Source organism: Gouania willdenowi, chromosome 14 (assembly GCF_900634775.1).
Source record: "Gouania willdenowi chromosome 14, fGouWil2.1, whole genome shotgun sequence".
In the NCBI taxonomy this organism is placed as follows: Eukaryota; Metazoa; Chordata; class Actinopteri; order Blenniiformes; family Gobiesocidae; genus Gouania; species Gouania willdenowi.
In genome coordinates, this window is record NC_041057.1 from 21,852,195 (window position 1) to 21,996,373 (window position 144,179).

Genomic DNA, 144,179 nt, shown 5'->3' on the forward strand with positions numbered 1-144,179 from the left:
ACAACATTTCCTTTCAATGTGTTACCTTGACCTTAGCTCAAGGTCATATTTAAGGTCAAGGTCAATTTTCTGTTTTTCTTGCAATATATAACTTGTCAGCGAATCCAGATACCGATTGTCATTTTTGCCAATTTTCATTTGCCAAATACGTATTCGCCTTGCGAATACAAGTCTTGCCTAGTTACCATTACTATGGTTGGGCATCGTTTGAATTTGAACAATTCAGTTTCCGATTCAGATTCCTAAGGATTCCTGATTGTACTATATATATATATCTATATATACAGTTTGTATATACTGCAGTATGTATATAAACGTGTATACATGTATATTGATCAAGTTTGTTGTGCTCCCTCCTGTGCATGATATAATCTTTTTACAAATTGCACTGAGCCGATTTGTTATTTTTACTAAAGTGAAGCCACAGTTTAGACTGCCGCTGCACACTATTTATGATTGCGCTGTAACACAAACATTTCCGGTGGATTCTTCTTCGTTGGTGTGAGGCGGCTTCTTCTTCTGGTTGGCGGACTGGGTAGTGAAAGTAGGAATCAAAATTTGAAAATGTGAACGATTCTGGGAGATTGAGAAAGTTAGTCCTGGGACCAATCGATACTTGATGCCAAACCCTAATCATCATCATCTAGGAAGTAATATTTTCACCATTGTTTATTTGTTTGTTTCCCTGAAAGATCAAAAAGTACATAACAGATTTTGACAAAACTGAATGCCATTTAACGGAAGCAAAGATTCTATTATATTTTGAAGGAGATCCAGATGAATATATTGATTCTGGATCAGTTTAAAAAATCTATCTCATAATTGTCGAAATTTCAAAAGTTCTTATATCTGTTCTTAAATGACCAATCTTTATGAATTTTGACTCAGTTATGTGTGATTGGTTACTCAATTACCCAACCAAATTTCACCTGGACTAGATTTGGATTGCGCATTTTATTAATGTTAATGTAAGTAATGTTTTTTCTTTTTTTTTTTTTTTTTAATAGAAATGTCCATACATTGTTACTTACTGTATCTTTATTAATTGGGATATACATTTCTTCCAAGTCTTTAAAGTACATGCACACTTCTGTCAAAATGTAGATTTGGCATTGTTATATTATAATTTAAAAAAAAAAAACTTAATTACATAATCCTTGTGAAGGGTTGATTAGTTTTAGAAATACTTCACCCTTTATTTCAAGTTTACAAATTGCAGACTTTAAAGTGATTTAAACAATCAGACAACACCATTTTTTATTGATATATATATATATAGCAATAAAAAATGGTGTTGTCTGATTGTTTTATTATTATGGTATTGAAACATCTTCTCTATTACCTGAAGTGTTTATGTAAGTTTGCTCCCTGGTGTTGCATTTTGGAATTTCATACAGATATATATGCATTATTCATAACAATATTGTGATGACATTTGTTTGTCAAAGGTGTTTATGACATCGTGAGGTGCTTGTATTGGTGTGTTCATGATGAAACGCAGGGCAAAAGACAAGAGGCATCACATTTCAGCAACATTTATTTCCACTTTTTACACACCAAACGTGCATACCAAGAAAAGTAAAATTGATCATATAAATACTTTTAATGTTAATACCAGTACAACAAATATGGCTCTACTGATTCTAGGTTTGTTTAGAAAATGTCATCCACTGTTGTGCAACTCCCAAAGAGTTCTGTGCATGACTTTTTGGAACATTTCAGATGTTGACGTGTCGCCCTGCGTTCTGCAATGTTTGTGCTGAAGGTTAGAGTCACTGAGAAGAAAGAAGAAAGTTGTTGTTTCTCTTCAGACTGCGTCTTATTTTACATATGAACAACCTTGATTCTCCTGCAGAAACAGTGCCATGCATTTTACTAAATGATTTGTGCTGGGGAGCAAAGGAGCACCCCCCCCTCACACACACACACACACACACACACACACACACCCACACCCACGTGCACGCACACACACATCACACATTTTCATCATGTGCACTCCAATCTAAATGTGTTTTCTCTGTTCCAGCTTGACCTTGTTAAAGAAAACATGTGAACAAAGTATGATACAGCTGTTTCCTTTGTACAAGAACACATCAATACACAACAGTCATGGCAAAATATTACATACGCCACCGTAAAGAAAAAAAAGCTACCAAGAAACTATTAGTCTGATAACGTGCAAAGGTAAACATACCAAGACTTCCACAATATTCTCACCAACAATGTTCATCTTTAGCTGAATAGAATAATAAATGTATAGACGGAGTGTTAAATATCTCACAATATGTTTCCTATCTTTCATTTAATGACAAATACTGCACAATATCCTCACATGCACAGTCATTAATGTTGTATTAGCAATTTTTTTGAAAAAAAAACAAAAAAAAACAAATCAAACACAAGAAGAAGACATGGGTGGCATGGGCCCCTTGTGTCAAGAAAGAACAGCTGCAGTGATCTAAGCTGAAAACAATCCAAGCAATAAATGTCAAAATTTACATGAAAAAGTGGGGGAAAAAAAGCTGAGTGAGCATTCCTTCACAGCATCGTGGTTGGTAGAAAAGTTACATCACATCATGAGCAGTATCAATAATAAATAATGGTACAAATACTTTGAAATCTTTGTGAAAGTAGACAAAACAGTGAGGAAACACTTCCAGTCAACTATAAAAACCAGAAAAGGTATCATGTCTGTGCTTTGTTCTTTAGAAGCCAGGTACGTGGCAGTACGCCTCCAACGAGGCCAGCAGGATGTAGAGAAACCAGACGGACAGGAAGAGGAAGAATGTGAGGAGCTTGGCAGTCCGAGGGCCTCCCAGCTCTCCTCCTGACACACTGGGGCGTCGGCGGTAGAGCAGCACCATCACACACACCACCGCCATGATGGTGAAGAGTGTGACGGAGAAGGCCAGGGACCCTGGGTTGACCTTGAACGGCTTGTTCAAGGTGCGCCAGTAAACCGCAGCGATGGTCCACGCCACGCCGATGCCCAGGAACACATTCACAGCGTTGCTGCCCGTCACGTTTCCAATTGAGGCGTCGGCGTATTGATCCTGGATGGCAGCCACTTTACTTGCAAATGTGTCTGTAAGTCAGAGAGGAGCCGGTAAATTTGTATGAAGGACATTTTAATGAAGGTCTGGAGCTTCGGGGCATAAATCTATTGATGCAACCATCAGATAGGAAAAGAAAAACTATTACTGGTATTTCAGCAACACGAAGTGTCCATTACATCATCAATACATCTTAAAATGGGTGCTGAGAAAACTAGAAACACTAAATCTGTGAGCACACAAATATATCACAATCTTCTTCCAGTACATCTCTGCTCCACACTGTTCAAACCTCTCAAATGTAAATCTGAAATTCTGAAGCATTGTTTGAGATTTAGAATTCTTAATGTATTGGAGATAACCTCAGTTAACTCTAAGGTATATAAATGTTACCCCTGAATGTACAAAAACTTTTAGAAGTATAATAAGTTCAACATATTAGATTAATTTATGCAACAGTTAGTTCGGACCATGTAATATGATTGGACAACAGACATTCCAAGAATAACAACAGCACCGGGACTTCTTACGAATCATATCACTCCGCTGTACAGCTGATCTAAATAAACACTGTTACATCTTGGGCAAACTACACCGCAGCAAACTGTGCTCTCCAGTTGTGGAACTATTTTTGTTGGCAGAGCCAAATGATTAAATAAGCAAACAAATCATAATCTCTTGTCACTTTTTACTGTTAACTAATAAAATGTGCTTGTAGAACTGTTGTATAAAAGCAATATTACACTCAAGGTCACGCTGAAGTGGTGAAATATCAGCACTGGTGTGATTATGACTGAATCACACCAGTGCTAATATTTCAGCACAGCATCCCTCTCGTGTGATATTGCTTAAGTAAAATATGTCCTGTATCAATTTAACCAAGTTAATATTGTAAGATCCTAAAAGATGAAGATTATTCCACTTGGTATATAGAACATCCAACTTTGAAAAATGAAGGATTTACAGCTGAGAGGTGAAGCATTGCTTGGACACCTGGACATTAAACCAGACCCTGTTACCAGCCCTCTGTCTGGCAAAAACGCAGATATCTAAAGACCTGTTTAAAAAAATTAAAAAAATAAAAAATAAAAAAATAAATAAAGACCTGATTCTGCCAGTGAACAATTCTTGCATAGAGCTAAAGTCCTTTTTCTAATCTCCTGTCGTAGTGCAGTGCTTCCCAAACTGAGGGGCGCGTGAGCATTAACAAAAGAAAAAAAAAAAGTTATTTTTTTCTCTTTGCACCTAAAAAACTTTATTACTGCTCTAAAATATGTGATTGTACATTTTATGTTATTCTAATATAGTTTTGAAGAATAGTTACAGTTTTGATCTTTTTACATAAAATAAATCAGGTGCTGTGCTTTAGGTCATAGAAATAGGGGCCTATGTTTAAAAAAGAATTCTGCAATATTGTGTGTGCATGTGTGCGTGGTGCGTGTGTGTGTGTGTGTTTGTCCTTTGCATTGCAAGATAAAGAATTGGATGAGATTCCGTACCTCATGAGCCTAATCTGTATAAAAAAGCAATAGAAAATTGATGTGTTGAGCTTTTTGGTAAAATAAAACAATTTTTGTACATATTTGGCTGTGATTTCTTTTACTAAAACAGGTTCAATTCCAAACTTTTTCCCAACCTGTTTGCGTAATAACACATCCTTTGCCTGATGAATTAATAGGTTTTTCATCAAAAGCAAATGGAAACAATAATTTCAGATCACATTGTAAGCAAAGATTTTTCATAGTTCAGTTGATTTTTATTTTAAAAGCCAAAATAAAAGCTTCCTGAAACAATAACAAATACCACTGCAAGAATATCAGGTGACACTATCATTACCACTCACTCCTTCCCTCTGCCCACAGCCACCGCCATTATAGTTAAGGCTCACGCCAACAACTTCACATCTCACTTTACAGTAATCAACTCTTCCCCACCCTTCCATTTCTCTTCCTTGAATCGCTCCTCCCTGCTCTCTTCCCCCTCCACCTCCCCCCCACCCCTCACCTCGGTGCAACACTGCCCTCTCTTTTTATATTCTCCCTTTAATAAAATGTTTCTTACCCTTCCTTAGGGAGGGCTGGTGATGGTCACAATTATGCAATAAAATAATGCAATTTATTTAATTGCAATAACAAAAAAAATAAAAAATAAAATGCATCGCTGTCTAAAAAAAGATTGCACTTCTTGTAGTGTTGACCTTTGACAGCATGTGCAGACAAGTAAAAAGAAAAAAAAAAAAAGGTGACACTATCATCTCCCTATCTGTCATTTTGTTGAAGTCTGCTGTGAACACAGTCTTCTGACCAGCATTAATTGATGAGGTTGACGTTGAACCTCACTGACACCCACCTGGAACTGAAGTGCCGAGGGCCACAAACACTACAGCCGTGACCGAGTCTTTCAGACCGATGGTGCAGCCGAAATGTGAGGCCAAGTCTCCGGTCACAGCTGTCAGAACGCCGATGAGGGAAATGGAGACAAAGAAGCAGGCCCAGCCATTCCAGTACTCAGTGGGAGGGACAAACGCAAAGAGGACTTTCCAGAACACTGTCAGGAAGTGCATGATGTAATCAAAGCAGGAGGGCAAGCGCTCCTCTCCGCTATCTTCCTCATCATCATCACCTGGAAGAGACAGGGGATGAGGTGAAGCATTAAGGCCTGGAAAAATACACTTTAATAGTTGCTTCTGTTTTTTTTGTTTTTTTTTTAAATGTTGCTGCAAATGTCTTCATTCTGTGAATATCTACGATGCACTAACTTTAGTCATCTCGGATAAAAAGGCAGTGAACTCCTGAGGGTGACAGCCTGAGAGCATTAAGAGAAGATTAAAGGCGTACATTAGTGTTCACTATATTCTCAGCGCTGTTTAAGAGATGATTACTTCATGGTGTTCAGAACCAGGTGATATGGTCCCATTGAGGTGTTGTGTGAATGCTTAGAAAAGGTAAACAGCTGGATGAGTGAAAACTTCCTTCAACTAAATCATGACAAGGTGGAGGTAATTGTCATTGGTAACAAGGACAAGAGGACTGTGGTCAGCAAGTATCTTGAGTCTGGATGTCAAAAGCTAAAGAACAAGTCTGAAACCTTAGTGTTCTGATGGTCCCAGATCTGACATTCAGCAATCAAATGAAATCAATTACCAAAACAGCCTTCTACCATCTAGAGAACATCTCCATAGTCAAAGGTTTAATGACTCAGAAAGATCAGGAGAACCTGTTCCATGCTTTTATCTCCAACAGACTGGACCTCAAACAGCTACAGCTGGTTCATAACAGCGCAGTTTGGGTCTTAACCAGATCAAAGAGGTCAGAACACATTACTGACTTCCAGTCAGTCTCAGAATAGATTTTAAAGTTATGCTGCTGCTGGTGTATAAATGGGTTAGGTCCAGATTAGAATACATCAATTACATGTTAGTCAGGTATGAACCCAGCAGGTCTCTCAGATCTATTGACACAGGTCAGATAGTGGAGCCCAGAGTTCACAGCAAACATGGTTTTTAGTTGTTATGCTGCAAAACAGTGGAACAAACTGTTAGCAGAGCTGCAGTCACTCTTTTTCTCTACTGCGCATGACTGAGATTTTCAATCATTTTATGTTGATTTAATGTTTATACTGCTAATTTTTATGTTGTTATTGATTTTTTTTTTTAAGTGTTGGATGATTTCTATTTCACTTTTTAATCATTTAAAAAGCGCGTTGAATTGCCCTGTGTATGAAATGTGCCCTACAAATAAATTAGCCTTGCCTTGCCTTTAGGAATCATACTTTAATTGTCATTTTTGTTCATTTTGAAGAGGATTATTATAGTTATGATGAAAAGAAGATTCAAACGAACACTGAAATCATAATGCAAGGAACCCTTATTTATTAGGAAAAATGTTTAATTATAATGAAATTCGTATGTACACAACAAAAAAAAAATATTACTTCAATAATATACATTTTATCTATACACTAAATAAAGTCTATATTGGCACTAAACTGCCAATAAAGGCTTCATTGTTGCTAAATCTTACAACATTTGATCTATCAGGTTATCTTGTTCTTATAGGGCACTTCACTGGTAACACACAGACAGTCTAAAACATCTGTATGTGTAAGATCTAAATTATGTGGCTGACATACACTGAACAAAAATATAAACCCAACATACACAAAAGACCTATTTCTCTCAATTATTATTCACAAATGTGTCTAAATCTGCGTTAGTGATCACTTCTCCTTTGCAGAGATAATCCATCCCACCTCACAGGTGTGGCATATCAAGATGCTGATTAGACAGGTGTGCCTCAGGGTGCAGGCCACAATAAAAGGCCACCCTGAAATGTGCAGTTTTGCTTTATTGGGGGGTCAGAGAACCAGTCAGTGTCTGGTGTGACCACCATTTGCCTCAGGCAGTGCAACACATGTCCTTGGCATAGAGTTGATCAGGTTGTTGATCGTGGCCTGTGGAATGTTGGTCCACTCGTCTTCAATGGCTGTGCAAAGTTGCTGGATATTGGCAGGAACTGGAAGATGCTGTCATATACGCCGATCCAGAGCATCCCAAACATGTTCAATGGGTGACATATACGGTGAGTGGCCATACAAGAACTGGGATGTTTTCAGCTTCCAGGAATTGTGTACAGATCCTTGCAACCTGGGGCCGTGCATTACCATGCTGCAACATGAGGTGATGGTCGTGGATGAATGGCACAACAGGCCTCAGGCATAGGCGGAGTTTGAGATTCTTGCCGGGGGGGCAGCAAAAAAACAAAACAAAAATATATATATACTGTATGTATATATATTTAAAAGAGAGAGAACATCTCGAGTTTCGCTTCACAAATAAGGAATGAAGGCAAATATACCAATCTAACTGTTTTCATTATTATCATTTCTGTAACATAAGTTTTGAAAGCTGTATTATGGACCTGCCAAAAATCAATCCAAAATGCAGCTTGAAATGTTCAGCCCCCACTGTAACTTAAAGAAGGAGATTTGCTCAAGATAAGCAGTGTTATTATTTATTATGTTCTACTACATGATATATCATACAACACTCGATACATGTGCTTTAATATGTGAGCTATACTTTAACATGGAGGGATAGACTTGCTGTCAGTTGTAAATCACTAAGTTCAACAACAGGTAGGATAGAATAAAAGGATCCATATGGATTAAAATCATTTAAAAGTCCAACAACATAATTATGGCATTAAACGTATCTAACAACTTAACTCCGCAGTCAGCATTTGATTGTCTATGTGCTTCTGTGGTCGGTGGATGCGCGGTAGATTATCACAACATCGCTCAATCCCCCGCTTTATGTCTAGACCCTGAGGGCAGGGTTTGCTCATTGTTTTCTCAGTGCATTACTACAAACAACAGACTAGTGAGTCTATGGAGCACCCACGGTGTCCTCCATGGTGTAAACAAAGCACTCAGCTGCTACGGGAAGCAGGATGGTCAGATGTCATTGGCTGCTGGTCCTTTAAAACTTTTTTACTTGATTTTTATTTTGTGAACTTTTGAATTTTATATCGCCATTTTTATTATTTCGGAGTCTGTGTTTTTAGGCAATTAAAACATTTGTATATTGTGTAAGTTATACAAAAATTCTGAAAACTGTAATAAAAACTTTTTACCACTGGGGGGGCAATACCCCCCCTGCCCCTGCAAACTCCACGTATTGCTTCAGTATCTCGTTACGATATCTCTGTGCATTCAATATGGCATCAATAAAATGGACCTGTGTTCGTTGTCCATAACATACGCCTACCCATACCATAACCCCACTCAATCATAATGTTGACACCCACACAACACCATACACACTGCCCTGAACAGTGTAAACTGGGATTCAGCCATAAAGAGAACACCTCTCCAACATGCCAGATGCCACTGAATGTGAGCATTTGCCCACTCAAGTCGGTTACGACGACAAACTGCAGTCAGGTCAAAACCCCAAATAATACGACGAGCATGCAGATGAGCTTCCCTGAGACAATTTCTGACAGTTTTCTCAGAAATTCTTTGGTTATGCAAACCGTTTGTTGCAGCAGCTGTCCGAGTGGCTGGTCTCTGACGATCATGGAGGTGAACATGCTGAATGTGGAGGTCCTGGACTGGTGTGGTTACAAGTGGTCTGCTGTTGTGAGGCCGGTTGGATGTACTGCCAAATTCTCTGAAATGCCTGAAATACCATTCAATTCATGGGCAACGGCTCTGGTGGTGGACATTCCTGCAGTCAGCATGCCAATTGCACACTCCCTCAGAACTTGCGACATCTGTGACATTGTGCTGTGTGATTAAACCAAACATTTTTACTGTACCTAGCCTGAGGCACACCTGTGCAATAATCATGCTGTCTCATCAGCATCTTGATATGCTACACCTGTGAGGAGGAATTGGATTATCTCTGCAAAGGAGAAGTGCTCACTAACACAGATTTAGACACATTTGTGAATATATAAAATGTTTAAGATCTTTGAGTTCAGCTCATAAAAAATGGGAGCAAAAACAAAAGTGTGGCGTTTAATTTTTTGTTCAGTGTCGTTAAAAGGGGATGATGGTTATTTCTGTACATCAGCCTGTTTTATGTGCCCTAAACTCACAGGCTGTAGCACATTAGTGTGGGAATAGGATTGTCCCTCTGATCCAAAAACATTTTCTTATTGATCTATTTCTTATTTACTGAACTCTTATGTTATGTACAGACAGTAAAGAGGGGAAGGAGTGATAATGGTTATTTCCGACACTTGACTGCTCTCCGTCTCCGTGCTGAGACGCAACTTCTCTACCTCGCTCTGCTGGATAAAGCCTTTAATATGTTTGCTGTGACTGCTTTGTAAAGCACCTGTGAACTTGTAAATAGCTAAGGAAGAATTGTTTGCTCGTGTGGGAATTGTGCTGGTGGTGCTAATAGGTTTGACAGATCTGCTGCCACTGTCCGCAGTGCAGACAGGTCAGGGAATATAGATAATGTTGTACCCACTGTAAACCTCGACAAATATTTCAAAGCACAGGCCAAACTGCAGCATAAAAGAGATGTACGGAATATTGCAAGCCATTGCAACTTGAAACTCGTGTTTTCATGTTTTATTATGAATGTCACATTCTTTGCAGTCCACCTGTCATGGTCTGTTATGTTGAGTTTGTTTTCAGCCCTGTGTGGGTCATGTTTTGGTTCATTTTTTGTTTATTTTCCATTTGTGTGGCATTTAGGATTTTGATGATGTTGTGAAATTGTTAAGCTGACATATTTTATTTAGCAACATCTATTCTGAATAGTCAACTAGTGTTTTGTAATCCAAAAGTGGTAAACTAAACTGCTTTTATTTTGAAGGTTTTCTGGTGGAATCCAATCCTATCGCGCTTATAACTCTAAATGACTGTAATTAGCTATTTTTCCAAGTGTTTTAGAATCTACTAATGAGGTAATTATGTATTTTTTTTTTTTTTTAGTTTTGCATTAGAAATGAGTGTAAAAAGAACATTTCCCTCATAGCATCACAGCCGACATTTCGATTTCTCAATAATCTTAATTATACATCTTTCAATAGTTTGATATTTACTTATATATCTGGTTCAAAAACTTAAATTAATAAATGAGATTGTATTTGAGAAACTGAATATGTTTTTCACATTGAATCATGGTCCGTTGACAGAGACTAATTGTGGGTCCTAAAGCAAAAACAGTTGCAAATCACTGTTCTATATGAAAGTGTGTGATATTAATTGATTAATTTAGTGAGGTTCAGAACGACTTAATCCTGCTTGAGTTACCGGGTTACGGCCTCACACGACTCCCAGTGTGCTGTGTGGTTAAATCAGCTAATTAAACCTGTCCATACAGCTTTTAATCAGGGCTCGAAATGTTCATTTAAGCCGTAAATACTCATGCAGTAGCATCGACGGCCACACAAAGAGCAGTCTGCTTGACCCAAACAGAAGACAGGAAAGGAGGAAGTATCGTATAAAAGCATATTAACACTGTATCACATTGACTGTGATAAAACCCTCCTCAATCTTAACCTTTTTTGATGGAAGGTTTTTCTTCAGTCCCCACTAGTAAGAAGGGTTTTTGAAATACTTTAATGACTTCATGAAGATTCAATTTGTTTTCTGATAACATAATTGCACAGTGTAAAAAAATAAAAGTGCAATAAAAAATATGTAAATGCAACCCACCTTTTTAAAGGTGGGTTGCAAAATGAGGCATAATCTTGCCTCATTCGAGAAAAAGTTTCACTTTACCAAACTTAATTTGTCCATTTGTTCTAACCTAAAACAAACCTCTGGAATGCTGAAATGTATTCCAACAGCTTTAGTGTGTGCAGGCTCATGCATTAATTTATTATTTCTGAAAGTACTCAATTGGACGACAGCAGTGGTTTCCAACCAAGTTTGCCTACCTCTGGCGGTACTTGTGCACATTGTAGAGGGTACTTAGAAACATTTATCAATTCATATCCAAGATACTGTGTAATTGCATGAGCCTTTCTGATTCTAGGTCCAACACTTTACATGTCCATCGGCTACAATGGCTAAAACGTCAAAAACCATGAATAAATGGGTTAAAGCCCTCATTAATGTTGCTCAACTTGCCGAAAAAAGTTCAGAGTTGTTTGCTGGAGCACAAAAACAGCATGTAACAAATACAAGTGGTGCTAATGGAAGGATCACTCTTCATTTAACAAAAACAGTCAGGGCTGAGACACATAATGTTGGAGCTACTGCACTAGAGCATTTCGTATTTCAAGTAACAACAAGTCGTTCCAGACAATTGCACAGCAAGATGTCGATAGGTTGGATCCAGCCTTGACTGGTCCCATGGGGATGGCGGATGTGACTCACCTGCGCTGACGGTGACAGCGCTGACAAACTGCTCCCTCCAGCTGCTGCTTCCCACCACCAGGGCCAGGTTCGTCTTCTTGATGAGCTTGTCCACAGTGCTCTTTAAAAGTAAGCAGTCAGAGCGGAGGAATGTGCATTTACACGTATAAAGTATCAGGATCATCTTCACATTATAGGACACTGGGGAGGCTGATGTGGTGAATTAGGGTACAATTAGCAACATCTCTCCTCCATCTGTACTGCAGTGAGTCACCAAAACAGATGCGGGCGAGCTGAAAACTCCACTATCCCACAGGAAAGATGCTCTTTGCCAGCATAAAACAGTTTTACACCACTGCAGAAAATAGATCCGGCATATGAAACTGGAGCATGGTACAGCTTAAGTGGTCATAAATTGTCTCCAAAGGGCACACATTCATTTCATGGTTTAAAATCAGTTTGTGGCCATAGGAGATAAAAAATACAAACCAAATGAAAGGGTTTAAAAATATATTAGCAAATATAAAACTAACAGAGAAGGTGTCATAGTGAAGGAAGGGCTAAATTAACCAAAGTGCATGCCGAAACCAGTGCAGCTCTGCTAGAAAGGCTGCATATCACTAAATGATTTCCTCTGAATTTGACTATTCACGCAGAATAAAATGAAGATGGAGTGTTTCTACATGCAGAGTCTATTGTTACACAACCGTAAGTCATAATTTATCACATATCCCTTGTTAAATTAACTATTAATACCTCACAGGCAAAGCCCAAATAATATGACGGAGCTGGAATATGAGTGAAAGTCAAAAACATCAGCATCTTGAGCTGCTTTTGTTGTGTTTATTATTCCATCAGCTACTTTCTACAGGCACTGACATCTATTTGAATATTTATTGTACAGATTTAGAGTTCCTAAAAGAGAGAAGAAGCTGCATATATACAGTATTGTACCTTGAATTCATAGGATTCCTCTATGACCACCTCTAGCTTGGTGTGCTCTCCCAGAACAGGGCATCCCATCTTTGACACGTCTTCTGCTCCCGCTGCTGTCTTATTATCATTGGTGTCTCCTGCAGTGGAGGAACAGAGCTGTCACTGCAGAGCCGCAGGGAAGAATTGGAATAAACCAAAAGTTCAGCCAGCAGAAAAGGAAGTTGGCATTTATTTCTTTTTTAATATAAAAATCTGTTTCATTCATGCATCCCCGATTTTCTAGGGTGCACCATAAACAGGCTTCAAATGTAACACAAAAAGACATAGAAATGCAGATAGCACAAAAGCTCAGTCCAATGCTAAATAGTTACATCTGTTTAAAATGTGGGTCACATTTGTTAATTTTAGTGATTTCTTGTATCTAAAATGGGTCTCACTTCTCTAGAGCAGCCAAGATGAACATAAATGTCGTGAAGTCAGCAGTTTGTACCTGCATCTCAATAGTTGAACTAATTTAGCAACCCATAGCAAAAAAAGTGAAACCCCTTCATTAAATCAGTTTCAGTTTTTGTAGTCTGGTAGGTTCTTGTCATTTTAGAAGAGAAATTGTGAGTTCAGGTCCACTGTCAACTCAACTTTTCTGTCTTTAATAGTCTAGTGATGGACTGCTGTCATATCCAGGATGGTTTGCACCGCTTTATGTTCAAGGTCAGCAACTCATACAGAACAAGAGCATTCAGAAAGCGCAAACCTCCACCAAATATCCTCTTTTTCCAGAAATTGACAGTTATCTGGATTGAAGATTTTGATCATGGTACCAGGATCATTCCCACTTTAAAAAGCTTGTAATAAATGTCTATCTTCATTAATATCTATTCTATTCTATCCCCATTTATTTGAAAAATCCTGATACAATGCTCAATCTGGATCTGATCCAGAAGAAACTCTGTGGGGTAATTAACAAACTAACTTGACATAACTGAATCAAATTTCATAAAGATCGTTTAGGTAAGACCTAAAATAAAGGGTGGGAAACCAGTTGCTTCTCTAAATCTTTTAGTGACGTAGTTTCATCACCTGCTGCGCGTAATTCACTAAGATTGCAGCAATGATTAGTGCACGTGCAGAACTGGTGCAGACCGCCTGTCATTGGAGAAGTTTTTGAAATTTCTCCAATGATGAGCGAGGGATTTTTTTAAACTGATCCAGAATCATTACACTGATTCAGATCCCCTTGATGTATTCCTGCTAAAAGATAAACCAATGAATTAACGGCGGTGAAAATATTAGCTCCTTGGTGGAGGTAATAAGCAGGTAGAGATGATGTCTTGCAATACATTTCCCAAAGTTCAGGTTTTATTTTTAAACAGAACAGCAGCATATGCAAACCTGAAAATAGCAGGGAACTCATAAATATGCAAATTTCTTGTAGCTCATAGATACGCAAATAGCTTATTTGATATTGGAAGTGTAACACTGACCAATGCAATTAGGCTTAGAGCAATCTAAGTCATGCCCAGCCCCTAAGCATGTTATTGAAATAATAAATCTGACACTTTTCAACTTCAGAGTGAAGATCTTGTGTCAGCTAACGTGATTTGTGGTCAACCGAGAATTTTGATGAGCTTTGCTTAAAGCAGGGGAATAATGAGTAGCATTTTTCTGCAGCCGTGTCCTTAACTCACCATGTCTGTGTCCCACCTCCAGCAGGATGGGCTCCTCCAACACAATCGTGAAAGTCTTGTTTTTCTCGTACTCTTCGTCATCAATGATCTTCACATTCAGCAGCTTCCTAAAAGAGCCGAAGATAAAAAGCGAGGATGAGGATACATTGATTATGTGGACAAACTGACTATGTAAGGACATCAGTGATGAGCCGACCCACACTGAACTCAAATCTCTTCAAAATAGAACAACCAGTGTGAGTTGTTTCCATGCGTTCGTCGAGCTTTCAATAAAACGTATTCCATCCTGCCTACACAATGAATCATGACACAGACCTGTTATTTAACACGTTGGAGGATTTGCACAAATTAACACAATCTTGCTGTGCAAAACGTCACATAAGGATGAAGATAAGGGTATATGGATCATTTACATTTCTATTAATGGGACAGAATATTTCAAGAACACTGAGGAACGTTGAAAACACTTGGCCTTTGAACGTGAGCTACTTAATGATGTTTAAAAATCTATTTAAAAATATAGCATGTCCTCTTAAATGGATTAATGCGTGCACAGCACAGAGTGCCAGGCCGTTATGTTAAATGGTGAACGATGCATCTTCTGCAGTCTGTCTGATTCTCCTTCCACTGTCACAGGCCTCTCTCGCTCGCTCGCTTTCCATCTCCTTAATGATATGTGGGTGGCTGTCTATTTCTGTCTATAAATGCAGTCTAGATTTGACAACACACAGGAAGAGCATGTGCTCACAAAAGACTGATCGTACGTCAGTGGCTGTCCAATGTCATGGAAAGTCAAGCCAGTGGGTGAAAAATCCTCATAATGGCAGCAACAGTGTATGCTGGGTTTACTTTGAAGCATCGTTGCTCAGCCTTAAAATAAAGTGTGAATGTTCAGTTGCTATGGACTGGTGGGATTTTTTTCTTTTTTTATTACATCATATTTCCTGCAGATACGTTTTAATGCTGCAGAGCATCAAGAAAACAAAACAAAATCAAACACTGAATACTAATAAACATCAACACCTCTGACTTCAGTCTTAGAAATAAATGTTAAAAATGAAAGATGCTGAATCAAGGTATAGAACACGTTAGCTGTCTCTTAAGACTCCATAACTTAACATTTATTGATAATTTTCACTTCATCCGAACTTACATGGAGCCCAAATGCTAAAATCAAATGTACAGGTTGTGATCAACAGCTCTACAGTGAGAAACATAAGTGTTTGAACACCCTGCAATTTTGCAAGTTCTCCCACTTAGAAATTATGGAGGGGTCTGAAATTTATATTGTAGGTGCATTTCCACTGCGAGAGTCAGAATTAAAAAAAAAAAAAAAAATGTGTTCAAGTGTTCAGATACTTATGTTCCTCACTGTACATGAGCACCTACAGCACTTACTGTACACCCTATAGACACTGTGTTGGTCAGTAGAAAGCAGCACTTTGTGCAAAAGAAAGCCCACAGGAGAGGAGTTATACCATAAACATTTAATCAAAATTATAAACAGGACTGGACTGGGACCAAAAAATGGCCCTGGCATTTTTGGCCATAGTGGCCCACCACCATACAATATGCAAAAGCACACAACATACAACAAAATATATCTGCACATTGTATTGTTTCAAAAATTAAAACAAAGTGTAGCTGCCTATATGGAAGAGAGTGACCAATTCAAAGTTTCATATGCTGTTTTAATACTTTAAAGATGCTTATCTTGGGAAAGCTGACCACAGTGTTACAATTCCCATGTTGATTGGAAAGTGGATGTCAAAGGAACACTGCTAGAGATGTCTTTTTAGTGTTTAATGAAAGATACTATTTATTCAAATACACAATTGTAGCCACGGTAAGACCATTTATCCATGTAAAATGATAATAATGTAATATATACCGGAATATATATTTAATTCTATCTCTGTCTCACACACACCATGGTGACCACCTCCAAACCAGCAAAGGTTGTAAACAAAACTCTATAGACTCATCATTATGCATGTATTGAGTTTAACTGAATACAATGAAAATATATCAATATTTGCGATAAACCCTTCAGTGCTTTACAGTCATCACTAATTACTTCACTGATTCTTCTGTAGAATACCGAAGCTCGATGATGGTGAGATGGTAGGGTCAAATAGTCCAGAATGTGGTTCACTCCTGCATGCTGGGGCAATGACTCCTTATCTGAAGATATTTCCAAAAATGTCCATTCTCACACAGGTTATATCTGTTCATTATATCATTATATGACATAAATATACCGTCCTTATAAAGATCATCTAATGAACATATTTTATGATCATACCAACTTTTCCAGTAGACCGGTGCTTTTCCAACACAAATAGCAGGGTTGTGCCACAAGGAGGAGTAAGATTTAAGATCTTCTTAGTTGTTTCCAGGTTTGGCACTAAATCGCGAGTACTGCCACCTGAAGTGGCCTGGATGGCAGTGACAGCATTCAGTTTTGAGAGGTAGAGGAATGTTTTTTTTTTTTTAATCTTATCTTTTAATTATTACTACATTAAAATGTGGGACATTTGGCAATGGCAAGAAAGAGTGATGAAATATGTGAGATTCCCGGCCAAAACGGGATACTTGATAGGTATGGTCTGATGGGTCATGTCAAAATATATATAAATAAAAAAATCGGAGCTCACCGGGCCGGCCCACTTCGGGTCGACGGCCCACCGGGCATTGTGCGGTATGCCAGATGGCTAATCCATGCATGGCTACAAACATAACACAGCTCTTAATGAAGCCAGCCCTCCCAGTTATAGTACTGTAACCATCATGTCCCCTGTGGGACTGGTCGGGGAAAGGGTGGCAGCAGTTTCTCACCTATGAGTCATTCCTAAAACCAAACTTAGCCATAATTCATTTGAAAGCCTCACTCTTGGAATGTGTAATGAAGAATAAAACACAAAAATCCATCTTACTGGTTATAATTTACCTTCATATTCAGTTTCTCTCTGAATTCTTTGACTTTCTCACTAATCTGCTGCTGAGTACAGAAAAAAATATGGGCTGTTGTTAAAAAAAGGTCTTGGAAAAGCCAGAACTTCTTATTACCTAACTTTAATTGAGGAAAACAATATTCCTTCAGTACAGTAGCCAGGCTCACCAAAAGTCACAGCTCTGTTGAGCCTTCTGTTCCTGGTAACCTGAGCAGCGATGACTTCATGAACTTCTTTACTGATAATTTAATTGATAACAATTAGAGAAAAAGGTAATGTCTGCCCGGCAGCAGTGGTCAATTATTTCTTAAACAAAGCAGTTCTTAAAATAAGACAGCTGTAATTAAACCTCTCCTTAAAAAGTCAACCCATGATTCAAGCGATTTAACCTATTACCAATATTCAACCTTCCTTTTGTTTCCAAAATCCCTGAAAGAAATCATTGCAGTTCAACTATGTGATCATCTACATAGGAACAATTTATATGACAGCTTTAAGTCTGCCTTTAGAGACCATCACAGCACAGAAACTGCTTTTGTAAAAGTAACCAATGATGTACTTTTAGCCTCAGACTGTCTTTTCTTGGTTCTGGTCCTCTTAGATCTCAGTGCACCGTGCATAGAGTTGATCATATTTTATTGCTGCTGAGACTAGAAACTGTTTTTGGGGTTAAAGAAACAGCACGAGGTTGTTTATCAGACAGAACCCACTTTGTTCATGTCAATAACCTTTCCTCAATGCACGCCAGAGTTACACAAGGTTCAGTTTTAGGACCAATACTCTTTACATTATATATGCTTCCACTAGGTAACTTTATCAGGAACTAAATTATAAATGTCCTTTGCTATGTGGATGATACACAGCTCTAGGTGTCAATGAAATCAGATGAAACTCATCAGTTATTAAAACTCCAGGTTTGTCTTAAAAACATCACATCCTGGATGAGCTGTAACTTTTTTCTTCTTAACCAGGACAAAACCGACGTGATTTTATTTGGTCCAAAGTTCCTTGGAGACAACTATCAGAGCAAATAATATCTCTCTGGATGATTACTCTGCTCTGTTAGCCAGGTACCACAGTAAAAACTTGTGTTATCTTTGAACAAACTGCCAGCAGAGCTGAAGTCAGCATCTAATGTGAACATTTTTAAATCAAAGTTAAAGGCACTTTTTTTTCTCTACTGCATATGATTGAGAGAAAGATTTTTGGCCATGTTGTTGATGTAATGTGTTTGTTGATGATTTGAATTGATTATACTGATGATTTTAATTATTTAATTATCTTATTGATTTTAAACCATTGAATGTTTTTTCATGTAAAGCACATTGAATTGCCTTGTGTATGAAATGCGCTATACAAATAACATTGCCTTGCCTTGCCTTGATACTGACTTATCCTTTAACTCTCATATTAGGCAAATCACAAGGACAGTCTTCTTCCACATTCGTAATATCTTTACAAGCAGGAATATCTTGGCCCAGAGTAATGCTGAAAAACAAATCCATGCATTTGTTACATCTAGACCGGATCTGTAACTCTTCACCTACAGGATGTCCCAGTAACTCATTAAAAAGTACCCAGTTAATTCAGAATGCTGCAGCCAGAATACTAACAGGTACGAACAGGAGAGAGCATGTTACTCCAGTATTGGCTTCCCTTCATTGGCTTCCTATAAAATCTAGAGTGTAATTTACAATCCTCCTGTTAGCCTACAAAGCTCTACATGATCAAGCTCCTGTATATCTTAAAGACCTGTTAGCAGTGACGTGCCGTGAGCACTAGGGTTGGGTAGGCAGGGCGTTCAAAATCGAGACCACCAATGTCAACACCAATGACAATTTCATATGTTTCTCCTGGCAAGTGTTAATTCAATTCAATTGAACTTTATTTGTATAGCGCAATTTACAACAAAGTGCGCTTATCAAAATTATAAAATTCATAATAAGAAAGAAAAAACTCAACAATATCCACACGAACAAGCATTTAGCCATCTAACAAAATCAACGTTGTAAAACACCATTAAAGAAACATAAACAATTATTTAATATAGCCTCCATACTCTCCCAACAAGATATTTCTCATGACACGGCAGCACATCTGTTGTTTGCGTTGGAAACACAGAAACATGGAGAAAATGACAACAACTCAGAACAGCCTCAGTGAGGCTCATCCACAAAGTCAATCCTTCCTTTTGTACCATTCACTGTGAAAAATACGAACAATGTTCTGACTTTACCTTTGCTGAAGGTCTGGTAGCTCAGGTGTTGGTCTCTCATCTTTTAAAAGCTGTCATTTTTTCTTTATCATCTCTAGCGCTGTCATCCTGACTGTAGTGTTATCCTGTCCACTAGCTAGAGAACGTAGCAGCAGCGGTCACGTGACATCAATTCACTAATGCACTGTGAACTTACGTATAGCATTTAGCATAGTGCGGTTACGTCCAAAGGCAGCGTAGAGAGCTGCCTTTTACGTAAATGGTTGTCATCTTGGGGACCTGACTGACAATGTGCTTTTGGGAGACGGTGTGGCCTCCTCCTGCCTTACAGCGGTTAGGAAATAGAGATGTTTAGCGATTTGGGCTATGAAAAGCACAAAATGCTGACACTTTTAAACTTATAGGTACTGTAGGCTATTGGAAATTGAAAAATAAATAATTTATAATTATATTATAATTAAAACAAATAATCAAAATATCAATTCACCCGTGGCTACCCCGACTGCACGTCACTGCCTGTTAGTGTCCTATTGTTCAGGCAGAACATTCAACTCCAAGTTTACTGGTCTTCTGGAGGTTCCAAGCGTGTCTTGGAGTAGAACAGGAGGCAGAGGGTTCAGCTACCAGGCTCCTCTCCTCGCCTTTCGAACCAGCTCCCAGTCTCAGTACGGGAGGCTGCTACTCTCTTCATATTTAAGGCTACACTTAAAACCTGCTTATTGAAAAAAGCGAATATCGAATACTGTAAAAGCGTTAATCTAACCTCTAGAGACAAAGCCCTAAACCTAAAAATAGGAACCACAAACTTAAATTGTATAGTAGAACACCAAACAATACATTCAAACACAATCCAACCCCACCCCCTCCTTTTACACAGTTGTGGTTAAAGCTGATATCCGGAGTTTCTGAGAAATCTATGTTCATGTATGATTCTTTTGAAATCCAATATACAAATTGCAAATCGTGCCGCGATCGCCCAGGCAATAGGCTTCGACTTTCTGTAGTGAAGAATGTCAATCAAAGTGAATGCGTGTGCGTAAACTGTGTACGGAAACAAGGCATAGCAAACAGGTATCAGTCTGAGCAGCATAGCATCATGGAGGAGCGCTTGGCTCTTACATCAGAAATGTCCATCGCCAAAAGAATAACGATGACCCAATAGACTTACTGTATATCAATGCGACCCGATGCGACCTTGTTATGTTCCGCTATGTGCCTGCACAAAAGTAGAGGCATGGTTTCATCCTCCGGATAATCGCTTTACGGTGCATTATGTTTTTATGCAGTCTGTGCTTTCTCCTCGCCCTTCTCTCTCTTTTCTTAGCAATTTTTGTAACAAGTGGTATGCAATGATTTATTGTTTTATTCGGCACAATATAAATATAGTTTGAATTTAATTGAAAAGCTAACTTGAAGCTAGCTAGCATTGGTAGAAGTTGGATGTACCCATACATGAACACCCCACATACTGTGTGAGATAGATTTTTATTAGATTTAATTAATACCAAGTATGATGGGACATTGATTAAACACAAATGTCGGTAGGTGACACCCAAAAAAGATTAGCAAAATCTTGCATAGAATGGTTTTAATAGGCTTGTTCTTGTCTGAAATAATGAAGGAAAAAACGTTTCTAATTTTTCCACAAAAAGTAACATGTAACACGTCATTTCATTCAAGTAAACAGGTCCATGTAAAGCTAACAATTTAGGGATTTAAGCTTGTTTATTCATAGGTTTTCCAGTGTAAGTCGGAAATGTCACACAAAAATCTAAACTTAATACCACCAGCAAATCTAGATTCAACTCACTGACTGTATCAGCCATCTCTGCCTGTTGGTTCATTTCTTGTAATAGTATCACACACACACACACACACACACAAACACACACACACACACACACACACATACACACACACTTATGATGGCTTGATCCATCTGGAACTGCTATAATCTCTCCTGAAATAGAGATACAATCTGGTTGATTTTTTAGGAGCTCATAAAACTGAGGAAAGTGCCGCATTTCTTTGACTGCTTTGAGTCTAACAGGTTTCTGAGTTGCTAGAGAAAATAGAACAACCTGAGACAATGTCTGACCAACTATAATCACTGCTACATCATCAAAGAGGGACCAAATAGCTTTTAAAACCGATTTGTTTACCACGTGTTAGGGCATGTAGCCTACACCTTCTAATAGCTACAAAAGGTACAACCATTAAAGTCACTGGATATCTGGTTGGAGTCTTGGTTGAAAAATACAGTTAAATAACGCTGCTGTTGAGCTAACAATCCTCTCGCTGCCTTAGTGCTATCGATTAAATGAGGTTGTTTCAGAAGGAGGCCATGGGGAACGTGCAGAGACAAACTCAGCTGTAAGTTATTTTTCTCATAAATAACTTATTCCGCAGCTTGTTTCAAATACACAAGCTTTAAGCAGTGTAATAAATACTCTATGTGTTACAAAGGACAGTAACTGAGTCATGTATAAATCTAATATACTAAACTGTATACATAGACACTTTGTTGTATTGTTTTGTTTTTTGTTTTTTTAACATACAATACAATATGTGCCTCTCAAGCAGTCTAGTCTGATTAACTTATTAAGCATTTTAATTTTCTGTAATTTGTTTTTAAAAATATATTTAAAACTTTAATTACCACAATATGTGGTTTGAATGTTGTTTTTTGTCTACTTAAGTTTTGTGTAATTACTTTTGATTAAATAAAGAAGGTGTTTAACAGAGAATACGCTTCCATGTGTATTTCTATGACAGTGAAGGACTTTTTGCCACCTCTACCCTGCTTCCCTCTTTATTAAATTACTCTTTCATCCTCAATCTGCTCATTTTCAGCAGGATATTTTGTTTATTTTACCTGCTTCAAATATTATTACTTTATTATTAATACAGCTCAATGTAGTGTACTAAAAATATGTTTTCCTATGATTCTGTGTTTATCTTGGTGGAGTATCACGTGTTAATTTGAAAAAAATAAAGAAGCATTATCCAACATCGATCTTTTGTGGTTATCAGACATTTTGACACTAATGCTGATGAACAACACATTGCAAAAAGGCGCCCTGGTTTCTTCATGAAATCTATATTAACAAGCAAAGGAGAAGATAATAGTTGATATAAACAGCTTCATAAATAGCTTGTCACTGAGGGGAAATGTTGGAAATAAACCAAAAGGCCCGTATGATTCAAGAGATGACAATTAGTTGATAATGCTCACATGTACAATCTAAAAAGCATTGTTTTTAATGTACTTCCAAGTGTTTTATCTCTTGTGCTTGTATTTACACGCAATCACAAAACTCAAATTGGATGACAGGTGTTTATCCTCAGCTATGTAAGTCATTAGATGTGCAGATTTATGTCAGGAGAAAACAATCAGACCCCATGTCCAACCTGCTACAAAGAAAACATGTTGATGTATTTTTAATAAGTACAGTAGTTGCACATTTGGGTGTTTTAAAGGTTGGTTCTGTTGTGAGTGTGGATGTTACTTTGAAATACAACCTTAATAATGTTAATATCAGCTCAGAAACATGGAGAACATTCACTCTAGCTGTGACTAGAGTAGAACAAAGGTCTGTCGCACAAACGTCTATACATTCACCCCTGTGTTGTCCTGCTGCGTGATTGAAGTGACCTTTCAGTGCTATGAGGAAACAAGCACTTGTCTCTAAAACATCAGAAAACACTCCAATAGCACAAGATAAAGTCCCTACATTTGTTACTAGTTTCTACGGAGAAAACAGTCACAAAGAGTCTTACAGTGTGCATGTGCACAAGTAGACTGGTGAGGTTCGTTCAGGAGGGGAGGGGGGAGCGTGGAGCGCCTCACGATTCTACATACCACAGCTTTAACTTAATACATAATTGATGACCCCACCAACCTTCCGCCATCAGTCCACACAATTTTAGCTATTCTCTAATAACCTAAACATTACAAATCAAAATTTACAAATCACCAATAGCTAACCTGCTCCGGAGTAGGTTATGTTCTGGCAAAGAGACCAGTGAGTAAAAAATCACTGCCTCCTGACCAGTCAGTCCTCTTGGAGAATGAACTACTAATTCTTAGAAGATCCTGGTTGTTGCACATATCTGACAGCTGTAGGGAGAAAGAATATTTAAGGATAGATGCAGTTCTTTTGATTTAAGTGGTGACATTAACATCCCATATGAAAGCTATAGATTTTTGGTATATTTTTTGTATGGACTGCGCGCCATTTGTCAACTGATGAAGCCACCATGCTGTGGATGCTCTCCGTACAGCAGACCTTTGAATTCATTCATTCACTCACTCATAGATACTGCACTCTGTTGGCAATGCTGAGAACCTTAGCAGGAACACATGCTGGGCTGCTTTACACAAAGTGGCAAGGGTAAGGTAATATTGGCTGTATAAAATACAAACAATGATGTATGCTTACTGAGTTGCATGTCCCTTTCATTGGCTTTCCTTGAGTCATCGGAGCCATAGATTGAACCCACATCTCTATCTATGGAAGTCTGGGGGAAATTGAGGCAGACGACGTGAATAAAGAAACGTCTGTCCCATGAAATTGACTGATCACAGCACTGTCTGTTTATTGTCCAATTGATTAATCGTATAATCTCATGAATTTACTCATAAATGGAGTTCCCAATTGTCTACCAGAATTCCTTCCTCCCGGGCTTTTGCTGCTGCAACAGTGTTGGTTTTGGCCTGTTTTATGGATTTTTAATACTTTGTAGTTAAATAAAATTGTCTTTTCCTGCTCTGCCTGGTTTCTCCATGTTTGTGATTGGTCAGATGCTGCAAACTCCCCCCCTTTCTTGTTTAGTCTACACTGAAACACCTGTTGATAACCAGCTTACAGCTGCTCTGTGATTGCGTTTATTGGGTTTGAACAAGCCTGCTAATGGAGAGATATTCCGGAAATGTTTATCCAGCTTCGTAGTACAGGATCCAGGTATCCCTCTGAGATCCTGGACCAGCATCTGTGAAATGCAACCAAAACACAAATCTAAAAGGCTGCACCTTGAAAGAATGTAAAGCAGTGCCTGACTACATTTCTTAAAAACCCCTATCTAACATCTTTTAGATGAGACTGAGGGGCGGATTCACAAGACCTCAAATAAAGGGTGGTAATCCAGTTGCTTCCCTAAATCCTTTAGTGACGCAGTTTCTTCACCTGCTGCGTGGAATTCACTAAGATTGCAGCAATGATTAGGGCACGTGCAGAACTGGTGCAGACCACCCTTATTTAAATGAGCGTTTTGTACGTGCTGTGTTGAACATGGAGGGTGAACATGAGTGCGCGGACGCGAAAATAAAAATGTGAAGCAGCAGAATTGGAGGAAACGAATAGTAGAGGAAACAAATACAAAATGAATGAATTACAGCAGATAGATAGATAGATAGATAGATAGATAGATAGGTAGATAGATATTCTTTATTCATCCCCCAGTGGAGAAATGTGTGTGGAAGTGACTGTGAGTGACGGATGGGTTCATGCGCGTGACTGATCGAGTGCGTGTATCAGACAATTATGTTTTTATGCAGTCTGTGCTTTCTCCTCGCCCTTCTCTCTCTTTTCTTAGCAATTTTTGTAACAAGTGGTATGCAATGATTTATTGTTTTATTCGGCACAATATGAATATAGTTTTAATTTAATTGAAAAGCTAACTTGAGGCTAGCTAGCATTGGTAGAAGTTGGAGGAACCCATACATTAACACCCCACATACTGTGTGAGATAGATTTTTAGTAGATTTAATTAATACCAAGTATGATGGGACATTGATTAAACACAAATGTCGGTAGGTGACACCCAAAAAGATTAGCAAAATCTTGCATAGAATGGTTTTAATAGGCTTGTTCTTGTCTGAAATAATGAAGAAAAAATGTTTCAAATTTTTCCACAAAAAGTAACATGTAACACGTCATTTCATTCAAGTAAACAGGTCCATGTAAAACTAACAATTTAGGGATTTAAGCTTGTTTATTCATAGGTTTTCCAGTGTAAGTCGGAAATATCACACAAAAAACTAAACTTAATACCACCAGCAAATCTAGATTCAACTCACTGACTGTATCAGCCATCTCTGCCTGTTGGTTTATTTCTTGTAATAGTATCACACACACACACATACACACACACTGCAGCAATGATCTCTGCGTGTGTTTGCACCTACTTGTCAGTCTTTCTATTTTCCGTACTAAAACTATCACAGCAAACAGTTCCAGATTTCATGAATCGCATACATTTATTTCCCATATTTTAGCTCCCCCTGGGAGATCCACCGACTATGCATATTTATTAAGGGGAAATACGCTAAATGGATTGAGGACGCATTGGGAAGGGCAGCGGCGTCGCACTCCTGATTCCCTGGGCTTTGTACTCCTTACTAGCGCATGGAGTGACGTTTCCTCACATTTTAATACCACTAAACCTTTAGTGAATCCACCCCTAAGACTTCTTTTTTTTAGCTGAGAGGGATTTATAATCATTTGTATAATGTCAACAAAACAGAGGGAAAAAGACTGTAAAAATTATAGTTGGAATGCTGTGAGCTTTGGCTTGTGTCAGTGCTGCTTAGATGTAAATATTCATCTGCTCTCCCTCCTGATTTCACAGCTGGAAAATATAACCTGTATTCGATTTAAGTGCGTTCCCATAATCCAGCCCACACTGTGCTCCTCTTTGTTTGTTTTTGTTTTCCATAACATTCAGGATGTCATAGATCCTAAATACTTCAGGCATGAGGAAGAAAGAATATCTAAATATCTATTGGGCTTTTCAGGAGAGATTTCCTCTCGTATTTTTAATCTCAGCTTATGTAACTGCCCCCGCTATCTATTCATACTAAATACAAGCATCAAAGGAGCTCCATTGGATCTCACATAAACACAGTGTGCAAGATGCTCGTCTATGTCAGACTGTTTATGTATGTTTCTCACAAAGCCATTCACTGTAGTTCAGAATTTAAATGGTATAAAGTTATTGAACTACATGGCTGGACTCAAACCGTTCCTCTTGGCTGTTTGTAATATCTGAAGAATTTTGCTCAAACATTGACCAGATATAAACATACGTATATACAGTACATATACATACAGACAGACAAAAACACACACACAAAGCACACATGCATAGGTGCCTGGAGGCGTGCTGATGAGTGTCAGCTCTTTGTTCTGGAAGCCTAGAGAAACAGTCAGGTAAGAGCCTGCTGGGTTTAAAGATTAAATTCTGCAGCCTGTTAATGACAAATTTATGGTAACAAAGGCTGTTTTAAAGAAGCATAGGGCAGGATCTATAAATCAAACTCTATAATGACACCACGTTGGTTAGGGATGCGCATCAATAACCGGTTTTGTTTGGGAACTGGTTCTTAGTCAAACGATTCTTTGGAATCGCTAGCAAAAACCCTTTACGATTCCGCTATCAATTCTTCCCGGGCTGCGCCGCCACTGTAAACAAACGTACCCCATTCGCAAATTTGCGATGACGTCACACACACAAGCTGCTGTAGAGCAGAGGCGAGCTTCTTGCTGCAGTTCACAAAGAAGGACAACACCTCGGGGGTCGTCACCTGTAATAAGCCTTTTCACACTCTCACAAATCTTGCTCTCGTTCAGTTGTTGTGCATGAGGTCAAAGGTCAAGAGGGATAAACTTGCCATAGCTGATGGTGTAAACAGTGAGTCTGACACAGATTTAGATACTTTTTTTTCTGTTGGAGCATTGATTCTTTGCAAAAAATAATGTGGAGAAGTGGTATCAGTCTCCAAGGTAGAAATGCCGAGTTAGCTGCTAAAGCTAATGCTGCACACGAGCGGAAAATTCAGGTTTTTCCTGGCTTTTCAACAGTGATCAGTCCTTGTTGTTTCACTTATCGGCCTGTCCATCTTGTGCACTTCATTCAAATTTGTAAATAAAATAATAGGTTAATAAAAATAATCATGGACCTGGTTTGGGAATGGTGTACCTCATAAACTCATACTGTCCTTTTCACACTAGGAAATCTTGCTTGTCCCACCAATTATGATAATTCATTTTATTTATAAGCACTTTTCAAAAACTCAAAGACACTTTACAGTTGTTAAAGCAACTACACATGTCAAAATAAAAACAAAAACTACCAACAATAAAGGTAAATACAGAAAATACAGTAGTAGGAAGCAGATTAGGTCTGTTGCTTTAATATGGCTTCTCCCATTGGTTTTACAAAAGTGCTCGGATATGTGCATCATTCCAGGGTAGAGTCCAAATTCCGCCCGCTGGAGACCCAGGTAGTCAGTGTTTTTGTGTACTAGGGGTAATCTGTGTGGAAGCGAGGGGATAGTGGCCTTGCTTGTGCCCATACCAGCCTGTCATTGCCCGATCTCGTTAGATTTCGAAAGCTAAGCAGGTCTGGGTCTGGTTAGTAGCTGGATGGGAGACTACTGAGAATTCCAGGTGCCACAGTGGGGGACAGTCGCCCCAGTGGTATCTGTCATTGTGAATGTAGTGAGTGAGTGTTGGTGGTGGTCAGAGGGGGGCCGACGCCGCACTATGGCAGCCCCAGGGCAGCTGTGGCTACAATAGTAGCTTACCACTACAAAGTGTGGAGTGAAAGAATAATCCCTTAAATCTGTAAAGCTTTGAGTTACCAAAAAAGCGCTATATGAAATTGATGCATTATTATTATTTGTTATGCTGCTCCCATCGGTTTTTAATAGTGCTCAGATTGGGCCAAAAGTGACATCAGCGGAAAATAATAATAATAATAATAATAATAATAAAGTAATATTCACAATATAACCTTAAAACACTAAAGATCTCTGGAATAATAAAAAAAAAAAAAATACAAATGCCGTTAGGTTGGAAATATGCACAGATTAAACGAGCTTGTTGACGTTTATATCCCTCTCGACCTATGACCCCCCCCCAGGTCGCGCATGTGCACTTCCAGAGTGTGAAAAGGATCTGTACGCTAAAGGCTGTAACACTACCAATATGTCCAAACATTTGGCCACACAACACAGCATTATACTCAAGCAATGGCATGTCTTTAACACACTCAGCAGCACCATTGTTAGCACTTGCACAGCAGGTAAAATTAAACGAACATTGTCAGATAATGATAAAAATGAGGTGCATTTATTATCCTAAGCCAATAACCACTTGACTTGTGGACTCATTTTACTCATTTGAATATTGTTTATTCTCAGCGGTGAATATTTAAGATTTATATTAATAAACCTGATATTTGTTTTAATAAAACAGGTTGCATTCTTTTCTGAACTCATGTACTACTTGTTTTTCAGCCTATTTGGGAATCGATAAAAAAAAACAGATCAATATTGATAAAGCATCGGAATTGCTAAATCCTTATCAATATGCATCCCTAGCGGTGGTTCGTGTAACTGCAGCCATCAGCCAAGCCACGGCGGGAACGCGTATCAAATGTTTGTTTATCACCAGAGCCGATGCTGTGGATAGAGGACATAACAGAGTTTTGGGTGGGGTTTTAAAGGTTTTAAAGGTCAATCTAAGTTCACGGAGCCCCCCGACAACGTCAAACGTCAATTGTTTGTGCTGTGTTAGTGCTGGGTTGTGCTGAAAGAAATATCGTTTGTGCTGCTTTTGTTTTTAAGATACAATATAACAAGCTTATTATAAGGTGATGACGTCACTCAGCCCCCCACAACATCCAAATTGAACAAAAATGGTCTCAATCGTTGATGCTGCGTTAGTGCTGGTTTTCGGCTGACGGCACCGGACGGGTGGGGTTTGGACAGATATTAAGAACTGGTGGTCAGGTTTGGTCACATTGTGTCGTTTGTGCGCAGTCTGAAGTGAGTGCAGGAGCAGCCACAGCTGATGTAGCTTTGAAGAATACACAGTGAGAGCTGTGATCCGTGGGAAAGAATGGAGCAGAGGACAATTTTAAAGGAATACACCATTGAAACATTCCTTTTCTGCACAATAACATGGATTATATTTATCTCCGATACATGGATTATGTAAATAGATCCAATGGGTCTCTTGCATGTCTTTTGTTTGTGCTTCACTTTTGCTTGTTACCCGTGAGCTGATCTGATGTTAACATTAACAGTGCTTAACACTAAAACAAACAAACATATGTAATTTCTTTGAAAAAATAAAGGTTTTCACTGTCAGGTCGGACTCGAATGGAAAAATGCGGCTTGATGCACACTCTAACTGTGACACCGTTATTTATTTACTCGCCTTTCATGTGACTGTTTACTGCAAGACCTGTGCACATGCCTCTGCATGTATCTGTGGAACCAAATGATAGTTTAGTCCAATGTGCTTGTCTTCTTTCAGTCTCCAAGCTGTCTTCTCATTCTTTTTTATTTTTGGGTTATTGGGATTTTTTTTCTTCTCAAATCCTGCCCTATGCTCCTTCAAGGAAATAAAAACACACATAGATACACTTATATAAAAAGGCCAACGTGCCTCACAGAGACAGATGGAGAAACTAGCTTTTAAAAGGACTGACTCCAAACTCTAAATTAAAGAATCATCAAATATTCATGTTGACTCAAGCTTCTTGAGCAGCACAAAGCAGGAGCAACATGTGAAGGTATTGACATGACAGCCAGGGAACTTTGGCATCAGTTCAACATTAGGTTGTAAATAAACAACTGAATGGGCACATACTGAACAACTATGTCTTTTAAAGCTGCAGTATGTAAGTTTTTGTTTTTTTTGTTATCATTTGGTCAAAAATCCATAATAATCTTTGAGCATTTTGTAATCCAAAGTGTTCTGAGTGGACAGTAAATCTCTTCTTATCCTGGTCATGTAAATTAAGTTTATAAATCCGGGAACGTGACGCTGGATGTCAGCCAATAAGAGGTCCCACTAAAAACACGTGTGCTCCATGAGCTGTTTTGTCCATTACTATTGGCTGCTTGAGTGAAGTCAGGCACGTTCACGTACCATCAATAGTAAAAATGTAATGACGGACATTCCAGTAGAAGTCTCCTTCACGGCGTTAGGCACGACAGTTACACGGCAAATCAAGCTGAAAAAAGCCACTAAGAGCATATACAAAACATACCGTTAAGGGAGGTTGAATTTCGGTTTCAAAACGGAGCGGAGAGAGGATTCTACATACTGCAGCTTTAAAATAAAAAGACATAGTGTAGGCCCCATAGATCAATAGATCAAAGATACTTTGCTCAGAAAAAAAGAGTGAACTTGCTGTTTTGATCTCCACTGTAAACGCCTGGTTTATTGACAATGTCAGAAAAGTTTCAGTGATTTCTTGTTTTTGCCCAAAAAACTCTGCCAAAGTGACTTCCCAACACATTTCTGGTGTTTCCAAAGACTAATCACAGCACGGATGAAGTAAAAACACTTTTATGTACCATCTATGGACTCCACATCCCACAATGCAATGCGCAATACTTTTTCTGACACCGTTAGCAAACCCATTGTTTACTGTGAAGATAAGAACAAAGTTTAGAGCGTCAAATTCCAACCTTTTACATCTTTTTTTCGAATTCAGTTAATTTTTCTATGAGGTTTACACTATGCCTTTATCTGAAACATTTTCTTTTAATTTAATTTCATTTAATCAAATTTAATTTAATTACTTATTTAATTTGTCTCCAGCAGCTTTAAGATTAAAGTGGAAACGTTTTTGACTGAAGTACAGAGCATGAGTAGCCATGCAGCCTTCTGTGGCAAACAGGTTTTCTTTGTAACCGTTTTTTGATAGCAGACTTATACCTACGGATGGATTCCGCCTGCCATAAGTACTATCTCTCTTGCAGCATGGCTGCTGTTGAGGAAGGCAAGACTCCAGAATGTACAAAAAGTGCAAAGGCTTGAGTCACCCTCAGCTCGCTACAGTCTGATGAGCCGATTCTTGGCTGTGAAGGTGAGGATTTCATCTACTGCTCAGTTTCGGTCTGAATGCTGATATCAGCCTCTCATCTCACCTCACTCCTCACCACCGACTCATTAACTGCTGCCTCCAGAGTTGTAAGAGCTTTGCTGGTAACTGTGGGGACTGCTTGTACACATCTTCCCTTTGCTTAATTGCTCTGGATGATCAAGAAGCTCTTTTTAGTTACTCTCTAGAGAGAGATTCTTCCACTATGGGGTTGAAGAGGATTCAGCACAAAAATGAAAGCCTACATAACACATGCAGACTGACATGTGAACAGCTAACATTCACCATCGTACCCAAATCTGCACAGTCCAATGTAAAAACAGGAACACAGGGAGATATGCATCTCCTTTGACATCATGTTTCCACCTGACTTTCCTCCCACTTTGCCAACCTACACATCACACCTACTCACAAGCCCTGAAAGCCTTTTTACACAAGACGATTCATTCTGATCCTTTTGTTTGGTCCTCATGCACACAGTACATCATTTTGTTATGATGTTGTTCATGCATTTCAGGGACATTTTCATGAAAAAAATAAAAGACATAGGTAATTGCAACTTCTTTTTACATCAAGCGCCACAAGTGTACTCACCAACCTGTAGAATAACGTCAAACTCCTAATGTACTCCTCTTTGTCTGTAATGTTTTGTTTTTTTTCCCTCTGTCAGTTATTCATTATTTTTGTTGAAATATTGACTTAAATTAGATCAAATTTCCTAAGATGCGCAGCCATCTTTTCTGCAACATCTGTTCTGTTCTAATTTCCCTTTCCTCCACTGTCACTAACTCACACACTTTCCTCTTTATTATGGAGTTGCTTGGCAATAAACTTTGGTATCACCTGCTCAGAAATTCAAAACAAGTCTATTTTGAGTGTTCTCATGTTTTCCCTTATTTAGCTACGATGTTATACTATCTGCTGGAAATATATATACAGCTGACGGAGGTAATATTTTCACCAGCATTTATTTATTTACTTGTTTGTCTTGTTAGCAGGATTATGTACTTAACAGATTTTGAAAATATTTACATGGAAGATTCCATTAAATTTGGGTGGGGAGCCGGATCAATATATTTATTCTGGAATAGTTTGAATTAAAAAAAAATAAATTAAAAAAATGATCTCATCATTGGTGAAATTTAAAGAAAATCCTATCTCTGTTCATAATTGACTGATCTTTTTGAAGTTTGACTCAGTTACGTTGGGTCAGTTCCTCAATTTCCCCACCTAGTTTAATATGATTTGGATCCGGATTGTGCCCATACATTTGGAGCAACTGTATCGTTATTACTGCAAATGGAAATGTCTTCCAAGCCTTTAAATTGTGTATGATCTTGTTGCCACGATCAGGATCAGTGATTCAGATAACTGCCAATATTCGGCAAAGTGGATAGTTGGCACTTGGCAGAGGTTTGTTCTCTTTGTGTGCTCTAGTATTTGTGATGTTTTACTATGGAAAGAGAAACTGGCAACACTCACATGGTCTCGTCATTCTGAAACTCCAGTTTGCCGGACACTTCGTCGTAGTCCTCTCCAGCCTTAGCTGTGCCCTCGACGGTGTGGTATGGCACGGCCACCTTGCCCCTCGCCCCTGATGTCCGGTGAACCTTCACCTGCATTTTGCCGATGCTTTCGCTCACCCTCATGGAGTTGCTTTCAAACGTAAAAATGCCAGCATGATCGTCATCGTAGATGGTGACCGTGGCAGTGTGAGCGTTGCCTAAGGCGGCCTTGGGAGGGCTGTGGGAGGAGAGGCCCACAGTGCTGTTGCTGGAGGTGATGGAACTGGGTTCAAGGAGAGACACCTCAGCTCTGTGCACGATGCGAGGGTTTGTGAGGCGCACGTAGAAGTGCTCATCCTCTTCAAAAATATCATCATCAATAACGCCTACAGTGAACTCTTTGGTCGTCTCACCAGGCTTGAAGACAAGAGTGCCTTCTGCAAACTCATAGTCTGAGCCTGCATTGGCAGTCCCATCCTCAGTCCGGTAGTCCACCTATGTGGCACAAATGAGAAACAATATTAAATATTTAGTCCCTCTACTTTATTTAAATTGCTTAATGTTTAATATTTAATACCCCAAGCTGTTGAATCTTATTTTGATTTAACCTTGAGGCTATATAATATATATTATTACTTTTCATTTTACCTTAACAGTGCATCCACTTTCCCCTCCATGCCGGGTCACAGAAAGCTTAAGCGAGCCACAATTCTCAAAGCATTGGTAATGGGAAGGGTCGAACTGCAAGTAGATGGTGTTTGGATCTTCCTCTTGCCCACTGGCCTCATGGCAGCTCACCACCTTCCTGGCCTGGTCGGCCGCATGCTTTTTCAGGATGTTCCCAGCTCCGATCATCATGCGCGTGGCTTGGATGCGGTAGAAGGCCCGGCTTTTCTGCTGTTGAACCAACACCTGGTAGTTTGCCATCTCGATCAGTTGTTCCATGTCTTTCTCTGGGTGCCTCTGCTTTAACTCTTTGAGAGTGCGAGCCATCTCCCGACGAGCTTCCTCATCCTGATCCTGCTCCGTGCTCCCTCCACCTTCCTCCACCCCCTCCAGCATCCCATCCAGAGCCTCTTTGGGATGCGTATGAGAGTTCACACCCTGTCCATCCATTTCCAGGTCCATCTTTGTGAACATGGCATCTCCCTCCGACTCAATGATGATGCCTCGGTTTTTGTCAGCACGATAACGCTTGTGTACGTACTTGTAGAAGAGCAGTCGGCGGTCAGCAATCCATGCTTGCAGAACGCACAGAGGAAAGAAGAGGAAGGTGAGGACTGCCTCCCAGACCTCTACCTCTCCAGGGGAGAACACAGACAAGATGAGATAGAGCCAGATGTAGGCGAAGATGCTCCAGGTAGCGGTGACAAAAAACACCCGCAAGTGCTTTATCTTACGGGTTTCATTATCTGGTACTACATACACACATATGGCAATGATGATAAACATGTTGAATGCAGCACTGCCTACGATGGTGCTAGGACCCAAAGAACCAGCTTCAAAGTTATGGCCCACCACCTCAATGACCGACAGCAGGATCTCAGGTGCTGATGACCCCAGAGCCATTAGAGTCAGGTTGGACACCGTCTCGTTCCAGATGCGAACAGTCGTCGTTGTTGTCTCACCGTTGGGTTTCTTGATAGTGATTTCCCTCTCCTGTGAGGTTATCACTTCAATGGAGGACATGAAGCGGTCAGCAACAATTGACATGCCCAGAAACATGTATATAAGTGCAGCAAAGTACACAATGGCCCGGGCCACCTTGTCACCCACTGCTGGGTTCTGAGGGTTCCACATCGGCAGGACAACACCTTCCGAGCAGTTATCATCACTGGAGCAGTTTCTCGGTGCACTGGAGATATTTTTGGAACTGGAGCTCCCATGGGATAAACGAGTGACTCCTGGGAGAAGGACCAGCAGCAGAGGTATGATAATGCAGGGGCTGACCGGCAGAGAGCAGCTTGAGATGCGCTTGTGAAGGAGCATGGTGGCAGAAAGGATTGTGTAGACTTTTGATGAGGGCGATTGATGTTTGTCACATGGGAAGAGTTGCTCTGAAAGGCACAAGAAAAAGAAACATGCATGAAAGGAGATCCCTGCACCAATCAAGCCATATACAAGAAGAACATATTTCACCTCACAAGAGTTCACATTCATGCACTTTGGTGGGAACATTATCTTATACTGTATTTGTTGTAGAAACGTAACATTTTACTCAGACTCAGCTGAATGTTCATGTCTCTAATGACATCAACACTCTCCCGACACAGGAAATATCTCCTGGAGATGTAACAATCCCACAAAGTTACATCCGGAAGAACGTTTTTGCTGCTTGCGACTTAATTTGCTTGATTTGTAAATGTACATATATATGTATATATAAATCTTCTATATTTGATAACATCATTACTGTTATATTTACTTAGGAGGTTCTGTTTATTGTTTCAAGTGTCATATTAATGATAATTTGACAGATCATTTAGTCTTGTAACACATTCAGTTTGGAAACAATCATGCTATCACTGTCATGAGTGTCTGCCTCTCTGCATTTTTCTTGAAATGTTTTAATTGTTGAAAATAATTTCCTGTTGAGAGGCATGTTGCAATAACACATTAATAATAATAAATACATGAAACATAATAAAAAAAAAAGCAATCAAGATTCGTACTTTATTGTTACTTTTTCAACCTTTGAAGCAAATGAAATGGAATTCTTTTTATGGAGAGATTGCATGGCTTATTAGCCAGGACATTGTTATTTTCTTTCACTAAAATTAGAGTTTTATTTGTTTTGATTTTTTAAACCACAGGGTTTTTCGAACATGAGGGACAAAAGTAACAATGTGCAACATCCGGTTAACGTCATCTTACACTATGGTAATTACACATTTGATCAATATAGCACCTGGTATTGACAGACCTCACATGTAAGTAGTTTATCACATTGAAAAATATTATTAGTGTGTGATGTTACCTCTTCCCTAGTAAACATTCCTGTCCAACTCTGACACACTTAATGGAGAAAATTGTTGCCCCTGCACATGTAACATCAAAGTATAGACTGACTCAGTTCAACATGTGACTCTAAAAATATTTTCTTTGAAATAAGAGGTGAAAAACCGGTATACCTCAGCATGTTTGTCAATCTTTAGAATCGCTTCTACATAAAGAGGCAAAATTCTGAACTTGAAAGATTGATTTACCAAATGTAATTAACACCTTTCCTGTTTATGCATGCCATATGAACTAGTGAAGTGAAGAGAAAAATCCACAGCTCTTTTCTTGGCAGCAGCATTTTAACACCTTCTCGGGGAGAAGTAACCTAACAGCTGACCCGCGCCGAGGCTCCACTGGCGGTTGTGTTCCTCCTCACGCCGTGGTGATCTGCACCATCCATTCTCCCATCGAGAGCCCATGGCAAGTAATAGACATTACAGGAGTGTGTGGGCCACAATGGGACCAAAAAAGCAGGCGACGGAACATCGTGAGGACATTAAAAAATCCTGCTGTCAGGCTACAGCAGAAAACCATCATGGGTTAAAGCACTGAAAGTCCAGAATGCCGAGAAGGAAAAGCGTACCGCTTTCCTGGAGAACCGAGGAGCAGTACAACCGCATCAATGATGTGATCATCACCGGCCTACATATTAAACCTCGCTCCTATGCCCGAGTGGTGGCAGCGGATCGAGCTGGGATCGTAGAGGTGTCCGACTCCGTGAAGTGGCAAGTGGCATCTTTTCTCCAGTCCAAGGGAATAGAGGTGGACCAGAACACAGTGGAGGCCTGTCACCCGTTGCACAGGAGGAACAACAAAAAACCAGCTGTCATATTAAGGTTTGTCAACAGGAAGCACAAAACGGAGCTCCTGAAATAAGGGAGGAAGTTGAGAAGATTGGATGTGTACATCAATGAACATCTGACCAAGAGGAAAGCCTGTTTCCTGAAGAAGAAGAGGAAGATCAAGTCCACATGGACCTCCAGCTGCAAGATCTTCGTCAAGCTCAATGGGGCACCGGAGGAGGCAAAGGTCCTGGTGAGATATGACTGAGTACTGGAATAAAGTAAAATACATAAACTGATGCAACACTACTGTGGAAACAACGCATCACCAGCTGCTAACAGAACATCGGCTACTATGACTGTAAACGGTGAACATCCAGAATTAAAAACATTCAATTACACTGAATATAAAGAACAGGACTTGGGTCGACCCGGACAATAACTTCTACGACAACTGACAACTGCCGTTATTACTCTCAAGATCAATTTAACAGGACATATCAAACAGACAATAAACTTTCTATCATACATTTCAATAGTAGGAGCTTATAGTCAAACTTCAGCCAAATCAAACGGTATGTACAATAAGTCAGTTCAAACAACCATTCAGTATTATTGCCATCTCCGAAACATGGATCAGCACTGAGACGGGAGCCGACTTTGAACTGGATGGATACAAGTTCAACTACTTAAACAGAGAGGGGAAGGCGGGTGGAGTGGTAGCTACAGTATATACAGTATGTGGGTATAGACCTCAAATATAAAGTGGTCGAGAAAATGACAACAGCAATGAAAGATGTGTTTGAATGCATAACAGTTGAACTCTGTATATATGGGGGAAAAAAAGAATGTAACTGTAAGCTGCATTTATAGAACACCAGGTTTCAACTTGGACATCTTCAGGGATTGGATTGAAGAAACATTTACAGCTTTATGTCAGAAGGTCTTGTTTATCTGTGTGGGGACTTTAACATGAATCTACTGAACCCAAATATTAACAAACAATATTTGTATCGATACAATGTACAATGTAGTCTTCATCCTAAAATCCTAAGACCAAGTAGATTAACGTCTCACAGTGCCACATTATTAGTTTATATATTTACAAAGCAAATAGACAATAAAACAGTATGTGGATTATGAATAAATGATATAAGTGACCATCCACTGGTCTTTGTAATTCATGATAGCTGCCACAGGAGAGAGAAACGGATTATGGGACAACAATTTAACAGAGTGAGAACAAAAGAGACAATAAATGTATTTCCAGAAAATCTGTGCAAACACAACTGGGAGTCAGTTTTAAGCGAAGACAATATTGACAAAGCCTATGAAACATTTTTAAATACCTTAAGAAATAAGTATTTAGAAACCCCATGAATCTCAAGAGGATCACAAAATGCCTGTAAAAACAAGAACACACTATAGAGAATGAATTAAACATAGAACTGAAGCAGCAGAGAAGAAATACAAACAACATAAAAATCAATTAACTATTTTACGAGCATCAAAACAAGAATTCTATAGCAAATTACTAGATAAGAATAAAAACAACATGAAAAGCATTTGGAGCATATTGAATATTGTCATTAGAAACAGCTCAAAACAAAGCACTTACCCTCAACATTTTACTAATAATGAAAAGAACACTAACATGAATGATGTGGTTAATGACTTTGTGGTGGCAAAATTGATTAATTATGTATACTCATATATTTGCTTTTTGATCTCATTCAACTTAAAACCCCAATTTGTAACTTTCCACTCCTGTCTGATGTCTTTTCCTCTTCCTGCAAAGTCAGTGAACCCATACTCCCATGATACAGCTTCTCTAAAGGAATGTCAGTTGGCCTCAGTTTAATCTCCAAGGCCAGAGCACGTCCAAACCCACCCCGACATCGGAGGTGTCACAAACTGACCTTCCCCCCCTGGTCTCTTCTTTGTTGTCTGTGGAAGGGGGGAGGTGGGACAGTGGGGTTTAAATGTGTGTGAAAGGAACTTTTGGTCCCTTCTTCTTCGCGTCTCTCCTCTGGCCAGAGGAGACCACTTCTTTGTCTATCCCGCTTTGTACCTTTTTATTTAGTTTAGATTAAATCATTTTTTATTACTTCATCATCTCTCCTGTCTGGTCTTCATCATTTATCACCACAGAGTGTGTTTTCAAGTCAAAGACGAGGTAATCGTAAATTTCACCGTAACAACTTCAACAGGTATTTTGTAAATGTTGGACTGAATATGGCAGAAAAAAAATCAATAATCCTGGAGCAGACGATAATGGCAAGAAACATTAATTAATAGGGATCCAAACTGAATGTTTCTCACTGCAGTGGAGGAGAGAGAAAGAATAGATATTGTAAAAAAAATGTAAAAGTGAGACGTCACTTTACTGTGATGGTATAGATATAACAATAGTCAAAAAGGTTATCAAATAAATTGTTCATCCACTTACATACTGTACATCTGCAATATGTCATTCCAATCCGGTAAATTCCCAACAGGAATGAAAACTGTGAAAGTCATCCCACTTTATAAAACTGGAGACAGACACTGATTCAATAACTACAGGCCTGTTTCGCTACTGCCACAATTTTCCAAAATCTCAGAGAAGCTTTTCACTCATAGATTGGACAAATGTATTGATAAACACAAACTGCTGTCTGAAAGCCAATATGGATTCAGATCACAAAGATCCACATAAATGGCATTATTCGAATCAGTAGAATAAATCACAAGCTCCATAGACAAAAAGAAATGGGCAGTAGGGGTATTCATAGACCTAAAAAAAGCAACAAATCATGAAGTTTTAATCAATAAAGTGGAGCACTATGGTATCAGGTGTGTGGTTCTACAGTGGATGAAAAGTTATCTAATCAACAGACAGCAGTTTGTCTGTTGTTTGTGGTGTCCCCCAGGGGTCTGTGTTGGGACCAAAACTATTTATTCTTTATATAAAAGACATCTGTAAAATCTCTGAAATACAGTACTTCATTTTGTTTTGTTTGCTGATGACACAAACATTTTCTGTACAGGGGATAACTTGGAACAACTCAGCAATGAAATCACATCAGAATTAAACAAATCTAAAAAAGTGGTTTAACATGAGTAAGCTATCGTTTAACGTAGATTAAACCAAATGTATGGTGTTTGGTAAGTATAAGGGGAAGACTGATATAAAAGTTATGATAGAGGGTGTAAAAGTAAAAAGGGTTAAATAAATTCAGTTTCTGAGTGAGATAATTGATAAACACATCTGTTGGAAACCTCATATTAAACATATTCAAACTAAATTATCTCAACATGTTTCAGTCCTCAGCAAAGCAAAATACTTATTAAACAACAAAGCACGACATATTTTATACTGCTCACTAATACTGCCTTATTTGAATTACTGTGTGGAAGTGTGGGGCAACACCTACAAATCCTCACTCCGATGGAGTGAGGATTTGTAGGTGTTGTGCACAGACAGAATAAAACATCTGGTTTATTTAAATAAAATAGCCCGTGTTCAAGACGAATCATATTTCCATCCATTTTCTGACCCGCTTGTTCCTTTTCAGGGTGACTCAGGTCTGCTGGTCTCCAGCTTTCTATGCATCTATCACTGCTGCTCTACACCCGAGACAGAGCAGCAGTACATACTCCAGAAAAGAGCCATCAGACTGGTTCATAAGGCAGGGCTCCTGGACCACACTAATGCCTTATTTATTATTTCAGGCTTACTAAAACTCCCAGATCTGGTAGAATTCGAAACAGCTAAATGAATGCACAAAGCTGGAAACAAGCAACTGCCAGACAACATACAGAAACTTTTTACTGATCGAGAGGGGGGTTAGAACTACAGGGGGAATCTGGACTTCAGAACCAAGAGTGTTCGAACAACAATGAGGAGTCAAGACCTGAAACAATGTCCAAGCATGAGTTTAAAAAAAGGCTCAAACTTAAAATATTAACCGAATACAGGTATAAAAAATAATGAAGAAACTATAGGGTATCTCTTACACTGCAAACAGGATTATACATGGGTGACTGTAGATATAATTTTATATATAGGTTTTGGGTGTTTACAGGCATACTGGGAAGGGGAGCACTGTGTGAATGAATGTACAGTATATGAATGTGTTTATATATGTGAGTGTGTGTATATATCTGATGAATATGTATATGTGTGAATATTATTCATGTGTATATATACACATATATGTGTATATGTATATACAGTATAAGTCTTCTATATTTGAAAACATTCTTACTGTTATATTTACATATATAATATTATTTTTAATACAGAAAGAAAATTATAATATATAACTATGAAATATTGGAGAAGGGGTAAGATTTTCAGGCATGCTAATCTGATATATGAGATATGTACTGTATGTGTGGGTCTAATTAAACTTGGTTTATATATTTTTTTGTATAACTATATTTTCACAAGATGTAATTCATTTTATTTATTAACAGCAAATGGTGTATATATTTTTGGATGTGTGTGTATATAGGAATATTGGATATGTACATGATTGCACAAAATGTATTAAATGTCACATGCCTGAAAAAAGAAAATAATGAAGAAAAAAAAAAGGTACAACATTAATACCATTTAGAGGATTAACATCCACATCATGCTGAGCAAATGTGAGGAGATGGGTGAGCATGATAAAGTCATCCCATGCTTCATACTTAAAAATTAAAAACCTTTAACACTTCAAAAATAGGTTTCCTTCCGATGGCAGGATACATCTGACAATGGTTTATGTATGGCACATGCTCTCATTGTCATGCAGCACAGAAAAGCAACATTCTCCACTCTAACCTGAATAACAGGGGAGCACGCGCTCCATCAAAGCTACAGTACATCTCAGAGTGAGAGGGAGAAAATGCAGCTCTGAGCCTAAATTAAGTTGTTCTTAATAATAGATAAATGCTTGAAGGATTTCATTTAGGTAGGAGGTCTTTACAACAGCTTGACATCAGGCTGAGTGCAACGTGTGTAAGATCAGCACCATAGACAGCGGCTCTTACAACACACAAGGACGACCAGCCATTGAGAGAGAAATTAGGTATTTCAGACGACGGGTCTCATCACTGCCTTCAGCGGCAACAATAAACACCTTCAATACAACACACTCCATTGAGCCTGGCACACAATCTAAGACAAATTTTGAGTGGGTGATGTTTCTATGGCAAAAGCCGACTCTCCAACTGGTGAGGATGCTGGCATACAAATGCTTCTGAGAACTGTTCATGTCATTCTCTTAGAGGAGATAAAATACAACACATTGCAAACATTTAATGTCATGGTAGCCTTACTTTCTTTTATTTTGTTAAACCCACAAATGTAATGGATTTTAAGTATAGCCCATCTCCCCTTCATAATAAAACTGTCACTTTTATATTACATGCAACATTGGAGCTTTAGAAGCTTCTAGTTGTCACAAAACCTCTCAGTTACTATTCAGCAATAATTATTAGTGAGGATGTACACAGCATACTCACTATTGTTTTCCATGTACTTTATTATTATAATTATAGAACAGATTTTTGTCTGAGAACTCGTCTGACAAATTTAGTCAGATTTTACAACCAGATACAGACTACTAAGGACACGCCTGCTATTGGTAAAATGTATGTGAAATGTTCCTATTCAAACCTGTGGAACCGTGAACACGGTGCCCCCCTACTGTGAGTGATTATAATACAGTTTGCTGTATACACCTTTTCGCGTGATGTCAGCACTTGACCTAGCAACGCGCACAGCCATTTTAAGAGGGGTATGCTTTTGCTTGACAACCGCCATTGACCGCTGACAACAAGGTGGAGATCTTGCAGTCTGGCAGATTTTTATCGTAGAATGCCCAAATCCTGTGTACTTTTTGGCTGAACAAAAATATATAATTTTACAGAATAACTACAGAAAAAGGCCAGAACAGACATTATGGGTCCAAGTACTGAGGTGAACAAACAACGACGGAACTACACGGAGCCCAAAATCAAAGTGGTCGTATGTTTGCAGTAGACATTTTGTTAATGGTAGGTTGTGTATTTTGGGGATCTAATTTCTTCTTCACTGATTTTATGACAGATTATGAATTAGCCTACAATTAAATTGTAATTTATTCAGTCATGACTGAAATGTCTATAGCTAGTTAGCTAGCTACGGCTAGGCCTAACTAGAGGGCTTTCATGCCGGGTTTACAGCTCACTATGATACTTTACAAATGTAATTTTTGCCGTTATTCTTGACATTCTTAACATCACTTAACAAATCAGAATAGACTTCTGAACAGAGAATGTTGGTTGTTGGCATTTGCGTGAGTCGTGCCATTAATCTTAATGCATGGTAACAGGCAAGGGCAGACTGGCTTACAGGGACACCGGGGATTTCCCTGAAAGAGAAAAAGATAGGGGGAATAAACATACCTGTCAAGTATCCCGTTTTGGCTGGAAAACTCCCGTATTTGACCCCTCTTTCCCGCCATTGTCCAGTATTAGTATTTTTCCGTAAATATCCCGTATTTTAATGTAATAGTAAATAAAAGATAAATAAATAAAAACATTCCTCTGCCTAACTAAACTGAACGTTGTCACTAGCCTCGCGAGAACTGCCACCTGAAATGGCCTGAGTGGCAGATCTCGCGAGATTAGTGCCGACAGCGGCAACAAACCAGGAAACAACTCAGAAGAGAGATGGGTGTAGAAGACGTTCCGGTGGAAAAAACAAAGAAGTCGTGTAAACCAACCAGATGTAACTGTTCTTCATATTGATGCTTGGCTTTTGGGTCTAATCTGCTGACATATTTGTCAGACATTGAAGTAAAACCTTTGTGTTGTCCGCGGTAAATAGTGTAAAAAACAGTTGTCAAGCAATAGTTTACACCTCTTAAAATGGCGGCAGGCATTGCTAGGTCAAGTGTCCCAGATGATAATGTCACCGCAAAAAGGTGTATAGTTGTGATTCTGAGGGGTAACCCCCAGTTTCCACTGGATGTGTATCTACTACAGAGCTGATAAGTTTCCATTCTAGCCAAGTGTCAATTTCCACCACATGCATATTGGGTCACAGCTGTGCATACAAACGACTTTGTCAGTCCTTAGCCCTCCGCAACAGATACACAGACCTTCTATTTTGGCGAGATGCCGGAACAACAACGCAGCAAAGATAAGCTCGTGTGGGACAGGAAGTAGTGCACAGACAGAATAAAACATCTGGTTTATTTAAATAAAATAGCCTGTGTTCAAGACGAATCATATTTCCATCCGTTTTCCGACCCGCTTGTTCCTTTTCAGGGTGACTCGGGTCTGCTGGTCTCCAGCTTTCTACGCAGCTATCACTGCTGCTCTACACCCGAGACAGAGCAGCAGTGGATTGTATTATCCATGGTTGAATCACAATAATATCCATAAAAGCGGAAGATCTACAAGGCAGGACCAAGTCCATTTCCTTCTGCTCCCCTCGAAGGACACAATGAACTGTTTGTGTGGCTTTGTGGTTCTCTTTGTATTGACTACAACTATATCACACTATTATGTGTAAATTAGTGAGACTTTGAGTCCTTGCCGCAACAGTTGCGCATCATTGATGGAGACGGTGGTGATTACATATGTTTGATTTTTCTATCTTTTCTACCTTGTACATATATATCTTTATTACTTTTAAAATGATTATAATTATTGTTATTATACTTTTTTTTGTTCTTTGCTTCAAATTTTTTTGTTTTTCTTTGTGGCACCCAGTGTGAACCCCAAAGTCAGAATTTCATTGTACAGGTTAACATGTTTCCTTTCTGTGCACATGATAATAAACACTTTGAAACAGGAATCTTGACGGACGGCCAATTACGGTGCAGTTACGCAGTGGAATCGTTACGGAATAGTTATGCATCCAGTGAAAATCCAGTGTTATACTGACTGTAGGTTCAGCTTATGTGTCACTACCATCATGTAATCCTTAAAACATTTAGCAAAGGTGTATGATTGGAAATTGGCAGCTCCACCATAAAACCAGAACTACTTTGAGAATGTTGGGTGTTTCATTTGCCCTTTCTTCCCTTATCGTCTCAATAAATGCCCATTTAAATAAAACATATCAAACAAGAAACCAAGGTAAATCAGTGTCGGAAAACAAAATCCTGCAGACAAAAAAAAAAAAAAAAAAAAAGACGATCAAAGGACAGGAATCAAATTAATACTGATGTTTGGATGCTGTGAGCATAAAGCAGGTTTATTGTGCGGGCATATTCAATTCCCAAGTACATGGTTCTAGTTCCTATTTTTAATATTGTGAGATGTACAACATTACTCACCTGGGTGCAGCTATCAGTGAGTCAGCCCACAGTGGAAGTTGTGGCCTCAGGAGATGAACTTATCGCTCATGTCGCTCTGTGGAAACACAGGTTACCTTATTACTGTGAGGAGAGAGCTTTATAATCAAGATGAGAATGATTAAACGCTGGAAGGTTGTAGTGAGCTGAGCACAGATAGACAGTGAGACTATGGATGAACAAAAAGTAAACCATCACAAATCACTGAGCATTGAAGAAAGGCTCGGTCGTAATTAGACTACAGGACATAACAGATGTTACAGATGTTCAGACAGGACCATCATCCTCTCACAGCTGTCCATGAGGTGCGCACAGCAGAGCCTTCATACTCACAGAAAACCTGGATCCTGGTCAGAGCAACCCTGCGCCAGTCCAGGAGGAGACATCCATGTGCCACACACACACACACACACACACACACACACACACACACACACACACGCACACACACGGCAGCAGTCTGATCTAACGGGGTTGGCTTGTTGCGCCGCGTTGTCTTGGAAATGACGCGTAGCTTTCCACGGTGCCTCCTCTCCCCCAAAAATGTTTCTATCCTCAGGTATCCTACCTCAGCAAACTTAACATAGACACATTAGTTCCTTTTATTTCATCTGCACTTTTCCAACGCCTTCACATTCGTTTCTCCAAGACCGGGGGATGCGTTTTCAGCTGCTCCTCTCCAGAATACGTGCGATTGTTGATGCGTAAAATAATAAATTAAATGACGGACTCTGCCCGTATATCCCTATTACTGCTGGAAATCACTCGGACTATATTGTAGTGAAAGCTGACAATCACCTGTTTTAAAAATCCTCATCAAGAAAGTGGAAAAACTAACAAACAACGGTTGTTTCTCTCTCATGCGCGAGGAAAAAGGCAAAGAACCAAGCAGGACTGCACATGAGAGTAGGCGTGAATGAACGTCCACGTACAAGCACACGGATCAGGACAAGATGGACAGAGCAGAGAGAGGAGAGAGTGGTAGTGGTGGTGGTGGTGGTGGACGGAGGAATGTCTCTTACTGTGGCGGTGGGCAGCACTGGCACAAGGCGAGATGAGCCCGAAGACTGCAGAGACTGGGGAGGAGACCATCAACCCCGACCGACTGCGCAGCAGGGGTCCCCGATCAATAACCATTTCCCTCCGAAATCCTCACACCACATAGTCCTGAATCCAGGGACGAACATGGGGGAGGAACCTGCAGCAATGAGCTGGAGCTGGAGAGCAGGGAGCAGACAGTCTGATGGTGCCCAGTTGGCTTCTGGTTGGTTTGGTGATATTCTCGACTGAGTGGGCACGTAATGGAGATTTAGTTGACCGAAAACCAACTCAGTTTATATGGACTTTAATGGCCATAAAGCAGTCATTTATTTGTAGCTTATAACAATATATGTAGTCATTGGTGCCAAAAACTGGTGAATCAGTGTTCATTCAGACCCATATGTCCAGGTCTAAATTCTAATAATAACAATGAAAGTAATCTTCAAGTCAATAAAATCACATATGTTCAGCTCCAGATTCGTAAAAGCCCTTTTGTGCCTTTAATTGTCATTTACCATAAGTGGATGAATACAAAGTTCACGAGACGAGACAATATACAATACTGGGCTCACAATAACATACAAGACAGTTTTTATGGGGAAAGGTACAAAACATGGTTTTATTGACTTTAACTCTGGACATACTGACAGAGAATGCAAAAACAGAGACTACCAATTCATGCCAGCCTGAAAATAAAATAAAATCATGACATTCTTTAAAAAAAAAAAAAAAAAAAATCCTATCCATAATCCGTGTAAATTTGCATAACAAATTTTCTAAAAACTAAAACAGTCTACACAGCCCAGATTTTAGATATGGACATGTTCTTTTTCAATATTAGCATATCTACATTTTCTGGAAGCAATGGAGACCTTTGGACATTGTGACGTTTAAATATTTTAACATGTTGTTGCACGATATATTGTCCCACATTTACCACTTACTATCCAGATTTATCACATGCCAATAGGCAAGGCAGACCATTAGAACAACTCCAAAGGCTGACAACTTGTAAACCCCAAATTCCCTTTTTTCTGTTTAAACCAAACATATTCAGGAATGAAGTGTTGTGATTGATTTTTGTCCAACTCTTGACATTTTAGTCAAAGTATTTCAATTTGGCATATTTCATTGTAAAAGTGTATGAGTGACTGTCTTCTATGTGTTAATTAATGGCTATTGCAATCAAATTTTGCGATTGGCTGAGAATGGTGGTTTGTGACGTTTTGGTGGCTTCTTAAGTCACAAATCAGCACTGTTGGCCCCGCCCAGTGATGGGCAGTCATGATAGGCAAGGTAGGCAGTGCCTACCCAAGGGTGAATTGATATTTTGATTAATGTTTGAATTATAAATATAAATTATTTATTTTTCATATTCCGATAGCCTACATTACCTATAAGTTTGAGTGTCAGTAGTTTGTGCGTTTCATAGCCCAAATTACTAAACAGTGCTATTTCCTGGTACGGCTGCACAGTCTCACTCCGCTGTAAGACAGGAAGAGGCCACGCCCCCTCCCAAAAGTACGTTGCTGCTCTGCCTCTGTTCACATAGTGTGTTTTTACGTGTTTGTGCATGTGCAGTCAGTTCCCCAAGATGACAACCATTTATGTAAAAAGGCAGCTCTCTATGCTGCCTTTGGACGTAACCGTGCAATGCTAAATGCTATACGTAAGTTCACAGTGCATTAGTGAATTGATCCAACGTGGCTGCTACAGCTGCTATGTTCTCTGGCTAGTGGGAGGGATAACACTACAGGCAGGATGACAGCGTTAGAGACGATAAAGAAACTTTCTTTTGAGGAAAAATGACAGTTTTTTAAAGATGGGAGACCAACACCTGAGCTACCAGACCTTCAGCAAAGGTAAGGTCAGAACATGTTTTGTACTTTCCACAGTGAACGGTAGAAAAGGTAGAATTTGCTTTGTGGATGCGCCTCACTGAGGCTGTTCCGAGTTGTTGTTGTTGCCGTTGCTGTCATTTTCTCCGTGCTTCTGTGTTTCCAACGGATGCGCTGCCGGGTCATGAGATATATCTTGTTGGGAGAGTATGGAGGCTACATTAAATAATTGTTCATGTTTCTTTAATGGTGTTTTACGAGCTTGATTTTGTTTGATTAACACTTGCCAGCAGAAACATATGAAATTGTCATTGGTGGTCTCGCTTTGCAACTTGCCAACCCTAGTGGTCACAGCACGTCACTGGCCCCGCCCCTTCTGTAAAAACTAGCACCTATTGACTGCAATCTGTGGCTAGTATTGCATTGCGAGAAATGTAAATAGAGAGGTATAGTTAAGTGAGTATCCAGAAGCCCCGCCCATAATCAAGGCATTGTTTTCAGTTTCCAGCCTTGACACACATCAGCCAAAACATCAGGGTTTAGTTACTCTTTCATAATACTGCAGTGGCAGAAAAAAGCCAGACGAGCTGTTTGGAGTTTCCACCCACTTCTGGAAGATTTCTGACCATTATCTCGCAGCATGTGGGTATGTCATTCCCACTGGAGCTATGGTAGAAACTTTCCATTTTGCTCGACTTGCACTGCCTTGCCTTTAGTAAAAAGGAAAAAATACACAAATACATACACAACAAAAACAAGTGGAGTCTAGTGCAGGTTACAATGAGTTGTGCCCCCCACCTCACCCAAAAGAAAACTGCTGAATAAGCTCTAGATCGTTGTTTTTTAATGATAGCTAACGTCATGGTGGGATCCTCAGGTTGTTTTTTTTTTTTTACCTTTTCCTTCCACAACCAGCATGTATCATCTCATTAATTCGGGATTTATGTTGGATTTTCCACTCGGATGTATTCCCCTGTGATAAATTACACATTGGTTGGAAACCAACGACAGTGCCTTCTGTTTTGTTGTTGTGTATTGTGAGCACTTATAAATGAAGAGTTAGTCCTATAAAAGAGATTGAAAAAAACAAGGAAATGAGAAAAAAATACACCAATGACAAGAGCTGATATAAAAAAAAGAAGTCTGCAAGCTGGCGATGTGTTACTGAGATGGATAATCCACAAATCCATAAAAAACGGAAAAAATATTGGTTGATTTAAATTTTGTTAAGAGCTCCAAAAGAATCAATAATTTCTCCTGTTAAAATCTGCAAATAGAATTTTGTTCAATTTGTATTAACTGTAGTACAGTATTGTCTTGTGTTGCTAAAACAAGAAAATTAATGGCTTCTCATCAAATTATAGGACTTAAATCACAGGACTATATATATATATATATATATATATATATATATATATATATATATATATATAAAATAACACTAATAGTGTGGAAAGTCATAGAGATTTGCTACATCTTGAGCTTTATCACGTCATAATGTTCCGTCTCCAAAAAATGCTATTCAATTACATTTGTCTGGTGCTGCTAATTTAACACAATTATTTATTTGGTAGGCCTTTGTGTTGGCTATAATTTTAGAATGTAGTGTTAAAAATACACATTTTTAAAGTATACATCGCACCTGGGCGTGTTTTGTTAAAAGGACAATAAAAATGATCACGGTGTGTTTTTAATTTAAATAAAAGGAAAGTTTAATTTATTTCCATTGAATTGTGCCTTTGTTTTACTGAGTTCTGTTCAAGATCAAATCAGGCTGCGTGCGACTGCCTGACGAAAAATTGTTCCGACTTTTGTTGTCCATGTTTTACTGTAACAAACAAAATCACTTAAACAGACTGACAGGGGAGCAGTCTTCATGATAATTCATTCATAAGTTGTTACAGAGTGGATAACAGTGAGTTAAAGAGTCTTCAACAAGCATCTGTTTTACATTCTGAAAATGTTTTTTATAGCTCCATCCGGTTTGTTGCCCTTTCCTACTGAAACATAGTTCTTTTATTTCTTTCAGTGAATATTTTTTTCTTTTTTAGGCCCTGATACTTTGTTGCTCTAGTCACATGCCGGTGCCAACACTCACACTCGCACTGTGATAACATGACCACAAGGTCACAGAGCAGTGCTGGTCTGCCCTGTGATATGTACCAGCCTCTACTGTATACGGACGGGGCCCCAGCCCAGAATAGATCTGTTCTCCCCTTTTATTTTTTAACAGACACAGAGACACACTTTCTCCTGTGAGCCACCTGCATGTGAGCTGTGTTCTGGAAACAAGCAGACCTTCTAAAAACGTTGTGACTATAACTATAAACCGCAAAATTGGTACCTTGACCCGGATTAGCTGTCTACCGAGGACAGGTCTCGAGATGGAAATTGGAACATTATCCAGAGGATTACTGAACTGGAGACTAAAATACAAAGGCTAGAAGGAAACAAACATAAATGGACATTGTGGATTTTATGGATTTTGTTTTATGGAAACATTGGAAACAAATGTGCACAACTGTGCCGCTGTTTGGAAGCAGTGAGGAGGATAAAACGAGCACTTTTCCAACCGGCTCTGATGAAGCTATCAGAGCCAAGGAGGATCGTGTCCATGATGAGATACCTGCCCGGCACACTCTTGGATTTGAATCAAGGAGAACGTCCCGGCTGGTGGAAAGGCTAACAGGCAGAGCAGAGCGCGCTGATAGTAATGATTTCCTCCCCAACAAAGAGCAGCTTTGACTTCAACTAATTTTCTTGCCCAGACGCAGAAGTAGATATCTGTAAAAGGGAGAAGATGCACCAAACCAAAAGCACAGTTTCATGTACAACTGGTGAATAGATTAGCCCCACTGGTCAATGACAGGGGGTTCTGCTCTAAAGAGGGAAACACAACCTTACAGCACAATGAGGAATGAGAGAGCTTCAGCAAATCAAAACCTACATGCTAAGCCAAGGCGAGGACCTCACACTCCGATTGTGGATGATGTGACTGTTAAAGACCGTGTAAAGCAAATTCAGCCATTTTCTTCAAAACACATTAAATAGGTCATAAATGTTTTCCTGTAAAAAGCCATTCAACCATTTATAATTCATTTGTGGAGCTGGGCTTCACAAACTGTGTTTGAAATTTTTGTATTCAGGATTTAATGGTCGCGTTACGTAATGAAGCCATCCTTAGCATAAACCTGACTCTGCTGCAGAAGCACACCAAACTTCTGTGGCCTCCAGCAGGCGCAAATGACCCGCCCCCCTGTTTACTTTTGGAATGTCCAACATTTTCCTGAGTTGCTCTCGTCTGGAATGATCTCCTGGTGTGCGTTAGTGAGTCTTTTTGGAGCAGTACCTGCACAATATCCTCCAGATCCAAGCAAAAGTGGTTACAATATGCTGTGGAGGGATATATTCAACATATTAAAACAAACAACAAAGGGGACATTACAACTATTGATGCGATTCACCGAATGGGCGCAGCAGCAGCAGCTCCCGCTCGCAATTGACCTTTTTCCCTTCTTTTTCCATTTTTAATTCTTAGTGTCTTCCTTTATTTCTTTCAAACATGAATGCCCAAACTGCACTATTTTTTTCTGCTGCTTGTGTCTGCAATTTTTGCGATCTTTTATTTAGCTGTTAGCACTCCGTGCTAATGCTACACCAGCCTATGCAGACCCGACACCCCCCATGAACTGAGGAGGAAACGACGGGGATGTTGCGCGGGAGTAAAGCGCCAAGCAAAGAGGAGAAGATATCAGCCTGTCCTCCCATCCGTCATCATGGGGAATGTTAAATCTATTTACAATAAGATGGACGAGCTAGCGATACTATGAAAGTTAAGGGTACATTTCTCACTGGAAATGTCACCAAAACAAATCTAAAGCCACAATCTATCTTAAAATAAGGCAATTTGCCACGAAATGTCCGCCATGTTTTTCATTGAGGAGTCAGCGGTCACGTAACCTGACGTCATCTCGTTGAAAAGTTGATGTCAGCTCCTTGAAAAGCATCTTACGGAACCTCAGCGTAGAAAATGAACGCCAAAGTGGTACCCCGTGCGTCAAATACTGACGCTAAAGGGTCCTGACCGATTGTCAATATGTGACGAGTTGGGAGTGAGAATGTGGTGACTTAGCATTTTTTTTTCATCTTTCAAATTTGGCTCAGTGGTTAATGTCACTTGTTTCTGTGGTGTGACAAACTCATAACACACATTTATTTCTGCTTTACACAGACTTTAAAGATGATCAGAAGATGTTCAACAGAGATGTGAAAGTCATTTGCTTTCCTAACGACAATACCAGAACTGGCTGACGAAAATCTTGCACATTGTGGAGGAAGAATACACAAATGTGAAGAATGTTGTGATTCTTTTTGGATTAAAGGATGTCAGCATGGAACAGTCTTAGGTGTTAAAGTCATCCTCCACTGTTTTTGCAAATGTGGCCTAAGATCTTTGAAATGTGTTTATTAGAAGATTTATGCCAAACAAAATGCATTATTTTGCCCCATATTCATTTTATTTCCTTTTAAAAATAGGACTATTTTACAGTTTTATAGCCTGTGTTCTGCCATCTTGAAATCACGTGATTGATGACGTCACATGGCTCCACTGCCTGTAAATATCCCATTGTTTTCTATTGGTGTGAAGCATTCAGTCTGCTTTTTAGCTCATTTAGCCAGCGTTTTGGATAAAAATGCCAACTTGTGCTGCTTTTGGTTGCTCTAACAAAACTAGAAAAGTTGAAGATGCCGATGTAACTGTTTACCAAACGAGGATGAAATCAGTTCTGACCTGAAAAAATCTGTGACCGCAGGTGGCGATAGTTCCAACACACGGTTTTGTAGTAGACAATGAAGTAGAGAAGAAGAGCTCTCCTAAGGGGCTTTTATTACCCCTTAAACAGTGTGGGACTGACGCTCTAGTGGCTGAAGTTATCACGGACAGTTGAAGACACACAAACCCTTAGGATAGAACGACTCCCACCCGAAAGTTACTGTTCTATTTTGTTTTGATATAGACTTTAAGAGGCTTTTAATCTTTCGTTTGTTCGCTATGAACATTGTTTCTCAATTTCACCGTCATTGTGGTCATGATAGTAAAGAATTGATAAATAATACACCTGGGCGTTATTTTAGACTCAGAGCTCACTTTTATTCCTCATATTAAAAATATAACAAAATTAGGTGTTTATCACATAGCCAGAGTCCGCCCCATTCTCACTCAGGCCAGCACGGAAACGCTAATGCATGCTTTCATCACTCGTCAAATTGAGTACTGTAATGCCCCGCTTTCTGCTCTTCCCAAAAAGAGTATTTAAAGTTTACAATTATTACAGAATTCAGCAGCACGTGTCCTGACAAAGACCAGGAGGCGGAAACACATTACAATGAATCTAAAATCACTGCTATCGCTCCCTGTGTGTTTCAGGATGGATTTCAAGGTTCTCTTGCTGGTTTTTAAATGTCTTAATGGCCTCGGGCCTTCCTATTTTTCAGAACAGCTTTTACCCTATGAACCCTCTCAGGCCCTGAGGTCCTCTGGCACTGGCTTTTTTACAATCCCAAAAGTCAGGACACTCACGGTGAGGCGTCGTTCCAGTTTTACGGCCCCCATCTGTGGAACCAGTTTGCCGAAGCACCTCAGGGCTGCAGAGAACGTTCATGTTTTTAAGAATATGCTCAAGACTCACTTGTTTAATTTATCTTTTAGGTAATTATTTCATTAGAAATTTTTTTATTTGATTTTTTTTTTAGCTTTTTATTGTATCTGTTTTGTAATTGACCTTGTTAGTTTGTGCAAATTACCACAAATTAGTGTTCCTATCGTTTCTATGGTTTTATTTTTCTTTAGTTTTAAGTGTGTTTTATCCTTAAGTATTGTTGTTCTGTTCTCCCAGTGTTTCCAGAGGGAGCCCTTTGCACTGGGAGCTGTGATGGATCGTGGTGGTGCTGCCTCATGGGCCCTCAGTGCTGGTGAAGGACTTCTGTCTCTGCAGCACTGGGGGCCCTGTGTCGGCGTCCTGTGGCCGTGGTCTATGATCGGCTCCCGGTGCAGATGGCCCCTAGTTATGCTGTCCTCTCTCCAAGATCCTCTGTACCAGCCAGGTATCATGTGCCATTGTCCTCATCTTAATCTATGTCTGTGTGTGGGTTTGTGTGATGTTGTTGGGGTTTCCTGTGGATTGTTTGCGTGGGGTATTTTTTATTGTCTGTTGTAAGGTTTTAATGATGTAAAGCACTTTGAAATATATAGTATATATGAAAAGTGCTCTATAAATAAAGTTTAATTGATTGATTGAGTGAATTTGTCAATTCAACTTTATTTGTATAGCGCAGATAACAACAAAGTCATCCCAATGCGCTTATCAAAATATAAAATTCATAATAACAAAATAAAGCAAAAACAAAACAAAAAAAATCCAACAAGATCCACATGAACAGTCATTTAGCGACAGTGGGAAGAAACAACTCCCTTTTAACAGGAAGAAATCTCCAGCAGAACCAGGTTCAGAGGTGGCAGCCATCTGCGTCGACTGGTTGGGGTTAGTGGACAGAAAAACCAACAGAACAGGATAAAGAGATAGAACATCAGAGTGTCTCAGACTAGTTGAGCTGTGAACCACAGATCAGGAACTACCATCATCAGCTTCACGACACCTGAAACAGAGAAGAGAGAGAAGGACGAGGAGAAGGCACTGACTGCAGAACAACATTATTATCAACTCAGCCTGCCTTGGCCTTGGGCCTCACTCCTAGTGGCCTAGACAATACTTATTATAAAGGTGACAAATCTCTTCCCGTTTATTGGTAAGCTAACAGCGACTCTAAGGTCTGTAAATGTGACCGTTTACAGACGACCCCATGTCCGCTTTAGTGGTTAGGTTATGTTATGATTCAGTCCTGTGGTCATACTGTCACGATTGCTCAGTGGAGTGGTCTCAAACTTTTGAAAGAGGAAAAACAAGTTTCACTAAAACTAAAGTTCCATCTCTAGTTCCCAGTTAGGGAATGACACACACTAAATTAAGTCTAGCATTAGGTTAAGTGTGTTAAGAGGATTAGTATGATTAATATTTCCATCAGTTTTTCAGATTGTACCACTAGCTCTAGCAAACTACATTCCAACTGGAGATAAAGGTGATTTACAAAACTGATACTTTGCCTTAATAACTTTATGTACAGTCAGTTAAGTGAGGAAAAGCTTCAAATGTAAGGTCATGTCAAAGAGTGTGACTTTGCTCTGTTCCTGTAAGTTTGCTGTGTTCACCCTCTCTATCCCTCCCTGCTGGATCCCTGATTGCAGACATCCTTAGACGTGCTGGAACCATCAAATGTCTGTTCAAGTGCACCTCAGCTACTCTTGTCTGCTCCACTGGGGCTTTCAACTTAGATGTTAATGGTTTTCAAAGTGTTTATCTGCATTCCCACTGAGAAAAAACACCATGTGGTTTCAATAGCAAAGCTGAAGCTTGCAAACTGTGAAAACCCTTTTGAGTGCATGATGACATGACCTTTTCCATTTTAACAGTCATAGGGAAAAGTTACATCAAATGTCATGGGGTCCCTTGACATGGGTAAGGGACATTTACATTTCAACTATGAAAAAGTAGTGCAGCTATGTCATTGTGTCCACAATCAAATATATATTTCATACAAATGCTTGTGAGCTAACATACATCTAATTACCACTAGCATATTAAAGTTGCTGCAGACAAATTTCTTAATCAGATAAAGACATAGTGTAGGCCAGCTGTTTTCAACTGGTGGGTCAGGACCCAAAAGTGGGTCACGGGCCTGTACTGAGTGGGTCGTGGCTGCTGGTCTAAAATAAATAAATTAACACGTCTCTCATGTTGGACTTGTCTTTTATTTTGAAACAAACTTTTCTTTCGACAGGCACGCTGTGAAATGCATGTTGCACAGGAATATATATAGATTTATTTCAAATTCAAATTTATTTATTGGAGGATATGCCCCTTGAGATGGAACATCTCGTTTTCGAGGGGGTCCATCCATCCATTTATCTATTTTCTGAGCCACTTGTCAAAAGTGGTTTGCGATTTAATGATCATAACAGTCCAGTTGGCGGGTGCATAGAAGTGTTGTTACTGCATTCTTATTGTGATTTCTTGTGTTTGTCCCCAAAAAGCTTCCCAACACATTTATGGCATTTTCACAGACTCAAATTTCTGGCAAAATAATGGTGAATGTTTATTTTGGAGGCTTGTACGGAAAAATCCGAAACAGTTTGAAATTGAATTTGTCTCGTAGATTGAGGTGTGTTACGGCAAATTTGCGGTTGACCTCATTTGGAGACATGATTTATTGCTCTGGTTGAATGATGGAGTCCAGGCATTGATGATTTTATAAAAAAGATTTATTATAAAATAAAATAAAAAGGAGTAAAAAAGAAGCTTCCATCCTGAAAGAATGAAAGGCAAAAGGCTCGTGGCAGAGCAAAAAGGCAAGACCCGCTCTAACTAACATGTTTCACAGCTTAAGCGTTTATACAGATAACAGAAAAAGTTCCACCCTGAGGCAGAGGAGAAGGGGGGAGTCAGATGCCCAGCAGTGGAAACATTTGAGGATGATGAAGACGTGTATATTATGAGGAAGATTGGGCGCCACTCTTATCAATCAATCAATCAATCAATCTTTATTTGTATAGCGCCAAATCATAACCAATGGTATCTCAAGGCACTTTACAGTAGAGCAGTCTTAAGGACGGACTCTTCATTTTATGGATACACACATATGCATATATACGTATATACACATACATATGTATCCCACACCCAACATGAATTCATCATGGCGGCAAGGAAAACCTTCTGTTAAGCAGCAGGAACCTTGTGTGGATCCCATTCCTATGATGAACAGCCATCCACGTTATGCTGTGTTGGGTGTGTGCAGAGAAAAGGGTGGAGACAGAGCCGCTGAGTCTCTGTAACTCCACACTGAGGATCCCACGGACCTGCAAGACAAAAGCCAGAAGGAGTACAGGAGCAAACACACAAGGGAGTAAGCAGACATAGAGGGAGTGTTTGAAAGAGGAATGGGACCCTCTCCGGTCCCTCTCTAACCTAAATGACCTCTCTCTTAACGCCCTCTCCAACCTCTCTCCAACCGAGCATGCCAGACCCCCCCCCCCCCCGGCAGTCTATGCCTATTGCATCTTAATTATGAGCTATGAGCTGGTTCCTAACTAAAAGCTTTATCAAAGAGGAATGTTTTGAGCCTAACCTTAAAGGTAGAGAGGGTGTCTGCCCCCCGAACCGTGGTTGGTAGATGGTTCCAGAGAAGTGGGGCCTGATAACTGAAAGCTCTTCCTCCTATACTACTTTTAGAGATGAATGGAACAACGAGTAGTCCAGCATTTTGAGAGCGTAGTGTTCTGGGGGGATTGTATGGCACTACAAGCTCCTTGAGATAGACTGGTGCCTGTCCATTTAGGGCTTTATAAGTGAGAAGAAGAATCTTGAATTCTATTCTATATTTTATGGGAAGCCAATGCAGAGAGGCTAATACAGGAGTAATGTGATCTCTTCTCCTAGTTTTAGTCAGTACACGTGCTGCAGCATTTTGAACCAGCTGAAGTGTCTTAAGCGACTTGCTCGGGCAGCCTGCTAAAAGAGAATTACAATAATCCAGTCTAGAGGTAACAAAAGCATGGACTAGTTTTTCGGCGTCGCCCTGAGACAGGATAGATCTGATTTTAGCAATGTTACGGAGATGAAAGAAGGCAGTTCTTGAAGTTTGTTTTATGTGAGAGTTGAAGGATAAGTCCTGATCAAATAGAACCCCAAGGTTTCTAACAGTTGTGCTTTGTGCCAGAGTAATGCCATCTAGGGCAGTTAGGCTAGCATAGGTTTCTCTAAGGTGTCGCGGGCCCAGTACAATGACCTCAGTCTTGTCTGAGTTGAGAAGAAGAAAATTTTGGTCCATCCAGGCCCTAATGTCCTTTAGACAGGCCTCAAGTTTAGATAGCTGATTTGTCTCACCTGACTTCATTGATAAATACAGTTGGGTATCATCAGCATAGCAGTGGAAGTTAACAGAGTATTTTCTCATAACATTACCAAGGGGGATCATATAGATACAGAAGAGGATTGGACCTAGCACAGAGCCCTGAGGAACCCCGTAGCTTACTTTAGTGTACACAGAAGACTTATTATTCACGTGTACAAACTGGTACCTATCAGATAGGTAGGACTTAAACCAGTTTAGGGCAGTCCCTGTGATTCCAAGTAATCTATCCTTGATAGTGTGTGCGCGTGCATATCTGCATGTGAGTTTGAGTTTTGGCCTTCAGCAGAGACTCTGTGTTGCACTGAGTACAATACGATCTGTACTGTTTAATCTAACATGATTCAGCTGTTCAAAAGTGCAAAGAGTAATGGAGTCATCATGTATTAAAACATGACAAATTGTACACATGAACACACATTTGACGATATGATGATGAATATAAAAATTGCCATAACAGGTGATACAACAGGGAACACCGGGAACAACCAGAACAAATATGGTGTTAAGCAAATCACTGTCCTCCTTGCCTGGCGAAGAAATACAAGAAAGCGTGAAGTAAAAAGACTTCTATACATGCGTCTACGGGACTCATCACACAATGAAATGCGTCAAACCTTGAGGTGATAAGTTGGGGCCTGTACTGGGAAGCTGGATTTCCTCTTATCGTGCTAACTTCTGAGATGTATTCTGTGTATCCTGTACTACAATGCTAGTTAACGTCTTACTAAGGTAAATCAACATGGTAACTGATGCTGAACGGCAAACCTGGTCGGGAGTAAGTTAGGATCTGGATGAGTATAAAACATCGTCTCCAGACCAATCAGTTCACATGGAAAAAGACCTGCCCAAGGATATTTAAATGGTAGGGATGTCCCGATACAACTTTTTCACTTCCGATATGATACTGATATTGCAGCCTTGATAACTGGTCGATATCGATATCAATCCGATATGATGTCAGCACGAATCATACATACTTTTACTACTAATTTTGTAGTGTGGAATGTTAGAAAAGGCTTGATCAAGTGATGTTACTCAAACAGAGAACAATAGTCAGCAACAGGAGGTATGAGAAAAACTGACCCATTTATTATTTAATTAGTTACATACATTTTAACCTTCAACATAATATATACAGTATTTTACAATTGAATAAATATAATATATATTGGAGATTTTAGATGCAGTCTGATAAAATCCGATATTTGTTTTTCTGGCTGATATCAGACCAATATCGGGACACCCCTACTAAATGATAAAGAATGCTTCTCTGGTTAATGCCACTTCACTAAAGATGAAATATTGTGTTAAACTTGACATGAAAACAAATATTAGATAACCTCAGACGTGTTTATTTTTTATAAAAATTGGACCTGAAAACTATAAAAACAAGAGCGTGTAACACTGGTTAACATTTTGCTTAGTTTTGTAGACTTAGGAGCATTTGGCAATACCGGAGCACATGAGGTAAGCATAAAAACAAGAACCGGCACAAAAAACTGCATCTCACATTTCTCTACGTCTTAACAGCAGGTATCCTGTGAAGTACTAATAACACCAGTGTAGCTCATTTATTCACTTTCTGTAGGTGGGAGCAGATGGCTGTGTGCAGTGTGCGCTTTAATGGCATTGCTCACTGAATATTAATGAAAAAGTGTTTGTCCAGCCACTTCCCCTCGTGCACTGCTCTTTTCTTTAGCATGTTCTGATTGGCAGGGACCAATCAGATTGAGCCATGTCACTGTTCTTCAGCATTAATCAATGAAGCGTCAGTCACACCAAAGTGAAACATTAGACGAATCATGGATTACTACCGTACTCATAAAACCAAGCAAATACTGTATAAAACCACTCAAAACAAAGGTGTTATCAGATGTCACTCCATCAGAACCACGATCACCAAACTGCATTTTGACCACAATGTTTCATTTGTCCGTTTTGTTACACCAGTAACATTCCTTCACGTTCCAGCTTAGAGCCTAGGTATGAACATTACAATATATACAAATAGAGATGTTCGATATTAGCATTTTGCTAACATCCAATATGCTGATATTGTCCAACACTAGATTTCCGATAATAACCAATACCGATATATACACAGACCCCCTTCCTCCAGAGTTATTTTAGGTCACATTATCATCCTTTATTTCAGTCTCAGGAGTCTATTTAAAAAAAATCATTATATCTCTCTCCATGGAAATAAAAGGTTAATTCTACTTTTAATGTGCCATCTGTGCAAAATAAAAAAATACCTATACAGTGATGGAAAAAGTGCAACACTATTCGTTTTTAATATGTTGTCTCAAACCATGGCAGTCTCAGCCTCAGTTGTCGTCCAGACTAAACTATTTCACAACAAAAATACAAGTCTTTGATGACGATTAATGTGAAACTACAGCAATACAGAATAAAATAACCTCTCAGTATTGTGCGACAGAAATTATACAATTGTTATATAGTTTGAGGTACAAGTTGATTGACGTAGCTTAGCAGTTAGCGTGTGAGATAAAATGTACGGCACGAAGAACAACAATCTATATTGCAGCGTAAAATGACTGAAACGCATCATAAACACTGTCTACCAACTGAAAACACGTACAGACATTGCTTTAGCTACAGAATGGAGGTTAATACAGGGCTCTTAAATTTGAGTTTGATAAATCTGGTTATAAACCATATAGCACTCTGCTGGTGACAGCAAGAAAGAAGTGTAATACAACAACACTCAAATGAAATGCTATTTGACTGGTGAAAAAATGTAGGAATATCAGTGCATATTAGCATTAAAGTTAGCCTATACCAGTAATCAGTGGATATACTAATATCGGGCGATATAATCGGCTGGCTGATAAATTGGTCGAGCTCTATTATATGTTACAGTGTGCTCATCTGTGATGCCCTGCAACATGCACAGCACAAATTATTAAGGAGATTATGAACATGGAGTTCAAGAATGCCTGCAATTTCAGTTCTGACAGATATGAGGACAAACGGTGTCATCCACAAAGCCCTACTACATGCTCCGTTACCTGCTTTTATATTTGATAAACTGCATAACATTGATACAGATCACACAGGATGTGACTCATTGGTTTGCTCTTTACACTCACACATGTAGGATAGATATCTCAGTATTGCAATATGCAAAAATGTCTTATCACCAGACTTCAACACCAGGCGTGTGTGTGTGTGTTTGTGTGTGCACTTATCATAGACAGCTCTGCTTTTACGGTTTAAATGATAAACTTACGGAGTTACCAAATCAGCGATTCTCAACTGGTGGGTCGGGACCCAAAAGTGGGCCGTGGACCTGTACTGGGTGGGTCGCGGAAAGCTGGCCAAAAAAAAAAAAAAAATTAAATACCTAATGTCTGTCATGTTGGACTTGTCTTTTATTTTGAAAGAAACTTGTCTTTTGACAGGCATGCTGTGAAATGCAGGTTGCACAGGAACATTAATAGATTTATGTTTTTAAAAGAGATTATATATGCGTGTTTTCAACAGCTTTCTTTGAAAAAAAACTAAATTTGGTTTTGGTTGAATTCTAAAAAGAAAAAGTGGGTCGTGGTTTGATGACTGTGGCAAAATGTGGGTCCCAGGGTGAGACCAGTTGAGAACCCCTGTTGAGGAAGCCTCCTGCTGCAGCCGTCTCACTGTGGCGGGAGGGAGGGAGGAGGAGGAAGTCGCTTGAAAAGTTAGATTTTTTCAACTTTCACGCAAGTCGGGTCACTTGAAGGGAGGTGGCTTGAAGTCACATTGATTTTGAATGCAGTAATCTAGTCACTTCAGTCACGTTCTGTGTGAACGCACCTTTATCCTGGTAATTTCTCTGCGTGAGATATACATGGTTTGGCGTGTGAGCGTGAGAACAGATTGAAATGTCTCAAGTCTCACGCATTAGCCGTGAGACTGAGTTTTCTTACATCGTAGAGGTCGTAGGTTCAAGCCGTTCAAGCCTGTGTGATGCAGCATTTGTTAGCTAACCATGAGCGTGGGATTCTGCTACATATCATGCACTTATATCATATATAATTCTCTTATTTCTTATATTGGACATGCCACAATTAGACAGGCCAAGAAAACGTGGTGTACAACAGTTTAGAAAATAATGCTTTTTTCTAACAAATGTTGGTTTGCAAGTGAAATTAGACACGAGTAATTGCAGCCATCCCACGCAATTACACAATATTTCTCAAATCTCAATCTTCTCACTCAACAGGAGGTTATAATTTTCCCCATGAGGAAGATTTGTTATAATTTAGGGAAAGCATTGCCATGCAGAAACAGCTTGCAGATAATGTTTGGAGTCCTTTTTCGTACACAATAAAAACATTTTAGATTGTTTCAGCTGCACACAAAACCCTATTGATATTTATGTCTGCTGTGAAATAGAGACTCGGTCTACTTTAATTCCCTACTTGGCTTGTGCCCTTTGGACTTCAGCATATTGGTTGTTTTTATAAGATTAGCTTCTCATTGCCACAGAGAACAGATATATACAGTATATATATATATATATATATATATATATATATATATATATATATATATAAACAAGGTCAAAAAGAAATTTCCCCAAAAAGACCACAAGCATTGATAAAAGGTGCACTCCAACAATCTTTGTGTAGAATAGCATTTGTATTTGTCAGGCTTTGTTTAAAAATAATAATAATTATAATGAAATAAGGTAAAATAACTTATGTAATACTTTTTATGCATTGCACACAAAGGTTTACCACTAATAATAAAAGTATTACATTTGTATCACATGTCAAATATCAGTTATGGTTGGTTTTAGTGCTTTATTCCTAGTTGTAATATTGTTTTCTGTTCTCAGTGTTTAAGGCATTGGTCGGAGATGGAAACTCATATCTAATAGCACCAATGTTAGCAAATACAGTTCATACTGTTATCATATTCCTATTTTCTAAAGTCATCGTTCTTAACTTGAATCCTGACAATGTGAAACCATATTCCATCTTTGTTTGCCTCTGGGGTCATCAGGACTTTATATACAGAACACTCTTTGATTTCTGATAAAAAACCAATCCCAGTGGCTTTTGTTTTTGTAACTATGGCAACTGCTGCTACTTTGTGGGTGTAAAAGGGTGCTTTTTTCATGACTGTGATCATTCTGAGTTTTGGCAGAAGTGAGAAGATTTTTTACAATTTATTTGTTTTCCGACTATGTAAATGAATGCCAAATACTTTCCTGATGCGGTGCACTGGCTGCACGTGTGTGCGTGTGCAAATGTGTAGATGGGACAATGCAGTTGTCTTTTTATTTTGTTTTTTTTATTTTTTTAAAGGGCCAATAGCTCAGTCCGTAGAGACGTGGGTTGGAAACCGGAGGGTGGCTGGTTGAAGTCCCAATGCGGACCAAAATGCAGAAGTTGTTCTGGTAGCTGGAGAGGTGCCAGGGCACTTCTTGAGCACTATCGAGGTGCCCTTGAGCAAGGCATCAAACCCCAACACTGCTCTGGTGCGCTCCCTTCATTGTCGAAACAGCCCCACTTTGACATCTCTCCATTGATGCATGTGTGTAATTCGGGCCTGTGTGTGTGAGAAGCATGTCCCTAAAAATAACAGAGTGTAACATAATTTCCCTTCAGGGATTAATAAAGTGATTAAAATTAAATTAAAATATATATATATATTATAGTTGAACTTGAACATGACACCAGACTGGTATTCCATAAAGGCGGGTTAACAAACTCTGAGTCTATCCATAAACTCTGGGTCAACATACCCCGCGATAGGAAACTCCGGGTATCGGATTCCATTAAAGCTGGTATGAAGTGGGTTAATCAACCCTGAGTATGTAAACCTTGGGTTACTTACGTGCACGCGCGATAGAAAGCCATCATCAATGGATCAAAGAATACTCAAACTGCCATGACAACCAAACGGAAGATAGTGATTTATTCACCCTGATGGGTGAAATAAGCCGTTGTTTGAGGAATAAGAGCCTGTTCTAAAGGTGTGTTCAGTCTTCAGTGACTATAGTGGCTTATATCACCCATAATTAGTCACACTTTTTGGTCACTTCATCACTTTATTGCTTCAGTGACTTGACGAGCGGTGGATAATATGAATAAAGTGTGTCTGAGGAGACGGATGGCTACATAGAGAGCCCTCCTGTTACACTGGATATAAAGACAGTGGCTGCTGCTTCATATCACATCATTTATATTGATTCTTAATGTAATATTGTCGCCAGAGTCGTCTCAACGTCCTAAAAAAACACTAAAGCGGGAAGCGAACCCACGACCCATCACTTTCAAGAGCAGTGTCACACTTCACTGCACCATCATACCTTCAAAGATGTGTGATCTACAGACTTAACTGTATAACAATATAAAACAACAATCAAGCCTTAAAAGTTGATTTGTTTAAATTATCATCTCCTCCTTTATATTATCCACAGGTTTTTATCCAGAGAACTTTACTACAGACGTCAGTAGATGTTTTAATGTAGATCAACCTCTCAGTGACTTTCACTTAATGATCTACATCTACAATGTTAGAAAGAAAACTACCGTTATCACAAAATAAAAAAAAAGAAAAAAGACGTAAAGCAACACAACATTAGTAGTGATGTGATCACGTCTGTGGTGTGTGATGTTACTAATGTGTTTCAGAGAAAAGTGTTAAAGTTTATTAAAGTCTTGGTGTTCAGGTGGGCGGAGCCAGGTAGAAACCCAGGGTTTCTTTGATAAAACCTGTCAGCGACCAGGTTTAGTTCACGGACAATGTTGCCATGGTAACATACTCAGAGAAGAACATACCTCGCTTTTTGGAATGGGATACTCAGAGTTTCCCTCATTTGAGCCTGAACATACTTTGAACATAACCCGCTTTATGGAATACCCCTCTGGTGACATGCTCAGCAAGACACAGAGTCTAAATCAATGTGTCAAACATAAATCTCGGCCCTTTAGAGCATCTAATTCAGCCCGCAGGAGAAAATGACGGAGAAATCATGAATTATTGTGTGTAAATGACCGACTAATTAAGTTGTAAATATATTTAATCCTCCAGATACACACATTTAATGAAACTCCACAATATTTGAAGTTGCTCAGTTCCCCTGTGCTTATATCACATGATGACAGTCATTTTTTAATCTCGAAAGACATCCTTCTGCAGTTACTGATATCATATCTGTCACTTATTGCTTTGATATTGTCAGTGTCTTCACAAATTTATATCAAGAACAACAAAATAAGAACAAAAACCAATATTTCGAGCTTGTACAGTTTCCACACATGATCTCTTACAGTAAACAACTTAGGGCCATAGTAAACTCAAAATTGTAACTTGTCTGTAACATTTGAACACTTGTCTAGCTCTTATTTGTAACAGTTTTTTTTGTTATACGTATATATGTATATATATATATTTATTTATTAGTTACAAAGATCACCGCTATTGTTGTAGTTCAAGCACAACAATCTTTTAGCACTGTTATTCTCTTTTATTATATATATATCTATATATAATAAAATACGGTAATATTAACGTGCAGTACAGTACGCGGAGAGTATCATACTCAACTTTGTTTATTATTGCAATGCTTTTTGCAACCTTAGATTGTATACGTCTTATGTGTGGCTTCCATGATAGTTTGTTGTCCGCTAAAAATTTGCATTCAGATACTGTTTCAATTTGTATACATCTATGTTTAATTGGTTTTCAGTTTTATTTTTGTAGTTTCCAAAAAACATAGCTTTAGTCTTGTTCAGATTTAAGGATAGTTTGTTTATGTCCATCCATTTTTTCACTTTCCATAATTCATCATTGACAGTACTAATTAGTTTACAATAATTTTCATTTGAATAAAACATATTAGTGTCATCTGCAAATAAAGTCATTTTTAACAGCCGAGAATTCTTAAATATGTCATTTATATACAAGTTTTATATAATAATTTGTCAATATCCATTAGGAGTGTGACAATATCTCGATACGGCAATATATCGCAATATTTTTCCGCACGATCAATTATCGATATGCTCCTGCTAAGTATCTATTTTATTTTATTTTTTTATTTTCCAAAACCTTTTCTGCTTTTTCACTAAAATGTGCAGGTACATCTTCACAGAACTGTTGACACTGTTTGTTGAAGGAACCAATATATATATTATTTGTTTACATAAAGCACTATTGAAGATACTTATTAATTTACATTGATATGTTGACACTTATTTACAGAAATGTTGCACTAAAATATTGTCACTGTTCATAGGACACTTTTTCAATTTATTGTCTTTCAGAGATATCAAATAAAAAATGTATTTTTTCACTTAATCTTTTTTTTCTTGTTTTGTCATAGATTATCGTAGATTGATTTCTGACCAATATATCGATAATCGCAGTATCGTCATATCGTTAGATAATCGTTATCGTGAGCTTTGTATCGTGTATCGTATCGTGTATTGTATTGTGAGGTACCCAGAGGTTCCCACCCCTAATATCCATCACCATGTTTTAATGGATGTGCACACTTGGTGCACATTCATGTTGAAATTGTCTGTTTTCCCACCAATCATCTGTGGCCCATTTCAGATCAAACAGGTCCATATTTAGCTGATGAACTAAAATGAGTTTCACACCCCTTGGTCTAAATAACTAGGTGATGAAAACATGTTCAGCTGTTTTACAGCCTCATCTGAAAGCTGAAAAACATTGATCTTGTATTTTGTTTCTATTACCTATTGTAATATGATCGAGGTGTCTTGTGAATAGTGGTACCAGGGGCTCCTGTGGATTGATGATGAAATTCCACATTATGAACTAATGTAGGGAATCTACTGACAAAGACACACACAAAATTAAAAAAAGATATATCCCCTAATATTGAATGTTGTCTTCTCTAACACAGCTATAATCACTGTGCTGTTGTTTCCTCTGAAGTCATAATGTTATATAGTGTTTAGTGCTTTCAGTTCTCATTGTAAAAATGACTCATCACTACTTCTAATACTTTGCAGGTTGGCTACATGTGTCAATATTCCAGGAATCATTTTATGTTTTGTGCAAAAATGCTAAATATATTTCAGCTCAACTTCAGCTAAAAAAAATTACAGTTATTTCCACAGCATTGCTGATGGTGTGTAATGCATTCTTGACTCTGTCTCTTAAATGTTGCCATCTTGTGGACAATTTTGTTTCTGTCAGTCATCATTTGCACTAATATGCCAGAAAATATCTGCTTCTCAGACTTAGATATGAATGAATACATTATATGGCAGTGTCAGCCACACTGGTTGCTTTCTTAATTCATTAATCTGATGTTTTACCTAATGAAAACTAGAATATTAATAAAAACGGAAGAAAAAAAAAACAACTTTCAATAATATTTTGGTTAATTTAATATCATTAGATTTTTTTCAGTTTAAAAAAGTGTAATGCCTAATTATAATCTATTTTTAAGAGTATGTGGGAATATGGGTGAAAGAGTGATGGTAAAATAATAATAATAATAATAATAATAATAATAATAATAATAATAATAATAATAATAATAATAATAATAATTTTGTCTACTACTATCCATTTATAGAGATGAACTCTGCTATTAGACTAAGCAGAACTAATCCTTGTGAATTGAACCAACTGACAGTATAACTTTACATTTATTCAAATGACTTAACTTCACTTTTGCTGAATTTAATGGACATCAGAAGACAAAAGCTGAGGCTAATTTTGATATGAAATTATTATATTTTATAAATCCTGTTTTTTTAAATAATGAGGTTGAATGGTTGGAGACAAAATAGACAAAAGTGAGACTTGATAATTCAAATTAAACACTATTAATCATTTACATCAGTGGTTCTCACCCTTTCTTGTCTCATGAGTCTTTTTGTCATACCATGAGTACCCCCTCACTCATACGTGTTCATGATTCTCCAAAAGTAGAACATAACACAACTGAATATTCAACGCAAGTCATTTTATTTCATCTTCTTAAATTGAACCATTAATTTTCAGGTATTATCTTCTTATTTAACTCAAATAATAAACATAAAATGATGTTGCCTTCAAGGCAATAAAAATGATAAATATAAGAAATAATTTTATAGTAAATGTTTGTATTATTAATACTGTATAATTAATACAAATATGTTATGATTACATTGTTATTAAAGAAAAATAATACAGTTGAAATTGGAAGTTATATAAATAACTAAATAAATACAAATCAAATAATTAACCTGCCTGTGTTATATATATGTGTCATGACATTTACCACAATAAGAGCTTCTTTGAATATGTCCCCTTTAAACAGGCATTTAAACGTTAAAAAAAAGTCATAGCGCACACGTACCATTTTATTGGCGGACTTATGAAATGAATGTTTTTTATTATCTTGGAAGTAAATTCCTAATTTTTCCGCATACCCCCTGCAATGTGCTCACGTACCCCTAAGGGTATGCGTACCCCTGGTTGGGAAACGGTGATTTACATAATGATTATAGTGTTTTCACACTCAGGCACCCTGCGGTTTTTCCTCTACTTTTGACTCACAGATTAAAATATGTTTGCACTATTAGAGAAAAAAACTCTTATTCACACAGTATTCTACTTTTAAAACTTATATTAAACTTTACATTCTTTACTCACGTGTCCAGCAGCTTTCCCCTTGCAAATCAAGGACTCAAAAAACATGTTTACTGTGTGTTTGACTCTCTAAATTCTAAACTATGGTGAATCATTGACAAAATATTGTAAACATAAAACATCTTGTTTTTTTTTATTCATCTATTTCTGTGCTTTAAAACAATGATTCTCAACTGGTGGGTCGAGACTCAAAAGTGGGACCTCTACTAGGTGGGTCGCAGATAGCAGGTCAAAAATATGTCTCTCATGTTGGGCTTGGTCTTTTAGTTTGAAAGAAACTTTTCTTTTGATAGGCATGCTGTGAAATGTATGTTGAATTATTTATGGTTATATATGCATGTTTTCAACAGCTGTTTTTGAAAAATGTAATGACCGTGTCAAAGTATGGGTTCCAGGGTGAGACCAGTTGAGAACCCCCGCTTTAAAACATTAAAATTAAAACATGAACTTTTGATATAAATGGTGGGATCAAATCACTCATACGTAGACATAATATGATACTTAAAATAATAAATAATAAAACTCCTACATATTGTAAACATTGCCATTAGAGAGCTTGAGTGAAACACATCACAGACTGTAATGACTTCTCTTGCCACTAGTAGGTAGTCTAGGACAACAACTAATCTGCTCTAAATCCAGGGGTTTCCTTTGAAACAGATCAAACCTGAACTGTCTGTTATATTATAAAGTTCTGGTTTCAAACTGCCTGACTTTGTTTCCTGCAGTGTTTCTAATGGTGCCTTCAGTTCAGTTCAAGACCCTCAGACTGTTTTCAGACCCCATACACTCCTGAACAGCCCATAGAACTGTAATCTACTCTAATTCACTATGCACAAGCACAATACACTTTATAATGGACTTTTCTATCTTTTCTACCTTGTACATATTTATCTTTATTATTTTTTTTAATTATTATAAATATTGTTACTATACTTTTTGCTTTATTTGTTTGGTTTTTGTTCTTTGTTTCAATTTTTTTTTTTTTTTTTTTTTTTGTGACATCCAGTGTGATGAGCAAAGTAGAAATTTCATTGTGCAGGGAAACATTGTGCACATATGATAATAAACACTTAAATTAGTACCTCTTAGACATCAAAAGCTTTTAATTCAATGCAAAGGGGTACGCTGGATTTAAAACAGGTTTACTTCATTCGGTTAGTGTATTTTATTTTGTTTGCTATACTTTTAAGAAAACAAATACATTTTATGAACAATCTAGACCAGAGGTTCTATCTCCCAAGTACCCACTTTCTCTTATTTCTGAATCCAAGCATTTTGCAAATAATAATGGAATGAATGAGTGATAACACACATTTTAAAGAATCTAATTTTGTAAATAAGTGGAAAGAAACACTTCTGGTGACCCCATAGACATTTTTTCTAGAAATAATTTTGACCATATTTATTTATTTTTTATTTTTTTTACTGAACTATAGATCCACAAAGTGAAAAAGAACAATCATAGAATTTTTTTTTAATTTTAATTCAGAAATTTCAGGTGACCCCAATGTTGAAAAACCCTGATTTTTGTGGCTACTGAATAGATTTATTTATTCTCTGGTCATTTCACACATGAGGTTGGACCAAGACACTTTATTTGTTGATTACTCCCTGTTGTGCCATCACGTACCCCCAGGGGTTACACGTACCCCCATTTGAGAAACACTGATCTCGACCACAGTGCTTTTCAGGACCTTCCATGCTGCTGAAATTCTATTTTGCTCAGATTCGTGCTCTGACACAATTCAGTCTCAGAAGTCTGCAGATAAATGCCACCCCTAAATTTAAAAAAAGGGACAATTGCCCACCGCTTCAAAAAAAAAAAAAAAACATTTATTAACTCCATCCTTAACCTGGTAAATCATGTTTTACTCTGTATTATACGCTGGTGGTGGGTGAATGTCCCTTTTATTGTGGTTGCTGCACACTAACCAGGAAGGATCGGGAGAAACAGAAGTTAAAGAAAGTATAGTTATTCAGGGAGGGAAAAGAGTGAAAGAAAACAGAATTGTATTTGGATACATTTTAGACTCATGGACAGTTCCAGTGCAGAGTGTGGATTGAATCAACATTTCATATCACACACTTAAAATCAGTCTCTCCATTGGTGACATTAACTGGACCATTTGTATTTTATCACCAATTTTTATTTCTCTTTGTTTAATGTTAAGTATACGAATAAAACATTATGATCACAATTCACATTGATTCATGTTATTTACTTTTCTTTAAAATCTGCTGTTTTTTAACTAATTTAGGAATAATAAACAGGTTTTCATATATGTGTACATATAGTTCAGTCATTTTATTAGAAAGCTTCATATCCTGTGAGGGTTTAAAAAGCAGACATTATTATTATTATTTATTTTCAGTTTAATGTCACCCTCCTTTCTCTTTTTTCTGAATCCAAGTACCTCCTTTGTCTGACTACAACATTTAGCTCAGAATTCTGTGAAAAAAACAAACACTATACAGCGTAATGATGGAATTAAGTGGAATAAACAGTATGGCTCCTGAAAAGATTTATTTCTATAGTTTTTTTTTTCATCATTTCCCATCATCTCCCTCATGTGACCAGGACTGACCCTTTTATTTTCAACATCCATCATCATGATTATAATCATCGTATTTTTAACTAAAAATAAACATTATAAAACTCTGTATTTTTCATGCTGTCATTTGTTAATTTTCCACTCGCTCTCTGAAGTCCATCACGTACACCTATTTCAGAAACACTGATGAAAAGCATGTAATTAAAAAAAAAAAATGGGAGCGCCAAGCAACAACCCTAGGATGAGGACCAGACCCCTGATGATAATATTTTTTCAATAACAAAACCAACACTTCAACAGTTTATTCTAAACTGGTTCTTCATTGTTCGTAAATGTGTGCTCAAAGGATGTTATGGTACGTCCTGATGTATTCACGTTGTGTGTCCAGCTGCTTCTGTGTTGACAAACATGAATGTAAACTCATTATTAAACAAGAGCACTGAGAGAGAACCATCCTCCGCCAAGCGCCAAATACCCTCTTGTCCAGATATTGGCAGTTATGTGGATCAGTGTTCCTGATTATGATATCATGATGATATGATATGATATCCCTCCGTGGAGGCGGCAGAGGCTGTGGGCTTTTCAGTCCACGCCATAGTGACGAACATGTTGTTGTCCTCTGAGATGAGGAACTCCGAAGTAACGTCTGCTGGCGTGGGGGCAAGGAAAGTACTGCACAGCTTAAAATCTTCTGATGGAAATGATACAGCAACAGCTCTGGGTGGCAGAATCCAAGTGGGGTCCACCTGTGGATGGTTGAGCTGCTGCGGTGAAAGCTTCCAGAGCGAGAAGAGGTGAAAAAATGCCACTTATAGTAGGTGGGACTAGCGCCAATCAAGTTGGCGGAATGAGAAAGGACTTCTGAATATGACGCGGAGGCGTAGATCCCATAGTGAGACATTGAAACGAATGTTATGAAAGAGAACTATACATTACAAACAATAAATTGCGCTAAAAACACATGAAATGACAACACAAACTCATTGTTCTTCCCTGTATTAATGCTTAGAGAGGTCATTATTCTACATGGTGGCATGAATGTGGATAATGTAGCCCTTGGATCAGAAAATCACATATTTGTGGCCCCGCTGTGGTAAAAGTGGCTCTCCTTTGGTCTAGATCATGCAGCATCCTGTAGATGACATCATTGCACGCTAAATTCAGGCAAACGGAAAGGGAAATCTGAGAGGCATACAATATGCTAATCTGGCTGAGAGTTGATAGCATGGACAGGTGATTGAGAGGAACACCCTGTGGGAAGCAGACTTCGATTTCACACAGCGACAGATGATTGAAAGCTCCAATAAGAGGTGGCGTTAAAAAGAGGAGGCGAGGTGGAAGGAGTGAAGACATTTGCAGCCAGCCCTGCCCTCTCATCACTCTCAGAGGAACAAGGCTTTATGGAAATGTCTAAATGCAAGGGAGAGTGACAGACAGAGAGGAGGAAAAGGAGAGAGAGCAAAAAAAAAAGAGAGGGAGGGAGGGGGAGAGGTAGAGCGATGCTATTGGCTGACTGTTATCAACCAGATAGAAAAAATTCTCCTAGAGAGTGAGAACTAGAAGAAGAGACAGTCAGCGAGAGTAGACTTGGGAAAATTCTGCTTTTTATATTGAAAGGGATTTGAAAGTGATAGAGAAGGATCAAACAGGGAGACCACGACTGGACAGAAAGACGGACTAACTCTTAAGGGTTGTGGCGATATCTAACCTAACTGCAGGAGTGCTTTTCAAACTCCAGTGACGCTCAACTTGTAGATGCTCTGTCAGATTTCCAGGAAAGAAAAAAAAAGAGAGAAACCTCCCATCCTTTAATGAAATTAGCAACCATCTCGTCAAGCCTTAATGTTTTCCTGAAGGATGCGTCTGAGACTAAGATGCAGGACAGAGAAGTGTGACATGGTGTGGACCCAAAGGGACAGAGACGAGGACAGAGTGGACTGTTCAGGGGCACAAATGTCTCTACTAGACACAGGTATTCTCTTGTTAGTATGAGATCAGTATAGAAGCTGACTGACAGTGTTGTAACTATTGTTCTGAGCCTGTTCAGTAGGTCCTTGTAATTATTGTGTAATATATGAAATACGATCAACAGATACAAGTTAAATGTATGTAAAACTGTAAACACGTCAGTTTTTTTTACTCTAAACTTGACTTCATTACTTCACACACCTAAACTGAAGCTTGTTGCTTATGCTAATGTGGCGGACGTGATTCGGAAATCTGCGTCACTGTTTGTGAATCAGAGCAACAGATGAACTGAAAGCCATCCGACAAACTGTCACAAGCCATAATCATAACAGTAGCTGTGAGTGTTCCTTCTGCGCTCAGCATCCACAAAGATCCACAGGCTTCTGTTGTCATCGTGTCAGGCTCAGTGGCTTGTGTTGGTGTGTGAAAATAAACACAACATGTGTAGGCTTTGTCTAGAGAGAAAGTACAGCCAGGGACTGAGGCTGTGGACACACATTTAAGAGCTTCCGAAATCCCAGGCAGAGAGGAGACGTCCTGCTGTCACACACACACACACACACACACACACGCACACACACACACACACACGCACAACCCACACACGCACACGCACACACAAAGACAGACTGTGAGGGTTAGCAGGGAAGCCACAGCTGGACTATTGATTGTTACTAAAACTGGTTGCATTACCTGACTGGAATAACAGACTCAGACCACATACAAATCATAGCAACCCAATACTCAGTGAAAGAAGGCAGGAGGGCGACCACTGAGCCAGGAAGAGCACACACCCACTTCTCCTGGCACTTTATCCACTAAGTCGTCAGGCTGGCCGACTCCGCCATGGCATTCACCTTCGCGGCCTTCTGCTACATGCTCACCTTGGTGCTTTGTGCCGCCCTCATCTTCTTCGTCATATGGCAGGTAAGTGACACCTGAGCCCGTTGCACACACCTGAATCCAACACACAAGTATCTCAATCCAAAGATGTGTTAGTAAAATTATTCTATAAATCACTGTCTTAAATCAGCGGTTAAATAACTTAAATAACTTCATTATTACTGTTCTAAAATATGTGATTGCACATTTTGTGTTGTTTTCATGAGTTTTGAAGAAGAATAGTCTCGATTTTGACCTTTTTTAGTAATGTAGCAGTGGTCAAAAGTTTTCAGTACAGTTTTTCCAAATTAATTTGAAAAAACTAACATTCAAATACACAGTGACTGTACAAAATATGTATGAATTAATTTGTTGTTCTTTAAAAATACAAGTTATTTTTTGGCGCTTTTCTGTTGCGAAATTCTTCTTCACAATGTAAATAGCGACACTTGCACCCAGCAGTTCATGTATGGTACTGCAGCAAAATTGAAGCAGAAAGCAGCCGCTGGCCTGATTTTATCATTAATTTACACCATTAAACGACGCGTCGACGCAAATTTTTGTAGTCAATATTTTCAATTATGTTGCATTATTGTATGTTACACACATTGTGGTTGGCGCAAATCTTAAGATGGTCTATATATTTAATTGTATTCTTTTCTTTTTCCCCCTCGGCAAGAAACCCACCTATGTTTTATATCCATTTTGTTGACATTTTGTAGCGATGGGGACGTGGCTGAAAAAATGTCATTCTTCAAAGGGGCCACAACAGAAAAAGGTTGAGAACCACTATCTTTGAATAACCTCTGTGGCTTCAGCATGTATACAGTCTGTAAATTAATTAAATAATCAACCATGTCAATAGGTGGCACAACAAAGCTGTGAAGTGCAAAAAAGCACAGGTTGGAAAACACTGTTTACAGATAATGATTTTCATAATGTAGGAATGTTTTTTTTTTTTTTTTACATGTTTTCTTAAAATTTTATTTAGTTTATAGCTATGGAAAAAAAGTTTTTAAACTTGAAACAAACAAATACTGAAGAGGTTATTTTAGCCAGTCTGTGTCACATTAATATATAGACGAAACAAATGTATGTGCATGTATTTGTATTACACTATATTTGTATATACAGTATGTGTGTGTATTGATTTTAGACCCTAAAAAATAAAAGTTTTCTCCAATAGGACATGATAATGGGGACGCTAAACCAACCAAACAAACAACAACAACAAAAGATTCTGCTTTAGTTTACCTTCCGCAGTCCAAAATCATCATGTTAGGATATTCAAGTCTCTATGGAGAGAATGACTGTGTGCATGTTTTTTTTGTATGTCCTGACATTCCTGAATCCTGCCACAGTACAGAAGATGAATGAATGAACCATAGATGTAAACATTTTAAAATGTAGATATACTGCAGTGGCTGAATTCACATCTAGAAGTTTGAAAACTAAGGACCTGGATTGCACTTAATAAATTCTTGGATTTAATGATCTATGAAGAACCAACTAGTGACACACTGTTCTTTTCAGTTTTAAAAGCCTGGCTGTGGAGGCATAATGAGTGAAACACTAGTTGTTTTTAAAATGAGAGAAAGCCTTCAGACTTTAAAGATACGCTTAAGGAAAAACATTTTTTTTTTTCACAGCGAGGCTTTAAGTGACCTGGTGACTAAGTGCTCAGTTGCTTGTATAATTACCTGCTGTTAATCTGACTTTTGGCTGCCCACTAGCCACATTACAGCTGCACCAGCTCTCACCTGTGATTTCAGGCTCCTATACAAGGTGGTTGAAAGCCGCAGGTAATCAGTACAGCCACACATTTATCATTAATCTCACAGACACACTGTTTCCACAGCTTTTCCACAGCATTTCGAGTGAAATTTGCACAGCTATCACCAGAGACCGATGCTCTGGGTTTGGTGATAACACAAATCCACACTGAGCAAACAGCAGCAGCTTTGAGCTGCGTCCTTTAACATTCCCTCCACACAAAAAAAGGGAATCACCTCAATCCCCATTATTATCAATATAAGGCTTGAAGTGACTAAGGTTTTAAACAGATAACTGGGTGAGACTGCACATGAGTCAGTCTGTGTCTCGACATACAAGCATGTGACTGAAATGTTCATTAAACTATGATTCTGACACCCCATCCAAGTCTGCCTCCACCCACGAGTACAGACCCCCCCCCAACTGTACATGGCTCTCTACCAATCACAAGGACTTTTTCCCTCTGCTATAGTAACCATGGTGCCCGCTGAGGGGCTGAGGAAGTCGCCATGGCAACTGCATCTGTTTACAGCAGAGCTGTGGAAAGTAGGAGGGAGGATGGAGGCGCGTGGACTCATAAGGGGGAAATTACTGGGTCGCTCTCTATTTCAGACTGATGGAAGTGCTCTTCTTCTCACACTTTCCATCGCTGCTGATGCTCACTTATCTGCACATAACAGCTGTTTGATACTGCCTTGCATTGAGCCACCATCTCAGCACTGAATCCATGATGAGCACAGCAGGTGTGAGAATATCGGTACTTTTATTGAGCTGTTCATCAGAATGCTGCTGCGAGTAAATTGTTACTCATTCTTACCTCGCAGCCTGTCTGTCTGTTAGCACTCTCTTCTTTGTTTGTCTTCTTTGTAACATTTTATTTCATTTTTTTTTAACATACAGTTATATAAGATTTTTATTGATTAGTAGTGGTCCCTCAGATACATCCCAACTCATGCATGTTGTTGAATTTGACACTGAATTGTGATTTGCACTGACTGAAGGAAGTGTTTTAGGCAATTTAGGACCTTCAAAGTTCAAATGTATCATTTATGGTAAAAGGAATACATACATTTTCAGTGTTTTTTTGTTTATAAAAACATTATACTCATATATTTTGGGTTTAGAAGGCCTCTCTCAAGCAGACAGCTAAGTAGTTTTTAATAGCTGCACTCACAGTATGGAGCGTTAGTATGTATTTGTAATTATTTAGAAAAATCTCTGCTGCATATATATGACAGTAAAAGATCAAAATGAAAACACAGTTTGGTAAATTCTATGGTATTCTTCATTTATCTGAGCACTAGTGTTGTATTCAAGACCAAAACCAGAATGCACCAAGACCAAAACTTTTGGGAGTCAAGAATAGGATCAAGACCATACAAATCAGGTTGAACAGTTAAAAAGGATTATCTCTTTAATATTTGTTTACAAAATCAAGGTGTTTCTCTTTCAAAGCACAATATTTAAAAAAATCTAACTAACTAAATTCTTGCAAAAAATAAATCATTGTATGTATTGAAAAGCCATCGATAAGTCCAGTTATTTTAAATATCTAAAAAAAGATCTTTATTTGTCAGGTCAATGAAGGCTAAAGTAAATATTTCTGACAAGAAATAAGATGGACTGATGTCCAAGTTTTTGCAGATGTCAGACACATAAAGCACTCCAAAAGATTTTCAAGATGCAGAACAACTAGCTGAATTCATCACAAACATTCCAAGTGCTTCATCCTATTATATCATAAATAAAGTTAAAAGATAGCAGATCGGAAACTGGACTAATCTTGAAGGAAATCCAGAGTCCGGCCAGTCCAAAAACGAGATCTTCCAAATATGGTCTCCAATAGAACACTACTGAGCAGTTCTCGCACACTTACGAACACTCTACATTGGAGTTAGGAATGGCTGCTTCAGAGGAAGTCTATATTGATTTCGTGCAATGTGCAATAATAACATTCCATGTGTACAAATCTGGATTATTTTCTCTAGGAATTTAGAAAATAGAAGAGCTCTACAAAAACAATCAATGCACTTATTCACAATTTAATCATCATCTCTGGTAAAGTAACATCTAAAACACTATTAGTTTACATGGTACGTAAAGGGTTGCAATCAAAAGGTTTTAGTACTGAAATCCTTTGAATGTGATTTTGACTAAATGATCGCTGGCCATGAATTACATAGTTGTGTCTGAGTTGCATTCCAGGGCTAAATCAAAACTTCCTCACACGTGGCTGTTGTCTTTCAGATCATCGCATTTGATGAGCTACGAACAGACTTCAAAAACCCCATTGATCAGAGCAATCCAACCAGAGCGGTAAGAGACCCAAAGTTTGGCTTTCAAAATTCATCAAACCTTGTTGCATGAGAGAGGCACATTGTGTAGTCAGAAAGAAACACAGGAAAAAAATAAACACTGTTACTTCAACTACTCTACACGGGAATTTAAAACCACTTTGATCCATTTAAGGTGACTTTGCTTTGACTAAGTCGATTCAATGATGTTTTCCGGATCATTCACACAGCTATAACATCCAGTTGAGATCCTGGTACACAATTTAATGCAAATACAACAAATAAAGAAAAAAAACTCTCATGAATAAATGCATGCAAAATGAATTGTGATTGCAACAAGTAAACACCATATCATCACCTATAAGAGGGATCCCCACTCACTAGTGAAACAGATTCTCTTAAATCACAGTGTGAAATGCTTGTTCTGCAGAGCTGCATGTGCATATTTCTATCTCTGCCTTTAAAAACCTAATTGCGAGTCAGCAATGAGTGCCATCATTTGTTCAGCGAACGACCAGCAGCTGTGAATCTCTTTTTTACAAGTTGGCTAATGTTCTGGCAATCATGTGAACCTGCATCTGATCTGAGAGAAAGAGAGAGAGAGAGGGAGAGAAAGAGAGGAGAGAGAGAGAGAGAGAGAGAGAGAGAGAGAGAGAGAGAGAGAGAGAGAGAGAGAAGAGGAGTGGGAGAGGAAACCGTGAAAAGAAACTGTGGGAGGTGGAGGCATGCCAAGTACAGGGGGTGGACACAATAGCTGCAGCACCTGTAAAAGATAATGCCATCAAATGCATTACCCAAGATGTGAAATGAATGAGAAATTAACTGTTTACGTCATATTCAGATTTCATATTTTTCGTTTAAACATTTTAATGACGTACTGGACTTTTCACCTCCAAAAGGAAGAAAATCAGCACAACACAGTCATTGACGGCTACTGGACTGAATAGCACTTAATCATTCTTCCTGAGGAAAACTCAAACATGTCATCCTGACTCATGTTAGTGTGACTGATGAGGAAGCAGTACAGGCAGTCTCGTAAAAAAAAAATAAAAATAAAAAATCAATAAACAGCTCTAGCAGAGAGGAAAACTACCGGTACATGGCAACAGGCTCTGCAAATATAACATGTATTATTTCTGACGTTAGAGGAGAGCAACATGTGTACAAAGAACAGCGGAGCCATCAATATTTGTCAACAACAAAGGCATTCTGGAATGTTAGATATGACTGTCAGAGAAATAACTACTTTGGCAGTAACTGACTGGGCTGTTACAGCCTTGGGACAATGTCATCAGTCATCTTCAGTTTCACCCACATGACCTTAAACCAACTGACAGACTTTAGAGTGTCACCAAACGTGACAGACACACAGGTCAAAGTTTGATTCTTTGTCTAAGCACCATTCTATTTGACAGAGAAAAAAAAATAAGAAAACCTTTTAGCTCCCATTTATGTAGATTAATTCCCATTTCCAAGTTAAGGATCAGCATACAACAAAGTAAACAAGAGCACTCAAAGGGGAAGATACACTAAAGGTTTAGGGGTATTAAAACGTGTGCAAACGTCACTCTACGCACTAATAAGGAGTACAAACAGGGCGACCGTGGCTCAGGTGGTAGAGGGTCGTCTTCTGATCGAGAGGTTGGGGTTTCGATCCCAGTACCTGACTATGTGTCGAAGTGTCCTTGGGGAAGACACTGAACCCTAAGTTGCTCCCAGTGGTCGACCAGCGCCTTGCATGGCAGTCCTGTCCCACTGGTGAGTGAATGTGAGAGTGAATGGGTGAATGAGCTGATATGTAAAGCGCTTTGAGACTGCTTCAGTGTGGTGATAAAGCGCTATATAAAATCAAGTCCATTTACCATTTACCAAGTCCAAACTTCATGGAATCAGGACTGAGGGTCTTCAGCACTTTAAAATGCCCCCCTTATTCTGTTTAGTGCGCTTCCCTCTGATGAATACAGTATGTATACTAGACGGATCTCGTAAGGGGCGCAGAAAAATGTGAAGAGGAAATGCAAATGAATCAATGCAGGGGACGCAATGCGATTCATCAAAGGTGGAACTGTTTGCGGTGATTGTTTTAGCAAAAATACTACGACTGACATGCAAACACACACACAGAGATGAGCTGCAGTAAATGTTGACAAAGCACAGCGAAGATGGAAAAAAGAATCCATTTAACCTTTCTAATATAAGAAAATTATTCAAATAAAACAATAGTCAATATTAACAACCACTGAATGAAAAAATAAAGTATGAGTAAAGGGTGAGTGAGTGAGAGAAAAAGCTTCACACCTGCGGCGGTGCTTATGGAGTCTGAGGCTACGGTGGGGAGAGAATGCTGCTGTGCGCGGAGCTCTGTCGCTATATGGACGCACCGCTCCAGTGATGTTTTGACCGTCAAACTCTTGTGTCGCATTGATGGAAGCAGCATCTGGCCAGAATCAGCTGATCAAATGCATAATTTAAGCAGTGATGGACCAATGTTCACATATGAGAGTGTGCATCACACAGCACTGCTCAGACCTGCTGGATGATGGTCAGTAGATCATTTTCAAATGGTGGAATGTGTTGCTGCATTAACTCAGATCAATGGCATCAACAGATCAATGAGACGGTTTCTGTCCAAATCTGCATGATTTTCATGGACTGATCAGAGCAAAGTTACAGGACCTGACGGAGGACCCACATTAAATTAGGGGGAAAGAATTATTAGGTTTTAAAGTTGGTTTTTTTCTTTAAAAAAAGAAACATTTTTTGTGCAGCAGATAGAGAAGTCCATCTGCCTCCAATTAAACTTCTTCAAGTATGTGCTTCTGTGCGCCTCACCTTTATACATTGAGCGAGCAAAACGCTCATTTAAATAGGGCTGTCTGCACGTCTTCTGCTCGTGCACTAAGCATTGCTACAATCTTAGTGAATTCCTTGCAGCAGGTGAGGAAAATGCGTCACCAAATAATTTAGGAACACAACTGGTTTACCACCCTTTATTTCAGATCTTAGTGAATCTGCTCCAGAGAGCGCAAACCTCTGCCAAGAGCCAAATATCCTCTTTTCCAGATATTGGCAGTTATCTTGATCAGTGCTCCTGATCATGGTACCATGATCATTCACACTTTAAAGGCTTGGAACAAATTTAAATCCTCATTAATAACCATACAGAAGGTCCAAATGTAGGGCACCTCCATCTTTTCAAAGAATTGTGATAAAATGTGCAATTAGGATCCGATCTGGATGAAACTTGGTCAAGCAACTGAAGAAACAACTTGACATTTCTTAAAGATCAGTCAATTACAAACCGAGATGTAAATAGTTCAGTCAGGATCACTTTAGTCAAATAGCTTTATTTAGCATGTATTTTAGATTTGGCAGTGCGGCTCTGTTCTGGGTACTCTGCCATTCCAGCAGCTGCGTGGAAAGCCCGAAGCGAAGGGGGCTTCCTCTTCACTCTTCTATGAGCTACATGGAGATGCATATACAGGGAGCACGGTCAGCATGGTGTCCTGGAACAGAAGCACAGCATTAAACAGATGACACTGTTTAATTAGACAGAGAGGAGGAGCTGGGGTGGCGGTGGGATGCGAGGCGTTTGCAGACGAAGCGTACGGAGGTAGGCGTGTTTGCAGTGGATTAAATACAGCACTGTGACATACTCTAACCAATGGGAAGCATGGAACATGATCAACTGATTAGGGACTTGCTACTGTCAGCGGACGGGGCTGCATTGCTTGACTCCCGTGTCTGCCTGAACTAACAACATAATAGGTAGAAACCCAAACCTGAACTGAAGGATTATCAAAAATGGCACGACTAAGAACATATGCGTTATGTTCAATGTGCCATGAAACGGAAATGGTTTTAGAAATGTAACCAATTACTGTACTTATTTTAAAACGTACTTAAGTATAAAAAACATGACTGATTTAGAAATATACTCAAAAAAGTACAACTATCCATAAAAGCTACTCATTTACAGTAACGTGATAATTGTAATCAGTTATTTTCACCTCTGGGTGAAGGTAATACCAATTTCAAAGAGAGCAAGAAAGCAGAAGAAGAAAGAAAATCTACCACATAAAGTATTGTTTGGAGAGTGCAAACATTATTCAAGGCTAAACCAACCTGTACTGCAGGTCATGGAGGAAGGTCACTCACGTCTAGTGTGTTCAAGGTTCTAACTGTAATACAGAAGCCTCAATAACGATGACACATTCACTCATATTTCATAACACATTGTCTGTAAGCCAACCTGCTGGGTATTTGTTTCTACAATTAAACAACAGGAGCATAGACATGTGTAGGTTGCTTTTAAGACTCGTGGTTTGGCCTCTTTCTTTACTTTAAAACAACAAATAAAGCAACCCAGGAGAAAGAGAGTAGCTCTGCTGGTGAATCAGTGCACACCAAATAAAACCTGCACATATGACAGACTGCCGTGTTCAAGGAAAGGCTGAAAAATTTCATTAGAGGGCCGATATTTTCTGTACCCAGACAAAACAACTTGATTACTGTAATCTATTAGGCTCTGCAAGAAGCAGAACATTGAATAGAGCAGCCAGAGGCTCTGTAGCTTTTAGCGCAGATCAATACAAAATCACCTACTGAGCTATTGTTCTATACACCCACTATCAAGTTGTTTGGGAAGGATGGAAAAAAGAAAGAAGGCCTTTTTACACTTTGAGATGAAGATAATACCAACAGAAGTGGCCACAATCCAAGGTAGAACTGATTTCTGCACAGAGAGTTTTCAGTTGCTGTGCATGTTGGGTACAGCACAGCCCTTTAACCTGACTTTTTCTATTCCTCGCACAGAGAGAAAGGATCCTGAACATCGAAAGAATCTGCAACCTGCTTCGCCGGGTGAGTAACCGTGTCTTTTTCACCTGCTGGAGGGAACTGACTAAAACAGTCCGCTGCTTTAGGCAGCCATGTCTGCTCGTCTCTGACTCTGGTGAGGTGCGTGACGCACACTTATTCTGCTCATGTGGAATCGGTCCCTACAGCTGCAGTCAAGGTTTGCTTTCAAAAAGGTTTTGTTCATGGCTTTGTGTAAAGTACACAGTGTTCCTGAATGCTCACATGCTGCAGAGGCCATTTTAGACGTCAGCAGGATAGAGCAGCACGGAGGTGTAATGTTCAGCACATCTACATCACAGCAAGAAAGTCATGGCTTCGAGCCTTGAGGTGGACACCTGGATCCTCTCTGTATGGGGTTTACATGCTCTCCCTGTCAATGACTGGAGCCCTGTCCAAGGTGCCCCCCCGCCTAGCGCCCATTAAGTGCTGGAGAAAGGAACCAGCAGACCCACGCGACCCTAAGCAGGAACAAGAGGGTCAAACGATGAATTAATGAATTACAGGGTTGTTAGCCATCTGGAAATATAGGCTTGTAGAATAAAAAAAGATACAACTTTTGATCAATGATGTTTTAAAATGACATTCAATCAGTTGAAATAGTTTCCTGTTTTAAACTGATGAACTGTTGTTATTGGTTTAAACTCTTTACATCTGTCCTGTCTGCTACCCTTTAAGCCTATTATAGTCCAACGTCATAGAGAGAATGTTAATCTCAAAGGTTAAAAAAAAAAAGGTATTGTGTTTTTATAGTTTTTTTTTTTACATAGAGTACAATGTAATTAACCTGGTGTGGAAGAGTGAAAAAGAGCAAAGCCAGATCTCAGATAAATGACACCTATGATATTTTAAATCAAGCCAAGGGGATTGTAAATGGTTATCACTAATTTGAGCGTTTCTCTTATTCTTTCATGACAATTGAACGTGTCCCATCAAAGCTATAAAATCATGCTAAAAAGTTTGGAGAATGATAGACTACAGTCTTAACTTTTACTGTTTTGTTTTAGCAAATTCCACTTAAAATGGCTATTAAAAGAATGTACATTAATTGTCAGTAGTAATAAATAAAACAATGATGTGTAGAAAAGCGCTACAAAAACCTAAATAAAGAGGAAATCCAAAGAAAGGTGGAACCAAACTCTGCGAAATTGACTTAAAGTACAAAATCATGCAAAAAAGTACTTTGTGTGTGTTTTAACAAATCTCCATATACTTTGTTAATTGATAATATATTGAACACACTTTATGCTATATACATGAGTAGTACATGTATCCTTTGAGTCTACGCAGTAGGTTTTTCTGTCGCTTCTCTGGGACATGCTTGTATATACAGAACAGAAGCCAAGCTGCTTGATTTGGGGTGCAATGATTTGTTCTGTTCCTCTCCCGTCTCCCTCCAAACCCTTGACCTTGATTCCCAAATGAAAGGCACACTTTACTTTCATCGGAAACGAGGACCTTGGATCACTGGCCAACAGTTCAGTCCTTCTTCCCCTATTTTTTTTCTGCAAAAACTGAAAAGTAAATGATGATTTCTTCACAGTATTCTAATTTTTTGAAATCCTGCTTTTGTGGGTTTTATGAGCTGGAAGCCCAAATTATGTAAAAATGAACAAATAAATCGTTTAAATTGTGGGCCCTGACTCTATAATCTATGAAGGTTTAACTTTTTGAATGAAATTATGGAAATGAAACAACTTTTCCATGATATTCTAATTTTTTGGAAAGGGTCTGTACATGTTGGCAAACAGCTAATTTGTATTATGATAAAGGGCCTGTGCAAATTGGGATATTGTAATTAGCCACAAAGCCCAAAAGCACTTCACATGTATGACCATCATACTGTTCTTATTTATTATTACTTCCTTGCTGCTACAGAGGAGACTGCCAGATGAAATTTTGTTGTATTTTTGCTATGTAATGACAATAAATCTAATCTTGATCCTGGCCTTACAAGTTTACCTGACATCATGGTGGATACACTCATTCTTGGATGTTTGAGCACAATACTTTTTATGGTAATGGATTTTTTGTCAGATTTTGTTAAAGATTTAACCACAGTTGTCAGGTTTTTGTCTTTTTTTCTTGTATCTGATATTTGGTTCAGACTACAATTTAGTAATTATCCATCTCAGCTAAAAGAAGCCAGTTAGCTTCCCCAGTAGCATGTTTCACACTGCAGTAACTTCAACCAACACATTATAACCTGTTGAGATGTTTTTGAAACTATATTTGCGCTCGTAACAGCAGTTTGCCATGAGTAAAATTAACACCTTCTGTGAGAGTGTTTGCCTCTGAGTGTGATTTTGGTTTTATCCTGCAGCTCTGTCACAAAAATAAACATTTGCAGTTTTAAGATGAATAATTCACTTTGATTCTGTGATAACCAGAGCAACAAACTGACTCCTCGTGTCTGCCCCAATTAGCTGGTGGTGCCGGAGTACTCCATCCATGGACTGTTCTGTCTCATGTTCATGTGTGCTGGAGAGTGGGTCACACTTGGCCTCAATATCCCTTTGCTCTTTTACCATCTGTGGAGGTAAAGTCTCCGAACAACTGTCTGGATCACATTCATCAGTCTGGTGTAGGCGAGTAAGCCAAAGCTCTTATTTCTGTTACAGGTTCTTTCATAGGCCAGCAGACGGGTCAGAGGTCATGTACGATCCCGTCAGTGTGATGAATGCTGACATTCTCAACTATTGTCAGAAAGAATCCTGGTGTAAACTGGGCTTTTATCTGCTCTCTTTCTTCTATTATCTCTACAGGTAAGTGGGAGTAACTCACTTTGTAGTAGAAATACTTACAAAGATCTGACTCGTGAGTAAAAAAAACAGGTTGGGTTAGATTAATGTTCTTGTTGTACCAAAGACATGTTATTCTACAGAATAAAATAATGACACCCCAGAAACATCACTATCCTTATCCAGATAGTGATTGATGTACCTGTAGAAGTAGCAGAGGTATAAGGAAGTGCATGGAGGTTGTTATTAGAGGCTGGGCAGCTGAAGATACCAGGAACGTATTGTTATCCTACATGTTCTTCTTCCGAGGAAATCATACTGTACTTCAGAGGTATTTCTGACTAGAAATAAGATGGACTTAAGTCCGGGTACTTGCCAATGTCTGACCATAAAGGCAGGCATACACTGTGCAATTTTTGGCCCATTTTGAGCCGATTTTTGACTCGTACGTCTATTTTTGGGATCGTGCTAGTCTCTGCTAGATCATGTGTTGTGCATCGTGTAGTATACATGGGGTCAAGAGAAGCAATTAACACCTCACGACCAGCTCCCAATCAGCAATCGAATGGTCGTAAGGAAATCAAACATGTTTGAAACCCAGTCGCTCCCTGTGTTGACGCAGTGCCACGGACATGCTTACCTTAAACTCTCACACTGCGCATGTGCAAACACCGTAGGACCACTGTAAAATTAACAGACCGTACTGTCCACGTCTGTCCAGCCAGCTCCTGGTCCATCACATCGCCGTCTTTTCTTTTTTAAAGCTCTTTTTGCGGAGATTTGCGAGTGTCACTCCACTTCTGGGTTCTTCTTCTTCGTCTGTTTTAATGGCAACGTTGCATTTCCGGAAACAAGACCCCGACGTGTTGTGTCTGAACGTACAGATCATGTCAGAGTGTTGGTCCGTACAGTGTGAGAACATGCATCGTGAGCTGTGCACATTCGGGCTCTGCACAGTTTCAGCTGGAGTTGAGTACAACGATTCAAAAAATTACACAGTGACTGCCTGCCTTAAGGCACTAAAAAATATTTCCAAGGAGGGAGGACAATCAGTGAGCAAACACTAATTTCTTTAAGTTTAATTACAACACTAAAGGTATTGTGAACAATGTTACCGGGTGGATGATCTTAACTATTGGTCCTCCTAATTGTCAATCATTCTGATGATATGTTTACATAAGGCCGTCATACGTGCACATGCTCGTGCCCGGTGCACTTCGGGCCTTTTGAAAATGGATTTTCACTTACCCGTGACGAGTCTGCAAGGTAAGCTGAACAGGAGCTTGTATGAGCGATGCCGACTCCAACTTGTAAACAGCTTCGCACAAGGAAATCAGGGCTCGTGTACGCTCTCTTGCACGCGTAGATGTTCCCTCTTGGAAGCAGGTAAAGTGTTGCGGATGTGCAGAGAGCTTTTCTTTTCTAAACTCTATACCTTTAAGTAATTATAAACAGTCCCAAGTACTTCTCCTTATTATCAAATTAATGAAGTTGAAGAATATAAGATCAGGACTGATCTCAACTGGTCTTGACGCAAAACCCTAAAACCTGCCAGTCCGAGACCGAAACAAGACCAAGTAAAAATGAGGTCTCTGGACCAAGACCAGTCTCTAGAACTACAACACTAGAATTTAGTCTCGATGTTGAACGATTACATAATTTTAAAGGTCGACTCTATGTGCAAACTAGTCGAGTCGACTAGTCATTGACGTTACCAAGAGCCGAAGCTGAGCGGCAGCCGAGTGTCGGCGTTGTGCCAAATTCTGTGACCCGAAAAAATTTGTGACCGCAGGTGGCAACAGTTCCAGCCCCCGCAGCTTCTCGACGCAGGGATTGGAACTGTCCCCCTTAAACCCGTGTGTAATTCTTCTCCAGTCTGCATTTACCTACTGTTACTGTTAAGCCCGAGGCTTCCTCAGAGCCGGGCATTTAGACTTTGTTTGGGCTGTTTTTACGGTAGCCTCGGTTTCCTTCACCAAAGCCGGTGTTGTGCCAAAATCTGTGACCCGAAAAAATCTGTGACCGCTGTGGCTTCTTGGCGGTAGAGACAAAGAGTGCTAAACCTCTTCATAGCTATTAAGGAGCTATTTACTCCCCATTAAACATGACGCTCCGGTGGGTCAAGTAAATGCAGAATGGAGAAGAATTACAAACGTGTTTAGGGGAGAGTAAATGTCCGCCAAGAAGCCGCAGGGGTTGGAACTGTCGCCACCTGCGGTCTCAGTCTCCGTCCTGCGCTGCTGATGTTTTCCAGATCTGCCTAATCCACAGACATGTTACCATTACAGCTAACGTTAGCATGCATATTAGCCATAGTATTTGCCTAGCAGCTGCAGTTTGAGGAGAAACGCTTGATGTTGTGCTGCCTTGCCGTGCAGGGGTACTAGGACCCTCGTTTGCTGTGTTGCACCGCCATTTTGGGCAAAAGTCAGGTACTGCGACTTGTCAACGTCATATAGACAGACTCACAAGACAATACTAAAGTCGACTAGTCTGTTCAACCCCTACTGTGACATGAGATTGAAAAAGAAAAGTGGAAAAGTAATTGGGATAATGAGGTTATAAGATGTCATGAAAAACAATATTTCGGGAAAAAGTCGTCTTTAGAAGGCAAAACCCTATTGATCATAACTTTTACATTTCTGTAAAGCAAGCCTGTCAAGCTCATGTTATTCCAATATGTACCTTGAAAAATCCATGCAGTCAACTTTCTGTAAAATAAATAACTAAATAACAAAAATAATAGTAATTTTCAATCATCTAACATGTAAAGTATTAAGTTTCAGGTATCTGCAACTGAATCTTTTGACCAATCGGATGCTCCGACTTTTCTGATTCAATCTATGAGCCTTATGGGTTTGACTTTTGATAATCTCACTTGTCCTTTCTTGTTTTTGTGTCTGCTTGCTGCTGAAGTATGGTCTACGCCTTGGTGAGCTTCTAACAAGCCGTAGGTCTTAAACAAAGGACGTAGAGGAACGAAAGGAGATGTAAACTCTTCCTCTCTGCGTGTGTTCAGACTTTCTTTGCCTTTGATTCAAACTTGGACAAAACAGGAGGAGTGCGCTGAGTGAACGTGAATGTAAAATTGTTGCCTCAGTTTGATTGTATGATATTATCTTAGTTACTGCTGCCCAATTAAGGTTAGTGGGAATGAAATTTAAGATGGAGGGAGGATGCAGGCGTCTGTGTTGCCTTTGACCCATGAAATAGTTAATGTACTCAAAGGGCTGGATTTCCCCCCTGTGCTGCTCTGACTGATTGAGCCTCTCATCTCACTGTGAATTTTCAAACACTCAAAGGCGAGGCCACACAAGTTACATCTGAAATATTTTTAAATGTTCCTGTGTTTTTGTTTTTTTTTTAACTATACTGAATAGGTTTGTTGTAATACAGATGTGTTTATGTTAAGGAGCAGAGTCAATTGTGCAGGAAAACTGTAAACAAGTGTTTTTGAATTGTAATCATCAAATCCAGCCTCTGCAATAAGTTAAGTCTAACAGAACGAGAAACACAACAGCATCAAATCCATCTAAAGATTGCCTTGATCCAAGCTTTTGATGTGCATTCATGGTTGATTCCTCAGCTGTAAGGAAGCAACGTGTGTTACAAACCAATAATAAAGCCAAACATTTGTTTCTGAAAAACATTGTGCCAAATCTAAATAAAACATCAGTTTTGTTTCATTGTGCTTCAGGTCAAGCACTTGAAGTCATTTTTTGTGCATAGTATTAGCGTGCAGGAGACACTTTATTCTAATTTCTGTATTTCACTCGTGCATTTGAACAGTAATAATATGTGCACACTTTCTCTCTGTGCCGCAGTAGTTCATAATTATGTAGGGGGGAAATAAAGCAATGAACAGCTGCAATGATTGACATATCTGTGTTTTTCAGTATAATAACTGTAATTGGGAGACACGTACACCTCCGCAAATACATCTCAGTACATCCATTACCATTGCCTTTTGCTATTATGTGTGTGTACATACGTTTAAGATATTTGTACATAGTGACAGTCTATGTGTGTGAGATGGTTTTATACCCACAAAAGATAAATAACACTGTTAACAAGAGCACACAGAGAGCGCAAACCTCCACCAAGCACCGAATAGCCTCTTTGCCAGATATTGGCAGTAATCTGGATCAGTGATCCTGGCAATGGTTCCATGATCATTCACACTTTAAAGGCTTGGAAGAAATGTATATCCACATTATTAACCATACAGTAGGTCAAAATCTTAGGGCACCCCCATTTTTTAATTTTTTTTTTTTTTTTTAAATAGTGATGAAATGATCCGATCAATATGAAATCCTAAGGAGTGATTGAAGAACCAGCCCGGAGTCAAATTTCGTCATGATCAGTCAATTACAAACAGAGATATGATTTTTTTTTAGGTTTTGCCAATTATGAGAAATAGGGATTTATCTGTTTTTTAAACGGATCCAGAGTCACTATATTGTCCTGCATCTCCTCCAAAATGTAAGCTAATCTTCAATGGCACAAGGTCTATCTTTGTTAGATATCCTTTAAGCACTTTTGCCGTAATGCTGCCAACAGACAAACAAATAGTGAAAATATTACCTTCTTGCAGAGGTAATGAAATGTATTTATGGGAACCCAATACTACTGATGGAAAGAAACCACTGCCACACAACATGAAGGTCAGATGTTCAACCCCAAATGGTCTCTGTTGTCCTGAGTTTGCATGTTCTCCTTGAATTTAAGTGTGTGACGTCCAGCTAATCTGACTCCTCCTACAATCTTTAAAACACATTAATGTGAATGTCTCATTGTGTAAAATGACAGTAATTCCTAAGGGTAAACAGTTGTAATGTTTTGTGGGTCACAAAACATTTGTAATGAATGTCAGCATAAAAATCTTTAAGTATTAGTTTAGAAACACTTTTGTATGGAAAAGTGGTCAAACAAAATGAAGAGACCTTAGTTTGTTTTCTCGAATACAAGTAAAAATGGATCCGTTACATGAGTTTAAAGCTTGGTGTGTTTAAAACTTGTGCTTCATCCTTCATGAACAACGACTGTTCCAAGTTTTTATACAAGCCATCCAGTGTAAACGTGAGGATTATTGATATACTTTATTGTTTTTAGGACATCTCTGGCTTTATGCTTCACATATTGGATTTTTGTCATAAAAGACTGGGGATAGTTCACTGTGTTTCACTTAATATAAAAAGTCTAATGCCATCAGGTTATAATGCTTAAACATGGATAAAAAAAAAATGGTTGATCCTAACTTGAAAATGTTATTAAAACAATGTCCTACATTCCTATCGTTCAACATCTAAAATGACCAACATCTGATCATGATCACAGAAGACACTACATCCACCACAAGCTATTTCATATAGGCAGAGATAAATCTGAGCAGATGTGTGATTGGAATAACAACACCTGAAGCCACTTTAATAGGCAGACGTGGCTTTCAAAGGCTTGCAGTACCGTACATGTTGTGCCAAATAATGTTTTATTCAGAGTAATCACAGGACACAGAGACCTCAAAAGAAAGTGTGTGTGCGTGTGCGTGTGTCTGGACAATCACTGCTAAAGCACAGAAACTAGTGGAAGAAATAATAATTCTACAGAGCATTATAATAATAATAATAACTTGTAATTAGCTATATCTCTATTTGTATCTGCATTTTATACATTTATCATCAATGTACGCTATAGTATATACAGTGGATTACTTTATATCTATTAGATGATACTATAATGTGAACAAAACTGACATGCTGTATTCTAATAAAAGCGTTAATGTCAAACAGATCTTCCCCATGTTTCCGATCTCTTTTTCTGCTGAGGGTGACGTGCACTATGTACCAAATAAAACAACGGAGACGAGGAGACACAGAACGAGGCGTTAGACGAGGGATCAAGGGGCCACATGGAGTGCTGTTGAAAAACAGCTGCATTTAGAAGTAGTTGCAGAGACATTTACTCCCACTCAGAAGGCACAGGAATGAACAAAACTGGGGACATGTTTGAAAGAGGGTCTGCTTTAGGGGTGAAGCACTGCAACCTCAAAATAAGACTGAAAATTATAGGGCTCTCAGTGCCTTTATTATGAGTGTTCTCAAAATAAAGGAAATTTGCATCGCTGCAGCCAGAAGAAATCCAGATATTTTTACATGTTATTTTCCTTTGATTGCTTTAAAAAAAAAAAAAAAAAAAAAGATAATCACTGACTGTTTGTCCCGGCTGCTGTGGAGGACTCATTAGATTGGTCATCAGGGTATACCAGGTTATGGCTCATCTATTTTATGATTCAGATGGAAAACACAGACACAAGGGGGCTTCAGTTACCATGGAGACTAAACTGTATTGGAGATTTTTTTTGTTGACTCGTTGCCAAGCTCTCGTCACACCTGAAAAAGTTGGTTCTACTGTTGACAGCGCCGCTTCATTTTTTGCAGTTTCTTTATCACATCGTGCGTCCGTCAGTGCACACGTGTAGTTGTGTTAACAAGAACCGCACGTTGTGTTTACATGACACCCGCTTAGCCCAGAATACAGATGCACACAGTAACGCACCAACGCACATCTGTCGGACCATTACATCCCATAGTCCTCACCATTTCACACTCATCATCCTTTTTCAGCCCCCTCCACCGCCATAATTGTCTCCATCCTCCAGAGAGTGGTTGCCATGGAAACTGGCTACAACTGATAGGTTTGAAACGTCATGATTGGTACGCACATTTGGTAATTGCACACACACACACACACACACACACACACACACTGCTAATTCATCATTATGCACAGCATCCAAGGTTGACGCATACAGAGTAAAACATCAGACACATGGAGAACACAGGAAGCCTGACACGACTACAAACTGCAGAAAACCACAGCATGAGCAGGGTACATGCATGAGAAGGTCAGAATGAAAGCGTTGTGTAAAAAAGGGACAGTAAAAGAAAGAAATGATCAGGTTTACCCTTTTCTATATATTAAAAAAAGCATAATTGTAAGCTGCACGAACAATGGACTTCAAAAAACATAATCACTTGCCTTGTGTTTAACCATTGGTAAATATGGATGCTGGCATTTGTTTTTCTGATGCTGTCCAGTCGCCAAGAGTTTGTCAAACCTGTTCACACTTAGGTGTTTATTTAAAGTGTGGACAGCTCTAGTCCAGACATGACTCATTCTGACTGTCAGCTTTCCTCTGCAACAAAAACATCATCTTCTATTAATGACCGCTTTCACCAAGATTCAAGATGTGAAAGATGGATCCATTTGGATTGTTAATTATCATTTTTAGAAATTGGTAATGTCATCTTGTAACTTGTAATAGTACTTTAATTTAAAAATATCGGCTCATGATTGAATTCATCATGTAATTCTTATTAAATCTGGTTTTAACTTCATCCCCAACAGTAACTTACCTTCAAAAGACAAGTAACAAGCAAGTTTTAAAGTTTCACACTTTGAGTTCTTGTACACAGTGAGACTGTGTTAGAGTTACAGGAAACTTTAAAAGATCACTTTATCTTTCATTCACTGGATCAAAAACTGTTTTAATATTTCATTATGAATGGTCCTATTTGTCATTCCCAGTGCCTTACTTTAAATCACTGGTTGTAATGTCAATTACTTCTGCTCCTCGAGCCAACACCATTACTTAATAACCGGTGACACAAATTAGTAAATCAAACATGTTGAATTTCACAAATTTATATTGCAGTTTGAGCCTGAAATAAGAAAATATGTCTTTGTAATAGACCAAAATATTACATCTAATACAAAAGCAGCAGTTTGAATTCACTAGTGCATAATCTAGAAAAATAATAAGCTATTATTGCCACTTATTGTTAAAATACTGTGAATAGCTAGAACTCTGTTGCATTCATCCACAGTACAGATAAAACCACAGGAGAAACTAAAGACAGTTTATTACAAAAAAAAGTACAGCAATGGCTCAGAAACTTCATAGAAAACGAGTCAAGGTTCAAGTTTAGATACACGTGTAATACGCGTCCCATTGGATGAACACAATATGTAGTTTAATGGCCGCTCTCTTCACTTATGAACAAGTTTGAAATTATTAGGCCAAAAGTGACAACACTATCAATCTTTCAAATTTCATTAATTCAGTTTCAAACGTTTTTTTTTCTTCTTCTTTTGTTAATGCTTTAAAATGTATCATCATTTACTTTCTGTGACGATGGATGAGGAGGGTTTAGGGTATAAAAGGAGAAAAGGACTCGAAAAGTTTCTGCCTCTTCCTATTTCTATTTGAACACATGGAATGATTTATTATGGAATTATATACCCTTGAATTGTTTTATTTTGTTTGTCCGAAATAAATACAAATATTTGTAGGCCCTGTCTCAGTTCAATTAATAGGAGAAACAACGAGGGGAACAAACATAAAGAGAACAAATGGAGCAAAGAACGTGATTAGGACAGACTTTCCTTCCCTGGGGTTTCCATAACATAATGTTAATATTTTCATTAAGAATCTTAAACAGAGGTATCCACATTATTCAAAAATTTTCTGTTTCATGTATATTTTATGTAATACATTTAATCTGTGTTCTGTTTGCTTGCATTCATTCAGAAGTCAAACAGGGTGAGAGGATGCAAATGAATAGAAGGTAGGCGTCGTCTTTCCAAATTTTGTCCCAATTTGTATTTCAAACAGTAAATAGGCTTGAAACTAAATCATTCAATGAATGAGCTCATATTAGGACTTCTTTTGCTTACATGTTTATTTAGGATGAATGCAGAAACACTGTATAGTGGATTGTAAACTAGTCCATTCTTCATTAGCATTCAGCTTATGAAAAACACAAAATGACAGGCGTCTGCAGGGCCAGAGGTCAACTGTGCTGTAAATGGGTTTAACAACAAGCCTCAGCCAGTGCTCAGCATCCAGCAGCATGCACACCCCCACATGAAGGCTGTTACTTTCCTGAGTGAGTGAATAGAGGGGATTTAATGGAAAAAGGGTCAAAGAAATGATTATTTTGAGACTGGAAGGCGGTACCGGAGTCTCAGTCACAGCCGAGAGCTATCAGGCCAATGTGCTGTGTGTTATAACACACACGATTGAGAGATGTGCTACTTAATGAACTCCTGATTGACTAACCTTATAGTTATAGTGACCTTCACGATGACTCCACCAGCTCAAAGACATACAGTTAGGAGGAGACACACTTCAATACAGACGTCGAACGCTTTCCAGCTGTGACGGCTCGTATTTTGTCCTTTCGGAGTAGAGACAGATGTTTACGGAGCCTGTCTGATCATCATCTACTATGGATATTTGTAGGTTGGAGAAGAAATATTTTTAGGTGAGATGGTAACAGTTTGGAAAGGTCACTAAATAGGAACTGTTATTAGCAGCCATTTTACAACACGTGAAGACGTCTGCTAAAAGCTGTAAAAACCATTAAGTAGCATTGGAAATGTGTTCAAAATAAATAAAATAAAAAGTCAACAAACAACAGCATGTACACAGATGACATTTAATATCAAAATTGTAAATCTGTTATTTAAAAACAGCTCAGATGTAAAAACAAGCATTTAAAATGAATATGAATGTTTTTCGTCTATTTCTATAATAAGATCACAATTACCAGCAAATTTCACAAAATAAGGATATTGTACACAGGAATATAACAAGTAAAATCAACAGGTTGTTTTAGTTTTCAAGCTTTTTCTTGACAAAGTAATATGTTTTCCTTCTTGACACATGCAAAGGACGGCAACTTCCTCGGGTCGTTAATGGGTTTCAAATTCAAGCTGTGAGAATTAAGAGGTAGCGAGGCGTCAAATTAACTGTAACGAATCACGGTTGATTAGAATCTCTTCTGCAGTTTCCATCACTTGTAAAAAAAACAATGTCCTTGTTGGGAACATATTTATGTGATGATGTGACGGGTTTGGTCCCTTTCTTCCAGTTGGTCTCAGTGTTCAGTAAATGTAAGGGAAGATCCTGTAAGGAACGCGCTGGCAGTAGGAGTCCCAGGCAAGTCCATATTTGGCTTTACACTGCCTCTCGTCACGATCTTCTCGGTGAATCAGCAAGATAGTGAAGTAAATGACATAAAAGTAGGGCAGGAGGTGTGAGAATCCTAAAGCGTGAAAAGCAAAAATTAGTTGTGTTTACATCAGTGATTGACAGGTAATCACAGAGTGAAACATTACTCTTTCAGACTGGACAATATTATTAAATGAGATGTAAGCCTCCTGCACACAAAGCTGTCTACAATCTCTTCAGAAAGTTTCAAACAAAGGCCTTGCCAAATAAACGCATAACGTTCAAAGTGCTGATTCATCTCAGTGGTCAATTTTTGAAGTTGCACTTCCTGTTTCAGCACAAGGTCCTTTTGTTTTCTTTCATAAAGGTATGACTGGCTCTCTTTTGAAAAAGCTTTTAGCTCTCTGCGACATGCTGTCAATTTTTTGTGGGAGTCTAGTCTCAGTTTGTGACTTTTACAGCAGAGAATTAGGCAGAAACTAATGCTCAACTCTCAGTTACAAAGGCAGCGACACGAGGGAGTCACATATAGTTGAATTCCAACGAGGAGCGTGTGTCAGCGGAACAAAGATCTGACAGTCCCTATTTTCCAAAGAGACTGTTCAACGAGGCATGAAACAGTTAGCAGACACACAAAGGGGAACTGTTATCACTGAATAAAGATGAGGAAGAAACCATGACAGTAGTAACTCATATGGACATTCCAATTAAATCTTACTCTCAGTCAGACTGGATACCCTCATGCTCACACACCCCTACATGTCTGTCTGTCAAGGGAAATTAAAAAAAATGCCTCAATTATGGGAGGGGCTCCTGGTGCAGCAAAGACACGCCCAGTCTAAACAATAAAGTCTCCAAAGAACAATCTATGCTATGCTATGCTATGCTATGCTATGCTATGCTATGCTATGCTACTTTATACCAACTATAACCTCTATATTCACAATTCTCTCAATCCACCCTAAGCAGAGATTGCAGAGTCCACAGGTGGTAGTTCTAATAGAAGGGCGGAGACAACAGCGCTTGTTTGCGACGCACAATGGTCCAATAAAGTCATAGAATCTTGTTCTCAACCCACAGAGGGCAGTCCTTCTTACATTTTACAACAAAATACATTAAATTAAAATACTTCAACTAAAATGTTGAGCGTTGGACCAGGATCAATCAACAGCACTACTTAATACCCAAATACATATGTTTTCAGCAGAAGAAAGGTGGTTTGGGGGTTTAGTTACTCTTTAACTCACTCAGTGCCATTGACATAATATTACGTCATTTCAAATCCAAACGCTCAGTGCCCAGTGATATTACGTCAATTATTTTTTTTCACAGAGGTTGCTAGGATACACTGTGACAGAGTTCTACTGTGAGATAAGGCTTCTCTGTTAATGTAGTGACCAACTGGTGCCCTAAAGGGGACAGCAGCACACCTTTAGATGTGAGATTAGTCACTGATGCTACCATTAGCTAAGTAGGGAGAAGCAGGGACGAGGGAGATTATGGCACTACGGAGTGATATTGTGAAGTATCCAACAGCTCACAGCACCACATGCTAACACAGAACATGTGTGGACCTCAGTGGATTATTGATAATGTCGCGATCGTAAGATAAAACCATCAAATAACCGGGCCAAACGGGTCATTTCTGCGTGTCGAGAGGAAGAGGAAGTTACGTCTGTGTGATTGATGGAAATACAAAATACTGTAAGCAAAACATTCAACTGTGAGCCAGACAGCATAATAATAATTTTGCCATCAAAAGCCATGTCTTAGTGTTGTTTTTTTTTCTTTTAGAAGGAAACCAATGTTCAGATGATATGGTTTTCAATAAAGCAAAAAAAAAAAAAAAAAAAAGAAATGCTTCAAAGTCACGGAGAGATTTTTTTTTTTTTTTTTTTAGAAAAAGCCTGTTTTGCTCTGAAACTGGTGATTTGTGTAAAACTTGCTCTATTCAACTGCTGATTACGGAAGAACAAAACAAGCTCCAAACAATTCTTTTTTTTGGTGAAAGTAGAGACTTTAATCTTTCAGAATCTGGTGTCGGATTTCAGATTCAGTACAAAATATTCTGTTGGTCTTTAAAAATCAGTCAAAATGGTCTTTGTCAGATATTGGCAGTTATCTGGATCAGTGATCTCTCTGAGCCTAGTTTTGTCCTGATTGAGCTGGAGAAAGTTTTCTGTCATCCAGGATTGATATCTATAATACAGTTAAAAAGAGCATCTATTGAAATGGTGTCATCAGGAGACAGAGATATGCAGCTGCGTATCATCAGCGCAACTGCAAAAGTTTACTCCATGCTTCCTGATGACATCACCAAGAGGGAGCGTATACAGATGAAATAAAACAAGGCCTAAAATTGATCCCTGGGGCACACCACATGATATTTCATGGACCATAGAGGAGAACATATCCAAGCTTACCATTAAATAGATGGTTGTATCCAATATATTGAGTGAAAGCAGGAATACCATACAAAATGATTTTGTGTTATAACTGTTTTGTATCATTTTCGTATTTAAATGGCCTTCTTTAACAACTGATTGGGCTGAATTAGTGGTTATACATCTGCCTCACAGCAAGAAGGTCCTGGGTTAATGTCTTGTGTGAGACTCACCACATGGCAGTGACCATGCCAGAGCCATGAAAAGGTCCCCGAGGTAATTGGGATGACGAACGAGACCCCACCATCCGGACACCAGCAGCCGCTTCCCTGTTGCTGTGGCGATGGTCTCCAGCTCTGTGAGGTGTTGGGGACATTGCAAAATGAGGCAAGTTTGACCGACTACATTTTTCTTCCAAGATAATATATTGGCTGTAAGACAACATTTAGGGAAGTGTCTAACTTGAAACACTTGGATGAGTAGGATCTCGTCTGAACTGGTTCTTCTGTGAGTTGGATCTTCTGAAGATGGTATATCCCACAACTAAGGGACAAACAGAAACAGTTAGTACTCATATTTAGTGATAGAAAGCAACATTTCTTGTCTTTTCAAAAAGGAAAATCACCTTTGAGTGCAACTATAGCCAAAGCTTGCAGTGAAGACAGAGTCTGTGGATGTTTAACCAGGTAGGCTGCCTGCAGGCTGTATGTGAATGGAACCCAGGCCAGGTCACCAAAGGCCAGCATGAAGCCAAAACCATCATGCACAATGTCCATAGTGGTCAGAATGGCCTCCTGTTACAACACAGAATAAGAAAACGCTCTTCTTGCTCTCTGCATATAAAAATTCCAAACGTGAGTCCCAGGAAACTTCAGACGCACCTCATTCCACAGAGCGTCCGCCACATAAAGCAGCTGGAAACTGACGACCAGTAACATGGCCAGTGAGGGAGATCCCTGCAGCTCAACCTCCTTCATCAGCATTCCCAGGTTTATCACAGCCTAGAAGAAACAAAATGGTTATGAATAGTGTTTGGCAACATTTTAAATTTGATAATGTAATGAAAAAGTCATGCTGTTTAAAACTTTATCTCTAACAGCCTCATTTTGCAGTAATGCACTAAATCTGTTAAAAGAATGGGTGTTTTTCCAACAGCTTGATTTTGCTCAAAGTGAAAACTACATTAAAAACATTGTTCCTGAAATGTCAAACTCAGTTTAACTCTGGGCAACATTCAACCCAGTTGGACATTGAATAGACCAATCAATCCAAACATTTTTAATCAAGGAAATATTGTTTCTATGTTAAATATTAATGCACAAACATCTGAAACATTACTATACACAGGGTTTTACTTTCATAATTCCTGTTTTCCAAGGATTTTTCACTTTGAAATGAGCTAACTTAGATGCTATGATGGGTCAAAAATAGACTGCAGGTCTTAATTTCAACATGTGTTAGTTATTTGGTGAATAACTACCGTACACAGCTTAGTTCCAGAAATATGTATCTGCATGCATTAAACCTTAAGAAAAGAAAATTAAACAGTCATTTACAAGTGGAAAACTAGGGCACAATAATAGTGGTTTTCTAGTTTTATGTGGCCCCTGAACTGAAATGAGTTTGACAGCCCTGGGTTCCAGAGACTCTGTTACATAATTTATCTAAAATAAATATTACTACCCCCATGCTGTCAATAAGTAACCAATTCTTTGCTATAGTTACGTCTTCAAAATAGAATTTAATCTTTAAAAAAAGAAAAAGAAAAAAAAACGTAATTAAGTCTTTTATCTTTTGGAGTAATAAAAATATAAAAATATGGTTTATAAAAAGGTAGTTTGGTGCTTCTGTGGTTTCAGCTAGAAGATCATGGCGGTGTTCCCAGTCTGTCTGATCTCTCTATCACTGTCAGGCCTTAAGAGAGAAAAGTTTCTAATTCTGTTTCAGTTGCTCAATTTAAAGCTGTCAGAGTATCAGTGGAGAGCAACATCTCCATCTGTTGTTGAGTGATTTAACATCCATCATCCAACCCTTCAGACAGCCACAATCCGCCAAGTCTACTGACAAAAAGATGCCTTAGTTTGTAGACATTATAAATATCAAAAGCTGTCTTTTTTAATTGCTGTATAAATTAGATATTGATACTAATAAATGACACATTAGTGTAACTCACCCAGCCAATGAGACCTGGTCTGAGCTCACAGAAATACTTCAAGTCAAAGAATCCAATGCGAGGGTTCAGCTCCCGACCGATAAAGAAGTCATACAGAGGGTTTCCTGAGACAACACACAGGAAAAAAAAACTATTTCAAAAAGAAACACAGATTATTTAGTTTTTTAAGGTTTCAACCATTCCCTACAGTATTTGTAATTCCAAAATACATATCTGTTATACCTCAACTTTACACAGTCTAAGTAACTCCTAGTTAAAACCTAAAAATAGTCAATAAAAGTGGTTCATTATATCTTTATTAAATCCATTAAATCCACTGTGGATTTTATTAGGACAAATGTCAGACACCAGCAGTGTATAATCTCTACACGCCCAATTTCAGACACTTCAATTAACATATGTATTTGGAATGTGGAGGGAATCTGGACGAACCAGGAAATAACCCCAACAAGCACGGGGAGAACATGCAAACTCCACACTAAACGGTTGCAGTAGGGCTTCCTGTCTGGACTCGACTCCAGGCTTTCTTGCTGTGTGTTACTGCCCTCAACAGGAAGATGTTTGTCCTTAAATAATAATTCTATTATATTATTGGGAACCTAAGGTGACTTTGCTGTTCTGGGTTTTTTTTTTATTATTATTGATCCAGTATGTCTTATATGTAAAAATTGGATGAAACATTATTTTACTTTGGCTCAGAGCAGCCCTACATACTGTATTTATGTATTAATCTTAAGTTAATTGATATGATATCATGTTGCTATTATTTCAAGGTACAAAACATATTTGGTCACAACAACAGTACTAAAGGAAGTTAAGAAATGCTAAGTATACCATCCCTGTATTAGAGGTATTCATCAAAGCATGGCTATTCATTTGTTTGAAAGCAATCATTCTGAATATTTGATCAAGGTCTTCACTTTCATTCTTTAGGTCATCATTCAGTGCAATACTCACATTATAGCGCTAACTTTCTGTATATGTTTTCTATTTATTTTATTTCTTTTGTGTTTGGATTTTACAAGCCAGATACAATGGCATTTATTTCATAATGTGCATTGAAGATGTTTGTAAATGAGAAATAATCTATTCATTTTAAATTCATTTTTACAATTTATTATAAATAGACCCTTTGTCCATCCAAAATCTCGGTTACATTATCTGTTCATACGACAATTTTCTACTTTACAATTATCTTTGGATTAAACCTGGCGTATGTTTAACATTCATTCCATTCTGTTTCTAATGCAAGCTTTATACATCAGTGAGATTATTCTCAAATCTACAAGTTCAGAACATTTCAGAGCCAGTAGAATCATAAATAATTTAGTTAGTTGTCACTAGTTGGCTTTGTTAATGCTCCTGATGCTTTCTTTTTTTTTTTTTATGAGCAAAAGAAAAATTGCTTTGTTATTGTTTTATATGTTTATATGTAAGTAATATATGGAACTATTAAAGAACAATAAAACATGAACATTTGTTTAATTCAACTTCTTTGGTTTTATGGGAGGAGCTTAAGTAGAGTTGTCGATTATGGCCAAACCAGTATGTGTTTTAAGTTTGGTTGTACAAAGAGGTGTACATACTCTGCACTGTGTAGTGTTATAAAGGGGTACTGTATATTTGCGTGTGCGATTCCGCTGGTTTAATTTAATATGGGACATGTGCATGATAAATTGATGAATAAAGTTTGCACCAATGTTTGCTGGACTTAAGCAAATGGATAATAAATGTCCTGGAGCATCCTCTGTCCTTAGACCCTCCTTCGGCAAGGAAAAACTCAAAAAACCCAGTGGGAAAATTAATTATACACAAACATGTCATGTACATCCAACATACTACCATAAAGAAGGGTTTTACAACACAGGCGCCCCTCTCCATTTATTTGTGTGTGTGAGTGTGTGCGTGTGTGTGTGACACGTGAGTTTGATAATGCTGGTTATAAACCATATAGCGCTCTGCTGGTGACAGCAAGAAAGAGAACTGCTAGTGTAATACAACAATACTCAAATGAAATGCTATTTGACTGGTGAATAAATCTACACTCACACATATAGGACAGATACCTCAGTATTGAATTATGCAAAAATGTCTTATCACCAGACCTCAACACCAGGTGTGCGTGCATGCGTGTGTTTGATATTATGGTTAGTGATGATTATTGTAGGTGTTAAGGTGCTGTTAAAACTTTTCCTGTTTTTGTTTGGGGGGGACACAGGGAAGATCTGTATTCTCCAGGGTCGGAGGCTGCTTCTCCTCCGGGGTACACGTCACACACTTTAAAGATGGTACCGTGTAGAAAAAACAGGCCGTTTTGCTGTTGTAGAGCTGCACTTTATTGACTGGCTGCATTATAACAATAATATAAGACTCACTACCTGTCCCGGTTGCCATGTGGACTCTACTCATAGGCACGCACGCGCATCTCTCCTCCGTGGGCTCACTCTCACACACACACACAAATGCGCATCAGCCGCGCGCATGCACTCATTCCGCACTGAGCTACCTGATCTAAAACACATTCAAGCTGGACACCTCTCTGGTAATTTGTATGCATGAGATATACATGGTGTGAATGTGTGAGACTTGAGAGCTTTGCTAGTATATCTTATGAGTGCAGCTCAGACGCCCCTCCCCCCTCTCCAGTCTAACCCGCGTTGATTGCAAAATAAAATGAAAATAAACATTTTGAAATGTAATCACCCTGGGGCCATGCGCAAGCTATTAAAAAAGTTTCAGGTCGATAAGCATTAAACTCATACTATTTCCACATCATCTATAATAACATTTAAATTTTACAATTTCGAAATATTATGTATTTAGTTGTGTTAACATTTAAAGATAATTTATTGACACTGAACCATCGTTTGTGCTGTTCCTGATTCTGTATCTTTGTAGTTTGTATATCAGAATTAATTACCGCTAGACAAATCAAGCGTATCTTTCAGCCTTCACAGCAGGGCATAAAATAGCTGCTATGGGTCAGTTTACATGAGCAGTGTTTTTTACCCTGATCAACAACATTCTCCACTGAACCATGATTCAGACCAAGCTAGCAGCAGGTTTGAACAGCATGAAGGAGGAAACTTTTCCTTCAAGCATCAACCTTTTATTCTCTCACCTGTGTTGCCCCCCACAGCGAGATCATGGGGAGGGGCCCAGAAGGAGCGGATGTAAAGGTAGAAAGAGAGGAGGAAGGACAGTGCTATTGCACTCGCTGCCAAAGGCAAAAACAGCTCAAACAGAGACTCCAGATGAGCTCCGAGCCTCAGGAACAGCATCAACAGCAGCGTACTGATGCACAGGCTGTGAAAACCTGAGGGACACAAACAAAGCTTCAGCTGAGGGATGAGAACATGATATAAGATGCTACAAAACATACACTGGGAAAAGTTAGTCCAAATGTTAATCGGTCATTAATGTTCACTTCAGCTCCAGGTGTGCAGAAGGTAAACACAGTGTGATACCAAAGCATTAGGAACACCCAAACAGCTCATGGAACACTTTGAATCACAATATTCTCAAAGGTTATTATGCATTTTTACCAAATGATGCCAAAAAAAACTTACATGCTACAGCTTTAAAAATCCTCACAACACATTCATATTGAAAGCCTTATAATATATAACCCACAAAAACATCAAGATCATTCACTCTATTAGAATTTATTGCTGCCATCTGGGTTGGGGTCAACTACATTTTTCAAATACAATTACGTATTAAATTATCCATGTTCAATTACAACTCAATTACGATTACATTGACAGGCATTTTTTCTAAATACAAATACAATTATAATTAAAATTATTATTTTTCCCCTGAAAGTCAATTACAATTATGTTCTCAATTACTAAAGTTCAATTACAATAATCACAATTACAGAGTTTTAAATAAATAAGCCCATAAAACTTAACATTCCTCTTGTGTCTTAAGTCAGCTGTAGAATACACAAAAAACATTATCTATCATCTAATTAGTTTCTCATCTCTTGGTTACCCTCTTAATATTCTTATCCATGAAAATATTGGTTTTAATATTTTTGTTGTGGGCGTTTGAGCCTTTATATGTCAGATACCCCTTGATTTAAATGTTTTTCATGATAAAATGATCCTCAAGAGAACTGACAGGTAGTGGCAAAACTTGATATGAAATATTATATTTTAATAATTGTTAACTACGTGTGTGTAAGCCACAGAACTATAACATGGTTCCCCAGTTTTATGTTCAATTAAATTATAATTTTTATAGGATGTTCATACAATTACAATTATTAGGTCAATTTTTTGAACTAGATTACGATTCAATTACGTTTACAACAGCAACATATTGTATGTTTTAAATTATGATTACAATTATAATTACATCATAATTGTAATTAATTAGCAACTAAGCAATTACAATTATAATTGACCCCAACTCTGGCTGCCACTATTTGCCATTGTATTCGTTACCATTTATTGGATATTTAAGGCGCTTCCCATCTCTGAGCACGATTCCTTCAGTCACCTGCAAATAAACACACTTGTTCTAAATCTGGACTAAACCATAATCACAGAAACACCAGCATTTACACTCTGAGGAGGATGTTGTACCTTTCCTACTGGCATTAAATAGAGGAGTGCATGCAGAGCCATCCATCCAAGCAGGAGCACAGGAGCCAGTGGGTCCCACAGCTCCTCCATGAAGGGAAGGGGAGGGGGCCACTGACACACGCTGGCATCAGGAGATCGACTCACACACACCAGAAAGAGCACCGTCAGCGGAAGAAAGACAGGGATGCATACGGCACCTGAGATACAGCAGCGGGAAAGTCAAATTAAAGTAGAAAACATCCTCAAAGACAAATGCAGTGTGAACTCATGTTAAAGAGAAAAACTATTTGCAATGCATCCAAACAATACTATTGACAAAAAGCCTTTGACGAGCAACATGGGTGTTCATTTTTAATTTTGTGATAGAAAGTCTGTGGAAACTTTGTCAAAATGCAACATAAATTTATTTAACAACTTGAGTTGACTGTCAATGAAGCTCAAGAATCACTGATGCACTGATGGACATTTTATCTCTAAGTGATGAAATAAATCAGTCCCGCAGTCCTCGAATTCTTCATAATAAACTTTAGCGGTCATCAGAGGTCGACTGGTCGTCTGGCATAACGGGCATCGTCCCGGTGATCCGTCAACCAGAAGTGGGCCCTTTCTGGTCTGCTACATTTTTTTTGACGAGTGAGTGGAGGCAGACATGGTAACAAGTGCCCAAAAATGGTCGAAAAGTGGCAAAAAATGGTACGAAAAAAGTGTCAAGTAAGTACAATGGGCAAAAGCAGTCAAGAGTGGACAAATATAGAGGAACCAGGTGGTGTGTAAAGTCAAAGGGCAGCATAAATGGGCAAAAAGTGGTTAAAAATAGTAAAAAAAAATGTGGCAAACAATATTGAAAAAGGCCAAACATGTGGAACAAAAAGAGGCCAAATGTAGGGGGAAAAAGTTTATAGTTTTAGGATTGTTATCTTTTATGTTTTTATTATTTTTTATGTTTTATAGTTTTAGGATTGTTATCTTTTATGTTTTTATTATTTTTTATGTTTTATAGTTTTAGGATTGTTATCTTTTATGCTGTTTTATAGTTTCATTTTATAGTTTTAGGATTGTTATCTTTTATGTTGTTCTTACAGTTTTAGGATAACTATCCCAGTGTAGCCCCCAGTGGAGCCCTCAGCACTGGGGGCTGTGATGCTGTCTCGTGGCCCTCAGTGTTGGTGAATAGCTTTTGCTGTTTTGCTTTGATGGGGGCTCTGTCTCAGCGCCTTGTGCCCACGGTCTTTGTCCTGCTCCTGGTGCAGACGACTCCTTGTGATGTCTCCTTACCTAGATCCTCTGTACATAGCCATGTGCCATTGTCCTTATTTAAACTTGTGTGTCTGTGTGTGGTGGACGAGGTTTGTACGGGGTGGGTGTATTTTGAACAACTGGTATGTAAAGCACTTTGAGCTGCATCTCTTTGCATGAAAAGCACTTTTTATAAATAAACATTGATTGATTGATTATTGGAATTTATAGCTTATTAGGTTAGTAGGCAAAAAAATTCAAGAAAGGACAAAAATTAGATATAAAGAGACATAAAGAGCCACATGTTGAGCATCACTGACTTTCAGTGACATGCCGTCAGGGTAGGCAAGGTAGGCAGTGCCTACCCAAGGGTGAATTGATATTTTGATTATTTGTTTTAATTATAATATAATTATATAAATTATTTATTTTTCCATTTCCAATACCCTACAGTACCTATAAGTTTGAAAGTGTCCGCATTTTGTGCGTTTCATAGCCCAAATTACTAAACAGCGCTATTTCCTGGAACAGCTGCAGTCTTTTTTTTTTTTGTCTCAAGGCAGATGGAGGCCACGCCCCCTCCCAAAGGCACTTTGTTCCTCTGCCTCCGTTCCCATTACGTGTTTTTACGTGTTTGCGCATGCGCAGTCAGTTCCCCAAGATGACAACCATTTACGTCCAAAGGCAGCGTAGAGAGCTGCCTTTGGACGTAACCGCGCTATGCTAAATGCTATACGTAAGTTCACCTTACATTAGTGAATAGATGCCATGTGACCGCTGCTGCTACGTTCTCTAGCTAGTGGGCGGGATAACACTACAGGCAGGATGACAGAGCTAGAGATGACAGAGAAACTTTTTTTTGAGGAAAAACGACAGCTTTTAAAAGATGAGACCAACACCTGAGTTACCAGAGCTTCAGCAAAGGTAAGGTCAGAAAATGTTTTTCACAGTGAACGGTACAAAAGGAAGGATTGGCTTTGTGGATGCTCCTCACTGAGGCAGTTTTGAGTTGTTGTCATTTTCTCCATGTTTCTGTGTTTCCAACAGAAACATAAATTGCTTTATACAAATAACATTGATTTGAATTGAATTAACACTTGTCAGCAGAAACATATGAAATTGTCATTGGTGGTCTCGATTTGGAACGTGCCTACCCAACCCTAGTGGTCACGGCACGTCACTGCTGACTTAATAATGGCTTCTACATGGTGTCTGGACAGAAAATGTCTAGGCTGAATTTTTGTTCCGGTCCACCCCTTGTTGTCATTAACAACAACAAAAAATGCACTTATGTCTTTGGTCTATTTGTCTTTACTAAGTTCCTCTACATGTTGAAAGCACATACATATTGTGTTATTTTTTGTGAACTAATTCAAAGGTAAACACACCCACTGAAAGCAGAAAGTCTGCAGTCAAAGCTCATCCCACAATGTTTAACCTGGTATATATCATGGCAGTGTAATGCAAGATTGATTACAATGACAAACAACTTAGAAGTCTGTGACATTCTATAATTGAGCTTGAATGAATAGTTTATAGAGTTTGAAGCTGTTGCTTTTCTTCACATGAATGCCCCTGTAAGGAATTTTACTTTGCAAAAGCATGCCAAAACTAGTTTAAAAAAATATATCGCAATGATACGAATGGTTTCACCATTCACAAAATTATGTTGTGTATCTGCAGTGGCAACACATCATAACTCACCCAGAGTCCCTCCAAACTCGCTCTCTGTGTCATCGGACAGTTTTTGTTTGAAGGCTCGACTGTTGGGTGTCATTTTTTGGGGTCCCTGTGAACAAAACATTAAACATTTAGATCAGTCTGTCAATCACAGCAGACAGAAAATAAAAACTAAATCAGGTGAACAACAGGATTAATGAAAGATGTTGAAACATGTATGTTTGTAACTGATTCTGCTTATGGTTCTAACCTCCCCTAATAATATTTGTGGTGATGAGCCAGTAATGTCATGTCATGGGCAAAGACCATCTGGTCTTGATTTGTGTGAAGAGATGGAGCGTGCCCATTACATTGGATTCAGCAGAATGACCCAAGTATGTGAGATTTTTTTATATTAAAAAAAAAAAAAAAAAAAAGCATGCAATGCAACTTAAGGTACTTAGGTGGATGTGTATAGAGTTTAATGTTACTTTTGGTTCCAGATGCCACAGAACAAAACATCTACACAACAGCTTAAACTAAAGACGTGAGCAAATAAACCTGCAAAAAGGGTTTGTGTGGAGCTTCACTGTAACACATCCACTTTATTCATTAAAGCTATGTAACACCATTATTTCTATTAGTAATTAAATGGAGTGACCTGTTACTTACAATTAATTAAAATCTGCTACTGTCTTTGGAGTAAAATTATAGGATGAATTATCCAATAAAATAAAGTGGTGTTCTTTTTTGAGATTTACAAAAGCTACAATACTAAAAACTACAAAGAAATTGACATTGAATTTTATTCATTCTAGAATAATTCAGTGTTTTGGGTTTGTTTTTATTGTTCTTTGATTTTCCACACAAATAAACAAAACAAACTCAATGAAAATATCATCCAGATAAAGTAGTTATATGAAAATAATAGATCAGAAATGGCATTTGAATGTATTCATTTTGGAGTAATTCAGAGTGGGATCAGTTTTTGGTTTGTATTGTTCTTCCCTTTTGTAGCATTTCTATTTTAGGAGACCAACATATTTAGAATGAGCACAGATTGATGGTAAAGTTATGGTTATTATTGGCTACATTACAGTAATGTTTCCTTTAAAAACGGTTTTAGGAAAACCGGCGAGATCATTAAAATCAGTATCTCAACACAACATTAACGCAAATAAATGAAAAAAGCAATGTCTAATTTGTGATTTGGAAAAAACAAAAAAAACAAACCTTATGCTTAATAATAATAATTTCCAATGATTTTCATACGTAACGTCCAGGGCAAAGTCTCCTGTTACACTATCATCACAAAGTATGAGATAAACTACTATGAGCCTCTTCACACACTGACTTTACAAAAACCCGTGAAATAAGACACAGAAAACACAAGTTGGACTTTTAAACATCATAGAGAGGCGTTAGAGGGTCTTACCGGTGTGTTGTCTGTAGCACTGAACGAGACACGGTCACTACCGGACACCTCCGGTCCACACATGACCACGCCCCTTAAAGTGTTACCAAAGTGAGGAGTGAGGCTTCAGCCAATCAGAGAGCTCAAAGGTCATCATAAGAGGGTGGGGACTATAAGCCTCAGCCAATAGGAATGGCCTCTCGGATAGCGACAGCTTACATGTGGCGATAACGTGCACGAACTCAAGATAATCAGTTTATTTATTAGATTGATGCCATTCATAAGTAATAACTTGCAGACACATCAAACAGTTAACAAAGATGGAGGTCCTGCTATTGTAAATGCACAGATTTCTGTCAAACACTTCCAATCTTTAATATCTCACTTATTTGAGTACTAAATATTTCTTTAGTTTTTTTATGTAATTTAATGAATTATTTAAACGTTTACACTGATTTAATATTATTTTGTATGACTAAAAAAAAGTAAAATAATAAATTCAGTCACCCTCATGGTAATATGCTTTAATGGTACATTGCCTAGAATGCAGCTCAAATCCACCATCAGACTTCATCGTAACTTAAAAAACAAAAAACTAACAATAATTTAAAACCTGTGGGAATAATTAGAAGTGGTAATGATTGAAAACAGCAGTTAAATACTGAATTACAGGGATTGTATTCTTTCTACTTGGGCTCAGTTCTTATAAGACTATATTTCTGCACAATATTTTCAAATGACGTAAACTTTAAATGCAGATTCATACATTTAGCAGTAAATATAACAGTGTCTTAATATGATGCAAGATTCCAGTGTTTCACATTAATTCTGTTCTTAGCTCCCATGCTGCACTAATGAACCTCAACCTCTTTCACAAATAACTTCAATAACGCTCTGCTCCATGGGAGCAGGATCAAGGCAGCGGTGTGCAGAGCTGCCCACAATCTCATCTAACAGGAAGTGCACGAGGTTCTCATCCGACACAAAGCGCCACAGGTACATCTGCAGATAGTGACAGTCGACTTGGATCTGCTGCAGCCCGTAACGACCAAAGGTGCGCAGGCGAACGCACTCGAGGAACGTTTTCAAGCTGATTTTGATGATTCCTGTCATCACTGAGACCTGGAGTGAAGGAGAAAGAAGGCATGGCAGTGGAAATGGAAAAAATGATGATGACTTCCAAAGACTTGTTGACTCTGTTCTTACCTTGTTGAACTCGACGGAGCTAAATATGTCAATCCTCTCAGAAAATAGCTTATGTATGTTGCTAAGGAGATTGGTATCCAAGGGAGCACTGTGGAGAAAAAAAAAAACACAGGAGAAAATCAATGTGTAAAATATTAATGAGGATAACAAAAGCACTCAGAGCGCAAACCTCCACTAAGCTCCAAATATCCTTTTTGTTGGATAATGTTAGTGATCCTGATCTTTCACACTTTAAAGCACTTGTTCGCGACCTTTTTTGAGTAGTGACTCCATTTTGATATCATAAATTCCTGGCGATCCCAAGGGAATTTTTAATTTTTTTTCCAGAATTACTTTTTGATCATGTTTATTAAAGTGTGTTACAAATATAGAGTAGCCAGGATTAGTGCACAAAGTGAGATATTTTTATTCTGCATTTTATTTTCTGTGTGTGATGTGTTAATTTGAAAAAGAATAATTTAAAAAATGTAGAAATATAATTTTAATTAGTATTTTTTTTATTCTTTTACCACTTCCTAGACATTTCAGGCAACCCCATATTAATTCCAGGCGACCCCAAGGTAGAACAACACTGCTTTATAGAAAAGTCTATCCCCAATAATAATGATGCAGTAAGTGCAAATGTATGGGCATCCGAAAAATCAAGATGAAATGTGCAATCCGGAGCCGATCAGGATTAAACTCTTTAATAAAGAGTTTATCAACGATTAATAAACGTTAATTATGATTTATAAACTGAGAGGTCTGACTTTGGTTATTTTCTCAAAATCCATTAAGGACTTTTGATGTACTCCTGCTAACAAACAAACAAACAAAATATGAAAATATGACCTCTTTGGTTGCAATAAAAAAAAATGGTTTAAAAAAAACTTGTAAGCAACTGCATGGATGGCAATTTTAATTATATTTTTATTTTCATGCTATTTTTAATGAAAAATAATTTATCAGCAAATAAAACACTACTATGTAAACCAGTGTTTTTCAACCGTGGGGTCATGACCCCATGTGGGGTTGCCTAGAATTTAAGCAGGGTCACATGAAATATCTAGCGCTTAAATATCTATTATTTTTCAATTTAACTAACAATTTTAAAGAACTGTATTGTATGCTTTCACTTTCTGAGATATAAATTTAGTTTAAACAAAACTCAGTGTAAAGTAAAGAAGAAAGAGAACAAAGGAGAAAAGTATATAAAAATAAATATATAAAATACAGTGTGAAAATATCTTGTCATTTGTAACACAGGAAAACAAAAAATATTAAAAACAAATTCTAGAAAAAAAAAGCCTTTGTGGTCGCTAAAAATTTGTGATGTAAAAATTGTGTACCGATTAGGGCTGAACGATTTTGAAAAATAATCTAATCTAATGCTATTTTTTTCCTCAATATTGCGATTTCGAAATAATATACAATTATTTTTTTCAAGGGCCTCCTGTCATGTATTTTTCAATGAACACAAGCAATAAATCAATCTGTTCATAATAAGCTATTTCAGATTCATTTAAACTTTAAATAAATATAAAATATAAATTTTAAAGGACAGATTACAACAATAAAGCAAACAAATCTGTGGCTTTACCTCTTCAACATATCTAACCAACTTCACATTTCATGAAACATGTAAACGTGTGGACTGCACTTCTTAAACACTCTCTGAACTTAACAGGACAGTACAAAACAAAACAGGACAAGAAAAAAATAAAATGTAATTAAATTAATTATAATAATTAAAATAAATAAATAATAATTAAAAAAACAAAACAATTGCAGCCTTTGCGATTAAAAAATTGCATTTTGTGATATCATCACAATATCACAATGCAATTAATCGTTTAGCCTTAGTCCCGATCCAAAAAATGTTTGGAACCACTGATGTAAACACTGATATCTAAGCACAGCGTGTGCAGTTAGCATACCTTGGAGTGTAGCTAGCAGCGTAGCGAGCAGCCTGCTGTCTGGAGCTGCTGTAAACAGAGAACGTCCTCTTGCTGGAGTCACTGCTGTGAGCTTTCCTCACACCTTCTTCATACAAGAGGCCGACCTACAACAACAAACAATGCTTCTCACTTGGGGTGTCTCAATCCGATATCGGTCCAATATTAGAATGAAAACGAATATTTGATATCGGATTCAAATTTCCGGATTCTCCAATTATTTTTTCTTTTTACCTCAATTATTTTTTTATTTATTTTAATCAATTGTAGAATACTGTAGATATTATGTTGCAGGTAAACATTTATGTAACCAATTGGTTAATAATAAATGAGTCCGTTTTTCTCATAACTACTGCTGAGGACTATTGTTCTCCGTTTGAGAAACATCACTTGATCAAGCCTTTTCTAACATTCCACACTACAAAAATAAATAATAATATTTTTTTATTAAAAAAAAAGAATGTATGATATGCAAGGCTGCAATATCGATATCATATCAAAAATGGAAAAAGTTGCGTCAGGACATCCCTACTTCTCACACAATCCTGGTGCAACTTGGGATTCAAATACGTCACCTGTACGTCAATGGAGGTGGCGTCTTCCACCACCCTCTTCATCACTGCACGGACGTTTCGTGGCTCGATGGTATTAACCCAGTCTCGTGTTTCCACACTTTTTCTTAACATCTGGGAGATAATCAAGCCCTGAACCTGCAAAAAAAAGACACGACACATGAAATGGAATATCACTCCGCCATACGGGAGTTAAGGATATTTTAATCTGGTTCAGGATGATGAGGAGGGTGGAACCAACCTTTACATAATGGTTGAGCAGCTTCTGTGCTGCCTCCCGAGCTTCAGCACATAAGGCAGTAACGGGTGTTACTGGAGTGTGGTGCTGAAAGAGAAAAAAAAAATACAAATTATCTTTACTTTAAATCAGTGGTTATTAACCTTTTTTGTTGCACCCACTTTGAACAATGATGCAAAAAAAAAAGGAATATAAATCATTACTTTAATTGGAAAAACACCAAAATTGTAACTATTATCCTTCAGAACTCATAAAAAATACATAAAATGTGCAATCACACATTTTAGTACTGTAATAATGAAGTGTTTGAGTGCAATTTTTTTCATCCTCAATGTTAAGGTCATTTTTGTGCACCCTACCACCATCACAAGGTTGGGGTCAATTATAATTGTAGTTGCGTTATTGTTATTTAATTACATAATTATAATTGTAATTGAAAAAATGTACTACCGTGGAAATCGTATTTGAATCGTAATTGAGTGCAGATAATACTTTGTAATTGTAATGAAAATTATATAAAAACTGCGATTTACAATTTAAACATGTTACAGTACTATGGCTTACAAATATGTAGTTAACATTTATTAAAATATGTTTCATAACAAGTTTTCCCACTACCTGTCAGTTCTCTTGAGGATCACTTTGCAATTAATAAAAAAATGATGCTAACAGGAAGCTAACACAAGAGGAGCGTTACATTTTATGCGCTTTTTTTTTTATTATTAAAGGTTAAGTAACTGTGATTAATTGTAATTGAGAACGTAATTGTAATAAACTTTCAGGGGAAAATAATAATTGTAATTTTAGTTGTAAACATGGATGATTCAGATATGCAAACACCAAAGGCGTGATAAAGGTGACAAAAACAATCCGTCATACAGGAAAAATCTATATGTGAAGAATTGTAATGTTAAAGTAAAAGTACCTAACATTTGGACAGTTATTCTCTTTGTTACTTAACACCACTGCTGCTGAGCTACTGGTTTTATAGTCCTTTTAACAGTTTCCATCATGTGCCTTGTTTCTTTCCTCTTTTGGTCTGGACCAGCCTCTCAACCTTTCTTTGTTGATCCATGAGACGTTTTCTCCACTGCTTTTGCTTTGTTCTCAGCTGCACTTTCATCGTAGGGTTCTTTTTCTTACTATTAACTTTATATTGCTGAGCGCTTTGAGATTACTTTGTTGTAATCGGCGCTATATAAATAAAGTTGAATTTAAATAACTGGCAAACATTAACAGGACTTACATATACTTATTCTGTGTTTTTTTTTTAAAAGAAATTTTATCTATTTTTTTCAGAAAACATTGATTTTCAACTCCTATGAGTAAACAAAATGAATACTAAAAAAAGAAGAAAAAAACTTAAACAGAAATGTATGTCAAAATAATTGTAATTTAAAACCACATATAAAATCCAATTGAAAGGTAGCTATAGATTGCACTGACATGGATTATTATTACGGCTCCTTTTTAATTATTTATAATCATATGTCATATAAAAATGCATGAATGAGAGCAGCATTAATGCCACCATATTTCCCCTCAGGGATCAATGGTTTACTGAATCTGAGCAGGTTTACTAAGTTTTGATCAACTTAATTTAAAAAATCCTCATTTAAATTATCCTAATGATATTATTCCAGACGATTAGACAAAAATAAATAGACAAGATGCATCAGTTATTTCACCACTAGAGGCCACAATATTAGAAGCTATCAAGTTACCATTAACGTACGATGTTTCAGACTCTACAATCTCTGGAATCAGTCTCATCCACAAAAACACAACTTGTTCCCACAGATCTTCTGTAGCACTGATGAGATGTTGATCATATTAAACACTGAGCAGGTGAAGCTGACAGAGGCAGCTCAGCCCCTCCCTCCCTGTTTATAGATTCACCAGAAACAGGTGTCGCTTCACAGAAACTAAAGTTATGCAGGAACTGCTCGGCTCTGTATTTAGGTGTGCGTGATGAGTTGCATAGTTTATTTTTTTTGGCAGTTTAGTCGGTGTTGCAGGTGGCCTATTCGACTTGTTTAGCTCTGGAGCGGGAGGAGTGAGGGGCGGGGATATGAATGTGAACGGCCCCTTAATGATAACATCATGTCACTTTCAGTGGACTCCATTTTTAATGGCTGATTAAATGACTCCTTAACGTGGAAGATATAGGGCCCTACATACCTGATAAGAGTCTGCGTGTTTTCCCAGTGAAGTCCTGGTCTAGTCCACTCCTGTGACCTGTTCCAAGCAGGTTTATATGGAGCACCAGTGCTGAGGGCTATGCGCTCACATATTAGTCCGCCGCGGAGTAATATGAAGAAATTACATCCGTTTGTGTATGCTAGATATGTGTGGAACGGATTAAACCTTCAGCGTGCAAAGAGCGGTAAACAACCTTTGACGATGACGACCCCCCAAAAAAAAAAAACTCATTGGATCTATAGGATTCACATAAATGACCTATTTTGAGTTCAAAATGGCGAATTTCGCCAAAAAGCGACTGATGTGCATGTATGATGATTAAAAATGTAATTGTATTTGAAAAATGTAAGTAACACCAACCCTGCTGTCATGACACCATGCACTCCCTTGGGGCGTGCCCCTTAGTTTATAAACCACTGCTCTAAATACAACCAATTGCCTTATAATTAGGCATTATTTTACCTGCACAAGGAACTGTTCATCTGTGAGCGTGAGGATGTAGGAGATGGTGGAAGTTTCATAGTCCAGGCAGAGACGAGAAAGCAGCAACAGAAGGATTGGAGGTGTGGAACCTCCTTTGTCTCCTGCGCTCTCACAAAACTGACGAGATGACTGACAAATAAACTTAATGAAGCTCACCACCAGGCTCTCACGCACACCCTGGCTGCAGAATTCCCCCTAACAGCAGAAAACAGAAAACAGCATCACATAAAGAACAATGGGATGTAAATAGTTGACATTAATATAAATACTGACTCTTCACCTTGAAGTATGGCTTGTTGGAGAAAGTGATGTCCTTTGCTGTAAACAAATGCACTGACGCTAAGACAGATTTAATCTGATTCAGAATGGAGGCTGATAGAGATGAAAGCAACTCTGGGAGGCTTGTCGGAGCATCTCTGCCAGAACCCGCCCCCCCGAGATGTGATGCGCCCCCCGCCACAGAAAGCCGAGGAGTGGCCAAAGCCTGCCTCACATCTGTCAAACTGTCCATGTAGAAGCTCTGCAGGGCCGACAGGTACTGCTTTACCCGCTCCGTTGCCGCCCGTATCACAATCTCCGTACCGTGGTGTGGCACAGATGAGCCAGGCAGCAGCTTAGCCACAGCCTGGAGTCGGCGGTGGAAGCGGTCCAGCGCTCGCACCAGGAGGGAGTTGTCTCCAACACTTTTCTCTTCCTGTATCCTCCGCTCCACCAGAGAGAAATAACAAGCAGCCAGATCATCCACAAAAGCGTGGAGCTTAGCGTTTGCCATTTGAGTAATGTTTTTAGATGCGAGCTCGTCACTCTGAGCATGGACGATGAAAAGTTCTTGATAGGACGTGATGACCAAACAAAGGCTGCTCACAAATTCATTGCAGCCTCTGTCGATGAACTCCAGAATATCAGCGTTTGAGGTCGGAGAAGGAAGAGAGGTGAGATTAGAGATGTTTTCATTTGGAGATGCAGCTGCTGCTGCAGTGAGAGATGATCTGTGGAAGGAGCTCTCTCTCCTGGAGGAGGAGGAGTGTGGTCTAATCTCTGCTTCCAGGCCCTGGAGGTCCGACTCAAGTCGGGAGCGTGCATGGCTCAGGAATTTATCACACAGCTCTTCTGCTGGTTCGTCCAGCTGTAGAAGCAGCTCCACACACTCTGATAAGTCTTTGGCACTCGTCCCCCCGTCTCTATGAACACAACACAAACACGCACAAGCAGCTGATTAGTAGTGAAAGGACAAAGTCTGTCTTACTTAATGTTTGTTTCATTTCTCTTACTTTGACCATTAAAGTGTATATGACATTTTTTTAACACCATCTTATTATATGAAAAAAAATAATGTTGTTATTGCTAATAAATGTGCCAAACGATGCTCGGTTTGACCAAAATCTTTAATTACACATTGTAATTTTTGGTTAAGGTGGACATAATAATGCACTATTTTAACTGTCTTCCTGCATCAACATGAATAATGGTGTTATATTAGGGCTGCACAATTAATCAAATTTTAATCGCGATCACAATTTTGGCCTCCACGATGAAATTAGGCTGATCGTCTGTGATTTTTATGTTTAAAATGCGGGCTCTGCTGCATACCTAATCAGCATTTTCTCCGCCTCAGTAGTCAGGCAACCACCAGGGGGCGAACACACGATTATGGCTTCATTACGCTACCTTAATAACAAGCTTTGGGTCACTCGGTAAACTAGACTGATGAGAAGGAGTGATGTAGAGACAAGAAAGTACAGCTTCAATTGGAGATGAGGAGCATCATAGGGAGGAGTTAGAGCTTTGAAAGGGATCAACTTCAGTGGTCAGGACTTTGTTTTGGACTGAGGGCAAGCAACATAAAACAAGAAGTCATATGCAAAGAGTGCAGCAGAGTTGTGTGCGCGCTGCAGGGTAACAACTAATCTGTTCAGCCTTCTGAAAAAAACATCACTAACTCAAATCTGATAAATGCATAAAGGCTAAAGCTAATGTTGCTTCACAAAATCTCTGTCACTCAAGACAGAAAATGTTGACAGGCTGCTGTTTCTTGCCCAAACCCCTGTTGGCTTAAGCCTGATGTTATTAACTGTTCTTTATACACTGTAATAATTTTCAAGGAGTTGCACTCTGTAACAGTGCATTTTTTCAGTTAGCCCAAAGTACATCTTCAATTCTTGGGTAATTTCTTTTTTTTTTTAGTACTTGTCATTATTCTTGTTTAAAGCTTTCATTTTGCACTCTAAACTGTTCACATATTGTTTGTTAGAGAGTACTTCAGTAAAAATACAGATGTTTTCCCTAACACGATGAATAATTGTGATTAATAATCCTGATTACATTGATCCAAAAAAATCAGTTATCAGTTTTTGCCATAATCGTGCAGCCCTTTGTTATATACACTTTAAGATAAGAGAAAAGAAGGTTAACTTTAGTGTGAAAGTAGGACTTCCTGTTTCCCATTCTTGGAATGTAAATGAAGGGCTCACCTGAACTTCTGTCGGAGTTCTTGAGCCAGTTTATCCATGATGGCATGACAGTCATCCTGGATGCCCCTGAATGACGGGAGGTGGCTGTACTGTTGCAGTACACAGCGTGCACGTCGGTGGGAGCTCACAGCCTGAGAATAGGCCTGCAGCTCCAGACACTTATTCAACCGAGCAGGGAGTTCAAACAGAAACTGCAGCTTCCTGAGGAGCGTGTGAACCCCTGTAGTGACACAAAATAGCAAGAATAATGAGCGAAATGAGCAGAATGAAGTATTCATTCAATAAAGAAAATAGATGATCATGTCTAACCAGAGAGTTTAGTAATCTGTGTGTGCTGGTCTTGAAGAGTACCGCTAATCCGAGCACTGAAGTCAGTGATTGCTTCCATGTTAGCAGAAAGACAGTCCATCTCATCCTCCATCTTTTTAAAGTCATTTTTCATTTTTCTTATTGTGTCTGAAAAAAGGAAAGTTTGCCTTTTTAATTTAATCAAAATTTAAACAAAAAATATACAAAGCAGCCAGTGCTCACTTTACCTGTAGCCGAGATGAATTTGTTGTAGTTTTCATAAACTAGTGTTTGCATGTCACTGTCCAGAGAGCGGATCTGCTTCACCATGCAGGTTTCCTGATCCATCAGTTCTGCCAGAGTGCATTCCCTCCTCAGCTGTATGTGAAGAATCACAGAGAAACATTTATAATAGATTATAGACACAAAATGACCAGATGTTTCTTCCTTCCAGACGTGTTGACAAATCAATGAGCTCTGGTTAGTTCATAAAAATGAAAAAGCAAACAAACCAAAAAATTGATACTTTGAAATATAGTGCTTTTTGACAGCATTTAAAAATGAGTTCAGGTACACACTTTGGGTCAGAGGTGCCAGTATTACATTAGTTTGAGGACCAGAAACAGCCCAATGTGATCTCCTGTAGGCTTACGATACAATACCGTAATCAAATTCTTTCTCTCTTTGGATTTAGTGCAAAAAACTGAAAATAAACACACTTTTTCAAAACGTAGTACATATATTTTTTTTTTGATATTTTCATGAACCTTCCTAGATAAAAAGTTAAGTACAGAAAGTTTTACATTTTTTAAAAAAAAATTGCCAAAATTTAAATTAAGTTCTAATCAATTTCCAACATTTTGAGGTATTTCTGGAAAAAATTTAAATCACTGGTATTATGTAAAAATCACTACATTTATATTGAATGATCTGTCAATACTCCTATTGATTTGAATAAAACATTCTCTGAATAAAAGTTTTTTTTTTTTTATGTTCATTTTTCAAACTGCGTTTTCCCCCTTTCCAAAATACGTAATCGTATTCTTATCGTGAGCCCAATATCGGCTATTGTATTGTGACCCCTGTCCAAGTCTCACCCCTAATTGTTACTATTCTGAGATCTTATCAAAGTTTTCAGATATAAGTAATTAAGTAGAGCTACTATATGTATTCTAGGTTGGTGTATGTTCTATTGAGGTACTGCATGGTTTTATATTTATTACCTAACAACTGTGGTGCACTAATTCAGTGTTTCTCAACCAGGGGTACGTGAGCACATTGCAGGGGGTGCGTGGAGAAATTAAGAATTTATTTCCAAGATAATAAAAAATATTCTCAGTCATTTCACAAGTCCGTCAATAAAATGGTACGTGTGCGCTATGACTTGTTTTTAAAGTTTAAATGCCTGTTTAAAGGGGGCATATTCAAAGAAGCTCCTTTTGTGGTAAATGTCATAACACTGATATATAACACAGGCAGGTTAATTATTTGTTTTGTATGTATATTACTTGCTCAAGGGGTACACAAGACTACAAAGGTTGGGAACCACTGCACTAATTTACCAAAGAACTCCTTGTATAAGTGCCAACATGGCTGTTATGACTACATCTATTCTAAACCATGTTTCCCATGTATTGCTTGCAGGGTAAAGTCAAAGGCCCCAGAGAGCACCGTGCAGTGTTTTCCCACCTTGTTCATGTAGATCTCCGGGTCAAAATGCGGTCCATTAATGTCACACGGATCCAACGCCTGCGGCTGTTCGTTAGACTTTCCCTCCTCGTTCAGGCCGTAGTAGAGCTTCAGCATGCCGTGAACCTTCCGCCTTCTCCCGCTGTCCTCCGGTAGAGCCGAGTCGTCTCCCTCCACGTCCATTCTGGAGCTGAGGAACAGGAGACAGCTGATAAACACAGCTGACGGTCCTTCAGTAAATAAACACTACCAGAAGACACGTCCTCAAAGCTAAATATGCTAGTGTTTATCTATATTCAATGACTACGGTCAATAACTCACCTTTCCTGGATAAACTGTTAAAATATCCCAAAAACGTCCCAGTAATGACACAACAGCAGCTCTCACTGGGACGGAAACACTTCCGGTTTGGTAGACTATCCAGTGTCGTGTCGTCAATGAACGTGACTGTTGGTTTTTTTTTCCTCCTCCTTTTTTCTTTTTTTTAATTATTATTATTGATTTAACATTAAATATATATATATATATCGAGATTAAAGTTGAAATTTCGAGATCAAAGTAGAAATATAATACCGTGATAAAAGGCAAATCTACGGAACCGGACTAGGTGCAATTCTACGGATGAGGATTAGGGTCAATTTTGACGGGGAACGTTATTTTTAAAAACTTCGAGGTTAAAGTCGAAATTTCGAGAATAAAGTCGAATTATTTTTTTCCATCAAAACTGCCCCTAATACTCTTCCTTAATGTATTACAATTTGCAAATAATGTGAATTTATATCACATTTATAAACTTGTTTTCTTTTTATAATCAGAAAGCACTGAAGCCCCCAGCGCCATATTGGTATACTGAAAATATCCTGTATATTCAATTAGAAATGTGTTTACCTACTGATGTAAGATGCAAATCTGTGTCGAATTGGTGAACTCAAAGTCAACATTTTCGGGCTGTGATTTTTTAAAATTTATTTATTTTTTGATGAAAACGCACACAGTTGATCCTTCAGAATGAATTTTTTTGCAAAAAAAAAAAAAAAGAAACATACACCCAACCAATAACAGAATTAGGTAGTGGTAAACTAGCAAGAAAAGGTTTTGTAATGACATTGTGCAAATAAATTGGAATTTTAAATTTTCTCGTCAATTTTTAGTGAAACTTATATTTAACAAGAGTATGTAAAGTATATGCTTTATCATTATTATTCTGTAGGTACCTTATAACAGGAAGTAAGGAAGAAGAAGACAACATAAAGCCACAATTTTTCTTGAATTTCAACCACTGCATAGATAAAATATGCATGTCTTTCTTAGCCACATCTTGTAAGAATTTTTTTTTTTTAAACTTCATTTGTTAGAAATTATTGTTTTCAAAATTATACAATACATCAAACTTGGATGCAACATTTGTGTCATGTTACACACACACACACGCACACACACACGCACACGTTGTCAGATCTAGGTTGTATAAGTCTAGTTCCAGGTCATCAACAGTTGTTGACCGCAGTAAACATCAATCTACACAAAATATTAACAAAACACTAAAATAACTCAATCAAAAGTTTATTAACATGTCATTGAAAAGTGGTCTTAGAACAAAGGCAAAAAAGATGCATCAGAAAAGTTCAAAGAGACAAAAAAGTGTCAATTCATGGATTAACAAATACTAGTGTTTTTCTATTTCATATTCAAACCTGATTTACAAATTAAAAGTGTTCAGATGCACTGTTCAGTTTTTAAATTTGCTTTTACAGCATTAATAAATCAATTAATCTTGTGTGTGTGTGTATATATATATATATATATATATATATATATATTGCATACAATATTAGAATTATTGATTTTCTCACACAATTTTCCAAACAATAAATTCATCAAATAAAAAAAATCCCATTAATAAAACACACTGCTTGTTAGTTTATGTTGACACAGTTCTATACAAACGAGTACAAATAAGGTGAACATATTTCTGCATCAGTACACTTGGTGAGAAAGAGGTGTGACGGTATTAGCGATTTTCCTACTTTTTGATCATTTGGAAGAAAAACTCATTTTAATTAAGGCAAAGCAGAACTCATGAAACAACCTGTAAATTATTTTTCTGTCATTTCTATGTCTATACTTTTCAATTCCTGGTTTCCAAACATTATAACATCCATATTTATGTTCCAATTGAGTAACAACAAGAAGGCACTTTAAGACTCTGCAGAGTGACTGCATGAGAAGATAATCCTAAAGTACACTTACTTTGTTTTGTGTGCAAATAGTGACTTATATGAAAATTAAAGAAACTGTGAATAAAAGTTATTCATATAAAACAATCTGCTGATACATGGGATTTATAAATAGAAGAGTGCAACATTACAGGATGTGTGAACTCATGGGAATGCCTAGAACTACAGTGTGACAAACACAGTGTTTGTACAAAACATTTGGTTACTGACAGTAAGTTGTGTATATTTAAAATATTTAAAAAAAAATTAAAAAAAATGCAGATCATTACAAGCACCTGTTAAAGGAAGGCATTAAAACAGAGAAGAGGATCTGTGTTCATAACAAAATAATAGTTAAAAAAAAAACAAAAACTGCACAGCAAAGATAGAAGCTACTTAGTCAGCAAAGGTCAGAGGCACCCAGAGGTGAACTGTAAAGGAGCACACTGGGATGCAGCTTGTTAGTCGCCGTTACATAAAAACCACCTTACATCGCAATTACTTTTAACTGGAGATCGATCTATTTCCTATATAGCCCCTTTCAACACTGCACTGGTTTTTCTGGTTGGAATAAAAAAAAAAAAAAAGAATTGTTTCATCAAACATTGCTCGCATCGGCAGAACAACAGCCCAATCAGGTGGAATGACCTGAATGACCTTTTTTTTACCAACTTAGTAAACAGTACAAGTTTTTAACACAAATTAAAGTCATTTTGTGTCAAATTTCCCCAGATTTTCTCTCAGTGCACATCGTGTTTTTGTCCTCTCTCCTAGTTGGAAAACAATATGAAAAAAAAATTGCTCAACTGTAAAACTGCAGAAAAGTATTCCTCAAAAAATGACAAGTTGCCTTGCTTTCATAACAAACCAGCAGCACACGTAACAAAAAAAAAACAAGTACTCACAAGAAACCCGAACAACACAGCCAATGAGCATCCATACGATTGTCCTTAGTAATTAGTAACAGCGAGCACACAGTAACGTTAGGCCCAGTGAAACTTTGAGAACAAGCTTTTATGACACAAGGCACTAGCAGATTGAAAAGATGGACGCCCACCCCTCACGTTGTACCTGAAACTGTTTGTCATGCTGACTTGAAGAAGTCTGTGGTAACTTATCACAAAGAGGAAAGACAGAATGTTTGAATGAGGATGTTCTGTAATGTTGTTCAACCCACAAAGAAGAGAATGATATGAGGTGTGACATGTTCAAATATTAGCAGTGAAGCTGAATTCAGACCTTTGAAATGCATGCATAATGTCTGAAGCTGAAGTCACTTTTTATGATTTCTCTAAGGCTTAAGATAGAGGTCCATCCTTTGTTCTTTATATAAGGCCTTCAGACAAACAGCCATTCAGTTAAAGGAAGCACAGTCACCTTATCACCTTGTTTTTCACATTACTGCACATCCTAGCAAAGTTGTAACATAAATACTTGCGTTTGACTTGGTCCTTTACATTATCATATATTAGATAAACATCTCCAGTCTGTCAGAATCTCAGTGTGAATGTTCAGATTTGGTCTTTGAGGAGAGCACTGGTGATAACTGGCTGGATTAGCCCTGCTCCAGGTTTTCCGTCACTTGCACAGAGGAGTAGGTGGCAGCAGACGCCTGTCGTGTGAAGAAGGATGCGGCTCTTTTTGGCTTCAAGCATTTAATTTCTTTTCCTGAAAGACAAAGCATGAAGAAACACGGTGCTGAAAATGTCTTCACAGAGGTAATGACCTGGGGCCTCGTGTACAAAGACTTGCGTGAAAAATGGTGTGAAATAAGCGTACGTCTCAATCCAGAGACAGGCATATGCTCGTAAATCAGTGCGTAAGACTGGGTCCACGCACCTACGCTTTGAACATTCAAATCAGCGCGAATGTGAGCGCACGTGTCCACGCTCACATTTACATATGCAAATCATATTGAAATGAGATTCTCCTCCGCATGGTAAGAAAAGGCTTCACTCTTACCACCAGTAACACAGGAAAGGAGAGATTATTTTTTTACATCATTAGATCGACAGTAATAATAATTGCAGCTCAGAGGTTCATGTGTGAATGTATTGTATTATTTCGGTAATGTGCCCAATGAATCCTTAGAATTTAAAGCATCAACCATGTAGAAACGTATGTATGCCACCTCAGGACTTGACGTGAAAGATCGCACATTTCCACGCAACATCAGGATTTTGCTGGTATGAAATTGGCCAGTGTTTCCCAACCAGGCCTCTCTTCAGATTAGGAGAACCCCTTCGTCACTCCAATGAAGTAACCTTTCTTGTTTTATTTAAAGAAAAAAAAATCTCCTACAGCTTGAAAATGTCAACCTGTATGTTTAACGCACACTAAATATCAATTTTGTGCATTATAATTATTGTGTATCAGAGAATATATTTACCTCCATTTTTACTTATGTGCACAACATGTTAGTAACAATTTAGTAGGATATTAAGGCCACAATATTGTTTGTTCCATTAATGCCGTTCATTGTCAGCGGGTGGAAAATATGTTGAATGATCATGTACAGTGTCTGACATAGGCTTAAATATGACTCAGCATGTTGGAAATGCATTCATCAATGTTTCAAAGTGCCCCCTGCGATGTGTTCAAGTACTCCTAGGGGTACACGTACCCCTGGTTGGGAACCACTGAAATAGACATACAGTCATGAAAAGGCCAAAGAGTCAGATCAGTATCGTTTTTTCTACCAATTACGCTTTACAAGATCAAGATTTTTTGGCCGATCAGTTAGTAAAAAAACAAAAAAACAATCCGATCATATGGGTTGGGTACCGAATTTGGTACTTTTTTTTAGGTATCAACCAAATTCCTTCGTACTACCTGGTACTAATTTACATAAAATCAAATGGTACCATGTTTCTGGACCTAGAGACGCATCATTCTGACTGTGAGGGAGTGGAGTAGGTGATTTCCCTCTTCACAGATGCACAGCAGAGGTGGCGCCCACACTCAAAATAATTGCATAAAATGCTAAATGTCGTTTGATCCAACATAGCTGATCAGATCGGTCTAAGGCCTACTACCAATATTGAAAAACTGATCTGTGCTGCTCTGCCTTAGGCTTTTGTGTTCCTGAGTTCACTCTGTTTATTCTGTTACAGTGCTAACTAGTGGTGGAAAACAATACTGTTTCGGTGTCCTGTCCCAATCTTTCACTGTAGGTCATTCGCTGTCAATTCCAGAAATCAAGGAACATACTCCCTCACACGGTCATAATGTCTAGAAAATGCTTATTAACCTCCATTCTGTAACTAAAACTATGTCTATATGTTTATGATGCGTTTCAGTGATTTTACTGCTGCAATATTGTTACCTGTAATGTACATGTTTAACTAGCTCATGGGCTAACCGTTAGCTAACTCACTAACTATGTTAATCGACATACTATACATACAGTTAGTGTATAACAAATGTTACGTTATATGTTTGTTACACAATGTTGAAAAGTTATTTTATTTTGTATTGTTACAGTTTCACAATAAATATCGCTGACTGTTTGTTGTAGAGTTCTTACAACTGTTTAACTGCTTTGATAAATGAGTGTGTGAGGCTGAGACTGCCATGGTTTGAGATAAGAAATAAAAAACAAATGAGGCACTTTTTGCATTACTGAAGTTGAATAAACATTCTTATTTTGCACAGTAATGTTTATTTGTGCAAAGTCACATTAAAAATAGGATTAACCTGTTATTTCCATGGAAAGAGAAGTAATGAAGCTGGAGGAGGAGGGGTCTATGCATACATCAGCATCGGGCTCAGTGGTGGAGTGGGTCGCCCAATATCCGAAGGGATGGCGGTTCAGATCCTGCTCAATCCCAAGTCATTGTCGTCGTATCCTTGGGCAAGGCACTTTACCCACATTGCCTCGTATGAATGGGTGTGAATTGTGCATAAATGTTGGTGGTGGTCAGAGGAATGGCAGCCCCAGCTGTGGCTACAATGTAGCTTACCACCACCCGTATGACTGGTGTAAATTAATAATGGTTTCTGTAACGCTTTGAGTCTCTTAGAAAAAAGCCCTATATACAGTAAATCCATTATTATTAATATTGGAAATCGGAAATTAAGTGTTTGACAGTATCGGTATGTCGGATATCAACAAAAAACTATTATCGACGTCTCTAAATGTAATACATTAGTAATAACCTTTGGAGAGGTTTGAACTTTTAGACAATATTGAGATTTTTCAGAATAACGACACGGAAAAATGCAGCTTTTTCTGTAAATATAACATCAGCTCCTCTCAGTGGCATAAAGCTGTCTATTGTGATTTTACTCTGTACTAATAGCATCACCACACTGCATCTTGAAACATGACTTACAGCACCGATTCTCAATTGGTGGTTCGGGACCCAAAAGTGGGTCACGGACAGCTGGTTAAAAATAAATAAATACTCAATGTCTCTTATTTTGAACTTGTCTTTTATTTTAAAACATTTATTTTTTTTCTTTTGACAGGCATTATGTGAAATGCATGTTGCACAGGAAAATATATAGATTTGTGTTTTTATGTATTATATAAGTGTGTTTTCAACAGCTATTTTTGAAAAACTAAATTTGGTTGGTTGAATTCCAATAAAAAGTGGGTTGCAATTTAATGGCCGTGGTAAAATGTGGGTCCCAGGGTGAAACCAGTTGAGAACCCCTGACTTAGAGGACATTATTTTCCAAATATACAAGATAACCAAACACTCACCATTGTCCACGTAGCTGATGGTGTTCAGCGAGTGGACGCGGCTGCACACGACGCTGTCTTGCCTGTGCAGCATCCCTCGCCGCCCGCCGCGTTCCTTCTTGCTGCTTCCTTCGTGGCTGTCGGGCTGCTGAGACGCACTTACCTCGCCATCAGACCCAGCTGCAGCGCCACCTTCAGATGCTGCCTTTAGCTCCACACAGAACTCAATGAAGCCACTCATTAGCTCAGCCTGAACAACAAAATAGGACATTTCAAAACTTTTGTTACATCATAAGAACAAACAAAAAAAAAGTTTCAACACGTTAATTATTTTAGATTAAAAAGCCCAATGTGACCCATATGGAATGGTTTTCTGTAGCTGCATGTAGACTCTGGAGCCATAAAACTAACCAACTGAACAGAAAAAAACGTTATTTTTTCACCTGTTTTGAGTAAATCTGAAGCAACTTGTTGACAGGCGTGCCATCTTCTTCTCCATCAAACTCCAGCCAAAGGATGTGAGAGTCTCCCTCCTCCTCAGGATAGCTGTGGTCCCAGGAAAGCTCATTGAAACGTAGCCCGAGCAGCACATGCTGAAAGACAAAGTGCAATTTAATTGACAGCAGCATTTAAAAAGATGCAACCAAACACAGACGGGCACAAAGAGTGTGGTCTATATTGATTTTTAGGAAAGTGTGGGACTGGCCTGGTTCCCCCTTTAATGCACTGCAACACAATATGACAAATGCGAAGTATATAACGACTTCAGCTGTTTTGGTTTGGAGCAAACAAAATCACGTGCTCACCTTCTCTTTGACGTCCATCACATAAACTCCTTCCAGGCAAATTCCAACATTGACAGCTTTGCGTTTTCCTCTCTGCAGGAGTCCCTGTGCTGGTTTGTCGATTTCTCCAAAGAAGAAACCACACCTGTGCATTATATTCAGTGTTAACTAAAACCTTCCAAGAAACTCCCATGATTTGAGTAAAAGTGGCTCATTGGATGAATGCGTACCCGTAATAAGGCAGAGCGTGGCACGTGCTGAGGTACTGGTGCAGGAGCTGTGAGGGCTCAGAGATGTTTCCAGCTGAGCTGCAGAACTTTCTGTACTCCCCCAGCAGGTTCTGCTCCAGCCCGGCATGACGACTGGACTTTCCTCTCAGTGTGGAGAACAACCCTCCACTGCCCATGAGGACGTGCGCAGGCAGGAACGAAGACAGCTTTTTTTCCCTGCGGCGGACAGAAGAACAGATGAGACTGTACTGTGTCACCAGTTTTAACCTGATCAGATCATCTTTAGGTTATTTAGTAACTGGGTGGGTTATGGGTGAGGTTTGGGGAATTAATCTTTTAATCAAAGCATCACAATAATCCAGACAGGAAACCTTAATAAGTTGGAGGAAAGTGATTTACTTAAAGCTGCAATATGTAGAATCCTCCCTCCGCTCAGTTTTGAAACTGAAACTTTACCTCCCTTACCGGTGTCTTTTGTGAACGCTCTTAGCGACTTGATTGCACGTATTACTCTGTAGTTACTGCCTTGGCAGTGGCTGCTGCAGTTAGCTCCTCCCCGCTACAAGCTCACACAGTCGGCTGTGATCCCAGCTGCCGCTCAGGGCAGAGTGACAACCACCACTCCGCATCCAAACTGTAAAATTAATTAACCTTGAATAAGCTTCTCTTAGGTTTACACGCAATTTATCCCATCTGTTATCACTCTCTCTCTCTCTGACACCAGTATATGTGGCGGACCCTGCACAGTCACGGGAATCCGCAAGGACACAAAGTGGTCCGTTCCTCTCGGGTATGTTTTTGCCTTTAAACTGTTGCTCCTCCACCTCGGTCTGCCTTTTTACACTTGATTGGCCATGTAACTGTTGTGTCTAATCCTGTTATGAAGACTTCTGCTGGAACGTCCATTATTTCACTTTTACTATCAATGGTACGTGAATCCGCCTGACTTCAGTCGACCAGCCAATAGTAACGCCCAAAACAGCTCAAGGAGCCCATGTGTTTTTAGAAAAATCTCTGATTGGCTGACATCCAGCGTCACGCTTCTGGATTTATAAACTTCATTAACAGGGCAAGGACAAGAGATTCACTGTCCACTCAGACCACTTTGGATTACAATATGCTCAAAAATGATTATGAATTTTTGACCAAATAACGCCAAAAAAAAACATTACATACTGCAGCTTTAATTCTTTGGTCTATGAAAATCAGTAACTATTTATAAGAACATCATATTACTCAGATCTGTTTCTTTTGTTTGTTTAGTTTCAATTGTTTGTGTTATTACCTCTGCCAAGGAGGTAAGATTTCCACTGGTGTTTATTTGTTTGTTTTTTTGTGAGCAGGATTACATCAAAAGTACTAAGATTTTGACAAAATTTTAACCAAAGATAAACCTTAAACCATGGAAGATTCCACAAAATATTGGTGGGGATCCAGATAAATAAAAAAAAAATCCCTCTTCCTCATCATTGTTGAATTTTCAAAAATTCAAACCTTAGTTAAAAATTGACCAATTTTTATAAAATGTATGAGTTATGTCAGGTTGGTTCCTTAATTGGACCTACTGTGTCATTATTAATGGGAATATACATTTCTTCTAAGCCTTTACGGTGTGAATGATCATTATACCATAATCAGGACTACTGATCCCAATATCTGCCTATATCTGGCAAAGACTATATTTGCCTGAATCAGAAGATCCCATTTCAGAATTAAAGGCAGTGGGGAAAAAAATAAAATTGAAACATGGGTAAGCTGTGAGTATGCCCGTCTTAGAACCCGGTACCAGCTGAGCAGTGGTTGTGGACTCAAGGACTAGAATGCCCTTGGTAACATTTACACCAAAGCCTCAATGCTGGTTACAATAATTAGCAATAGCATTAGCTCACCTTATTGTGGTCCCAAACTGTTTGTTATCCAGACTTGTTCCATCTTCAATAGCAACACACAAAGCTCCGAGACTCATCCAGTGCTCGGGGTCACAGGGGTATCGCCCTGTGAGGACGTTATTCTTGGCCTCCTCATAAAGAAGTTTCAACACTCCCTCGTCGCTTATCTGTTGATATGAGAAAAACTTTTAACAATTCTCACACACATTTAGTCATTGAAAAAGAAAGTTTTAACACAGGACAGAACTGGATATTTAAGTGTCTGGTGTGTGGGTGTAGATTACTGGTTTGCTTTGTTTTGTTTTTTTAAATGTGAAGCTTTTGAAGGACATTCAGATCGAGCAGACTCATGACGCAGTCTTTTTAAAATCACACATAAAGGTGAGATAAAGAATCACTTCTGCAAAGACATGAGTACCTGCAGCTCTTTGGGTTTGGCATAAAACACATTGCGTCTGTACTGGAGACACGGTTCGTCTGAGGGAAGAGAAATATACAAGTGTTTAGTCAGTGTGTGACTGCAACACAAGACTCATATTCATCATCAACACTGCTCTGGCTTACAGTGCTGCTGTTATTGCACCGTGGGTGGAATCTAACTGCATTTAAAGTAATTATAAGAACCTGAATGAAACTGCGAGCCGACTGACATTATTGGAGCTATATTGAGCAGCAAGACGCCCGACGTGGGCAGTTCTACTTTAATGAGCTGAGAAATTGCAACTATTATGCCATGAAGTGAGTCAAAGTCTCGCACTCTGTCTTAGAAATGTGTTCACTATTGTCCGTTCTCTCCATTTTGACTTCCTCTTTTTAAACTTTTAGTAGTAAATAATATATTTACATATATGGCTTTAACCCCTCGATCGCTAAAATTGTAATTTTGCTGTGGTATCAGACTAACTTTTATGACCATGTGAGTTGTGATGCAAAGCCTGACCATCATAAACCTGAATAGCAACATGCATTACAGTCCTTTTTAAAAAGCCATTTTTAAAAAAGTGAAATAACCTTTTAAAAGATATCAAACAAAACGTAAAATACATGCAGCATTTTTCATTAGCTTTGTGAGGATAGATAATTTTATTTAAATTTTTTTTTACATAATTTCAAACTAATGTTAAGTTTTCATTTATTCAGACAACTTTTTTCAGGAAATTCACTTTGATCTCCTGACATGTTTCGACTGTCAACAACCAGTCTTCTTCAGAGGTGTCTGCTGATTGCTTTGATGTTTTCTTCACTTCCGCGGAATAATTCCAGCAAGTTCATTTTGCCTTCTTTTTAAATAGGATTCAGGTATTCAGACAACTTTTTTCAAGATATTAACTTTGATCTCCTGACTTTGATCTCTTGACTTCTTGACTTCCGCGTAATAATTCCAGCAAGTTGATTTTGCCTTCTTTTTGAATAGGATTCAGGTATTCAGACAACTTTTTTCAAGATATTTACTTTGATCTCCACACATGTTTTGACTGTCAACTGCCAGGCTTATTAAAAAAAAGACAAAATGAACTTGCTGGACTTATTACACGGGAGTCAAGAAAACATCAAAGCAATCAGCAGACGCTTCTGAAGAAGCCTGGCAATTGGCAGTCAAAACATGTCAGGAGATCAAAGCAAATTTCCTGAAAAAAAAATTGTCTGAATAAATGAAACCTTAACATGTTATTCAAAAAGAAGACACAATTAACTAGCTGGAATTAATTTCAAATGGTAAATTTGCTTACTGTCATCTGAAATGTAAATGCTACAACAAATCTGAACAATTTTGAAGATGCTCTTCTTAACATCCAGATAAATATAATTATATCTTATTATTTGCATCAGTATAATTACCATATCATGCAAAGGACAAGTTTCTATAACTGACAAAATAATGGTTCAGTAACACACGACACAAACCCAGTACACAAACCCAGTACACAATGGGGATTTTTTTTAGCACTGATTTGAGCAGAAATTAATAATACTGTCAATCTACAAGTGTTTGTACTTTTAGTGAAAGCACAGCTCCTTAGTTTCTATGAAAATGACTCATTTGCTTTGTTTAAATGTGCAACAAAAATTCACAGGAAACTCAATTGTAGGAGACACAGGCTCTATTATGAATAGACACCCACACATGGCTGTTGGAAAAAGAGCCACTCAGACATAGTTTCTTCACTTGTTCTGCCAGTTCAGTTAAACTAAAATATCATAATTGTCTCGATAGTAAAGAAAAATGTTATTCCAGCAAGTTAATTTTGTGTTCTTTTTTTAAATAATATGTTAAGGTTTTGTCTCAGACAACTTCTTTGTAGGAATATTGATCATGAAAGCGATCAGTAGATGTTTTGATGATTTCCTTATGAAAGAACTCGCAGGGAGAAGCAATCTCTTCTGAGGAAAACTGACAGTTGGCAGTCGAAACATGTCAGATCAAATTCAAGTTGTTTGAATAAACGAAACCTAAACATATTAGTAAAAAAAAATGATAGTCAATTTTAAACCATAGTGTACACATATTTAACAGAGTACAGCACAATGTGGCATAGCTAAAGAAAATGTAGTCAAGGTGTTGCATATTTGTGATGATGGATTTAAAGGGCATGTTACGCTAAATCAATTTTTCTGTGCTTTAAACATCATAAAGTGCTATTTGGGCTTCATACACATGCCCAAAGTGTTTTTTTATTGATTCCCATAATCGTTAGTTAGAGGGTGATTTGCTCCTTTCTTACTGCAGGGCGAACCCAAACACGCCGTTCTAATTTGATGACGCGTTCCCACTTTGATGACGAATTTGACACGGCACTGAGCTGGAGAAGCCGCGCCTCCAGGAAGCTCTCTGCCGTGATTGACATGTAAACAGACACGCCCACAAAGGTGAGCATTTCAGCGTCCTTTGCGCAGTGCTATGTATGTATTTTCTTCAGTCTATGTATGTACTGGTGAATGCCCCGCCCCCACGCTCTGTCTCGTGTTTATAAAGCAGCATGAGCTCGGCTACGGAGTGGGTAGCAGGAGGGCGGGCCGTCCTCTGGCCCTACGTCACGGAGAGGAGGAAGTCAGTGTCCCATCTATATACACGCCCACTCACTCAAATCAGCCTGTTTGTGTAGAGTTGCTCAGAAAGTGACTTTTCAGAGACTAAAACTCTGACAAACAGGCGAGTTTGGGAAAATAAACCTCAAATACTATGTTTTGGGGTTCTTAGAACAAATGGAGATTGGTGAAAAATAGCATGATATGGGACTTTTAAGGATTTCACTTCATCTGAAAGAATTCTAAGTGTTTGTTTTCTGGTATGATTTTTATTAAGTCACTATTATTGACTATACTCGACAGCTCCTTAATTAACAATCTTTCAGGACGACTGGGTTACTTTATATAAAGCAGGAAAAAGTAAAGTTTTTACAACTTTTGCAAAACTCACCTTGAGAAATGTCTTCCTCTGAAGCTTCAGTGAACCGATACAACAAGTCCTGCCACTGGCGACACAGCTTATAAGGCTGATGCCTAGCTTTTAACTGTAATTCTGAAAGGAGGAGACAAATAGCAAATAAGCAACAGATTTGGCTTATATTAGGAATTAAGAGATTAGTATGAGATGATTTAATGAGATGTAAACATCTGTGGGGAATGTTATTTCACCTAACAAGGGAGAACAAAGCCAGAATCCAAAGGCATCTTGTGCAGATTCAGGAATATTGAGAGCGTCCCGTACGCTGCGTCCCAGTTCCTGCACCGACACGCTGCCGAGCCCTTCTACAGACAGGTGCACGGCACTGTCACCAAACAGGTAAACAAGCACATCTTGTGCTGTGGAAACACATACACACAATAATTAAAGGACTCCAACATTGCATTGAAATCCAAACATCGACATCAAATTCAAAGTGAGTGAATTCTCTCTACATATTGTTGAATCATACCACGGGAGAGTGTTGCAGAGGAAGCAACGCTTCCTCTTTGTGAAAGATTATCTGACGAATCTGGAGGAAAACTGCTGTCGTCTCCTTCCATTTCTAATCTAAAAAACAAAAGCCAAGGAACATGTTTCCAATACAATAAAGCACATGTGTCAAACTCATTGCCAGGGGGACAAAACTGGCCCTTAGTTTAAAGCACCTATTAGATCTTTAGAATAGAGCATCTAATTTGAACGTGAATAATTGTTTAAATTACCAAATGATTAAGTTATAGATATCTTAGTCCCTCATATCACGTGATAGCAGTCATTTTTAATCTCAAATTTGTCCAAAGTTCTGCAAATTACTTCACAAACTTTCTCGAAATTAAATACAAATGAAGTCCAAAATCATGGAAATTTAAGTGAATTTAAGTATAAGGTCCCTTATTGCTTGGATACTGTCAGTGCCTTACATACTTTCCACATAATTTTTACATGGAAATGCATATAGGGCACTGTAATGTTCAAACTACTTGTTTCCCCGCCTAAAAACTGCAGTCAACTGGTCTGTATTTGACCCCTGAACTAAAATGAGTTTGACACCCCTACAATAAAGTGTAGTGCATTTCATCAGCAGATACAGTGTAATACACTATGGAATATTGTGTTAGATGAACTTTTACAAATGTATTTGTTGCACAGGAGGCAACAATTCAACATGCTTGAAGGGTATGGGTCAATTATAATTGTAATTGCGTAATTGATAATGAATTACAATTATGGCATAATTGTAAAAATTGTTGTTGTCATAAGTGTAATGAAATAATAATTTAGCTCAGATAATTGACTTTTTAATTGTAATTGCCATTAAAATTCTGTTAAAAATTGTCAATTATAATTAACGCAAAACTGGGGAACCACGTTATAGTTCTACATAGGGATGTAACGATTCACTCAACTCCCGATACGATTCGATTTCCTTTTATGTTTCATTGTCAAAAGAATCCCTTGATAAAATATTCAAAACAATGCAAGTGAACTAAAAATAAATCTTGAATGAAATAAATAAAGGAATAATACAAATGAAGAAGAGGCCTATTAATTTAAATACTGGTTCTATAGTAAACAATGCAAAACTGAATAATAGTTCTTTTTCTTTTTAAAAGTGCAACTAAAAATGTATTTTGCGCCTTAAAAAAAAAACAGTCATTGCATTGTATTTACATCAGATATTTATTTGGACCAGCGGAGGGCGCTGGTAACCCAGTGGTCGGTTGACATGTAGATATTCTTGCAGTGAAGAAGAGATGCTATGCGCGAGCAGACAGAGCTAAACGAAACGAAAAAACGTGACTTTTACAGATATTCACGTATTATTACAGATATTCTTTCGGTGCTAAAGGGGTAAGGAATCATTTATGAACATGTTTAAGAGTAGAAGGCGGCCAGGAAGAAAGTAGTAGCAGATTCCGCCTGCCTCCAACACTTCTGGACACTTCTGGACTGTTTAAAAAAAGTACTGCAATTAAATTTTCACAGTATCGATGTGAACCGTGATACCTATAAATCAATTTTTAACTGCCTTACGATTAATCGTTACATCCCTAATTCTACACATATGTAGTTAACAACTATTAAAATATGTTCCATATCAAGCTTTCCCACATTTTACAGTTTTAAAAAACATATATAAATTGAGACTGACATTAGAAAAAGGCTAAGACACCCACACCAAATATAGGAGAGACATTAGATGGTAGATATTTGTTTTTAGTGTATTTTACAGCTGATTTAGGATCTGTTATCATAAGAGATGCAAACAGGAAGCTAACACAAGTGGAAGGTGAACTTTTATTAGGTTTTTTATTTCTGGCTCAGTAATTGTGATTAATTGGAATTGTACTGTAGTAATTGAGAATGCAATTGAAAGATGAAAAATAATTGTAATTGAAAAAAAAAAAGCTGGCCACTGTCATCATAACTTAATGGAAATGTCTATTGATGCAGTGTCAGAATAGCTGAGTGGTCTAAGGTGACAGACTCAAGGATTCTTCCTTTTGCTGCCGTGGGTTCGAATCTCACTTTTGTCATATATAATTAACAAGGCAAATTCCACCTTTAAAAATACATATACGAAAAAAATAAACATATTAGGGTATTTCCTGGGTTAGGGCAAAAATGAAAGGGTTAGGAGGTAGCTAAAAATAAATATGAGCTAAAATAAAACTGACAGAACTTTAAGTGGTGCACCTATCACGTCACCTAAACTGGCCGATGAGGGGCGCTGAGTATGAATAGAATATGGGTCTATTGATACGTTTCCGTATGAATAGCCACAGCCTAATTGAATTGTAATTGAACATGAGCAACTGAAAGCGGAAGAATGATAACTGAAAAATGTAATTGACCCCAACCCTGCCTGAAAATTAACATATTCGTTCATAAATGTTTGTACACACATTTCAAACATAAAAGTATAGGGAGGATACACCTTACTTTATTCATTGTTATTTTGCTGTTGTCATTAAAGCAATGTGCTACTTTGTATAAAGTGACGCAGTTACTTAATTAATATTAATATTTTTCCTGTGATGTGTGACTGTTTTGCTTCTGCCAAAAATGGAAATCGTTCAGGCCAAATGTCGACAAACTGAGTCAGACAGACAAAAACAGCATGGATGAGAGGACTGGCTGACTTCCTCTTTTCCATGAGTCAAATGATTAAAGGTGATTTGACAAACAACACTAGTGTCGTGTGTGGCTTTTATTTATCTTTAACACGATTGAGGTCAATAAATGTGTAAATACGCATAACTCAGCCTTATTCATAGAGCAATTACGTTAAATTATTAAGAATTAAGTCAGAAAAATGAGTTCAGAAAAACACTGACCCTTTGTCCCACACAGACACAGGTAGCAGCGTTACCCAGAGGCAGCTAAAAACGTCACAAACTCCCCTGTTGACGTCATATATCACAGTTGACCTTGTTTATCACTTCAGCCTCTGTATATGTATTTAACCACAGCGGTTTGCTTGTATGTCCTCCTCCCTTTAGCTTACCCTGTGTTAGTTCAGCATCTGACACGACAAAGTGGAAAAACAAAATGTATCTCCGGTGTCTTACCTGCCACACACTTCCGATGAATCTCCACAACTTGTCGTTTGTGTTTATTTTACAACTTTTTTTAAACTATGACGTTCCGAGGGAGTCTGTTAGCCACCTTAAGTCTTCGGCGGCTAAGTGTACTTCAACTAGCTTACTGGTGTCCTGGCTCAACTCGTGACTCATCTAACTGGTGACAGACATCGGAAGAAGTTGCTGTTCGTAAAGGTTAATTTCTCCTTTTAAAAAAATAATTAATACAAAAGGATACAAATGGTAATTCGTGGCTGTTTAACACTTCATGTCGACTTGGTTCACGTGAACTATACACGCAATAGAAAAAATGTCATCAGGTAAAATGGTTACCAGTTGAAATATTACACCGGAAGTTTTTAACCTGCTACGACCTGATTGGTCTGAAGCATGGAGTTGCGACAACGGAAGTTTGAAAAGCTCGACCGTCATGTGCGCTGATCTAGTCGAAAGAGGTGAAGCCACTCTCCGCCATATTTGTATACCGAAAGCATTGTGCCATTCTGTGTCGCTTTTGGCGTTAAGTTTATTATTTTCGGGCTTTTGTGAATTATTTCACTGGTTGTTAGTAATTTTATTTATAAAAACATATTTTTAATACACTGAGGAAAACATTTTCAACTGATATTATGCAGCTAAAATGTTTGCGTTATATATATTTATATTTAGCGTGCTCATTAAACAGAAAATAATATTATTAGGGAGGAGCGATTCAAGGAAGAGAAATAGTGGGGAAGAGTTGATTACTGTAAAGTGAGATGTGAAGTTGTAGGCGTGAGGCTTAACTATAATGGTGGTGGCTGTGGGCAGAGGGAAGGAGTGAGTGGTAATACCTGAAACAGGTATTTGGGATCAACGTGTCTAAAGTTAAGCCCACTACAAGTTGTATCCCACAGTCCAAGGCATGCTTGTGCATCGTAGACCGATGTATGTGCAAGAAACTGCCACTGTAAACCCAAGCGCTGCCCCGGACTCGAGGACGCAGCCAGAATAGCAAAAAGAGCGGGGGCCAGGGAGCCCAGGCAACCCCCACCCGCACACACCGAGGACAGCCCCCAAGGCGACTAGGAGATGAGACATGGACCAAGCCACACCCATAGGGAAGAGGCACCGCCACTCACCGCCGGGCCGACACTCCCCGGAGAGACCCCGCGAGGAGAGCCCCCGGCCGCACCCCCCACGCCCCCCGAGACCCACTGCTCCACCATGCCCGACCGCACCATCCTGATGTATTTGCATTCTACACGGTGGCCCAGCCATCAACAGAGGGACCAGGCCCCCACCCGACAGGCCCAAATATGTGGTCCTACCCACTTCCCTATCCCCTGTGTGAATGTGTGTGTTTAGTGAATGTATGAGGTGCAACCTTTGTGTATATAAGTGTATGTGGTGCAAATAGACCCGGAGGGTGGAAGTGGTAGTCGCACCCTCCGGGGGGTGGTGTGTTGAGGTGAGATTAAAATTGGAGGGATTGGTAGGGCAATTTGAGGTGGGAATTTGGGAAATAATAGTATTACTGAAGTAAACATTGAAGTAAATATGACGTATGTTTTTAATGCAAGTCAATATAAAAAATAGGCTATACAAAACTTTTTCTAGAATTTGAAGAACATATATCAGATTTTGGGATTGAGGCAACTGTTACAGCGAGTCTGTTATTAAACCAAACCGGTGAATGGTATATTTAAATAAATAAATTTAAAAAAGGTATAAAACTGCTTGTTTGATGAGAAAAAATGGAAAAGACAGTGGAAATATACAGTACATTAATGGTAACAGGGTCATGTTGTTTACACAGCCCTCCTGGCATTTTTTTGGCATACAAAGACGGCGGACGATGACTTCACCCATAGATATCATAGTCTTATTTTTATGAATTCAACTTCATGCATAGGCTTTTTCACCTACTTTATCCAGTTATATAATAGAAATCAGTGTTTCATGTGTCTAAATAATTGTGCTAAATGTGTAAAAAAACAGGTTTAAGTTAAGATTAATCACTATAACCTCATTCACATGATTCACATTTAGCGCAAACATTTTCGTCGCATGCTAATACGTCATAATAGCACAAAAAGAGACCCCTCCCCCAAAACGGATTACCAGACAGTACTTGATGTAGTCTATTTAAAAAGATTTATTTTTTTGTAAATAGTACACTGTATCTATTCATTCTACAATCTAAACAAACAAGAGAGAGAAAATATCCACATTTATTAAAAGGTAAATATCTAAATATTAATGTGTAATTATTATAATAAAATTAATTATAATAATTATTGTTATTGGCTTTGTTTTGTCTAAGTGTAGATTTATATCTTCTGTCACCTTACCATTCATTGCGTGTTACTTGTACTGGGCACAGGTGTCAATCTGCAAGTGCAGCACGTTGGGCATTAACTGGTGTGATAAGCAGCCCCATTGAGGTCACAGCAGAGGACACAATTGATTAACTTTCACTGCATTACTGACTGATCAATCAGTCATGGTAATCCTATTACTGTCTTTGTCAGAAAGCCAGGCTGAACATATGCAAAGAACATAAAACTGGAAGTATCAATTGTAAACCCTGCTTGTGAAAGACGCTTCTTTTCAAAAGACATTTAGAAATGTAATCGTTGATAAGTTGTGTGGTTTTTTTTTTGTGTTTTATTTTTTTTTATTAATGATAATATTGAATTCCCTTTGTACAGCATACATTTCTTCTCGTATTTCTATTCTACAGTCAGTGGTACATTTTTAGTTCTGAGTCCAAATGTGACTTTCATGCACAGGCTTTTCTTTTTCCTGTTAACAAGAATTTACGGTATGTTGAACAATGTCTTGCTTTTAATTCCAAAAACTACAGTGAAAATGCAATTTACCATGAGATACACTTAAAAGCACTGTACAGAAAATATCAACAAAGGTAGAAATAATTTGGGATTTTTCATTGGATTCTCCAAAATGACATGTGAACCTGTGATTATCTGTCTGTATGTGAAGCCTAACTGGTATGTTATATACACGGTATAGGGAGGGTGTAGCCCACCTCCCCACTTGAGTAAGATAAATAATGCGCTAGCATCACACAATTTTCAACTGAATAAAGAAGATGCAAGGATGAATGGATGGAATCACAGGAAAAAGTGAATGGGAAAGTAGTGCATTGTTGTGTGAATTAAATTCACTTGTAAAATGCATTCCTAAAATTGCCAATGTGGTTCTTTTTTCACATTGATGTCCCTTATTATTTGACCACTTTGTGTAAAAGCACTGTATGTTTAAGGGGGAGAAGCAGTGGATGCTCCTTCTTCAGCCATACCCTCCTGCACCTGGTTTTTCAGCAAAAAAAACTTCAACACAGGGTCAAGATACTCCATGACTGTCTCTTTCACTCCTTTCTCCAGAAGGTAACCTTCAGTCTCAATCTCAGAATTCTCATTCCCATCCAATGCCTCCATGGCAGTCTGCAGGAACCGCAAGCTCACCAGCACAGAGCCCTGCCCAACAGGATGGAATCATTAGTTTAGTGAAACAAATGTTGGATACAAGAGAGAAATGGAAAGTTGATCTTTTTTTTCAGTCTTTCTATTTGTTTTTTCTTTTGACAGGTTCAAATAAATTAATAAATGGAATGAATAAATAACTGAATGCATGCTCAAAGTTCTCTCACACCTTAAAACATTTTAAACTTTGGTAATATTCTACCTGCAGGAGGAAGATTGACAATACTCCAGCACTAATGGTGTTCATCAGGCCCATAAAGTAATTGACCAAAGCCTCCCTGCAGCCTCGGAGGTAGATGTTGAGTTCCTCTGCCTGGTAGTCATAGTTATAGTGGGCAGAGTTATTAGTGAGCTGGTGCTGGAGGCACGGTCGTGGCGAGCTGGGATTGCAACAGCTGAAAGGAACTCCATCCACCAAGTAACGGCCATCCACGTTGCTCTTAATGCGACTAAAGACACAAAACAAAGATCAAGAACACAGTTGCTCTATAATTATTTTAATACTTTTAAATACAGCTCATCAACTTACTCTTTAACTTCTTTACAATTGAAGTTAAGGTAGCGGTTGCTGATCCACTGCACTTCAAACCAGTCCCTGAAGTCATTGTTTCCACAGCACTGAAACTCCATCTGCATTCGATCGATGTTCTGCTTTTGGAAACAGCGTCCCGGAGTGTCCGTGTCTTTGTAGAAGCGAATGCCGTTCCTCAGACCGATCTTTAGGGAAGACTCCAGGCTGCCCTTCATCGCGTAGCTCATGATGACGGCCAGCAGCATGAGCACGGTGAAGAAGCAAGAGACAGCAAAGTAGGGCTTCAAGAAGTTTTTCCAGCGAGGGAACCGACCAGCATCCAACGCATCCTGACAGATCTTTGATGCAAAGTAGTTGATGGCCAAGGAGGCAAGGCCAACAATGATGAGTGTGTTGGGCACAATATGGATGTCTGAGTTATCCATCACCTGGAAAAGGGCAAAACACAAGGATTTATGGCCTACAAACGCAATACAACAAAAAGTACATCAATTAATATAGCCTTGAAAACTATCTCACACACTGTGTTATTCTCAAGTTATACTTAAATTAGGGGTAAATCTCCTCAGCCAGAGCACCAGGCATGATGTGTTACCCATAGTAATGGTAGGCCTAAAGATAGGTTTGAGTGGGCGCTCCCAAACTTTTTGGGTCCTAGAATGCCTTACAAAGATTCAAGATCTTTGTAGTAGAAATTAACCAAAAAGGTATTTACAGCCATTGAGACATCCATTGTACTTGACAGTGACTCAGCAGTGTGTCAGGTTCAGTTTTCATTAAACTGTACATGTAAATTAATTTTATTTATTGGCGCATTGGGCCCCATATGTAGTTATACACTTTTGTGATGATAAAACATGGAGACTAGTTTCCAAAAATATATTTCACAGGCTCCATAGGCTATGGCTTGAGGACACCTGTTTAAGAACCACTGGATGGAGGACAAGCTATTGACTAAACCTAAAATTAAATATAGCAAATAAGTGCTATGAAAGGCCACATCTTTTTCAAATTCTACACATTCATTTTGACAAATTTGCTTATTAAACTTTTTATGTTGTTTAGATTTATTTTTATTTAATTTTTTTTAATTTTTTTTTATAGCAATGTTTATGTTTTTTAATATATGTATATAAAGCTCCAATTTCAATTTAAAAAAAAAGTTGGATTTGTTTTTTTAGCAAAGACATTCTCTTTTTATCAATCTCAGAATGAAATATTGCAAGAAATGACACTCGTATATAGAATATCTGGCATTTGTTGCTAATTGTGGAATTCTTTAGGTGCATAACAGATTTCATTTTTCTTACTCAGATCTTCCATAATGAACCCTTAAGATTTCAGGATTCATATTTTGTTTGTAAAAACTCAATTTTTATATAGTTAAATAATTACTTTTTCAAAATATTTTCATTTGTGATTACATTTCACATGAGAATTAACCATATAAAAACAACAAAGGCATGCACGTATATTTTAATAACCTAAGGTGAGGCAATAATGACCTTCAGAAGTGCGGATTAGGATGATTGAAACTGTCAGAGCTTGGTTAGTAAAGTGATGACTCAGGAAGCTGAGTGGGTCACAGGTGTGTTGAATTACTATGATTTTGAGCTTGTTTAGTTTTAGTGTTTAGTCTTCAGACTGTATTTGTTGAAATGAACAAACATGTGGACGCTGTCTCTGAATGTATTTGCATCATCTATCTTGAATAATAGTAACAAGAATAATTAGAGAAAATTGGGAAAATTGTTTGGAAGTAAAAAGTCGTGTACTGTACCTCTGCCCTTCTCCTTAATTCTGTCTTCAGTATGCACCCCAGGGTGAAGGTGGTGGCCCCAGCGATTGTGGCACACCAGGAGAGGATCCAGAGTCCCTGAGCCAACTTCACCCTTTTTTCAAAGGGGAACCTCATTTTCATCACCACCATGATGGAGGAAGGGGATTCCGATTGTTACCGGGGGAAGAGGGGAAGGAGAGCGCCGAGGCCACAGAGGGAAGATGCTGTTTGTTCTGAGAAACAGGATACATTACATGATCTGCAGCACTGAGTACGGTACACAGAAAGCACGACACAAACACACAGAAAAATAGGCTCATGAGACAATAAAAGAAATGGAAGTTCATATTTGAATAACTTACACATCAACATTTGTCTCCAGTTGATCTGGTGGTAGTGTGTGAATGTTTACCTTATTTCAGTTCCTCCAAAAAGAGTCAAAATATCCAGTTATCACCTACGAGCGCTTTGCACCATCCAGTGTGCCACACAGTGGATTTGGCACACTGGATTTGGCAAACCTGGATTGCTGGAAGGTCTTACTGCTAATGCTTACCTATCCTATTAAAATCGTCTGAAGATCCAGGTCATTGTGTGCTCAGCATCAATCAGTGATACAAAGGCACCTCCCTAATGGTACCTGACAGATAGAGCAGTGGTTCTCAAACTTTTTTGGCTCAAGTACCCCCTTTGTCCTACTTTTGAATCCAAAAGTCCGACAACCTCATTTTGCTCAGATTTCTGTGAAAAAACACCTATAGAGCATAATGATGAAATGAATGAGTGATAATACACATTTCAAAGAATATCATTTAGTGAATAGGTGGAATGAAACTGTATTTTGTGATTCCTGAATAGATTTATTTCCAGAGTTTTTTTTGGCAGTTGCGAACTGTACGGTTGCTGTATCAATATACCAACATTCTAAACCTACCCTAAACCTAACCCTAACCCTGACCCTAAAAATTGTTGCAATATTGGGTTATAACCTAAACCTGACCCTAACCCAAGATGCTACGTACTTGTACTTCGGTAACCGTACCAATGGCACCTGGGGTTGTCCGTACGGCAACCGTACAAATAGACACTTTCTTTTTATTTATTTATTTTTTTTAATCATTTCTAGTCATCTCCCAACTGTTGTGGGACCAACACTTACTCTTCTATTTTCAGTTCATGTTCTAATCAAGATCCTT

The 144,179-nt window shown here is 38.4% G+C and overlaps 6 protein-coding genes across 9 annotated transcripts; 1 reads left to right on the plus strand and 5 right to left on the minus strand.

Moving 5' to 3' along the window:
- Positions 1 to 1,519: 1,519 nt before the first annotated feature.
- Positions 1,520 to 46,463, minus strand: slc8a4a (solute carrier family 8 member 4a). Of its 2 annotated transcripts, none has more exons than XM_028466448.1 (9): positions 46,204 to 46,463; positions 45,164 to 45,239; positions 33,727 to 35,135; positions 33,056 to 33,573; positions 14,501 to 14,607; positions 12,834 to 12,952; positions 11,901 to 12,000; positions 5,406 to 5,678; positions 1,520 to 3,088 (listed from the first exon to the last, which is right to left on the minus strand). In XM_028466448.1, the coding sequence occupies exons 3-9, from the start codon at positions 35,065 to 35,067 to the stop codon at positions 2,709 to 2,711; spliced, it is 2,838 nt and encodes a 945-aa protein (XP_028322249.1). In that variant the 5' UTR covers positions 35,068 to 35,135; positions 45,164 to 45,239; positions 46,204 to 46,463; the 3' UTR covers positions 1,520 to 2,708. The 2 variants fall into 2 exon arrangements, with proteins under 2 accessions (XP_028322249.1, XP_028322250.1); XM_028466449.1 differs by lacking the exon at positions 46,204 to 46,463 and adding an exon at positions 45,515 to 46,134.
- Positions 46,464 to 72,782: 26,319 nt separating this feature from the next.
- cnih2 (cornichon family AMPA receptor auxiliary protein 2) lies at positions 72,783 to 89,994 on the plus strand. Its single transcript, XM_028467515.1, has 6 exons — positions 72,783 to 74,168; positions 78,144 to 78,212; positions 83,006 to 83,053; positions 85,474 to 85,586; positions 85,669 to 85,812; positions 88,705 to 89,994. The coding sequence occupies exons 1-6, from the start codon at positions 74,088 to 74,090 to the stop codon at positions 88,730 to 88,732; spliced, it is 483 nt and encodes a 160-aa protein (XP_028323316.1). The 5' UTR covers positions 72,783 to 74,087; the 3' UTR covers positions 88,733 to 89,994.
- Positions 89,995 to 95,274: 5,280 nt separating this feature from the next.
- Positions 95,275 to 109,687, minus strand: tm7sf2 (transmembrane 7 superfamily member 2). Its single transcript, XM_028467514.1, has 11 exons — positions 109,283 to 109,687; positions 107,893 to 107,977; positions 104,953 to 105,149; positions 104,812 to 104,866; positions 103,482 to 103,676; positions 100,361 to 100,464; positions 99,069 to 99,188; positions 98,813 to 98,981; positions 98,650 to 98,730; positions 98,421 to 98,543; positions 95,275 to 95,897 (listed from the first exon to the last, which is right to left on the minus strand). Exons 1-11 carry the CDS (start codon positions 109,343 to 109,345, stop codon positions 95,737 to 95,739), a joined length of 1,353 nt encoding a protein of 450 aa, XP_028323315.1. The 5' UTR covers positions 109,346 to 109,687; the 3' UTR covers positions 95,275 to 95,736.
- Positions 109,688 to 109,770: 83 nt separating this feature from the next.
- vps51 (VPS51 subunit of GARP complex) lies at positions 109,771 to 120,790 on the minus strand. Of its 3 annotated transcripts, none has more exons than XM_028467509.1 (12): positions 120,666 to 120,790; positions 120,345 to 120,534; positions 118,904 to 119,033; positions 118,677 to 118,823; positions 118,368 to 118,587; positions 116,177 to 117,077; positions 115,876 to 116,091; positions 113,215 to 113,298; positions 112,977 to 113,111; positions 112,384 to 112,508; positions 110,468 to 110,555; positions 109,771 to 110,383 (listed from the first exon to the last, which is right to left on the minus strand). In XM_028467509.1, exons 2-12 carry the CDS (start codon positions 120,525 to 120,527, stop codon positions 110,123 to 110,125), a joined length of 2,490 nt encoding a protein of 829 aa, XP_028323310.1. In that variant the 5' UTR covers positions 120,528 to 120,534; positions 120,666 to 120,790; the 3' UTR covers positions 109,771 to 110,122. The 3 variants fall into 3 exon arrangements, with proteins under 3 accessions (XP_028323310.1, XP_028323312.1, XP_028323311.1); XM_028467511.1 differs by having other exon boundaries at positions 120,345 to 120,552; positions 120,666 to 120,779; XM_028467510.1 differs by having other exon boundaries at positions 120,345 to 120,565; positions 120,666 to 120,777.
- Positions 120,791 to 122,220: 1,430 nt separating this feature from the next.
- Positions 122,221 to 137,504, minus strand: frmd8 (FERM domain containing 8). Its single transcript, XM_028467512.1, has 11 exons — positions 137,172 to 137,504; positions 134,069 to 134,166; positions 133,788 to 133,955; positions 133,570 to 133,671; positions 130,570 to 130,628; positions 130,152 to 130,318; positions 128,263 to 128,478; positions 128,054 to 128,177; positions 127,691 to 127,840; positions 127,269 to 127,497; positions 122,221 to 124,228 (listed from the first exon to the last, which is right to left on the minus strand). Exons 2-11 carry the CDS (start codon positions 134,157 to 134,159, stop codon positions 124,116 to 124,118), a joined length of 1,419 nt encoding a protein of 472 aa, XP_028323313.1. The 5' UTR covers positions 134,160 to 134,166; positions 137,172 to 137,504; the 3' UTR covers positions 122,221 to 124,115.
- A 2,942-nt stretch (positions 137,505 to 140,446) lies between these two features.
- rom1a (retinal outer segment membrane protein 1a) lies at positions 140,447 to 143,163 on the minus strand. Its single transcript, XM_028467303.1, has 4 exons — positions 142,984 to 143,163; positions 141,201 to 141,631; positions 140,874 to 141,120; positions 140,447 to 140,665 (listed from the first exon to the last, which is right to left on the minus strand). The coding sequence occupies exons 1-4, from the start codon at positions 143,131 to 143,133 to the stop codon at positions 140,447 to 140,449; spliced, it is 1,047 nt and encodes a 348-aa protein (XP_028323104.1). The 5' UTR covers positions 143,134 to 143,163.
- Between the last annotated feature and the right edge of the window lie 1,016 nt (positions 143,164 to 144,179).

What these genes read in the sequence shown, in the direction of transcription:
- rom1a (XM_028467303.1), bottom strand. Translation starts at nt 143,133, where the DNA reads ATGGTGGTGATGAAAATGAGGTTCCCCTTTGAAAAAAGGGTGAAGTTG. An exon ending in AATTAAGGAGAAGGGCAGAG is followed by an intron (nt 141,632 to 142,983) that starts GTACAGTACACG and finishes GCCCTTTTCCAG; the next exon opens with GTGATGGATAACTCAGACAT. An exon ending in TGTCAATCTTCCTCCTGCAG is followed by an intron (nt 140,666 to 140,873) that starts GTAGAATATTAC and finishes CCTGTTGGGCAG; the next exon opens with GGCTCTGTGCTGGTGAGCTT.
- tm7sf2 (XM_028467514.1), bottom strand. Translation starts at nt 109,345, where the DNA reads ATGTGTGGACCGGAGGTGTCCGGTAGTGACCGTGTCTCGTTCAGTGCT. An exon ending in ATTTAATGCCAGTAGGAAAG is followed by an intron (nt 104,867 to 104,952) that starts GTACAACATCCT and finishes GTTTATTTGCAG; the next exon opens with GTGACTGAAGGAATCGTGCT. An exon ending in GGCATGGTCACTGCCATGTG is followed by an intron (nt 95,898 to 98,420) that starts GTGAGTCTCACA and finishes TTCACGCTTTAG; the next exon opens with GATTCTCACACCTCCTGCCC.
- frmd8 (XM_028467512.1), bottom strand. Translation starts at nt 134,159, where the DNA reads ATGGAAGGAGACGACAGCAGTTTTCCTCCAGATTCGTCAGATAATCTT. An exon ending in TGATGGACGTCAAAGAGAAG is followed by an intron (nt 127,841 to 128,053) that starts GTGAGCACGTGA and finishes TTTGTCTTTCAG; the next exon opens with CATGTGCTGCTCGGGCTACG. An exon ending in TTCAGATTTACTCAAAACAG is followed by an intron (nt 127,498 to 127,690) that starts GTGAAAAAATAA and finishes TTTGTTGTTCAG; the next exon opens with GCTGAGCTAATGAGTGGCTT.
- cnih2 (XM_028467515.1), top strand. Translation starts at nt 74,088, where the DNA reads ATGGCATTCACCTTCGCGGCCTTCTGCTACATGCTCACCTTGGTGCTT. An exon ending in TCTTCTTCGTCATATGGCAG is followed by an intron (nt 74,169 to 78,143) that starts GTAAGTGACACC and finishes GTTGTCTTTCAG; the next exon opens with ATCATCGCATTTGATGAGCT. An exon ending in CTCTTTTACCATCTGTGGAG is followed by an intron (nt 85,587 to 85,668) that starts GTAAAGTCTCCG and finishes TTTCTGTTACAG; the next exon opens with GTTCTTTCATAGGCCAGCAG.
- slc8a4a (XM_028466448.1), bottom strand. Translation starts at nt 35,067, where the DNA reads ATGCTCCTTCACAAGCGCATCTCAAGCTGCTCTCTGCCGGTCAGCCCC. An exon ending in GGAGGTGGGACACAGACATG is followed by an intron (nt 12,953 to 14,500) that starts GTGAGTTAAGGA and finishes CCTCCACTGCAG; the next exon opens with GAGACACCAATGATAATAAG. An exon ending in CCTCGGCACTTCAGTTCCAG is followed by an intron (nt 3,089 to 5,405) that starts GTGGGTGTCAGT and finishes TCTGACTTACAG; the next exon opens with ACACATTTGCAAGTAAAGTG.
- vps51 (XM_028467509.1), bottom strand. Translation starts at nt 120,527, where the DNA reads ATGGACGTGGAGGGAGACGACTCGGCTCTACCGGAGGACAGCGGGAGA. An exon ending in ATGAACAGTTCCTTGTGCAG is followed by an intron (nt 113,299 to 115,875) that starts GTAAAATAATGC and finishes TTTCTCTTTCAG; the next exon opens with CACCACACTCCAGTAACACC. An exon ending in GCTGCTAGCTACACTCCAAG is followed by an intron (nt 110,556 to 112,383) that starts GTATGCTAACTG and finishes TTTTCTCCACAG; the next exon opens with TGCTCCCTTGGATACCAATC.